The 111,467-nt window shown below is 36.8% G+C and overlaps 25 protein-coding genes, 1 long non-coding RNA gene and 1 other non-coding gene across 51 annotated transcripts; 12 read left to right on the top strand and 15 right to left on the bottom strand.

Annotated features, from left to right (window-relative positions):
- Nucleotides 1–308: 308 nt before the first annotated feature.
- On the bottom strand, nt 309–12,558 carry SPoCk (Secretory Pathway Calcium atpase). Of its 2 annotated transcripts, XM_064359927.1 has the most exons (13): nt 12,429–12,558; nt 12,233–12,374; nt 7,256–7,409; nt 6,958–7,203; nt 6,645–6,906; nt 6,360–6,597; nt 3,821–4,113; nt 3,245–3,767; nt 2,476–2,791; nt 2,087–2,228; nt 1,834–2,025; nt 1,545–1,782; nt 309–1,489 (listed from the first exon to the last, which is right to left on the bottom strand). In XM_064359927.1, exons 1-13 carry the CDS (start codon nt 12,468–12,470, stop codon nt 1,368–1,370), a joined length of 2,910 nt encoding a protein of 969 aa, XP_064215997.1. In that variant the 5' UTR covers nt 12,471–12,558; the 3' UTR covers nt 309–1,367. The 2 variants fall into 2 exon arrangements, with proteins under 2 accessions (XP_064215997.1, XP_015833129.1); XM_015977643.2 differs by lacking the exons at nt 12,233–12,374; nt 12,429–12,558 and adding an exon at nt 9,504–9,635 and having other exon boundaries at nt 7,256–7,398.
- On the top strand, nt 12,242–14,114 carry Asciz (ASCIZ zinc finger protein). Of its 3 annotated transcripts, none has more exons than XM_015977645.2 (2): nt 12,242–12,381; nt 12,742–14,114. In XM_015977645.2, the coding sequence occupies exon 2, from the start codon at nt 12,753–12,755 to the stop codon at nt 13,968–13,970; it is 1,218 nt and encodes a 405-aa protein (XP_015833131.1). In that variant the 5' UTR covers nt 12,242–12,381; nt 12,742–12,752; the 3' UTR covers nt 13,971–14,114. The 3 variants fall into 3 exon arrangements, with proteins under 3 accessions (XP_015833131.1, XP_015833130.1, XP_970090.1); XM_015977644.2 differs by having other exon boundaries at nt 12,279–12,420; XM_964997.5 differs by lacking the exon at nt 12,242–12,381 and adding an exon at nt 12,551–12,692.
- A 240-nt stretch (nt 14,115–14,354) lies between these two features.
- Nucleotides 14,355–17,639, bottom strand: Ago-2a (Argonaute-2a). Of its 2 annotated transcripts, XM_008202051.3 has the most exons (3): nt 17,306–17,639; nt 15,732–17,185; nt 14,355–15,677 (listed from the first exon to the last, which is right to left on the bottom strand). In XM_008202051.3, the coding sequence occupies exons 2-3, from the start codon at nt 17,172–17,174 to the stop codon at nt 14,550–14,552; spliced, it is 2,571 nt and encodes an 856-aa protein (XP_008200273.1). In that variant the 5' UTR covers nt 17,175–17,185; nt 17,306–17,639; the 3' UTR covers nt 14,355–14,549. The 2 variants fall into 2 exon arrangements, with proteins under 2 accessions (XP_008200273.1, NP_001107842.1); NM_001114370.1 differs by lacking the exon at nt 17,306–17,639 and having other exon boundaries at nt 14,550–15,677; nt 15,732–17,174.
- Nucleotides 17,640–17,785: 146 nt separating this feature from the next.
- On the bottom strand, nt 17,786–20,073 carry l(3)04053 (lethal (3) 04053). Its single transcript, XM_008202061.3, has 6 exons — nt 19,844–20,073; nt 19,291–19,787; nt 18,969–19,238; nt 18,434–18,496; nt 18,230–18,384; nt 17,786–18,182 (listed from the first exon to the last, which is right to left on the bottom strand). Exons 1-6 carry the CDS (start codon nt 20,022–20,024, stop codon nt 18,059–18,061), a joined length of 1,290 nt encoding a protein of 429 aa, XP_008200283.1. The 5' UTR covers nt 20,025–20,073; the 3' UTR covers nt 17,786–18,058.
- Nucleotides 20,074–20,343: 270 nt separating this feature from the next.
- LOC658834 (uncharacterized protein) lies at nt 20,344–22,700 on the bottom strand. Its single transcript, XM_008202064.3, has 5 exons — nt 22,560–22,700; nt 22,374–22,503; nt 22,101–22,324; nt 21,628–22,049; nt 20,344–21,239 (listed from the first exon to the last, which is right to left on the bottom strand). The coding sequence occupies exons 1-5, from the start codon at nt 22,574–22,576 to the stop codon at nt 20,395–20,397; spliced, it is 1,638 nt and encodes a 545-aa protein (XP_008200286.1). The 5' UTR covers nt 22,577–22,700; the 3' UTR covers nt 20,344–20,394.
- LOC658905 (2-oxoglutarate and iron-dependent oxygenase domain-containing protein 3) lies at nt 22,692–24,101 on the top strand. The gene is made up of 4 exons (XM_965256.4): nt 22,692–22,829; nt 22,879–22,961; nt 23,014–23,605; nt 23,653–24,101. The coding sequence occupies exons 1-4, from the start codon at nt 22,821–22,823 to the stop codon at nt 23,923–23,925; spliced, it is 957 nt and encodes a 318-aa protein (XP_970349.3). The 5' UTR covers nt 22,692–22,820; the 3' UTR covers nt 23,926–24,101.
- Nucleotides 24,091–33,630, bottom strand: FASN1 (Fatty acid synthase 1). The gene is made up of 6 exons (XM_008202063.3): nt 33,472–33,630; nt 29,555–32,027; nt 29,247–29,505; nt 24,904–28,986; nt 24,614–24,853; nt 24,091–24,562 (listed from the first exon to the last, which is right to left on the bottom strand). Exons 2-6 carry the CDS (start codon nt 32,005–32,007, stop codon nt 24,446–24,448), a joined length of 7,152 nt encoding a protein of 2,383 aa, XP_008200285.1. The 5' UTR covers nt 32,008–32,027; nt 33,472–33,630; the 3' UTR covers nt 24,091–24,445.
- Nucleotides 33,631–37,540: 3,910 nt separating this feature from the next.
- Nucleotides 37,541–40,527, bottom strand: LOC658978 (uncharacterized protein). The gene is made up of 6 exons (XM_008202065.3): nt 39,553–40,527; nt 39,174–39,502; nt 38,960–39,123; nt 38,167–38,636; nt 37,898–38,122; nt 37,541–37,852 (listed from the first exon to the last, which is right to left on the bottom strand). Exons 1-6 carry the CDS (start codon nt 40,367–40,369, stop codon nt 37,602–37,604), a joined length of 2,256 nt encoding a protein of 751 aa, XP_008200287.2. The 5' UTR covers nt 40,370–40,527; the 3' UTR covers nt 37,541–37,601.
- Nucleotides 40,528–41,015: 488 nt separating this feature from the next.
- Ent3 (Equilibrative nucleoside transporter 3) lies at nt 41,016–43,223 on the bottom strand. Its single transcript, XM_008202066.3, has 8 exons — nt 42,890–43,223; nt 42,682–42,836; nt 42,506–42,634; nt 42,385–42,459; nt 42,110–42,336; nt 41,870–42,062; nt 41,392–41,820; nt 41,016–41,344 (listed from the first exon to the last, which is right to left on the bottom strand). Exons 1-8 carry the CDS (start codon nt 43,060–43,062, stop codon nt 41,094–41,096), a joined length of 1,632 nt encoding a protein of 543 aa, XP_008200288.1. The 5' UTR covers nt 43,063–43,223; the 3' UTR covers nt 41,016–41,093.
- A 317-nt stretch (nt 43,224–43,540) lies between these two features.
- LOC659211 (uncharacterized protein) lies at nt 43,541–55,034 on the top strand. Of its 2 annotated transcripts, XM_015977626.2 has the most exons (5): nt 43,541–44,221; nt 46,894–46,965; nt 53,539–53,634; nt 53,686–53,791; nt 53,838–55,034. In XM_015977626.2, exons 1-5 carry the CDS (start codon nt 43,852–43,854, stop codon nt 53,893–53,895), a joined length of 702 nt encoding a protein of 233 aa, XP_015833112.1. In that variant the 5' UTR covers nt 43,541–43,851; the 3' UTR covers nt 53,896–55,034. The 2 variants fall into 2 exon arrangements, with proteins under 2 accessions (XP_015833112.1, XP_970631.1); XM_965538.5 differs by lacking the exon at nt 46,894–46,965 and having other exon boundaries at nt 43,546–44,221.
- A 496-nt stretch (nt 55,035–55,530) lies between these two features.
- Nucleotides 55,531–56,663, top strand: LOC659283 (uncharacterized protein). The gene is made up of 2 exons (XM_965608.4): nt 55,531–55,788; nt 55,841–56,663. Exon 2 carries the CDS (start codon nt 55,886–55,888, stop codon nt 56,537–56,539), a length of 654 nt encoding a protein of 217 aa, XP_970701.1. The 5' UTR covers nt 55,531–55,788; nt 55,841–55,885; the 3' UTR covers nt 56,540–56,663.
- CSN3 (COP9 signalosome subunit 3) lies at nt 56,565–59,146 on the bottom strand. 2 transcript variants are annotated; one of them, XM_965668.5, is made up of 7 exons: nt 58,807–59,141; nt 58,501–58,746; nt 58,234–58,451; nt 57,976–58,188; nt 57,783–57,923; nt 57,561–57,731; nt 56,565–57,069 (listed from the first exon to the last, which is right to left on the bottom strand). In XM_965668.5, the coding sequence occupies exons 1-7, from the start codon at nt 58,859–58,861 to the stop codon at nt 56,821–56,823; spliced, it is 1,293 nt and encodes a 430-aa protein (XP_970761.1). In that variant the 5' UTR covers nt 58,862–59,141; the 3' UTR covers nt 56,565–56,820. The 2 variants fall into 2 exon arrangements, with proteins under 2 accessions (XP_970761.1, XP_064212365.1); XM_064356295.1 differs by having other exon boundaries at nt 58,501–59,146.
- Nucleotides 59,147–59,222: 76 nt separating this feature from the next.
- On the top strand, nt 59,223–60,943 carry LOC135265914 (uncharacterized). 2 transcript variants are annotated; one of them, XM_064356306.1, is made up of 5 exons: nt 59,223–59,492; nt 59,545–59,561; nt 59,614–59,738; nt 59,789–60,498; nt 60,563–60,943. In XM_064356306.1, exons 3-5 carry the CDS (start codon nt 59,682–59,684, stop codon nt 60,924–60,926), a joined length of 1,131 nt encoding a protein of 376 aa, XP_064212376.1. In that variant the 5' UTR covers nt 59,223–59,492; nt 59,545–59,561; nt 59,614–59,681; the 3' UTR covers nt 60,927–60,943. The 2 variants fall into 2 exon arrangements, with proteins under 2 accessions (XP_064212376.1, XP_064212371.1); XM_064356301.1 differs by having other exon boundaries at nt 59,545–59,738.
- Nucleotides 60,936–63,255, bottom strand: LOC135265904 (uncharacterized). Of its 3 annotated transcripts, XM_064356268.1 has the most exons (6): nt 63,035–63,255; nt 62,599–62,976; nt 62,414–62,546; nt 62,161–62,352; nt 61,464–62,107; nt 60,936–61,400 (listed from the first exon to the last, which is right to left on the bottom strand). In XM_064356268.1, exons 2-6 carry the CDS (start codon nt 62,936–62,938, stop codon nt 60,967–60,969), a joined length of 1,743 nt encoding a protein of 580 aa, XP_064212338.1. In that variant the 5' UTR covers nt 62,939–62,976; nt 63,035–63,255; the 3' UTR covers nt 60,936–60,966. The 3 variants fall into 3 exon arrangements, 1 of the variants encoding a protein (XP_064212338.1); XR_010333762.1 differs by having other exon boundaries at nt 60,936–62,107; nt 62,414–62,543; XR_010333763.1 differs by having other exon boundaries at nt 60,936–62,107; nt 62,414–62,543; nt 62,787–62,976.
- Nucleotides 63,256–63,283: 28 nt separating this feature from the next.
- On the top strand, nt 63,284–66,365 carry LOC659427 (uncharacterized protein). Its single transcript, XM_015977627.2, has 3 exons — nt 63,284–64,145; nt 64,190–65,008; nt 65,343–66,365. The coding sequence occupies exons 1-3, from the start codon at nt 63,599–63,601 to the stop codon at nt 66,329–66,331; spliced, it is 2,355 nt and encodes a 784-aa protein (XP_015833113.1). The 5' UTR covers nt 63,284–63,598; the 3' UTR covers nt 66,332–66,365.
- A 45-nt stretch (nt 66,366–66,410) lies between these two features.
- On the bottom strand, nt 66,411–68,503 carry LOC103314885 (uncharacterized). Of its 2 annotated transcripts, none has more exons than XR_511769.3 (8): nt 68,430–68,503; nt 68,020–68,124; nt 67,677–67,743; nt 67,457–67,506; nt 67,227–67,278; nt 67,000–67,049; nt 66,786–66,824; nt 66,411–66,481 (listed from the first exon to the last, which is right to left on the bottom strand). It is a non-coding gene; the product is annotated as an uncharacterized LOC103314885 (long non-coding RNA). The 2 variants fall into 2 exon arrangements; XR_001574552.2 differs by having other exon boundaries at nt 68,388–68,473.
- Nucleotides 66,451–75,221, top strand: LOC659491 (uncharacterized protein). Of its 5 annotated transcripts, XM_008202068.3 has the most exons (11): nt 66,451–66,690; nt 70,331–70,487; nt 70,539–70,706; nt 72,546–72,884; nt 72,934–73,125; nt 73,175–73,557; nt 73,607–73,747; nt 73,823–73,854; nt 73,902–74,803; nt 74,854–74,911; nt 74,963–75,221. In XM_008202068.3, exons 1-9 carry the CDS (start codon nt 66,686–66,688, stop codon nt 74,012–74,014), a joined length of 1,530 nt encoding a protein of 509 aa, XP_008200290.2. In that variant the 5' UTR covers nt 66,451–66,685; the 3' UTR covers nt 74,015–74,803; nt 74,854–74,911; nt 74,963–75,221. The 5 variants fall into 5 exon arrangements, with proteins under 5 accessions (XP_008200290.2, XP_064212355.1, XP_970887.3 ...); XM_064356285.1 differs by having other exon boundaries at nt 70,359–70,487; nt 73,607–73,854; XM_965794.4 differs by having other exon boundaries at nt 73,610–73,854.
- Nucleotides 75,177–76,166, bottom strand: mRpL4 (mitochondrial ribosomal protein L4). Its single transcript, XM_965848.4, has 2 exons — nt 75,480–76,166; nt 75,177–75,431 (listed from the first exon to the last, which is right to left on the bottom strand). Exons 1-2 carry the CDS (start codon nt 76,082–76,084, stop codon nt 75,212–75,214), a joined length of 825 nt encoding a protein of 274 aa, XP_970941.1. The 5' UTR covers nt 76,085–76,166; the 3' UTR covers nt 75,177–75,211.
- A 118-nt stretch (nt 76,167–76,284) lies between these two features.
- On the bottom strand, nt 76,285–76,793 carry RpS28b (Ribosomal protein S28b). Its single transcript, XM_965907.3, has 2 exons — nt 76,502–76,793; nt 76,285–76,375 (listed from the first exon to the last, which is right to left on the bottom strand). Exon 1 carries the CDS (start codon nt 76,707–76,709, stop codon nt 76,512–76,514), a length of 198 nt encoding a protein of 65 aa, XP_971000.1. The 5' UTR covers nt 76,710–76,793; the 3' UTR covers nt 76,285–76,375; nt 76,502–76,511.
- A 138-nt stretch (nt 76,794–76,931) lies between these two features.
- Nucleotides 76,932–77,784, top strand: bc10. Its single transcript, XM_015977648.2, has one exon. The coding sequence runs from the start codon at nt 77,178–77,180 to the stop codon at nt 77,409–77,411; it is 234 nt and encodes a 77-aa protein (XP_015833134.1). The 5' UTR covers nt 76,932–77,177; the 3' UTR covers nt 77,412–77,784.
- LOC659684 (uncharacterized protein) lies at nt 77,734–79,675 on the bottom strand. The gene is made up of 7 exons (XM_965969.4): nt 79,402–79,675; nt 79,227–79,355; nt 78,827–79,079; nt 78,652–78,779; nt 78,307–78,560; nt 77,959–78,261; nt 77,734–77,910 (listed from the first exon to the last, which is right to left on the bottom strand). Exons 1-7 carry the CDS (start codon nt 79,438–79,440, stop codon nt 77,787–77,789), a joined length of 1,230 nt encoding a protein of 409 aa, XP_971062.1. The 5' UTR covers nt 79,441–79,675; the 3' UTR covers nt 77,734–77,786.
- Nucleotides 79,676–79,841: 166 nt separating this feature from the next.
- On the top strand, nt 79,842–81,851 carry LOC659753 (uncharacterized protein). 4 transcript variants are annotated; one of them, XM_966030.4, is made up of 6 exons: nt 79,842–80,012; nt 80,060–80,265; nt 80,318–80,472; nt 80,521–80,811; nt 80,913–81,113; nt 81,163–81,851. In XM_966030.4, the coding sequence occupies exons 1-6, from the start codon at nt 79,975–79,977 to the stop codon at nt 81,751–81,753; spliced, it is 1,482 nt and encodes a 493-aa protein (XP_971123.1). In that variant the 5' UTR covers nt 79,842–79,974; the 3' UTR covers nt 81,754–81,851. The 4 variants fall into 4 exon arrangements, with proteins under 4 accessions (XP_971123.1, XP_064212361.1, XP_064212359.1 ...); XM_064356291.1 differs by having other exon boundaries at nt 80,318–80,811; nt 81,163–81,346; nt 81,557–81,851; XM_064356289.1 differs by having other exon boundaries at nt 80,318–80,811; nt 81,163–81,502; nt 81,557–81,851.
- Nucleotides 81,852–83,725: 1,874 nt separating this feature from the next.
- On the bottom strand, nt 83,726–86,366 carry PolH (DNA polymerase eta). Its single transcript, XM_966099.4, has 5 exons — nt 86,232–86,366; nt 86,055–86,189; nt 85,578–85,876; nt 85,270–85,528; nt 83,726–85,209 (listed from the first exon to the last, which is right to left on the bottom strand). Exons 1-5 carry the CDS (start codon nt 86,363–86,365, stop codon nt 83,997–83,999), a joined length of 2,040 nt encoding a protein of 679 aa, XP_971192.1. The 5' UTR covers nt 86,366; the 3' UTR covers nt 83,726–83,996.
- Nucleotides 86,367–86,543: 177 nt separating this feature from the next.
- On the top strand, nt 86,544–87,852 carry NC2alpha (Negative Cofactor 2alpha). The gene is made up of 3 exons (XM_966159.4): nt 86,544–86,674; nt 86,726–86,798; nt 87,049–87,852. Exons 1-3 carry the CDS (start codon nt 86,633–86,635, stop codon nt 87,657–87,659), a joined length of 726 nt encoding a protein of 241 aa, XP_971252.1. The 5' UTR covers nt 86,544–86,632; the 3' UTR covers nt 87,660–87,852.
- On the bottom strand, nt 87,761–94,342 carry lin (lines). Of its 2 annotated transcripts, XM_064356252.1 has the most exons (4): nt 94,186–94,342; nt 93,996–94,138; nt 92,640–93,923; nt 87,761–90,518 (listed from the first exon to the last, which is right to left on the bottom strand). In XM_064356252.1, exons 3-4 carry the CDS (start codon nt 93,867–93,869, stop codon nt 89,673–89,675), a joined length of 2,076 nt encoding a protein of 691 aa, XP_064212322.1. In that variant the 5' UTR covers nt 93,870–93,923; nt 93,996–94,138; nt 94,186–94,342; the 3' UTR covers nt 87,761–89,672. The 2 variants fall into 2 exon arrangements, with proteins under 2 accessions (XP_064212322.1, XP_971311.1); XM_966218.4 differs by having other exon boundaries at nt 93,996–94,342.
- Nucleotides 94,343–95,797: 1,455 nt separating this feature from the next.
- On the top strand, nt 95,798–106,553 carry gek (genghis khan). 6 transcript variants are annotated; one of them, XM_064356217.1, is made up of 27 exons: nt 95,798–95,929; nt 96,434–96,672; nt 96,722–96,978; nt 97,028–97,342; nt 97,392–97,446; nt 97,504–97,709; nt 99,199–99,407; nt 99,460–99,731; nt 99,781–100,271; nt 100,319–100,432; nt 100,503–100,652; nt 100,724–100,934; nt 100,987–101,161; nt 101,212–101,315; nt 102,094–102,138; nt 102,585–102,790; nt 102,846–103,047; nt 103,096–103,188; nt 103,237–103,430; nt 103,479–104,000; nt 104,052–104,235; nt 104,282–104,470; nt 104,524–104,709; nt 104,766–104,874; nt 104,948–105,113; nt 105,167–105,397; nt 105,442–106,553. In XM_064356217.1, the coding sequence occupies exons 2-27, from the start codon at nt 96,456–96,458 to the stop codon at nt 105,553–105,555; spliced, it is 5,217 nt and encodes a 1,738-aa protein (XP_064212287.1). In that variant the 5' UTR covers nt 95,798–95,929; nt 96,434–96,455; the 3' UTR covers nt 105,556–106,553. The 6 variants fall into 6 exon arrangements, with proteins under 6 accessions (XP_064212287.1, XP_015833076.1, XP_064212291.1 ...); XM_015977590.2 differs by having other exon boundaries at nt 102,843–103,047; XM_064356213.1 differs by lacking the exon at nt 95,798–95,929 and adding an exon at nt 95,992–96,129 and having other exon boundaries at nt 102,843–103,047.
- Nucleotides 106,554–108,141: 1,588 nt separating this feature from the next.
- Nucleotides 108,142–110,717, top strand: LOC657698 (uncharacterized). Of its 2 annotated transcripts, XR_010333812.1 has the most exons (3): nt 108,142–108,560; nt 108,610–110,087; nt 110,136–110,717. It is a non-coding gene; the product is annotated as an uncharacterized LOC657698 (transcript). The 2 variants fall into 2 exon arrangements; XR_010333809.1 differs by having other exon boundaries at nt 108,142–110,087.
- The last annotated feature ends 750 nt before the right edge of the window (nt 110,718–111,467 follow it).

Here is a 111,467-nt window from a genome sequence, read left to right as displayed (position 1 = left end):
CTTCTGGAGTCCCACTTTTTTCGCTTGGTTCCATAAGTCATTCTTTATGTTACAATATGTTGTTACACAGATGCCATTGTTCCCCAGCACGAATACTACGGGATTCTATACACTTATAAACCAGAGCTATGCAGGAAGATAGAGGAACTTTTATTTAAAAAAATGAATTTAATGTCAGAAAGTAGTATACAACGCAAATTTGCTTCCATATGAACAATAAATAGTGGAGACATCAAACATGAAATAATATCTGAATTGTGTATGATTTTGAAAAGTGGAACAGTTCTATAAAATTGTGAAATTCGCGATCATAATAAATATAAATTATATTTGAAATGTTACAAAAATGTACAACGTTCTAAATACTCATTACACATTTGAAACGTAACAGAACAAGCAAGAATACGTTGAAACGTTACTTAAATTTAATTATATTTAGTGTATCACAGAACTATTAAAAAGTACTTGCAGATGTTTTAACACTTAAGATGTGAAAGTACTTACACGTGCTATATTGAACATTACACACATTATCTACTTATACACCTAGCAGCACAACATAATTGGAAAGCTCAATAACAAATTTGATTCTCAAATATTGTGAAATGCCACAAATACAGGAATGGCTCAATTTGGGAGTACAAAAGTGTAGATATAAATACACACACATGTAAAGATGAATCGACGTCGATATATTTTTGATTGAAACAAAATTCTATAAATAGCACAACCTCCTGTCATGAACATGAATTGTAAAATTCACCCAACAAATGTAAAATGTTTTATAAATAAAATCAGAAAAGGGACTGGGTAAAATGCGCAGCCTCCTAATTAGTGTAACAACTTTCTCCTACACCAATAGGAAAGCTACGGTAAATTGTAACAATAAAGCTGAATTGTTCCCTTCACTATTTTGTGTAAATTTAGATATTAAGTATACACCCTCATAAATTCGCCTTAAAATAACACTTAAACCTCAGCCTGAGAAACAAAATTGGAATAACACCTATTAGCTGCAAAATCATAACTTGGTCCATTAAAATGTGCAAATCATTTAAATAAAATTGCAAACACACACATCTTGATTATGTTACGAAAGCTAACACATACACTTACTATTCTACGCGATTACGAGATTGCTTTTATCTCAATTTCTGAAACTCCTTAATAAATTTATTTTAGGTCTTGGTTTCTATAAATCAACACAGTTGAAAACCGTCTTTAGTCGTAAATTGTAAGATTTTTTCCTTAGGTAAATAAACGATGTGTATCAGATTTTTGCACATTCTAAGGGGGCCTATCTAAAGGGGGGAAAGTTGAAGAGGCAGCTAATAGCAGCGGGACTTCGCCCCAGGCCCCCCCTTATGTCATACATACTCCAAAGGCGATCGCTTGCCTTTCCCTCGCTGTTCGAGAAACCGCTCGATCAGCTTCTTTATCTCCGAAAAGACCCAAACCGAAGACGTTAGTGTTGTTAAAAATACCATGTCTGCAACCAAACCAACATCATTACGATGCCAAATGTTTAATAAAATGAAAACAACCCCATAATGTGAGAGCTTCGGTTTGGAAAATTCGCTGCAAAGGTGGAAAGTAAACAACGAGAAGTTGTCCAATCACGGAGAGGGTGACAGCCACCAGAAACATTTTATTGGAGAACAAACCAATCTGGAAAACGCTCTTGGTTTGCGACCGACAGGATAAAGCGTTCCACATGTCGAAAAATACGAAACAAGTGAACGTCATTGTTGTATCGCGTGCTGTAATACCTTCCGAACTCATCTAAAAAAAACAATTTGTACAAATTGCTGCAAACAGCGAACGTGAACACACCTCTTTTTTGAACACCCATAACGTTCCAGCTATTATAAATAAGGCGGAAAGTAGAACGTTTCCGATTAGTTTTTTAGTGATCATTGGTTCTTTAGTATTTCGAGGTTTTTGTTTTACCACGTCTTTTTCGACCGGTTCTACGCCCAAACTTTGGGCCGGAGGACCGTCCATTATAATGTTGATCCACAAAATCTTAAAGAGAGCGAAAAAATAAAATAAAAAGTGTTCAGTGTTTTTGACAACAGAGGCTTACTTGCATGGCGTTTAACGGATTCGGAATTCCCATCAAAGTCGCTAGTGCGATTAGAGACAAAGCCGCAATAGAGGTAGATAATTGGAATCTGACAAAGTTTCGGATGTTGTAAAATATGCTCTTCCCTTCTTCAATTGCTGCACTATAACATAATAGAAAAATAAATAAAAAAAATAAATCGTTTTTGTCCAAACAATTGTATAAACCGTTATTTTATGCTAGAATAAGGCGTTTTCAGTAGATTTTATAAAAGCAGTTGTTTAAAATAAATCATTAATTAAGTTGGCAACATTGAAGACAAGCGAATTAATCTTGTATTTCTGTATTAGTGACAGTTAATACCAACTTAATTTCGAAATCGTAAACCACTTTATCGGGGAAAAACTTACATAATTGTGTAAAAATCATCATCAACGAGTATCATATCTGCGGCTTCTTTACACACATCCGTCCCATTTTTGCCCATGGCAATCCCAATATCGGCTTTTTTAAGCGCCACACCATCATTCACTCCATCACCAGTCATCCCAACGATATGCCCAGTCCTTTGCAACGACTTAACAATCGCTAATTTATTTTTCGGTGAAACTCGATAAAAAACTGTAGCATGAGGTATTGCCGCATCCAAATCGGTTTCAGTAAACGTATCCAACTGTTCGCCCGACAACACCTGAGAGGGCAAAGTTTCCAAGCCAATAGTCTGAGCTGCAAAAAAAAAACATTACAGTATATTAAAAAAAGTTAGACCAGTCTTGAAGCACGAATTCAGTTCCAAAGCACGACTTTTTTAAAGAATGAGAGCTTCAAGGTCTTATGAAATGATTTTTTTGTACTTTGCCCCCTTTTTGCCGTTTTTAAACAAAAATTGACATTTTAACCGATCTAGGGATTTTGTGATTTTGGTAACTTCTCCATTTTGAAAGTAAGAAATTGATTTAAAAATTTTATTTTATCCACATTTTATCAAAAAACACGAGTATGGATGATAATGAAGGTAATTTCGCATAAACACCCTCTGAAATTTAAGAAAATGGCAAAAATACGGTCACGAATTTGCCTCCTGCCAACCTAAAAATTTTCGTAAAATGTTCCGTCAAATATGACGGAAAATCCAAATGGCGGCAAATTACAATTTTTTTTTTTAATTTTGCCACAAACCTATAGCCACAGCTGTATCTTCAGCATCTCCAGTTACCATTTTGACCTGCACCCCAGACTGTGATAACGTAGTTATGGCTTCCCTGACCAGAGGACGTGGTGGGTCACAAATACCCACAATGCCCATGTAGGTCAGGTCTTGTAAAGTCGGTCCACGGGCCATTGCAATCACTCTTAAGCCCTTCCGCCCGATTTCATGAGCCTCTGCGATAAAATCTTGCTCTTTTTTGCTTGTAAGACTTTGGGTTCCTCCGTTCCAACTGAACTTCGTACATTTTGGTAGTATTTTTTCGATGGCACCTTTGACGAAAAAAATCTCGACTTTGTCGTTATCATACTTAGATATGCATTTAACGGCCATCATTTTTTGCTCAGAAGTGAACGGATATTCTTGGACTCGGACGTAACGGTCCGCTACGTTATACATGCCGTGTTTCATCGCAGCGGCGATTAGAGCGCCCTCTGTTGGTTGTCCGAGTAAAGTTTCGTTATGGATCACTGCGTTATTGCAAACAGCCCCTACCTATTTATTACAATTGATTAATTCATTGTACTCATGTTTTTGAACAACAATACCTCTAATAATTTATATACACTATCTCTAGCCCTGTCTGATGAATCACATTTGTGTAATAGAACTTGGCCATGGTCGTTGTAACCGGCGCCTGTTAATTCGGCAATGTAACCATCGGCTGTTACCAAAACTGTGACGGTCATTTCGTTACGTGTTATAGTGCCTGTTTTGTCAGAACATATCACATTGACGCAACCCAGTGTTTCGACAGTTGGTAGTTTCTTTACGATGGCGTTTCTTTTTGCCATTCGCATTACGCCCAAGGCTAGTGTTACCGTCACGACAATTGGTAATCCTTAAATAATTAAAACTTAACAAAACTTAAAAAAAAAGACACAAAATCAGAGATTTTGCTGTTGTTGGTGCATAATTATTGCTTTTTTTTGTGTTATAATCCTCTCTTCAGTAGTAAAAGTGTGAGAAAGATTGGAATGCAACTTTTTGGCAAAGAAACAATCAGTTGAAAGATAGTTGAAGACACTTTTGGCATAAAAAAAGAAAGAAAAAAAATTTGACAAAAAAACTGTGGGATATAGACCATATAAACCGAAGATGTCCGAATTTTTTTAAAATTCAGAGCGTAATTAAAGTAAATAATTATGCACCAATCTAATATTCTTGCAAAAAAATCTTAAAGTAGTGATTTGACTATGTACTATAAAAGTCCCACTTAGTAAAAACTTTTATAAACACTGTTTTATAAAAAAATTTAATAGACCATAGTTTTTTCAGTTGTAAGTTATCACCAAGTTGACTGCCTGCGGAAAAATAAAAGCTGTACACCTTGTCCTTGTTTAAAAAATTAAAATTTCCTACGAATTTCCTTTTTGAAAGTTTAGAGAACATTTCTACAAATTTAAAAATGGCTTATCAGAAGCTTATCGGACGTTTTCAAAATAGTAAAATGACTTACACAAGATCACATTTTTTTTAATTCCTTTTAACCTTTGCAAAAAATGAGAGAAGAGTTAAACAACATTAGCAAAGGAATATAACAGCTCATTAAAATTTTGTTGTCTTACAACAGAACTAATGAAGAAAAAAGTTCCAAAAAACTCCAAAAAAAAATCAGTTGAAAAAACTACACGTTCTTCACCAAAAAAATATCTAAAGAAGAAAGCTGTTTAAAAATTTGTCATATTTCTTCTTTTCATTAAACAAATTATTAATTAAGTATGGTTTCTCCGGTTCTTTGCTATCCCTAATAAAATCTTATCTTGCTAATCGAGAGCAAAGGATTAAATATCGTAACTACATTTCGGATAGTTACGTTGCAACTTCGGGTGTGCCGCAAGGTTCCAATCTTGGACCCTTATTATTTTTGCTTTTCATTAATGATATATGTGGTTCTTTATCAACATGCGCTAAACTTCTCTTTGCCGATGATCTTAAAATTTACACAGAAATAAAATCTATAGAGGACTGCCTCACTTTACAGAACAATATTAACGCAGTAGTGAAATGGTGTAATGAAAATCGCCTTTATCTAAACCCATCCAAATGTAACGTTATGTCTTACACTAAAAAGCGCGAATTCCTTGAATTTGTATATGATATTTCGTCCGTAACACTGCATCGTACCTTTATTATTAAAGATTTGAGAGTTATTTTCGATACTGAACTCGCATTCAGTGAGCATATTAGGGATGTTACGGCTAGAGCGATTAAGTCATATGGATTCATCTATAGAAATTGTCGAGATTTTAAGAACTTATCAGTTATGAAGACCCTATTCTTCTCGTTAGTTAGAAGCAAACTGGAATACGGCGCACTTATTTGGCACCTGATTTATAAAATCCATATAGATCAACTCGAAAACATATAAAGGCTTATTATTATTATTATTATTATTATTAATTTATTACTTGAAAATTGTAACAACTGAACCACTAAAGTATAAGAATAAGCTAAAAACCGGATTAAGTTATACTGTAATCTTTCGTACGACTTCATAAATCAAGTGCCACGTCACTACAGAATAAACACATACAATAACTAGACCATTAATCAAATCTCTTAAAGAATTATGACAGCACTGTGTATCCGCACAGGCAAACTCAACCAAAAAATAAATAAATAAATAAATAAAATTAAAACTTAAAGTAAGAAAATGAGTTTGTAAACTGTTTTAATTGAAGTTCTAGGTATAGATGAAAATAGCAAAATTGTGCGTTGTTTAAAAAAATTGAGAACAATACGTTGTTAAAAGCGACCAAATAATTTCCATAACCCCCGTTTAATCAAACACCAATTATGCAAAACAGGGAAACGAATTTGTTAATCTCGAATTCATTTCACCAAAAGTATGCAAAACTTGATTATATTTCACGTGTCCCTCAATCCTTTGTAAACAAAGATAAGATGACTCAAACTTATTTTTATAGTCGTAAAATTTACAATCGATACATCACCTGTCCACAAGTGTTCAGGCATTTACGTCAATGGGCCTAATCGAATTACGCTATCTGCTAAATCACTACTGAAGATTTTATCACGCAAATAAATCAATATTAATAAAACCACCACTCAATGCTAACCCACCTTCTGGAATTGCAGCGACCGCTAAACTCACACCGATCGTAAACATCTCCATGATTGCCTTGCCTTGCAACCACCCGACCAACATAATTAAACCTATAATGCCGAAGGAGTAAATCGACAATTGAGCACCCAAACTGTCCATGGACTTCTGCAGAGGCGTTTTCGGCGCCTCTTCCTCCAACATCATCTTAAACACCGACCCGAACTCGCTGTTAGAGCCCGTACTAACAACAATCCCCTTAAAATAACTTTAAAGTAACAAAAACAACCTAAAACAGCAATTACTTTGCCGTTCCCGCAGCGGACAAGCGTCCCCATAAATGCAATGTTAGTGTTGGAAGAATGCGCCCCATTGGGGCGCAAAACCGCAGCGACATTTTTCCTTGCAGGTTCAGTCTCGCCAGTGAAACTACTCTCATCGATCATCAAATCAACTGACTCAAATAAACGCAAATCTGCGGGCACTCGATCGCCGACATTCAAATAAACGATATCACCTGGCACTAACTCGCGGGCTAGAAAAGTATCAGGCGAACCTTCCCTCAAACTGAAACAATTTCCTATAAGTTAGCTAAGTGATTTAATTTTTTTCTTTCACCAATGACAAGACGGTGGCACGAGCTTGGTGAGTTCTTGCAGCGATTTTTCCGATCGGTATTCTTGAACAAAAGCAACGGTTACGACGATGACTATGGCTACTGTAATACTGATCGCATCGTCGAATTGTTTCATGCACACTGAGACAAGTGCCGAGGCTAGAAGAAGTAAAATGAGAGGGTTTTTAAATTGTTCGAGGTATTTTTTCCAAGGCGGATCTTCGTCTTTGACTGAAAATTCATTGTAACTGAAACATTATTTACTCAGTTGGCGGTTTAATGAAATGAAGGTGTTAGTACCCAGCTATTTGTCGTCTACGTGTGGCTTCCTGCCAACTTAAGCCATGTCTCACGTCTACGTGCAGTCTATCGGCAACTTCTTCATAGCTTTGACTTGTCGCCTCGCCTGCTGAGAGCCACATCGCAGGATTACCAGCCTGTTCCTGGAAAAAATCTAATAAGTAATTAACACAGCAAATAATACAACTTGTAATAATTTAAATTGCAAAAAAAGAAATTAAAATTAATAGTTAAGTTAAAAACGCATTTTCACAAATAACCATGATAAGAATAATGACGCTTCAATGAAATGGTGATACAATTTTTTTTATTTACAAATACTAATTACAAAACAATACGAGTTTGTTGCAGATTTCCCCTCGTTAAAAATTATGTTTTTAAATGTTTTACTGACAAGATAAAAAATAACAGTAAATAATTCCGATTTCGAAATGGCTATTTGATCATCGAACAGTTGATCACACTTCTCTAGTAGCAGCAATTGATAAAACCGTTATTAACAATAGACCGTTAAACAAATGTTTCTAAAAAAAACACAAGCAAGTCCGACTGTTAATGTGACACGTTCAAATAATGTAAAATAAATAAATTACATAAATTACAACTCCAAAAATATAGTGCAAGTGCGAAAACAGTAACAAATAAGTGTGTCTTATAATCTCATAATTATAGATATTAATAAGTACCCAAAATTAAAGAAACAAACACGAAAATTCTCGTAATAACCAATAAACTAATGTTGATATTATTAAAATGTAAAAATATACATAATAAAGAAAAAAACAATTTCTAATTATTATGTAATTTATAAGAATCGTATTCAAGTTCAAAAATACTTATAAGCTGCATAGTTTTCTACCTTTACTTTAGATAAAAAAAAACATGAAAAAGAACACTAATTTACAGCAATAACATGTAAAATCCCCCTAAAATTTTAACATAACAGCAGTTTTTTAACGTTACAAGCAAATTAATTCGTTGTAGTTTTCATAAAGAAGTTGGTAATTCCAATATCTGACATACAAATTTTGAAAAAAAAGTTACTTTTGGATTTTCAGGGACAATCATCTAAATTTTTAAATAATTATAAAAGTTGACGAACAGCTTAAATTTCGTCGAGTCAAATAAGGTTTTCAAAATTTTAAACAAAAATTTGTTAATTTGAAGTTTGAATAACAATTCTGAAAACCGTGTTTAATACCTGTGTTTTTTTCTATTCCTTAGAATAGATGCAAGCAATAATATTATATATTACACTAACTATGCTTAATACCGTGTTTGATTTTTAAATAATTAATAAATGATTCAACCTGTTAAACCTAGTAAATGATTAACCAATAATTTTCACGTACAGAAGTTACATACTTTCAATTGTAACATATAAAAAAATCTCACATCTAGAAAAATTTGCAAATCATAATCACCTGATTAGCTGTTTAATTTTATCTTATTTACAGTTTAAATTGTCTTCACTTTGGAAACTATATTAATTCATTAAAATAAAAAAACGCAAACTTAATACATAATTATTTATTCGTTAATAGAAACTATTTAAGCCTTTGCTCTGTTTTCAAACTAATAAATGCCTAAATATGACACAATATTTAAGAGATCATTTACACATCAAGTTAAAAAGCTTTACAATTCACTATGTAAAAAAATATTTTGCTACTAAAATGTATGTAAAAACTGCAACTTATTTGTTAACGTTATGTAACTTGTTTATATTAAACCTAATTCTTTTTAGTTGTTCCTTCTCTTGGCTGTATTTTTTGTTATTCTGTACGTAAACTTATTAACTTATAACAGTTATAACATCATTTTCTTCTGTTTTATTATTGTTAATTTTTTTAATAGAATAATAGTTATATATTTAAATATTTTAAAATGTAGTTGTACTTAGAATAAGTAAAAAATAGCACGAGCAGAAATTATAAAATTAAGCATTCCACGTTTTTCAAATAATTGTATTAGAAAAGCTTATAATTAGTAATCCGATCCAGTAAACAAGTAACTCATCACAATGAAGCTCATGTTTGGCATCAGCGTTCCTATTATATTTCTCATTAGAACGATTATTTAGATTATTAACGCAAGGCATGATCTATTCGAAAAACCACCCAAGTGAAACGTACACGCAAATCGCAGCTAAATTAAAACTAATATACGATACGATACATAAAAACTGACCGGAATTTCCAACTAATTTCTTATAAATTAATAATTTGTCTACAATATACAAACTCACATCCTCCTTTGTGTCCTTGGCGCCAAAACGCAGATTCTTGAAACAAGTTAACATTTTGAACATACTATAGACAAATAAACAATTACGACACACGTCGTTCAAATAAAATAATGCTCTAGCATTATCAGAGGACAATTATTTATTCATTGCCGAGAAACTGGTGGGGTGAACACAAGAAAATTATTAATTTTTCTCTTATTGTTATTAATTTATTTAATTATTTCATAAAAACAATGTCAAGCAATTTTAATCGCATAATAAAACAAACGACAATATAATTGACACTAGGAAATCCAACGTTTTTTCTGCACCTTAATAAGGCACTACGAATTTATTTATGCTAACAACGTGATGATAATAACAGTGGTGATCATAGAGGAATGTCCGAATAAGCACAAAATCATAGAGTAAGGCAAATTACCGAAAGAAAAAGGTAAAGAACCTTAGCGTATTTGCAACTGTTTTAAATAAATATCGTAGGTACATATTCCAAATTAAAAAATATTTGAAACCTTCAAGAAAACTGATAGCAGTGATAATTGATAAGAGTTTGTTTACAAATTTTCTGCATGCTTAAAATGTGTCAACACTATACAAATATGCAAATATTTTTCTCGAAATTTAATTAGCAACATCTTAAATTTATTGAATGAATTAATAAATTTTATATTTACTATTTATAAAAGTCTCCTTGAACTATTTTCCAATAATTAAGTAACCACAATCATTAAGATACGAGTATTATACAATTGTAAAATTAAAATTTGACAAAAAATGCGCTAATAATTTTTTCACTAAACTAGATACTACACGGAGGCAAAATCCATTAAATAAATATCGTATTTTGTAATTAGCAAGATCTAATTTTTGATGTTTGTAAATTTGTAGTTAGTACAACATTTCACGTGTTAATTAGATGTTAATAAACGATAACTTATATAAGATTCGTTGCAAAATCCCTTGTCCGCCGTTACATTTTCAAGTATAACAACTAACTTGAAAAATTAATCAATAAATAATTAATTTCTCTTTTATGGAATATCGAATGTCAATTATTGGCATCTACACTTTCATTGTGTCGCAATAAATAACACAAGTTTACGATTATTGAAATGATTCATGTTTTTAAACTTCGTGGAAGTTATCACTTGTGATTGCATTTTTAATAAGTCTCACATGATAAAAAATTAATTCAATTATGTTTAATTAGACCGATTAACAAATCAGAAGACACAAAGGCTATCAAAAAATTATTCGAAAATGGAAACTATAATGTTAACTTTATTTTAGTTAATAATAATCATCCAATTATTATTATAATTATTTATTACCTTCTACATATTGTAAGCTCATTTTATCAAGTATAGTGTGCAATCTACTTTACTGAACACCTCAAAATGCATTTTCTGCTTCAAGGTCCATAATTTTATGCATTAACACAAACATTTCATTCTAAAAAACTTCGCCCTTTTTTCACTGTAATTAGAGTTATGTAAGTAGCTATTTTTCCAATTTAATACCAATATTGGCTATGACACACTACACCAAACATTTACGTTAACAAAATTGTTATCTTTAAGCAGTATTCAAAACAAGGAAGTAGCGCTTTCCCCATAATACCGCCAGTTTTATTATCACAAGTAGTGTATATCGATGGAAGTAATGAAGTAACCTACTTTTGATAAATTGATGACGATTGGATTTCCATAACTTTTGCCCCACATTTTGTTAATTTTAAGTCCCACCCTTCCATTATTTCACACAATAAACCATAAATAAAACCAGCAATCAAAAGATAAGATATGCCCAAAAACGTCCAACTGTAGCCAATATAATTAACACACTTTTAACAACAATTGCACGTAAATCTTCAACAGTGAAATAAAAAATAAGGAATTAACTGTGACAGAACAAAAAGATAACAAAATTCTGTAAAAACAACTAAATTGTTATGCAAGAAACGTAACCAGTTTTCACTGTTTTTGAATAATGTAGACAAAAATAAAATAATATTCAAACTGTGTTATTTATTAAAGTATTTGTAATAGTGGAAATGTTGAAAAGTGGCATTGTCACGAAATAAATGAATGGATAAATTTTCGGTAATAATACCATATGATCTGATTGGTGAATTACATAAATTAATATTAGTCCCCTATTAATGGTCTTGTTGGAGGTAAATAGCTACATAATGCGGTACTGTATCGATCGATAACATTCTCCCAAATTTTATTGCATATTTTTAAATAAGTAACCACGAAACACGTCATCCCAAAAAAACACCACCGACTGACTAAGCAAATTAATGCGATTTCTTACCGAATTAGATGTTGGGTGCACCAAATTTTCATCTAGATCTTTGCAAGAATTCTGCGACAGTTTTTCATATTTCGTGTTTGATAACGATTTTTTCATGCTTCGACAAGGAAAGTAACTTTGTAACAAGCGTTATGTTGCACTGTTTAAATAAATTTGTTCCATTTTAATTTATAAAGGGGATATTGACACGAATCGAAAGAGTTTGATCGCACACACACTACTCATATCGACAGGAGCTGTCAAAAACTGACAACTGTCAAAATTTTAGATTAAACGAAGTACGCGATCCGTCAAGGTGACATTTCACAATTAATTAAATTAATTCAATTAATTGTCTCAACAATTATTGGAGTAGTTTCTTATCAGTAATGTTATTTATTTAACCCAAAAATAAATAATTTGGGACTTACCGGTGTCACATTCGGTGTTGCATCTTGCAGACTTTTTGTGAGCAAGGGAAAGTACCCTTTTACAAAAAAGTCGCAAAAAGTTCGTATGACTTCTCCAATTTTCTGAAAACATGGACATTTTTGCACAGTGCGTGTTATCTCTCTACCAAGTGAGTGACATTGCTTACGTGTCCTAATTTACAAAAATGGTAATTACCTTGCATTTGAATATGGGTTGTAAAAACTGCCACAAATGCATATCACATCTCACACCAAAGATTTTGCACAATTAACTTTTAATTTTGACGAAACGAAGTTCGTAAAGTGGAAAATGACACGATAACGACTAATCACAAAAACTGCCATAAAAAATCGTGGGGTAGGCGGAGAATTCGATTAGCGTTTGTAAACAATTGACGCCGAAAAATTTTCGTTGTCTTTTACAAAAAATTACTAATTTCATTCACAAAAGGCGCAAAAAGTAAGATAAATTGGTTGTGGCAAAAGTGAGGTTATGTTAATTTTTCCAGATTCATCAATCATGGAAAAAGTGTACCCCAGCATTGACGACTTGAGCAACGTGAATAAGAAAAGTTGTCCCGAATGCTCCGCATTATTCAACTCCGACTCCAACCTCAACCTCCACTTGGCCAAGACCCACAAAAAGCCCAAGCTTTTGGAACCCACTAACCCCAACAAAATTTTCTACTGCCCTATTACCACGTGTTCTTACCACAACACGTCACATTTCAAGCAGTTTAAGCCCCTGAAACAACATTTCTTGAAAGTGCACTCTGACAAGAATTTTCTCTGCACCCTGTGCCAGAAAGGCTTTGCCACCGAATCGTCCCGCAACAAACATACGGAATATTGCGACGTTGCGTTCAAATGTTGCGACTGCGACGTGTCGTACTCGTGCTACGAGACGTTGAAAACACACAGTCGGCGTAAAAAACACAACATTCTTGAAAAAGTCGCCTACAAAACGTCACTGCCTCCAAGTGTGAAAAACCCAAAGAGTGACGACTCTTTGGCCACGAACAGACTGAGACTCATTCTTCCGAAGCCTTCCAACAGCACTGGAATGATTGACACGTCCGAGCAAAGCGTCCAGACAGATAAGTCCAACAACAGTCAAGAAACGCAGACGTTTCTGGCCGCCAGGTTGCCCCAGTTCACCGTTGAGACGCAAACCATCGGCGATTATTTCACCAAAAAACCGGTCAAGTCCACGGAATTGAAAAATATCAAGACTCAAACCATCGCCCCCGTGGCTAAAACCTCCTCGTGCAACACTTTGTTCAATTTGGACGATTTCGTGCTAAGTGTGATGGAAGATATGCAGAGAAGTTCGTCCAGTACCCAGACTAACATTTGCGAGGAGTCGGAGAATATTTATTCGGCCTCAACTAGCACGCATGACTCCATACATACGGACACTTCTGATTTGTTGAATGACACGTTTGACTCGAATTTCTTCAATATGGAGACGCAGACCGACTTTGACGACTTGTTCAAGTACTGTGATGACTACAGCAATATGTACACACAGACTTGCCACGAACTGTTGTTGGGTAAAATTGGACTAAACGACACTCAGACCCAAACTGTCTTTGACGATGTTCTCAAATCGGTGGAAAGTCAGACGGTGATGTCGCAATTTAAGGTCCTACCAGCGAGTTGTAAGGACAATGCCACCCATATGGAAACACAGACTGATACGCACTTCATGCAAATGCTGGAGGAGATAAATGCCTGACTATAATGGAAATTTCTTTGGTTTTGTTGAAGGAGCAAATTCTAATCTCGCTTTGGAAACTGTTCAATTTTACAAATTTTCCATTCTTACCTTGTAACCATTTTTAATGGGAAGTAACAATAAATTTTCTACTACGCAATGAAAGGGTTTTTGTTCATTTAAGGCCTTAATTTTGGACAACCAGTCGTGAATTTAATGGGTGCAAAGATTAATTAGAAATTTGTGTATGATACTGACAGGAGAGAACGAAGAATAAAAGAAGTAACTAATGACAGGGGAGGTGTCTAAAAAATTAAAAGTGTGAAAGCTAGGTGATTCAGAGATGATGGAACTGAGAAGAAGAGGGTTCACGGAATAAGAGAGGGTACGTAAAAATGGAAGCAGTTAAAAACTACAGAAAAGTAAACATTTTAAAAACGAAAACAAAATCACATGCTTATGTGAATATAAAATTTAAAATAAATTTTTAAGCAGTAAAAACCTAAACCTTATTTTGTAATCTTTTGTCAAAATTCTAGTAAAAAATTAAAATTAAAAAATCTCTAAAAATGTTAAATGAAAAATTTAGAAATTTGGTTTCTAAACAAAGAACATCGGTTTCTCCTTCACAATGCTCTCTTGAATCTGACACTTCTGCTGATGTGTCTTCAACTGAGTCAAGTCCAGCTTAACATTCTCGACATAAACCTTAGCCCTCGCTGCCGCCAAATGTGCATAATAAGTCGGTGCCGGATAACTAACCGATCTATTGCACCTCGTAAACATGTGACACAAATAATATGTCAACTCCTCAATATCATCATTACTCATATTATTATCATCCCAAAGCGTACAATACTTCGTAGGCTTTGCCACCCCTTGTATACTCGCATGGGACACCAAATAAAAGTCCTGCATCATCGGATTAGTAATATGCGTATCTACACAAGTCCCGGCTGGAACATTGTTATTCCTATCCTCCGAATCCCGGGGATTTGTCGGGAAAAGCCTCGTATGGTGTCTTTTCTGCACCACCAGGAACGTAATCCTGGGCTCATAGCCCTCCCTTTGTAGTTTTTTACACGCTTGGTGTATGGCGGAAATTTCCGCTCGCCTCACTTCCGCAAACTGTCCCTCAGACACCCCGTCCCGGAAAAACACGATCGTTTCCGGCTTGTGACGAGTTTTTCGGTAGAAAAACATCAACTGTTCGACTGTAATAGCGCACAGATCTTCGATAATTTCGACTTTAGGGGGCTGCAAGCGCCAGCAGATGTTGTACTGGAAGGCGTTGGGGTCGTGCGACGCCGTCACCGCCGCGACGCTGGGCACGTCCTTGGCGTCGGGGCCGGGATGGGTGACGTCGGCCCCCATGATGATGCACGGACGGGACATGATGGGCAAGCGGGAGGAAAGTATGTGGTTTGTGCCGTTCAGCTTGCTGTTGATTTTGAGGAGGATGTTGGCGATTATTTGCGGGTTGAGTTTGGCGATAGTGCGTTCTTTGATGCACTGGGTCAGGCAGCCGACGTTTAGTTCAGCCGCTTGTTTCACCAGTGAGTATTGGGGGCCGCTGTTGGGGACCACGACGATGATGAGGTCGTGGTCTTGCTTCCTCTTGAAGTAGTCGATGATATCGCGCAGGTTTTGGCGACCGCCGAGGTGCTGGAACGGACCAGTGGCCTTGGAGGTGATCTGCATGCCGTTCGAACTAGCCATTCTGAAGATCTAGGACAATTTTTAGAATTATACATTAACTGTAGTTATGGTAAAAACACTCACCATATCGGCCAACTGCTCCCCCCTCTCCGGATGCCTCGTACAGGACACAATCGTCCATTTGTGTACAATAGCCCCCACAAAAAACCGATTCATGTCGGCCCTCCACACACCCTTACTCGGCGTAACTTCCGCCTTCCGGGCATACAGCAGAGTCGGCGGCTGCAAAACGCGCCCATCCAACTTCTCGAAACTATTATTTACCGAAAATCCGAACTCCCTGACACAGGGATCACTATTGTAATTTGCCTTTCGCAGAACTTGCATGATCTTATCTTTGCGAACGTCCGTCGAAGTGGCCGCTTTTTTGATCATAACACTGGTTTGGTTCTCGTTCATTTTGCGATTGACGACTTGCCCGCTCACCACCGTGCAAAATTCCAACGGTATGAGGACCTCACGTTGTCTCGAACCCACCCAAAGGGTCGGCAAATGCGGATACTGGAGTCTGCAGCGTTTGACTTCTTGGTAATATTTCTCCACCGTGGTGACTTTGCCATCGCCAAGCGTAAACCGGGCCTGACTTGGGGGCGCACGGAGGCCATTGACGCGAAAAATGCGTCTTGAGCCACTTTGGCCCGGTATTTCATACGTGACTTTCAACTGTTTGAGGAATTTTTCCAAGGCTTTTTGCACGAAATCAGTGAGGGGTTGGTTGAGGTCTTGTCGTGTCATAGTGTTCCTGTAGTCGCTCCCTAGTTCGCACACGAGGTCTAGGACGTTCAAGGCTTCGGGAAACGCCTTATGGACAACATCAACGTTCAGGAGCGGCTGTTTCCAGCCTCTGATAGCCGATTGATAAAACCCGTAGTACATTTCCATGCCGTCCCCCAGACGCAAAATTTGGCCCTCCCTTGGAGGTGTAAAAAAACACCTCCCTGAGCTTATGCAGCTGTTAGAAGGAGCGTTTCTTAGGACAATATCCAGGCATTGTAAAGCGTCTTGTGGCGATTGTCTCGTTTGTAAAATATCACGAAGTGGCGACAAATCTACAGTTCTCGCCAGTTTAACCACAACTTTAAACCCCCGTTTCTTGTTTTCTCCTTCAAGTTCAATGGTATCACTCATGGTGTCGTTGGGCAAAGGCAATTTTTTAGGCGAGTAGAGATTTTTCCGGCCGTCGAAGGCCGGGTGGTTTTTCGGATAGTGTTTCCGAGCGAAAAGGTTCATGACATCGCGGAGGAAGCTTTTGGGAGTGTCAGGTGTGATGGAGACGTCGTAATGGTAAGCTTCTGTGAGTGTGCCCACGTTCAAGGATAAATGGTTGCTTTCGATTTTTATGGGTCTGCCTTTGACTCCTGGTTTGATAATGACAGTTTGTGAAAGGCAGTCGCTCAAAGAACTTTTAAGTTTTTGAGTGGAAAATGAAGATTCCTTTTGGGGGGCGAAAGTTGGGGGCTGTTTTTGTTTTGTGGATGGGTCGGGACCGTCTGGGAGAGGTGCCATTCTTGCTTTTGCTGAGTGAACAGAATGATAACTTTTTGACTTTTCTTTAGTTTTTTTTTTTTTTTCATGACGCAGCGGTTCAATATAAAACACTTATTTATTTAAGAAAAAATTACAGCAAGATTTCTTACCTTAGTCTTCCACTGGAGAATAAAGCTATTAGTTAAATAAATATCTAGCAAAATTTTGCTAACATAAGGGTCATTTTAACTTTTAACCATGAGGTTCAGACATCGAGATTGCATTGAAAAGAAACAGCAGATAACAGTTAAACTTCAAGCAATCTGATTGGCTTCTGGGTAAATGGTAGCAAAAAGTTTGAAAACTATAAAACGCCAATGTCGCATTTTACCCAATTATTTTTTTAAATAAGATTGTTAAAATTGTAAAATAATTATTGATTAGCATCTCTTAACACTGAAAGTATAAATAACATTAGCTATTATTTTTTTGAAGTGCATGAATAATTTATAACATTATAACAGTTAATTTTGGTTGAAAATACATATAATCCGCATAAACAAAACAAATAAAATTGCAAAAAACTCAACAGAACATTGGAAGTTTCATTTCAAATTCAATGTTGAGCCATCAGGTAATAAAATGTTGAGTTGGGAGATGATATACAGTATATTACAAACCATAACACAAGTGTATACAGCCGTAATATTAAATAATGTGATGTATAAGTAGCATCACACTTACAAAGATCTGTTGATAGATGGCTTATAGTCAGTTGGTGTTAATATCAAAATAGCTATCACTAAATAAAAAATCACATGAATGAAAAAACTAGCGTACATCCCTACTTGTAATAAATTAAGCTACATATATGTAGATCTATGTACAATATCAAAAATCAGTTGTCTTATATATTTTTACCATTACAATGCTGGACCTGTATCCTCATCTAAATCTAAGAAAGGCTCTCTTTTCTCTTCAATGCGATGCATGTTTTCTAAACTTGCCGCCATTATTCTTAAATTATCAACACCAGTTAACAATTGCCTAAAACCCCAAATAAAATCGGACTTTAACACGACTAGCCAAATTACCTTAATGAGTGTTCTGCAGTACTCGCTGCAGCTTTCAATTCTTGAGCTAATCTCTGCGAATGCATTTCATTCGGAGTATGATAATCGTGCCCCCCAGCTGCACCCTCTTCCCCACGAAGTAGCAAATTTTCCGACTTTAAACTGTTCAATTGACTCTAAAAATTAAATGCTTACGAAAAAATAAAAAAAATCACGTCCACCTACCACAAGCGATTTTATTTCTTGCCGCAATTTTACAATGGTATTTTCAGCACTTGCCGTTCTCATCTGTAAAGCAAACGACACGCAATTACAAAAAATAACACCAAAACTATGGGGCACTCAAAAGCTGCAAAGAATAATTACTAAATTAAATATTTAACACATTTAATGCCGACAAAGTATTCTCTACACTTCAACCATCGTTTCAACTTGATTTTTAACTCAGTCAATGGAAACTTTGCGCCTTTTTATTAATTAGATGATTTCTTGATCTAATTTGGTTATTTTTTAAAATAAGTAAATCCCTTGAATAAAAATTTAGCAAAAAATGCGAACTTATGCATTTTTAGCTACATGAGCTCCATAGATAAATCCACGAAAAAATTCGCTTTTTTTAATTGCGAAAAGTTCAGCTTCTCACTCATAATCGTAAGTTATAATATAACACGAGTTAAAATTAACGAAATTGGTCAAAATAACATCATTTTTGACTTCAATGTTTTAGGTTCAAAAAATGCGATTTCTCTCCAAAACTTACGTTGCTCTTTTCCAAATTTTTCTCGACTTGTTCAAGCGCTTTGGCGAGATTTTGTGTGTAATCATGTTCCTTGTTTCGTGCAATTTCTAGTTCCCTTGTGAGATTCTCAACTTGACGTGTCCTCTCGACCAACTGTCCTCTACAAACTTCCAGTTCCCGCCTCAACCTCTCACACTCCCTCTCTGGACTTTCAACTTGAGGTCCATCAGGGTTCTGAGGACACACCGCACCATCGGCTAAGAAATCTGGCAAACTTTTAGATACTCCAACCTGTAAAGCAAAACCTGGAGTATAAATAATTAAGCGAAAATTTACAACTGACTTCACTGTTAACACAATTCCGGTTACCATTTTGGGGCGAATTAGATATTGGGAGGTCTAGAGGGAAGCCAGCCTGCGGCCTCACAGGCAAATCCAACGGTATCGACAAATTGTTACTAATATCACATCCTCGATTAACGTTATGACTAGAATCGATATTTACTCTATTTATGTTAATGCTGTCCCTACTTGGGGTAAAATCCGGCAGGTTTATATCCAAATTAAAATTGCTATTCGTAGAATTGTTTAAATAACACTGTTCTATAACTAAGTGGTCTTGAACGAAATCAGGTAAGGCAGATGAGTACTCAGGAACGATCCTTGTCTGTTTTGTCTCCTGCGAGGGGGCGAATTCCAAGTCGGAGACGGACGACACCGGACGCCCCTCGCAGTAAACCTTAGGCCGTGCCCCCTTATTTTGATAGCTATTTACATCACTACGTAAAAAATGTTTGAACGAAAACGGGTTGTCTTCTCGCCTGGGGGGCTCGGTACTACCTGCAAATTACCCAAACATGGGTGATAAAAGTGTCTTCAGCGCGAATAAAGCCCACCTGAAGCTCCAGCACTTTGAAATCCTAACCTATTTGAGTCAGACACTCGGCTCAAATCGTCGCCCAAGTCCAGAAGGACAGGTTGAACGGACTCCTCGGAATCAGACTCCTCACTAAATGGGGCTGTGTGAGACTTTCCACGACTGTTTTCCGGCAATTCATTCGCATCAGCCATTATCATACACGCTCAAAATAAATAAACGTCAACTTTTGTGATGCTGTCAAGTGTCAGTTTTGTCAACTGCGAGCGCGCCTACTAATTCGAATTAGAAATTGATAAAATTTTCAAAAATACAAGTTTATTTCAACCTCTAGTCGTTAGTCAGGGTTCTGTTGTTGTGTCATACGCCCTAACAGATCATTACCATTTTCTGAAACCGATGATTTGTATATTGACAACTAAAGGTTGGTACTGCTTAGAGAATTCTTCCCGAAAAAAATACTGGACTATGAATTAGTACTGCCAACGTAACACTTGCGCAAAGGTGAATCCAAAAAAATTCTTTTGAAATCAAATAATTTATATTTGTTTAATAATAAAATTTAACAACTTAAAGTATCATCCACAAGAATCTGAAAATAATAGACACTCCTAACACAACTAGGGTGATTAGCACCCTCACATCGTCCGTTTTCTTCAACTTGACTCCCGAAACTTCGCCGTGTTGTAATGGCTTGGCAATTCCAGGCATGACCTGGCTTAGGGGTTCCCCCGTCATTGAGAATTTCGTCGCACTCACAATTTTCACAGTGACCAGCTTCCCCATGTACTTCTCATCTTTCGGCACCAAAACTTGCTCGTAAAATTTGTTATGCCCCACGTAATGTTTCTTATCGTGGGACACTTCCGTTACTAGCACCTCCTGTACTTCCCCTACTTTCTTATCATACGGCTGATACGAATAAAACAAATCGGTCAACCGCTTAGTTCTGCCTTTCACTTCTTGCGCTGGTATTCTCGGAAGCAGAGCCGCCGGTGTGCCAGGCCTTGGGAAGAACTGGTTGATAAATAAACTAGGGAACTTGTATTTTTCGCATAGGGATAAAGTGTCTTCAAAATCTTTTTCCGTTTCTGTGGGAAATCCACAGATTATGTCGGTGGCAATCGTCATGCCTGGGATTTGCGATTGGAGGAAATCAACAACGTGTTCAAAATCTTTTCGGAAGTATTCGCGTTTCATGTCGGAGAGGACTTGGTCGCTTCCGGATTGGACTGGAACGTGGAGAAAACTGTACACACGGGGGTGGTTCATTATTTTTGCAACTTCTGATAAGTGTTCGAGGATGTAAGGGGGGTTGGTCATCCCTAATCTCAAGCGACAGCCTTCAGGAATTACTTCGACAAGCTTCCAAAGCAGCTCCGGGAGCGAAGTCCCGATGTCCCTTCCATATGTGCCTAAAATAAGCCAGAATTAAATTTCAGGCCAAAGTGCGACGACAGTTTTTTTTGAAGGACTTGTCTTCACTCTGCTCGTCACATTGCAAACATTTACGATTCTTTAATAGATAAACTCAGTTGTTAGAACAACTCTAGCTAGAACCTAACAAGAACTGGGTAAAATATGTACTCTAATTTTTATTGTAACAATTATTTTAACGATATTTTGCAAAATATTTGCAATTCTATTTGAAAAACCTGCAAAAACGCAAAAACAAAAATATCATTTTTGTCCCAATGCAGTGATTATTAAGTTTGTTACTTCTGCAATGAAAAATATTTGGGGAAAAACATATATTCGGGTTTTAAACGTTGCCATAGCTCACTATGATGCAAAATTAAATACCTGTATCTTCCGACGTGAGCCATATCTCAACAACACCCTCTTCAAAAGCTTGTTTCGCCCTTTCCACGATCTCTTCAGGTGGATAACTTCCTAATTCCCCCCTGGCATGTTTAGTTTTACAGTAAGTACACTGATTTAAACACCCTGTATTGATAGCAATAATTTCAATCAAGGGATTTCGCCTAACTTTAGGCAACAGCAAAGAAGCACCCCCAATTTTTTTCCCTTGTTCTTTTTTTGTACCCAACAATTTGACCGTATTTCCCTTCAAAGTCTCCTCAACAACTTCCACAACTCTGTCAATTTGCTGCACCCCTATAATGCTAAGACCTTGAATGAAGGAGGCTTTAGGGGCGCCCTGCGGGACACAACCGGCCACAACAATGTACTTTCCTAGTTCTTTGGCCTCTTGAATTTGATTTCTGTAAAAATTATTGAAAGATTTTATCAATAATGTGGTAAAAAAAAATTACCTAAAGTGATCCTCAGCTGGGTTTTTGACTGTACAACTATTGAGTAACCAAAGGTCGGCCTCTTTTTTGTTTTCGGTCAATTTGTAACCGTAAGCAGTCAACTGACCAGCCATGTACTCAGTGTCTGAGCTGTTGTGGGCACAGCCCCACGTTTTAATGTAAATTTTTTGAGTCCCTGGAATATTTTCACCGCTGACTGGCTCCACATTTTCAATCTTTTTGTCCTACAAACAAATGCATAATTTTTGCCGAACTTTAAGACACAAATTTTACCCTCTTTTTAGCTTTGACTTTAACGTTTTTACGCGAACTGTATCGTTCTTTCGGTGTTATGTCTTGAGCGGATACAAGGTCCTCAATGTCGTCGATTATTTCGGCACATGGGGCCGAAGGATTTAAATCGCTGTTTATCAAATAAAAATACAATTTAGTTGAAACATAATAGGCCTAAAAAAATACCTGTTTTCTGCTATCATTGTGTAATTACGTGGCACTTGAAAGTAATTTTATGCTTTTTGCATTCAAACCCTTTGTTCTTTTCGATTTGTTGTAAAAAAACTGTTGCAAACTGACACGAGTTCTCGAATATTAGGTTATATTTGCCCGAGTTTTAGGTTATGAAATGTGTCAAAAAAATGGAGATGTCAAAATAAGGGATGTTTTTTTAATTACTCGTTAATTTTACAATTTGATGTAATTTCCACCAGGAATTGGATGTAAATGACAAACGTGTGATCTACCAATACACTTTTGGACACAAATTATTAGAATTTTTTAGGTTATGACCGGAATAACAAAGGCACAAAAACGCAAGAACGGTGAAAAGAAAAATAACGATGTGAAAGAAACACCAACACCTTAGTACGATTTTTATTATTCCACGTTAAGCGTTCTGATCTTTTGTACATTTTAGCCGTTATGGCCCCATGCCAAAGTTCCCAAATCAGCGCATTTGGAGCCGAGGTATTGTCATATTAGGAGTTCTCTTATACGTTTGGTACACGTCAAAGGATGGCAAAGAAGTGTCGTTGGCGAAGCAAAAGGATATTTTACCCATGAGGGGGCAAACGGTGGACTGTGACACCAAATATTTGGATGAAATTAAACAATTCCCCACTTGTGTTCCAATTAAATGCGGGAGGTTTGTCTCCGATAAACTTGTCACAATTAACGAAGCAGAAACTCTGCTAAATGTGGCCAAGAAAGGAATCAGTCTAGGGGGCTCCTCTGGAGGCGCTTCAATCTTGGACATCCACTCAGGTGCCCTTTCGTTTGGGGAGAAATTTGTAAATATTTACACCCTGAAAGGGTCAGAAAAGTTCATCACAGCGTCGGATTTAGCAATTTATAAAATTGTCAAAAATAAGATCAAACATGCAATTGCTGAAAATTTCGGTATAGACAGTGAAAGTCTGTACTTGACGCATCCAACTTTTTTTTCGAAATTGTCCAACTTGGAGTCAAAGACGCCCCACGATGAGTATTGGCACATTCATGTGGACAAGGTGCCTATTTTAATTTATCAAAGTTAGTTTTCAAATATTTTTTTCAGGAAACTTATGAGTCATTTCATTACACATCGTTGTTGTATCTCACGGATTTTTCTAACGATTTTAAAGGAGGACGTTTCGTGTTTGTAGACGATGCCGAGAAACCGATGAAAAATGTTACAGTAGAGCCCAGGAAAGGAAGAGTCTTGATGTTCACCTCAGGTGCTGAGAATCCCCATTTTGTCGAACGAGTGACTTCTGGTGTTAGGTACGCAATTACCGTTTCGTTCACTTGTGACAAAACAAAGTCAATCAGTGATCCAGCAGCACATTAGCTAGTCAGTAAGTAATTAGAGTACTTAAACATTCCTCAGTATAAGTAATGGTTCGAATAATCGAGGCCGCACTGTAGTTACTGTAGATAACTGTTATTTGCCCTGTATTTATTCTAAAATACAGTATTGTTTAAAGTATTGTGAAAGTGGGTATTAAAACGTAGCTTTCGATTGAACTTGTTTATTATTCATATATTTACACCAGAATGATTGTGACCGCCAAAGTTGTGACAATGCTACAAAAGTCAAGCAACAAACCTTGTATCATTACCAGAACCGTTAAAATTGAACTAAACATCAACAACATCTAGTCTTTGGTACTCCCAAAAATACAAAAATAAATGCGTCTACAAAATAAATTACAAAACTGCGCTGTCTAATCAAAAATAAATTAGTTTTTTATATTATATAGCTCGTATATAGTATAAAAATACTTAAAGCTACAACTATTTACAAAATTAAATTACAAAAATATCTACATACTGTGCCCAAAACTCATGGATGCGATGCAAGTCAAAAATTACGCTTTGATAAAATCGTTGTGTATGATATTGGCAATCTTTTGCACAGTCGAGCCGCCTAGAATTGACCGGTGGTTGCCTTCAAGGGCTTGCACTTTGAGTTTGCCTTTGCACACCTGTAACCACAATTAGAACCGTTCGTTCATTCACACAAGTGGCAAACTTACCTCAGAAAGCCCATAATCGTCACCCATTTGCACGTAATTATCTATGGCCCTGATGAGCGTGACTGGACCTTTGAATTGCATGTTGGGCTTGTACTTGTCGGCTGCTACCAACTTGTAGTAGAAACTGGCCGCAGCAGCTGCCAATTGTTCCTTGGGGTAAGGGGCGGCACCTGACACCAGCTGAGTGGCTCTAGCCACGCGTTCTTCCCAAGTTTTGAGTGACATCAACTCGGTCACAGCCTAGTAAAGTCGTATTAATTCGTGCGGAAACATTCGAATTAGTGACTCACCTTTTGTTGGTCGATGTCTTTGAACTGCAGGGCGAAGTAAACCAAAGCTTCGCTTTGCTCAGCCGCCGTGTTTCCTTGCAAACTCTTGGTGTTCCTGGCTTTGCCGGTGTGGGTCGCTACGTAAGTGGGCGACCCATCGATGAACAAGAGTTTGACTTGTTCGCCACTATTTTCGAGCTGGACGCCCATTTCGAAAGCAACGCAGGCACCAAACGAATAGCCGACCAGCGTGTAAGGGCCTTTCGGTTGAACGGTTTTGATCTGCTTGTTGTAATATTGGGCCAAGTCACCAATACTCGTCAAGGGTGTGTCTTTGGTACACTGTAGACCATACACCGGGGCTTCAATATTACTAGCCAGCACTTGCAAAGCATCCACCACTCCCTCAATGGGGTGTAGAACAAACACTGGATTTTTCTTCGAGTCGCCACCTTTGCTCTTCATCTGAACCAAACATTTGCTGGGCATAATTTCCGCGTTTTTGTCGAACTGCACTTGGTTATCGCCAGCTGGGGCCGATGTCTCCACCGGAGCGGCTCCACCACTTCCCAACTCGGTTAATTTCCCGAAAGTCAACGCTCGGATTTCCTGGGCATTGAGCACTAGGTCGTAGTTGCGTTCAAGCGTTTGCTTGATTTCGGCGCCCATTAACGAGTCCATGCCCAAATCGGCCAAAGAAGCCGAAGCCGTGACCGTGGACGCGTCTTTGATACCCAGAATATTGGCAACGGCGTCGATGAGACTCACTTGGTTGGCGTCCGCACCGGCTTTGTGCTTCTCAGCCAGGACCATGCTCGAAACCACTGCATTGGGTTGTTGGAGGAACGTGTCCATGGTAGTGAGACACGAGGCCATCCTCTGGGGCAAAGTCCCGCCGACTTCGGTATCGTTCCCGCCCATGGTCTCCAGGATAAGACCAACATCGCCGATGGCCCCCCATTGAATGGCCACACCTGGGAGTCCCGCCGCTTGCCGCGCCTCGCAGATGCGCTCCATGGCGGAGTTGGCCATGCCGTAGTTTGATTGTCCGGCATTGCCCCGTCCGCAGGAAACGGACGAGAAGTTGACGAAATAGTCGAGATGTGGCGCTAGTGAACGGGAGGCGGCGTCCAGTTGTTTGCTGCCGTCGACTTTGGGCTTGCAGGCCGTTTTGTAGTCGGCTTCGGTCTGGTTTTCCATCATGGCGTCCCGGAGGACCACGGCAAGGTTGAAAATACCGCCAACTGGGCCCAAACCATTGGCTTCTTCCAGCAAACGGCGGGCCCCTTTTTCGGTGGTGGCATCAGCGGTGGAAATCAATACTTTTACGCCTGAATCGCGCCACCTCCTCACACACAGTGACTGGTACCCGGTCTTGATCCCACTGCGGGACGTTAGCACGATTTTGGAGGCACCACGTGTGATGAGCCAGTTGGCTAGTTCGAGCCCGAAACCACCCAAGCCGCCCACGAGGACGTAACTCTTGTCCGGGTCCATGTAGGTTCGAGGGATGGCAGTCACGGTCTTGGGTTTAGGGCGCTGCGCCTTGCGACTTTCCTCGTCCCGGATCTTGAGGACGACTTTACCGATGTGTTTGCCAGAGGCCATGAAACGGAACGCTTGTTCCGTCTGATTTTCGTTGAAAACGGTGCTTGGAAGCGGCTTCACAGCCCCGTTGGCAATGCCCTCGTTAATCAAACGGACGACTTCGCGCTTATCGGGACCGTCACTGTCCAGCAACGCGTCAAGGAGAATCCCATGGAACGTGGTATTTTTCAAAAAGATGCTCATACCCAGCGGCGAATTGTTCGAAAGATCGACTTTACCAATCTCCAAAAAGCGGCCCCCGATTGCCAGACACCGCACGGACGCTTGCAGCTGGTGATTCGCCAACGAATTGAGGACCAAATCAACGCCACGGCCATTGGTTTGAGTCAAAACCATTTGTTCAAAGCTTGTATCACGCGAATTTCCAATACAGTCGTCGTTAAGTTGCGGGAACGTCTTCTTGAGGAAATCCCTCTTGGCTTGACTGCTCACTGTCGTGAAAACCTTGCAGCCCATGTGGAGGGCTATGGCAATGGATGCTTGCCCCACACCACCGGTACCAGCATGGATGAGAATCGACTCGCCTGGTTTCATGCCACCGCGCACAATAAGGGCGTAGTAACTTGTACCGTAAACCACTGGAATTGTTGCGGCTTCCTCCAAACTCCATTTCTCCGGGACTTCCCATAAAAATCCAGTGTCGGCAATCACAGTAGTTGCGAGACTCCGTGCCTCAACCATCCCCATCACTCTTCGTCCTTTACTGTCCCGTCCCGAGAATTCCAAACCGAGGATGCAGTCCTGTCCGGCCAAATCGCCAGGTAACGCGTCCGGTGGGAGTTTCCCAGTCGCTAGCATAATGTCACGGAAGTTAAGAGGGGCGTAATAGACGTGGCAAAGCTCGGATTTGGCGTCACCGCCTTTGTAGTAAGTCAAGGGGCCTTCGATCCATCTCAAACTGGACAAATCACCCCGAGTCAGAGTGTTAATGTAGGCGTGTTCCACTTGTAATTTGCCACCGTCGTGGTCATGGTCGAGCAAAATGTGTCTGAAGGAGCCCCAGACGTTCTTTTTCAAAACATTATGGACCAGATCTTTTTTCAATTGTTGTTCGTAAGCTGACAGGGAAAATTTCGGTGCGTTTGTGTCCTGGATGAAGACGGCTCGGATCCCAACACCGCCTGGCTCCTGTTTCAAACAATTGACCATTCCGACTAACCCAGTGAGTTCTTCCCCTTGGACGTACAAGTAGATTTTGCTACCGTCACCTTCACTCTTCTTCATCGCGTCTTTGACAGGTTCCACCCACGCGAAATTATTTTCAGTGATTTGGATTGCAGTTGAGTCAGAACGAACATCGACCGGTTTTCTCAATAAGACATAGCTTTTCGTTGGCGTGACTTGAGTACTCACTACGATGAGCTCCGTTGTTGACAATTTGCCACTGTTAATGGCCCCTTTGGGTTCTTCCAGAAGCACGAACCCGCCGTCTTTGATACAGTTGGCGGCATTTTCAATCAAATTAATTTTGCCGTGTGTTAACGCATCGGTTAGCACGACAAGGTGCAAGTTTTGATCGATTGGATTGGAACTAACGTCTTTGTGGACCACTTTAACTCCACTGCTTTCCAAAGCTGCGCTATCAATTGAATCAGAGGTTACTACAGAGGCGTCAACTGCAAGCATAGGTTCCCGTTCGAGGATATCTTTAACACTTGGTGCTAGAATCGCTTCGACCGGTCGTCCACTCACAACTTCGGCCACTTTGAGTTTCAGGGCCCCTGAGCTGTTTTCGAGCACCGTTTGCAAAAGAACAGTAAGGGCATGCGTTTTAGCCTTGTCTTGATTCTCGCTGAGTGCTGTGTTATTTTCAAAAGGCACGAATTGGTATTTTTCCAATTTGGGTGGTGATTGTGCTTGTTGGCGTCTGGGGGCCAAACTGGCCTTCATTCCGCGGAGCTCAATACCCCCTGATTTGATAACCCCAATATTGCGGTACATGTATACACTGGGATCTTCCTCTTTGAGGCCATTGAGGTACTGGAGGTGTTCCTTGGGGTTGATCACACATCGTTGCAGTCTAGTCGGGAGGTAAAGCTCGCGGGTGTTTTGCCCCAAGATGGAGAATTGGAGCATTGTATCGATGTAACTGATCCAGTTGTTGCTCCATTTGAGTTTTCCGGCGATTCCTTTGTTGTCGGATTCGGCAATTCCGCGGAAAACTCCGTCGTAGTCGTAACCGCGTAGTCGCAGTTCTTTGTAAATGTCGGCGGTGTTCAAGGGGAGTAAGTCTTTGGTTACTTCAGGGGTGGGTTTGGGCAAGTGCAGGAGTTCCTTGGAGACGTCTTCAGGGACGGAAATGCGGCCGGAGACGGCAACGGAACCACTTTCACACAGTTCGAATTCGCCAGTTCCTTCGAAAATGTTGATGAGGAATCGGACAGTGCCCTCTTTTGGCATGATTGTCGCGCGGTGGAATTGCACATCTTCGATGATGACGGGCAACTGCTCGTAGTCCTCGTTTCGCAGCTTGGCGAAGGTTTTCCATACGAGGGTCTAAGGGACAAAATAAAGTCAGTGTTAAAAGAATTATTTTTTACATAAAGTTGGTGTTTTAGATAGTTATAACAATAAAATTGCCACTGCTGACTGATATCTTGTCAAGAACAAAGTGTCTATTGAAAGATAAATTATTTCTAATGGACTATAGGTGTTAGTTGCGTATCTTTACATTTACTTTCAGCAAACTCCAAAACTTACTTTACGGCTGGTTAATTTTGTTTTACTGATTCTTATGCAAAATTTATAGAACGTACCAAGTAACCCGTGGCCGGGAAAAGCACCCTTCCCTCTATCGCATGACCGGCCAGGTACTGGTCATCTTCTTTGCTCAAATCAACTTCGATGACCAATTCCCCAGACCTTGAGCCCTTATCGCAGAAATTGGCCACGGCCCATTCGGTGGAGTGGTCCCACTGGATCATGGATGCGATCATGGGCGTTCCCTTACCGACCGGGAAGCTTACAGGGTGGTACAAATTGCCAACTTTAGGCTGGGCCCCAGCATTGTAAATCCTAAGAAATCGTTCAAAAATCTAAATTTTTACCAAAATTTTCAACTCACCGTCCAATTGCCGAAGTCAAAAACTCCACATTGTTTTCGTGCATCCGTTTCACCAGACTGATATTGGTGGACTTGGGCCCAATGGCACGCTTGAGGATACCTTGCAAAAGCCCAGCTGGTGCGATTTCAATAGCAATGGCGTTCTCAGGGACGTGTTTAAGCGCCTCGTGGAACAAAACGGGTGATAGGAGATTATTAACGTGATAGGCCGCTGAGCTTTGCTGTGCGAGAGGTGTGCCCCAGGCCGATTCAGGGATCGAGGACGAGATCCAGCGTGAGGTTCGTGGTTTCGGGTTAGGGATGATCGCCTCCAAGGCTTTGCGTAGCTTGGGGCCACCCTCGGCTATGTATTTGCTGTGGAATGCGATATTCGAGCTGTTGACTTTCTTGGCGAAGATATTTTCGGATGTTAATTGATCTACGAATTTATTGACGGCGTCCAGAGGTCCGGAAATTGTAACGTTGTCTTCGCTGTTGTGACACGCGGGGAACACATCAGGCGGGCAACGCCTCTTGGCCTCCTCCCATGTCAGGCCGACCGCAGCCATCTGTCCCGGGATTAGTTTACTCTCGATGATGGCTCTGCCTCTGGCGTAGGCCGCCAGGACGGCCTGTTCGGCCGTGAAAGTCCCATCGGCGTAAGCACAACCGACTTCGCCCACCGAATGCCCAACGATACCATCGGGCTCGATTTCCAAAGCTTTGAGGACGTCGGTTAGAGCGACCTGCATGGTGGCGATTGACACGAAGGAGTTGAGGACATTTTCGAAAGTCGCCTCGGTTCCATTGACTATAATATCCTCCAGGTTGATGCCGTGGGGTTTGAGGATTTCAGCGCTTCGTTTGATCGAGTTTCGGAACACTTCCACTTCCATCAGTTGCTTGGCCATGCCGGGCCACTGCGACCCCATCCCGCTGAACACGAACCAAACTGGTCGCTTCTCATTCGAGACTTCTGTAACTTCGCGAAGCGCCGGGTTACTGAGTACCGTAAACCCGCGATATGCGTGTCCAGTAATGTTACTTTTATGGATTTGGTCGATTAGAGCCAGGAACTCTTCGTCGTTTTTGTTCTTCTCGACATGGTCCAGGAACGTGTTTACCGCCTCAGGGGTGCGTCCGGAGACGCCCACCACTCGAGGAAGTGGGTCCGTGGGCCAGGACGCCTTCGGCTTTGGGTTCGATTTCAGGATAATGTGAGCGTTGGCTCCGCCAAACCCGAACGAGTTAACACCAATCAGCCCGCCTTTCCAGGGCTCGTTTTTCGCCACGACTTTAAGTCGACCGTCTAAGAGGGCGGGAATGTCGGTATTTGGCGATTTGAAGTGTAAATTTCCGGGGATCATTCCGGACTCCATGGCTATCACGATTTTGGCTAGGGAGCAGAGCCCGGACGCCGGTTCCGAATGCCCCATGTTGCTTTTAACCGAACCGATCATGAGCGGTTCTTTGCGGTTCTTGGTGCAGAAAAAGTCAGCGATTGAGTTGACTTCCTGGGGGTCGCCCACTTTGGTGCCGGTGCCGTGGGCCTCCACGTACGAAACCTCATTGGGGTCGACCCCAAACTCGGCATAAGTCTCTCGGATGAGCTGGTTTTGCATGGGACCGGCCGGGAATGTAATCCCCTGTTCCTTGTAACCGTCTGTGTTTATTTTGGCCCCAAGGACAGTAGCATAGACCCGGTGCGCAACACTGGCTTTTTGCAGAAAGACAACAACTGCGGCTTCCGACCTCACGTAACCATTCCCAGAGGCATCAAATGCCTTGCACATGCCTTGCGGACTCAGCATGCCCAGTCGGTGGAATTGCAACGAAGACGTGGGTTTTAAGAGGAGATTAACACCTCCAACTATGGCGGCATCACATTGCCCGGTTTTAATCGCAGTTATGGCTTGCTGTAAGGCAACTAAACTACTGGAACAGGCCGTATCTAGAGCATAACTCGGGCCGCTGAAGTCAAAAGTGTAGGAAATTCGGTTCGAAAACATGGCCCGGCAGCAGCCGGTCAGGCCGTAGCCGTTGATTTTGTCGGGGTCTTGGGTCCAGTATTCGGACGACTCGCTGTCGGAAACCCCGATAAAGACCCCGGTTTTGGAGCCCTTGATGTCGTTGGGGTTGACTCCGGCGTCCACGATCGCTTCGTAGGTCAGTTCGAGGAGAAGTCTGAGCTGGGGGTCCATCACGGTGGCCTGTTTGTGGTGGACGCCGAAGAAGGTGGCGTCGAATCGCGACAAGTCTTTGAGTTTGCCGGTGCGGGCCGGGAGGGTGTAGAGACCTGAAGGCCATCGTCGTGCATCGTCGGTTACTAGATCGACACCATCGAATAATTGTTGCTTGAATTCTTCGATGTTGCTGCTTTCCGGCAAACGGCCGGAAATTCCGGTGATGACGATGTCGTCGCTGATTGCGTTTACGTGGTGGCCGTTTTGTGCATCGGGGACTCGGGCAGGCATCGTGATTAATAAATTAAGTTCTGAAATTTTTCAACAATAACTTCACAATTTTGCAACAATGGACGAGGATGTGACGCGCAATTGGCTCATAAAGAAGTCGTAGAAACTCCGAGCGGTTATTTTTATTTGAGGCGAGCTTCAAAACTGATACGCTATCAAATCAAATGATCATAATTTAGTGTGTTCTTCTTAAAGTTCAATTAAATATCAAAATAAATGTAAATATTTTTTGACTTTGACATTGACAGGGCATGATAACAAATTCTCTTATTCTAGTTTAACTTTCGGTTCTGTCGTTCCTTAAACTGTAAATTTTTTGGCGTATATAATTACGAGCGTAACAGAAATCGCGTAACGGTTCCCACAATTATATTTTTAAGTCGATGTTTTGTGAGTACACTTTGCAGTTTTACAAGACTTGACACTATTTCCAGTCGTAAAATTTTATGGAACTTGATTAAAGTTCAATTGGGAAAATAACGCCAAATTTTGGTACTTCGGCTTCACTTAAAGAACCTAGTTATATGGGCCGTAACCATAAATTTTTGTATAATTATTACGACTGTTTTACGTTTTTTAACAAAACCAAATATTTTGCTCAAGTGGGTGCTTAAAACCGAGGTTGAAACGCATATTTAATTTACACACAAAATTATTATTTTCATTATTTTTTTATTACTGCATCAAACAAACAGGTAAGATATAAGTTTAGACTTCCATATGGTAAAAATTTTTTTTTAAAGAGTATTAAGTTCCAATTACATAATTTGTTTCCAGCAGGTAAACTTGTTAGGTATTTGACAATAATGAAACAATATTTACTGGTTAAACTCATCTATTCCCGGTATTATTTGTTTTGTATATTTACTTAGACGCGGAATATAGTTAAATCAATAATATTTTATCAATTTTAATTCCCTAAGGGCTGGAAGTTGCTGTTCCTTGTAATAGAGAGTTTAAAAGTAAAGCGATCATTATTGGGTTTCCCAATCAATAGATATAATTAGGAAAAATTTAAATAAATTTGGAAAAACTGTACTTTTTCTGGTAACAAAAATAAGAAGGCCTGTTACAACTGCAACTGGCCATAAAAATTATTTACGTTAATAAATGTGGGTAGTAAATTTTAAACAGCTCCACATAAAAAATGCTCTTACGGTGACTGATTTTGGGTGAGAAAAATTGTAGATATTTGAATTTAATTTTTGATGAAGGCAGTGGCGTACCATGCATAAATTAATGGCCACAGCTAGGTACAAGTAAACAAACATGACGTAATACATATTGGGTGATTCAAATAATGTGGTATCAATTTAAATGTTTCATGGGAAAAACACGAAATTGCAACAGATTACAATTGTCAATTGTTTGTAGTTAAAGTGTAATTTACTATGGAAAATGAGCCGGTGTTTCGTTTCACAGAAATTAAATAAAATCGATCAGTCAAGTTGAATTAATTCTTACCTAAATAAATCTAAATAATCCACAAATATCACAATAAGCACAACACTACCTATTATAAATAATATTCTAATAAATTCGCGTTCAACGCGTTGTACTCGCGAAATGAATATCCAAACAGTGCGCTTGCCATTTATCTGCCGCGGGATGTGGTCCTATGTCAGACCATGCGCCACAGCCAATGGTGTGTTTGCGTGGTTTGCTCGTGCCCCGTGAATGCCGTTGAAAAAGTCTGGTCGATACATGGGAATCATTCAAATAACCCATCAACGAAATTACTGGCTTTGATTGCTGTTTCAAGACGCTTTATTTGTCTTTGAGCGTTGTCTACAAGAGGCCGATTTTGGAGATATTTTTTAGTAATCAGCGCCGGTTATTGATTCATCAACCCCTTAGAAAAAATAATGCTATGTAAAAATATGCACAATTGTGTTTTTTTACGTGTTTTATACGTAATAAGTTTCTGTTCTTTGAACAAATTTTAAAAAAAATGTGGTTGAAGCACTAACTCCGGGATCTGCATTCAGTCCTAGATCTTTAAAGAAGTACTTTTTTCTGGTTTAATTGAATGTCTTAACAGAATTTTAGTATAATATACTTTATTATTTTATTTTAATTAAATTAATCATTTCTTGGACCAGTTCATATGTTTCTTCCACCTTCCATTAAGTTGGTGCGTGGTTCTTTAATAGGTAATAAATGTTATGAAAAATAATTAAGTTTTATAGTTTTTTTTTAATTGAATAATTAGTTTTCAGACTCTTCTTTATTTATTCTTCTTATCATACATTGAACGGACTGAAGATGGCAGGTTAATGCCGAAACGTCCCCCAAATATATGATGATCAGTAAAGAAGGATCTGAAAGCTAATTATTCAATTATGAAGAACAGGTCGTCAATTTTTGAATAAAAAAAACAAATTTCAATGTTGTAACTCTGACATCAAGAATGCCTTGGAAAAGGCATTTAGATTTCTCATAAAAAAGTGCCTTAAGAATGTCTTACTTAAAAATGTGTAGTTCTTTTGGTTTCGTTTAAAAAATAAAATCGAAAATTACAAAATTTTACGTTTTTTTCAATAATTCAGAAACTAAAAATGGGATATCTATTTTTTTTTTCAGATAATTGTTCAGCATAAAAATGTGCACTTTGCCCTGATATCCTCATGGTGGAGCTCGAAAAACGGACATTCTGTATACACCATATTCCGAGATGAACTCGGTTACAAATTTTGAAAAATGGCATAGTCTCAAATTTAATTAACAATTTTTTATTTCTTAAGTATACAAAATTGGGTGCTTCCGTGCACATGTACATAATTCTTTCAAGGTTTGGGAACGTGTTTTTGGTTAGATATGTATTGCATGTCAAAGAAAATTTGTGAATGTAACAAAGTTTTACTTCAGTTTAGAGATTTTAACTGAAAAAAATACGCATTTTTTTAAATACAGCAACTGTGGTCGTAAATTTCCAATGCCAGTTGAGTTTTTTGAAATGTAAGTTAATCGCTAATTTTTAATCTAAAGTGACAGTTAACACCGTTTGCTTTTATCAATTACGTTTGCTTACAAAACGACGCAGTGATAACGACGTAATAAACGCCTGGAAGAAATAGGTAATGGTCGGAATAAGTGTATCGCGAAAATAATGCATCACCAAAAACGTGATTTCGATTATTCACAAAATCGCTTTAATCTGTTGTATGGCAGATCACAACAAATTACAAACGATAATGGAAATGGCGTGATCATCACACGATGACAGTCGGTTCATTGCACCTGCGAAAACTAGAACAGAAAGTTAAGTTCTTATTGAAATCGGTACTGTGTCAGTTCTTCCGATATTTCGGCAATTACAGGGCCGTAGCCGTAACAAATTTTAAGGACCGGATTCTTGCTGAAATGTTCACGTTTCAGGTTTTGTTTATTCGCAAAATCGAGTTATTAATTTTGTCAGGGTCGGAGAAACCTTTGAAAATCATGAGATAATTACATAGCTTCCGATGAAGCTATTTGAAATAACCAAGTCAAGTGTACAACACCTACTCAAGTTCAAGGATATAGGTAAATAAGATATGCTGAGATGAATAAATTTAAAATACATCTTTTATTGACAAATCTGAAATTTTATAAAAATATCAAATTCTAGTCATAAAATAAAATTTTCAGGGGCATGTACTCGTGGAATGATTGTATTTTTTAATCAAAACATGACAATCCATTACTGTGAACATTCATTATAATTGTGGTGGTTGTTTTTTTTACATGAAATTGCCGTTTTAGCAATCAGGCGAACATTTGTTTGGTAATTGCGTGTTTTGTTAAAAGATTTTAAAGTTTTTTAACCTTGTTTATTCGATTTTTTTTAATCGTTATTTTTGGCACACTAGATCCGAACAACAAATAGATATCGGTTATTAAAGTTATTATGAAAAATCTATTTTTATATGATTCATAGATAATTTGGTTGTTTTTGTTTGTTTTTAAGTAAATTAATTTGTGAATAGATAAAAAACTAAATCCATGCAGAAATATGATGAAACGATTGTTGTAGTAACACAATTTATTTGTCATTTATTAATCTGTAAGACCTATCACGCAAAAATAATTCTTTATTACAACAGTGCAAATATTCGTTCGTCCGGTCAAATTATCACCCAGGTCAGCGAGGCAATGTCAGTGTCTAAAAGCAAAATTGAACTTGAATCTGGATTTCCATAACAGATATTAAAAAAATATCGTATGAGTGACCTGCACAATCTAATAAAAATAAAACATCGATAGTTTGCAGCTAAAGTTGAGTAATTTGTTTTTACTCTCAATTTTAGATTATTCTGCAATTGGTAAAATTGTAACAGGTGTAGCCAGTTTTTCTGGCATCAAGTCTTTTTTTCAAGAAATAATTGCAATACGAATTTCTTGTTTTATCAATTTACTGAGTAATTTTTCAAAGTGAGTGAACTGCAACAGTAGAACGATTTATTTGTTTTTGAAAAAAAACTACGTTTAACTTTTTGAAAGTGGAAATTTTTGAGATTTAATTAGGGTGAGGCGATTGCTGACCAGCACTGTCAAGACAGGTACCGCTGGAAAAATTCCTTCTGGGAAATACCCGAGAACTAATAAAAGACCCTCCATTATCTGGTTCAAAAAACTACGAACAGTGCTTCTGAATACCTACTCTTAAAATTTATTGTTGCGTATAAAACTTTGAGTATTTGAAATTTTGAGTGGAATTTTATTAAAATCGTTTTATAAAAAAAATTCAGACAAAAACTGGAAGGCGCATTAGCGACCAATTTAATTTATTTACATTAATTTTATCTTATATGTGATCGAGTGTTTAAAAAAGTAACTGTTTCATTATAATACTCATGCATAACCGAATATTTATTCAACAGAAATTTTCCTGAAGTTTATTTTGTTTTTAAAGGGGACAACTAACTTTAGTGACGTAGAGATGACCTTCGCTGCGAGAAAAGGTTGTATTGAAGTCATTGATTTTTACTAAAACGGGACACATTTATCTAGAATAAAGTACAATTTTCATTTTTTTTTTAACTTTTGTTTGTTCGCAATTTTATTAAAAAAAAAAACACGAATCAGAATGTAATAATTAGACTAAAGGCAAATCAGCTCTAAAAACCTTTTTTTGTGTTATGTAATGTCGATATCTTTTTGTTTACCAAATTTTATTTAAATATATGCTTATCTGTTAGTGCACAATAAGTGAACAAGTGAGTTCAGATAAATTTCGTCATTCTTGCGACAGCTGATCTTGTATTCTTTTAAAATTGTCAAAAAAATATAATTAGATTAAAATTAGAAGAAAAATCTAATTATAAAGTTGAAAATATTTCATAAATCTTACAAAAACATTCGTAAACTTTACATGTTGTTTTTTAAAGCAAGCTACACTGGTTTACCATTTAGGTGTACAAACAATTAAAAAATAACAAAAATTCCTCTGTATTTTTAAACAAGTTCTAATTAATATTTCATTAGTGTGATGTAAATGCTTTTTCAGAAAAACAGGACACCAGCTGAAATTTTTTAAATAAAAATACAATAATTTGTTGTAATTATTCTATTTTTTTAAGTTAAAACTTATGACAAATTAATTGAATGAACGACTAGTTTTTAGTGCTCGCTTGTTTAGCTTGAAGCTCGGCTTCTTCCTCCAGCAAAATCTCAACAGCTCGTGCTCTTCTTCGGCAGAGTGGTGTTTTCGCCCACCAAGTCTCAATTGCTTCTTCTTCTTCCTTATAAATCGGTATTTTTTTACACAACACATTGACCAGTTCCAAAGGACTCAGCGGATGTACTCTCAGTTGCAGCATTCTTTTTATTGTCATGACCTCCTCAAAAGTACTCACAATTGAGCCTGCAAGTAGATTAGTAACTCCAATTTTGAATAATAATTAATTACCGATCGTAAATCCATCGGAGATTTTACTGACAACACTGGTGTCAAACTGCCAGCTTATGGCGCTATATTTGCTCAAAAGATAACTCCAAACGCAATACCGTGAGCTATAATCGGGCTTCGGAACAAGAATAAATTTCTGGTACACTTGTTGGAGCAATTTCTGGTCGCTCTCCCACGGACAGTTTGAAACTCCTATCAACATTACGCGATCTTCGGGACTGAAATCTACTCAGAGTTAATAGTTTTCCCAAAATTCGGCATAAACGAACTTTTTACGATTTTTGGTAAATCTTTTTTGAGTCGTTTGGGGTCGGTTTTGTCCGTTTTTGGGATTTTTTTCACGAAAGGTCGTTCGGCACAGTCCATGTAAATCACCGATGGTTGCAACAGTCTTGACACTTTGACCACCAAGTGAATTAACATCGTCAATCCTGACTTTCCGGGATATTTCCCCACAATGTTGGACGGAGTTAAGTCAAAAAGAACCGCTCCTGCTTCGTTACAAATCGCATGGACTAGCATATCTTTGCCGCTTCCTTTGGGGCCACCTATCATTAACGACTTTATGTGGGGAGTAGTTTGGTGTAATTGGGGCGAAAGCAGTGGTATCACGCAATATTCAGCCACAATTTGTCTCATGTCTCCCAGAGCAATCGGGCGTTCACTCCCTTTGTTGTACACCACTGGATAGCTGTAAGAACGCTCTCCTTTGAAGTCGTCTAAATACACCTCTGGACACCTTTTGTAAAATCGGAAATTAATTGAAACAGACAATACATTCAAAGAAATAAAATAATAAATAAACCTTTGTTTTTGTTTTTCACAAAACACCTACACACCTATATTAACACAATAAAACATAATAACCAGTAACTCCCATTAAGTGAAATAGACCTTTTATCATCAGTTAATGTGTTTGCGAGCAGATATTGCAAGGTAAAATTCTGAGAACTGTATTTGAAAACGTGTAAGAGAGTGATTAATTTTTTTCGATTAATGGAAGTGTTGATAGTTTCTTGGACCACTCTTTATTGATTATAAATACTGTTATTATTAGCTTACTTCTTGATTATCCCGTTTGCTACCAATTCCTCAAAAAGTGACTCAGTAGTTCGGTCAGGAGTCAAGTCCTTCTCCTTTTTCTTCTTTCCTTTCTTACCGCCTTTTCTAGTTTTTTTACTACTTTTCTTTTTCCCCTTATGCCCTCTATCTTTATCCATTGCTTCCTACCAACATGATAAAACAATTATTTGTGTTTCAATAAAATAGACATTACCTGCAACAATAATAACTCCCCTTTCATCATTTCATCCACCACTTTCCTTAGCTCATTTTCCATACTGGTCATTTGTTCGTGTTCTATTATATCCATGTAGTGGAACTGTTTGGGATTTCCCGACTCGTCTTTATTCTTCCAAATCTCATCGTATTCCTCTTTGCGAGCATTCAGTTCGGGCACAAACACCGAAACCATTGCTTTAGTACTGACTTCCTCTCCTTCTTCGCCTTCTTGCTTGGCTTCTTTCTGTTTTGGCGCCTTGTCTTTTTTAGTTTTCGAGTCTTTGGACGAGATTTGGGTGGATTTGCTCATTTCACTATCCGTACCTACAATCATTGTAATAATAATCAAACAGTGAACATAATCAAAGTAAAACCTTGTCTGCTAAACAATAATCTCGAAGCAGCTCTCTCAGATCCCGTGTACTCTGGTATTTTCCCAGTTTGTGCCTTATATTCGTGCAACCAACCCCTCACTTGGTCACTCAACTGCTCCAAAACCACCCCTCTTTGGTACTTCTCCATGTGTTCCCTACATTTCTTCACGTCATTTTCATATTCCAACTGCCTTTTTTCCTGTAAAGATCGTCGGTACGCTTTAATTTCTAAGTCCTTGAGTACTTCAGCACTCTGAGTTTTTGGTGGTGGTATCATCCCAATCAGCAACATTTCTTGGAGTTTTCTTCGTCGAGTGGCCCTGCGGGCCACATACCCTCTCCATATTTTCTGAATGCGCAAAGCTGCCGGTAAGCTAATCCCTCCCCTTTGTTCGTCTTCGTCACCCCCTTCACCCACCACTGGCTTAGTCTTCTCTTTCATGTTCCTGATTTCTCGCATGAACTGTGCCCTGAGCCGGCCCTGTCTCGCCCTCTCGTGCACTTGTATTATTAAAATGGCTTGTTGTTCACTCATCGGGGGTTTGATTTCTAACTTATCAAGGAAACCCAACTTGCCCAAAACGCTCTCTATTAAGTTTTTTTGATACTCTAGTTCTTTTCGGCGCTCGTTTCGGAAACAAGAAGGGACTTTCAATTCACTTTGTTCAGGTGTTAGTTTTAGTTGTTCGAGAACGTCGCCACAGTGCGTCCACTCGCTTAGATCGGCTTCCACGAGGTCGTATTTCAGCTCGAGGATTCTTCCAAGTGTTGCTTCCAGGAGTTTTCGGATCAGTCTGCGTTTTTGGGGCTGTACCATTTGATCAACGCATTCCGAAAGGACGTTTGATACTAAAATGTATCTCACGTAGAGAGTGGCCAGTAATTGGCGCTGTTCTCGTCTGTCCACTTGCACAGCTTCGCTCTGAAGCGTTTCTGCGAGTAATTGTTGGACTTTTTTCCATTCGGAATCGTAGGTTTTGTGAGACATTTTTCGAAACAACTATAATACTTATCACGAAATTGTTTGATCAATAATTTGGAGTATTCATGCAAAGGGAAGTATCGGTAATTGTTGGTGCCCTAAGAAGTGGGGTCGGTTCACTATTTTTAGGCTCGAAGGCCTTTTCGTTTTCAGCAAAAATTTGGAAAAAATTATTGTCTAAAAACAAATTGATGCCATTTTTTTGGAAATTAAGGAATTCATTAAAGTATAAAGAAGTGATTGTCGGTCCATTATTGTTTTGCAGTGGAAATCTTTTTTGATAGGCTTTGTTTTCTGCAATAATTTGGAAAATTACACCATGCTTTGCCTAAAAGCCAGTCATGCGAAAGTATGATTTGCTCAAAAATTAGCTAATGCCAATGTATTTCAGAAAAAAAAACTATTACGAAGGATTCATCTAAAAACCAGCCAATGCTAAAATACTTTATTTAAGGTGGAAAAGTGAAATAAAATGAAACCATCGATATGATTTTTTATTAATGTTTTTAATAATGGTAATGTCTAACAAAGCCAGAATAGATACATTCGTTCCTATAATTTATCGACTAAAATCTGTGGAGTTGTCAGCACCAGTTGATAAAGTAGATGCCAGAGTAATGATTGTAACCGAAGTACTGCGGATGGTACCAGTCGTAAAGCTAATATTGACGGGAGACTCCGTCATCTTCATGTGGAGATGATTGAGGCTGCACGGATGGTTGTCCATAGGGTTCAACATCGATTCCAAAAAATACGCCATTAAAGATCCTGTAGTTAGTCCAAAATTATACAACAAAGTCATCATATTGCCTGAAAATTAATTTTCAAGAGGTGATAATCAGACCAGGAGATAATACCAGTGAGTTCCCTATAGCGATCGTCCACTTTACTCGGCGCCTGAATCATGGGAACGCTCCCCAAGATCCCATTACTGAAACCCAAAATCAACGCAAAGGTGAAGGCAGTCACCTCAGCCGAAAAAATCGGATTTGCCCTCGGAGCCACACACATGATCATTAAAGGAATCATTATGAGTCGAGCGACCGAACAGCGAACCAATCTACCACCAGTCCAGTATCTGGACGAAGACGCCAACATTTTCCCGAACAAATCGGCCCCATTGAACAACGCCATCATCAGAATGGGCATCCACGAACCCAACCGACAACTGATAATTTCCGAAGCTATCCCAGGGTACAGACACAGAGTGGCGAAATAAACCAAGCAAATCGATATCATGTACGGATGGATCGCTTTCGTGATTTCCCACCGCGCCAGTAAACCCCCTAAAAAATAAATCTGAGTCCACTTTGAAGCCTTTCGTGCGATTTTTACTTTTCATGCCGCTGAGTCCTCCAGCTGTACTCACACTTTGCCTACCTCTAATCACCACATCTTCCACTTTGTACGTGGGCACAGGGACGGGAGCCGACGGCTCGTAAGCCGGGTTGGCAAAACTGAGGGTGTTCCCCGGCGGGGGGCTGTTCTGGATCTTCAAAACCCCATACTGGGCGTCATTGGTCTCGATCTGGAAGCGCCAATTTCACAAAAATAACACAACAACTGATAAATTACCAGTCCTGCGTCTTCGCTCGGCTCAAGCGTGATCCTAGTCTTAGCCCTCTCGCATAAAGCTATGTAGAATTGTATAAAATCAGTTCTTCTGATAAGGTGGTACATGGCGAAGCATGTAGCTACAGCTGAAACTGACACGGTGAAAAAGTATATTGTACTTCCCCGGATTTCTGGTATCAAAAATCTGGTAAGGACCCGCACTGATGACGTAAAGACCCCAGAAGCGCCTGAAATTTGACTTTGGCGGAGGAGCTTCCAATTTTTGACCGACTTACTTTCACCTACCATCACAGCTTGGGTGTATCTCGCTGGCAGCATACTTGTATATCCGTAAAAACTTGACTGTTGTACTGGAAATTGCAAGTTGGTAACTGGGCTTAAAACTGGGTAAAATACCTGTGCAGCCGACTGCCACAACCGCCACAGCTGCCAAGTTAACACCGTAAGAAGTGGCAGTGCCGAAAGCTTCCCACCACACTTCGCAAACAACAACAAATATCAAAGTGATAAAAGACATGATATATCCTGAAACAATCCTTTGGGGAAAATCGTTAAACTTGGCAAAACTCTACCGAAATTGATTCTGGAATTGAGGGTGAAAGTCTCGACCAGCAAATTATTGCCCAGAACGGTCAAAAAAGCAACAGCGATGTACACCAAAGACATGTCGAAAACAACAGGAGTGTCGGGATACCTGACTTTGAAATAATCCATTGCCATTATGAAACTGCAAAGGCAAATATTATCCGTGTGGGTAAAGGTCAGGGTTCACTGATCTACCTATTGTAAGGGAGCAGAAAACCAGCACCACCGAGGACAAACGACAAATAGACCGCATTGTACGAATCTATGGGGGGTGATATATTTGAAAACGTGTTACTATTGTGGAAATCATTCCGCCGACGAGATTTTCCCAATTTGGAATAACCGTGCGCATCGCTGGACTCCTCCATTTCGAACGAAACGCCCGATTAATTGCTTTTATGCATATTTAGACGCCGATTTCACTCACACGTGTTATTATTATAATTTTAGATAAAATAAATATTGGAAAATTATTACACTTACATTTTTACAACAGAAATATCTTGCGCATGTTTCTAGGTCTATTGATTACAAAATTGCGCTTGCGGATCGAGACAAACTTGGCCAATTTCGGGTGCCCCTCTATATTCTACACCAAATTTTGGCAAAAATACCGCTTTTTTGAAAATTGCAATAAATTATTGTAATTTGAATGTAACGTAGGCAACCGGGGTTGTAGAGGTGTTCGGTGGGTTGCACCACTTTTATTTTTTTTTTAAGTTTTTTGTACTGATTTGGGTTGATTACTGACTAATTGTGGGATAATTATTGATCGGTTTTGTAAAATTTTTGTAAATCTAAAGGGCCAAATTGATGGTCGTGTTTTTCCGTGCGGTTTCGTGCCCAGTCGGCCGTCATTTATCATCTGACATCTGTTGATAATTGTGTGTATTTCGTTCTTGTCAAACTGTAAGTGCAAAATACCATGAAATTGAGACTAAAAAATTCGTATTGGCCATTGCCAATGCGTGTGGTGTTTATCCTGCTGTCGGTTTAAATCCTGGAGAGTGAGTGTCAGCCCCCGCGTCCCTCTTCGCATAAACAAAGGCGATGTCATTCGTCAAATCAGGTGATTTTTTTGCGAGAAATTTATGACGAGTACGGAGTGTTTCGTCCCGTAAACATGTAAATAGTGTGGTGACTGGAACAATACCACAATGGGTGCTAAACCGAGTACAGCGAACGGGGCGCAGAGCCCCCGCACGCGGGCCTTCTCCACGAGCAGCAGTTCGGAGGTGGTGACGGCCCCGGGGTTCCGCTTCATGAGGTCGTTGGGGATGGACATGTCCAGCGACCGGCAGCGGGCCCGCTCCCTGTCCAGCGTCCCCGACTTGCACACTAGTCACGAGACCATTGCCATTCCGGCGACGGGGGCCAGCTTCGACGTCTCCACGGGGGCCAGCCCCGAGACCGACAGCAGCTCGGCCGAGGACACGGCGGGGGCCCTGGCTTCCGCCGCCTCCAGCATCGCCCTGGGGCGCGTCTACGCTGCACATTCGCTACCCTCGCATATTTGGTCGCTGAATGGTAAGTGGGGCCCGGGGCCGATTACCATCAGAGATCCTATCATAGCTCGTTCGAGAACACTGAGTAGGAGCATAAATTATTTCACAACTTTTCGGATGTTTTGCAAGGAAAAGAAAGTAAACAGGCCTATGCCCGGTGGAAAATTTTATTAATACCGAATGAGATTGCGAAGTGTGTTTAATAAAATTCTTTGAATTTCATTTGAATGGCATAGAAGTTTGTATCACAAGATGGAAAAGTGGGGTAAACATTTGGGGGTTTTGAAAGGTGTTTTGAAAAATTGCATTGTCATTTTTGTTATGCGAAATTGTTTATAAACAGCAAACTATTTTATAAATTTTCATTGCTCAAGGTTGGCGATAATGATATCTTGTCTCAAATTTTGCACATGTGGTTTCCTCATTAGTTATTAGTTTTATAAAAAAATAATATTTACTGTTTATGTAATTTTTTTTTCAACAGTAGACAGTAATCCAACAAATGTGTTGTGAGGCCTCAGTCACTATCTCAGTGTAGTAAATACAGGGTGTTTTACATAATTTTACGAGGCCTGTGCATGTAAAATGCCACCAAGAATACACATTCCCATACGAACTTGATTAAAAATTTTCAAAAATTAGATATTTTTCTCTTTAAAAAATAGGAATACTTTACAATAATTTTGTATCTGTGTTAAAGTTGAATTAAAAAAATATATAGATGAGTTCATCAGTTCTGCTTTATTTTTGAATGAGCTGGTTTCAAGATTAATTTTTAGATTTTTCCAGTCATTTCCTTCATTCCCATTAAGGTAGAATCAATGACTTTAAGCATTAGATGTAAACTGTAACTAACGTTATTAAAGGAAATTTTATGGTCTATAAAAAGGATTGTTCAAGGGAAAATTGCTTTCATGATGGAAAAGCGGAAGTACAAATTCCCGATCCTACATTTTCTGTACAGTTACAAAAACAAAATGTTTTTTTCGATGGTCCTAACTTAACACATTATTTTCTTTGGTGATGTTGCCTTTTTCAGATGTTTCTGTGACTTTAGAGCCAAAAGACTTATTCACACCAGAAAAAAAAACATGAAAAGTGATAGTGTTTTAATAGAAATGCCACCAGATTTAGTGCTTGTGACAAATCCTTAAAAATTTCTATGAAATTCGCCCTTAATTTATCAGAAATTCTAATTGTAGTCCAGATTCTCTTTTAAACAGTTACTTTTTTGTGATAAATTTGACTTGAGATGATTTTCAAGTTTATAAAAACTTACACCAAGGATTACAAATTCATATAAATTCATTGTTGTGGAATCCGGAGTTAAAAGTATTTTTCAAACAACAGTTAATTTATTTGTTTTTTTAATTACTATTTACTTCATAAATGCAAATGAGAAACTGGTGAACTTTCGTGTTTATTATTTGTTGTATCTAGTTTTATTTAAATTTGTATTATTCGGTGAGTAATTGCAAGTCGACTTGCTTTCCATAAAATAAAAATGGTAATTGTGTTTGATAACGAACACAGTCATAATAAGTTGTTGATTTCACATTTCCAATTTTCTGTAGATTTTCATATTTTTACGTAATTATTATTAAATTGTTTTTATCAAATTAATAATCGCTTGGTGGAAGCCTTGGAATCTCATCTCTAGTAATTCAGATACCCTTGTTTGTACAATAACTGATTACTTATCTAACTAAATATAGACAGCGGGGTTAAATTGAAATTTGAATTCAATATTGTAATAATATTAATTGAAATTATCGGTTTGCGATGGTAATGACTAGACGTCGGCCAACAACATAAGTATTTTTATGTGAAAAAGGTTGCTGTTACCACCTGTGATAAGAGCAGACGGAAAGTTGCAACAACCTTGAAATTTTAATAGAAGTGCCCTTCGTAATAACGAAACAATTGAATACATTTAAAAATACAATGACATTTCTGGGAAGTGAAAATTTCTACTCATTTCACTGGAGGAGAACCACTTTATTAATAAGACGTTCATTTTTTGTTTTTCTTATACAAATGTGGGCTGCAGAAATAAATTAAATCGTGTTACATTTCAATTAATTCGGTTTTGGACACCTTCATATTAGTGAGAAGAATAAACAACTGTTGGCAACTGGTTCAAAGATTTTTCACAATCATATTTATAATCTTATAAATTTAAAGATTATATTATGGTAAATTTCCCATGTAACTGAGAAAAGTAACTAAATCAGATCAAATAATATTTAAAAAGTAAATTCCAAGGTTCAAGTCGATAATTTAAAAAAAGTGTCATCTGTTCATATTAAGAACACGTTAACAAGTATTTGCGAAGTATCTAGTGTTAGAGGTCGCTGTATCATATCTCGGAGCGATTTCATTAATTTTTATGGATGTATTTACAACAATCTCCAGACTCATCACTTTTTATCAAACGTAGTAACGTTTTGTTAAACAATATGATTTACATTTTTGCCCTCTCTCTTTCACAGTTCGGACCTACTCCAAGCTGCTATCTTTAGAACTAGCGATATTGTTTTGTTTTTTGTGTGCACAGTGTAGTACTTTAGTTGTTGTGATAAGCAGTAACGAGTAGGTTGTTTAAGTTGTTGTTGTTAAAAAATAATAAGCGCCGGTAAAGCCATGCGTGTTTAAATTTTAGAATCAGTCGAGTGTTAACATTTATTGTTCAAGAGTGCATCACAATGGGCCAAAATATTTCTTCGCCACAGCCGAATATATCCTCGGTGACATACAAGGACAAAGGTATATTTTTAGAAAATTTAATACAATGAATTCAATTTGAGGCATGTTTTTCATAAATACTAATTATGTTAATTAGCACCTACCACCGTAATTTTTCCATTGCTTATGAGAAACGTCTGCGTCAGGTCGTAAGGATTTGTTGTACGTTTAATCTACGAAATGTGATGAATAATGTGCAGCGAAAGATAACAAACTAAATTCGTAATCTTCAAAAATGTGTGTGCGCATAAATGTAGATAAAAAATTGTATGTATAATTCGGATGACGATGGAAAAATATCGAACAATTTTGATTATTTTTGGAATATTTTATATTAAATTTTTTCTAGATGAATCCATGAATTTATTTGAATGGAATTTTCTGAACAATTTCCTGATAAATGTGGATTTTAAACGGTCGGTTAAGTACAAATTGTTGACTGCTTTTACTTTTATTTGTTAATAATAAAACAACAATAAATTTGGCAAGGTTATCTTGCTTAAACTCCCAAGTATTGCTTTATTGAATCTCTTGTTTAGCATATTTCAAACGATTTGACAGGATTTATACAATTTTGAAATAGTTGAGATTGCCTGTTAAATTGCGTTTTTATTACTTAATGATTTAGCAATATCGCACTGTATTTTTAAAACTGTTCTACCACTTTTTTAGTGTTTGGCACCCAATCAAAATTAAAGCAACTTTACATTTATTCGTGTTGTGTTACTTCCTGGTTGAATTTTTATTAAAAAGTTATTAATTTGTGCCCCTTATTTACCTTGAGATTGCTTTTAAGGTGCCGTGAAAGAGCTTTCAATTACAATGAACAAGACTGATATTTTAAACAAATATTCGAATTGTAAATATGGAAAAACACCATCATTCGATAAAATTCGAAAAGCTTTTCTACTTGAATTGAAGTGCTTCAAATAACAGCGTTTCTGACCAATTAGTAACCGCAAGGAGGAATTTAGGATATGATGAGAAGCCTTAGAAATGTTTTTCGTCACGTCTAGGATTGTTTTTCCATCTGTGTTATCCTTGAATCTATACCTCATCAATATCATAGAATAATACGGTACGTTGAGGAGGCAAATTATAAATATTGTAACTAAAACCGTGGGTAGGACATGAAGAACGCCGCAATTTATTTTCAAATGTCACCTTGCCCTTGCACAAAGAATAGATTCTAATGCTCGCAGGAGAATTATCACATGATGGCAGGTTTATTTTTAATTAATTTACTCCGCAGGTAACAACAGATTAGATTACATCGTATTTCCCGTATTAGCGATGTATCTAAACTTAAGGATCTTGTCAATGAAAAGTAAGAAAAATGCGGAACGTGAAGCATTTATTATTGTTTTGAACAAAAGGATTAAATACGTAATTTTTCCTATTTGGTGTAATATTTCGAAACAAATATTGATAAAGATAATTCAGTAATATTTATTTTCAGCGTTTATTAACTAACACGTGGTTAATAAAAAAATAACATTAACAAAATCGCACTTACATTTTTTTTTGGTCCAATGTAAGTACTTTTCTACAAAAAAAATATTAAAAGGTAAAACTAAACATAGTACGGCTAAAAAAACGACAACTTATAAAATAAAAAAATATTAGACCAGGAGCTAGTGATTTTTTTTTACTAATTTTTCCACACTGCTAACATCGATAGTTGATTCTAATTAAAAAATCGTATGTTATTCGTAGGGGTTTTCCGGTAGATTGAGTCAGAAAATGCTTTGGAAAATACAAATGCGTTCAACTTTTTTTACACTAATCAAAACAGTTTTACTCGTATCTCTAGTTCTATTCGCAAGCAATGTACTAAAGTAAAAATTAAAAAAAAGGGATTAATTAATTGCCCTTATTATGTTGGTCTGGATGATTTGAAAATTACTTATTCTGTGATTTATTATAATTTTTTTAGTTTCAGTCTGAATTTGCTTTTCTTGATTTTAATTTTCTTATAAAGTATTAAAAAAATGTCTGATTGCTGTAACAACTATACTTATTTTCAAATCATAAAAAACAAATAAACATCATTGAAAACTTTCCATTTGGACGGACAATTGTGCAACTTTTCTTATTTCTCGTATCGAAATAATTGCAGGATTTTAGATCTGAGGTTAAATGCTGTATCGTAATCCACATTTTATTGTATCATGTACAAGTTGCACCTTTTCTACATGCATTCATAGGCGTCGGAATCTTGGGGGCATCGGAGCTTGCACTCCTATTGATAACCTACATATAGATTTTTTTTTAAGTTAGGATAAAGACCAGACGAATAAAATAATAACGCAATAATAAAGAATAAATGCAAAAAATCGTAAAATGAAAGGTTTATTTACGCACTTTTATCCGTTTTTGTTCATTTTGCTATTAAACATAGCAGAATTTTTTTGCATTTTTTTACAAATAAATAATCAGAATGTTACGATTAATTTATTTATAATGTATTATTATAATATTTGAGTACCTATGTGTGTTTATAAATTGCTTTATTTGGAAATACTGATTGATTTGATTATTCCTTGTTTTTTTAAAATTCTGTTGTATTGACTTATTGACTGCTGTTGTTTCGGTTCTTTTTATTTAAATGAAAAATTTTCATAATAATAAATAAATGCTGAAATGCAAGAAATAGCTTTGCCTTATAGACTTTATATTAATTTGAAATATCCCTATAAATTAGTGTCAAAAAACATAAATAAAATAACTTGTTAACTCACAGATACAGGGTGTCCCAGCGATGGAAAAAGTCAATCATTGACCTTTAAATGTTTAAAGTATTTAAAGATTTAAATAGTTTAAAGTAGTGGAAGTCTTATTTTTAAACGATTCTATTCGTTCTTGTGTAATAAATTTTTAAATAAAACGTGTTTTCGCCAAAAAATTAAATTATTTCAAAGCAGAATCAACCAATACAACTTCTGTGGCTTGCGTAAACGGTTTAAAAAATGGACAAAAGTCTATTCAGTAATACTAAAGTAATAAACATAACTTGATTTTGAACTTTCTTGTTGCTTCCTTAGCGAATTTCAAAATCTGGATTTTTTTGGATATTTTTTGCAGAAATTGTGATGCATAAGTGATAGATTTGCAGTCGTCAAGTCGATGGAATCGTAGCGATCCATAAAACCCAATAATGCTGTAATGAAATAGTGTCGCTATGACGATCTTTGATATACCCAACGAAAGAACAGTCGATCCATTTGCGCATGTTATCCTGACAAAATGTAGCTAATGATAATCGGAAAATAATCATTTGTATATTGTAAATGTGAGCGAATTCGTCTCTGCTCCTGCCGTGCAATTAGAAAATATTCGGACGATAGTCGGGCGTCGTGTATGCGCCTGACACCATCGCCAAAGGCAGCCACAAAACTCAATTACCACACCGTGACTATTACCGAGCTGAGATATCTAAAATATTCCTCGGGCAATCAACGTGTTCACAATTAAGAAAAATCAACGAAATTATTTCAATTCCGGGCCGCGATGCCGGAACTCGTATCCATTTCGTCCTGATGCTGGGTTCCGGGAACGACCTTTGACATTTCGTCTCCGGCTTGCTATGGGTATTGTGATCGGATCGTGCGTCCCTGACGAAGAACCTGACACCAACAATCGATTCCATCGAGTTGTTTACGGTAATTATTGATATTTTCAACCCCATCCATTAGTTTTGCAATTTTTCCGGCCGGGTAGTATTGGGCAGTATTGGCCCAACTCCGGTGTCGGTATATTTTTTTTTCATATTTTGTTATATCGCGGTTTACTATCGACCCACACATACTGGATAAATGTTATGAAATTGTTGTAAAGTTGTGGTGAAACTTTGCAATGTATTTCTACCCCCGTGACAGCGTGCCCCTAACGCATGATGTTACCTCAAAGTTTCGCTTATTTTATGGTCACATTTGACACTTTATTCTCTGAGAATATTTCTACAACACGTAAATGTTAAATGTGGAAAGCCGGTTGTGCTAAGGCACAAATTGTGGCTGTAATTTTTTATCTTTTCTATTATTTTTAGCTTTTATGTTCCGGTTATAATAACATCGCAGTGCAGATTCTAATCACATTGATTTATCTTTAACGTTGCGGATGTCATTCTCTTTTGTCACATTTAGAATGATTCTTGTAGATCATTCGTATTTTTACCCTTTCTTCTATTTCTGCTGTTTAATTTGAAATATACTTGGCGTTTTATCTTACAAAAGTGAAATAAAGCTGACAGATGTAAAGAAGCAAAGAACTATTCAAATAAAATTGTATCATTGTAATATGAAAAACATTTTATTAAAGAAAAAATGATAATTAAATTCCGAATTTCCGGCGTGTCCACAAGACGGTCAGGTCAGAACAAGTATTTAAATGCAACAATTTTTTATTTCAATATCCATAGTTTAATAGAAAAGGTCTAGTAAGACATTGTATTTTGTTTGTCGTACGTAAAAACAATTAAGTTTAACAAAAATGGGTTTCTCGTGTTAAAAGCATTATATTTTAGTCTGCTCATGAAAAGAATCACACAGAATGTAATTCAAAAATAAATGAAAATTACAATATCCTTTGATATCTCGAAAATAATTGTAACTTTTAACTAACAAATATTTTTGTTTTTACGACATCTTGAAAAATAAAGATTACACACCACAGGATTGCACTGATTAAGTCCATGTTTATTTGCATAAACTTTTAACAGTTTATTAACTTTTTAAGCGCCATCTAGTTTAGAAAACTCTACTGACCAATTTATTTTTTGCTTTTTAGTTTGCTATCAATAAACTAGGAACTTCATTTTTAATTACTAGTCTATTATTAATTATATAAAATTCCAAATTTCACCCAGAAAATGGGATTAATTCAATATTTTTGAAGAATTCGGTTGTAAAAGACATTAATTACTACACAAGGTGATTTATGTAAAACTACGATCCTGACAATGAACGAATACCACCAGTAATACACTAGTCACTTGATTTTAGCAATTTTTATGTCCTTAAAAAAGAAGTCATACATAATTTTCTGTAAGCTCAACTGTATTATACTTCAAAACTACTGCATGTGTCTTTACTAAAGCAAAGTGTTTTTACTTTCTTGTCAAAGTTTGTTTATTTGCTTAAAAAAAATTATATAAAATATAGTGTTTTACAAATATAAAAATCTAAGGAATACTCATGGTATTCAAAAGAATAATATGCCGTTACATTTGACATATTTCTAATATTTTCTCGTACGTCATTACTTATAAGATAAGTGATATTTCTATCAATTCGTTAAGCTATATGTACATTTATTTTGTTTTAATTTATTTCAAATAAAACTGTTCTTGTCTTCTATAACATAGCTATCATGAGACATGACATAATAATATACAAAGTGATGGCATATTACATTTCACCTCTGTAGTTAATTTGATAAAATATCTATAAACATTATGTATAGTGTTTATAAATATACAAGTTTACTATTACATTGAAAAGCGATATGCCGACCGGTCTAAATATGAGCGAATTGACATCAGGAGCATTACATATCAAGACAAATATTTTCGTTAAAAATTACCGAATTAATTTACTTTATTTTTATTTTATTTTATTTATTTTTGGTATTTTTTTCTATTTTTTTTTGCGAAAGGTGCAGGTGTACGAAAAAAGTGTTGTGGTTTTTTCATTTGAGTTGCCAATATCTTACATCTTATTACAATAAATGATTGTAGAAATTCCTGGGAAGCAGGAATGTGAAATTAAACTGTTTAAACATGTGAAAAATAGTCAAATAATGACTGACTTTAAGTATTATACGTGAAGAAATAAATGTTATTACTTTAATTAATATTATTGGTCTTGTAGTGATGCAGTCTAGGAACTTATTGTCAACAAACTAAGAAAATATGTACACACTTTGTGACGTACGTTGAGGTAAACTGATACTTCAGGTAATGTCGAATGCCGATGTCAAGGTTTGTAAAAAATGCTAATCAATTATGCATTCAGTCCCATAATGATACTAATGGTATTAATATCGACTTTTTCTCTCCAATTGAGTATCGCTGTTATTGTAACTGTTTGTTATCTTTGTAATTAAAACTACGTTTGAAACTGTTTTGTGAAAAACCGAAGCGATATTAAAGCCATCCTAACCGAAAACCCTTTTACCGTGTGATGCAGTCATTAAGTAATAAAAAACAAAAACCAAAAACTCTTTTATCGGATTTTAATTTGAAGTGTTGAACAACACAAGCTATCGATTTTGGCCAACACTCACAGTTTAGGGTTTCTTAACTTTGAAACTTTTTCATATCCAACACTCATTTATATCAATCTTTTAGCAAGAAATCGAGTATAAAATTGCAGTTTTCACATTGATCAAATGAAAAGGCTAATTGAAATAAACGGTATGTTGGCATTGATTTTTGATTCAAAGTACATAACACGCCATTCCCACGCTGATTAAAAATTGACTAGGAATTTCTTTGCCACTGATCGGGAGGAAACGGCTTTAAAGTTGAAAGTTGGCTTCTTAAAATAGAAGATGAATATTGTGACGTGTGCTAATTTGTTTTCTTTGTTCCAGGGATCAAATGCCCAGTTTGCAGCAAGTTTGTTATTCCTGATGACATTGAATGTCACCTAGTCATGTGCCTCACTAAACCACGGCTTTCCTACAACGGTAAAAACGCCCAGTGTTTGAGATAATCGTGTAAATAATTTTGCCTTGCAGAAGACATTTTGACTGACGATAAAGGAGAGTGTGTGATATGCCTAGAAGAATTAAGCCAAGGAGATGTAATAGCTCGTCTTCCTTGCCTCTGTATATACCATAAGATGTCAGTTTCGCGCCCAAATCGCCGAAAACTAAACGTTTTTTTGCAGGTGCATAGATCAGTGGTTTGAAGTAAACCGGTCGTGTCCCGAACACCCAGGCGACTAGCAAAATACCGAAGTCAGCCGGGGTTGTAAATATGTAAATAAATTGCTGAAGTGAATTGTGAGGAACAATCTTAATTAATGCAGTAGCTACTACACTATAGCGGTCTTCAGACGAAGATGCAACAATAGTTACCTATTCTAATTAGTTAAGTACCACACTTTTATTACGTTCGGGTCATTTTTTACGACTTTCTACATTAGATCTTGTACCATGATCATGCCAAGGCATTGGACAATTAATATAGTGTCACATATCAGTTCGTTTTTAATACAAAAGTGTTTTCCGATTGACGAGACGACTGGCAGCTCGAGAAGCTTTATTTTCTGGAAAACATATTTTTGATACCTTCATATGACGGCTACAATTTATCGAATTTGTTTAGTTGTGTTTGTTCTAATGCGTTCCGAGTAATAAAATATTCATAAGCCGATAAATACGTCTTGTAGACTTGATTAAGTCGTTGAGATTATGATAAGTACGTAAGGAAAGCGGCTCTTTATGTTTTTAACTGCTGATACACCCATTTTAATTAATCTTCCACAATGTTGCGTTTAGAAGAAATAATGAGATTGTTACGTTTTGTTTGTTTTATTGAAAAGTCTGCAAAGACGCTTTGTATATAATGAAAAGTTAAAAATGTTAAATGTGCAAATTTAATGCGTTCTTTTAATAAAAATAAACAAGAGCCTTGGTCATGTTAGTTCAGTACCAAAACAGACCGGTAGTGATATAAACAACCTATTTTTTATTCTAGCTAACGTGAATGTGAAATCAACCAAAGACTTTTTGTTAAAGTGATTTAATATAAGGTGCTATAAGTAAGCAAAATACTAAATTATGTTACCTATATGAGTAAATATGTGGAATTTAATGGTCTGGGATTAATTTGAAATTTTATTTTAATTGCTCGCTCGATTAAAAAGTGCCATAATTTAAAAACAAATTTGTGTTTTTTTTATTTAATTCCATTGTGTCCAGACCGATGAGGAGCATCTGACGAGTGTGACTGAATTTGAATAACGTGGTGATTTTGTAATTATTTTAGTTATATTAATCTTTCATTTAGGTTATTGTAAAAATAATAATAAGATGTAGCCTTGTAGTGATAAATAATAAATGCCATTTTCACAATAAATCAACATTCTGTGCATTCAATTTCCCCTATTATTTTTTTACTAAAGATTTAAAAATTTTAGTTATACACCGTTGTTTTCCCAGTTTTAGGCTTTCTTGAATTTAAATGTGCAGTTATGGAGGCTAAAGGTGAGTGCGTGTTTTAGAACCTACATAATAGGTTTACATATTTTGTATATTTACATGCAAAATGTAAATTAAGGAACAAAATTCGTTGATCACCGCAATTTTTAAACCCTATAGCAACAAGCAAGTGGTAGTATACATTTAATTATCATTTCTGATGCAAAACACCAATCAGATGGCGGCTTAAAAAATTAACGCAAAATGAACCAATCGCATTGCATCTTTTTGCACTTATCCAACCGGTAAATTACCGAATCCGCTGTTTTCTACGAATTTTTATTTTTCTCAAAAAATGAAATAAATATTACGCTACAGTGACTACGTGGGGGGGGGGGAATTTTATAATAAAACAAGAAATCTTTTTTATTTTTTCTTCTCATTAAAAAAAAACTTACACCATTCATCAGCCTAATTACAGGAGACGTGACTTTACAATAGTTATTTTTAAATGCTGATGTAAGACCGGTTCCTTTTAAATTACACTCATATTTTGTAAATAATTGCGAAATGACGAGATGGTAATTACGCTAAAGATTATGAAATAATCGATATAACCTCACTCTCGCTGCGCAAATGATCCTTTTGATGCAGTTCTTTTGAGAAATTGCAAATTTCCCGCATTTCCAAACGTTGGTAAGTACGAATAATTGCATAATTTAAATCTGTTTGTATTTTTTACCGCCAGCTGTGCTTCCCCTAACACGTGATTTTTTAATTCAAAATCACCATAATGTCGGACAAAATCCTTATAATAGGGATTAGCGGTGTAACTTGCGGGGGCAAAACCACACTAGCCAACGAACTAAACCAATTACTGCCCAACAGCAAATTAGTTTCACAGGACGATTATTTTCTCGGTGTTGATGATCCGCGACACGTGTGGATCCCAGAATTAAACCACATCAACTTCGATATTTTATCAAGCCTTGATATGGAAAAAATGAATCGTGATATACACGAAATGATAAAAAGTAAAGAACCGCTAGGTGGTGACACCACAACTCGTAACGGGTTTAAAAAAATCAGGAGCTTAGAAGAGTTGAAGAGCGCGGTTATTGAAAAGATAAAAGGCTTAAATTTGGAAGTTTTACTCCTGGAAGGGTTTTCGATATTTAATTACAAGCCGTTGCGCGGTTTGTTCCACTTGAAATATTTTTTTACTCTTCCTAAAGACGAATGTTTCGCACGACGTGAACAAAGGGTTTACGAGCCTCCAGACTGTCCTGGTTATTTCGAACAGTGCGCTTGGCCTGAACACTTAAAACAGAAAGAAGAAGTGGAGAACGAAGTCGAAGGAGTGCGGTTTTTCGACGGACGTTCACACAAAGCCTTAGAAGAAGTACTCGGTGATATTGATAGTATTTTGGAGTTTGTAAAGTTGTGATGCCACGTTCCGAAATATACTGATGTAGCAAGTATATCAGTATTTTATTGTAAATAACCTCAGTACAATGTAAATCTCGAATTGTTATTACTTAAAGAAACACAAAATAAATAATGTACACGTCTCTGAGAAATGGTATTAAACTACAAAAACACACAGTGTTTATAATGTTATAATTTCGATTACAAGTTAATGAGCTGACGTTTCCCTTTCTTCATGAAAAAGCTTAAATATTTCAAGTGTACAAAATGAAAACTGATAACACTGAGCAACTGAAATTTTTACATCGCGTATGTACTTTTGCTGGGCTGCTCCTCGTCTTGTACACCGCTCGACTTCTTCACGTAGACGGGATTCACTTGGATGTCTTCGTCCATTGCAAGGATTTGTTTGTCAAGTTCCATACAAATTGCTAGTTGAGCTTCTAGGCTTTTCAGCACGTCTGGGCCCCCGTATTTCTCAGGCTCGTCTCTAAACACAACCATTCCGTCTTTTTGGTTTATCGTGGCGTAGATTTGCTGATCTTCGATCTGAAAATATTTCAGAGCATTTTTTCACAATGTTACCTTTAAAAAAAATGCACTATTGTGTTTTACTTTATGTTGGCTTACCTCTATCAAAAAATTGAGAAAAATTCATTTTAACCCAAAAAATAACGTAACTTGCTAAAGAAAAGCTGTTACAACAGTGACCTACAGTTTTACAAGACAGTTAAAATTTAATCGGACAACTAATTTTAAAAAGAAGTTAACGTGTTTACAAGATTCATAACAATCTTAACAAATTTTAATAAATTACCAGAGTATAATTAGCTAAAAACTATTACTTTCCTTTCAAATATTGAGACTTGAAGAAGGGCACAAATTTAGCTAAAAACGGTCCTGTCAAGCTCACCTTTATCACGCATATTTCTTAACATTATTTGTGTGTTCTTTTGATACAAAAATGTGATTCAGGAAATAAAAGAGGTAGTTATCAAAAAACCACCGTAAAAAAATTTGCGCAATTTAGAATTTTTTACCATGTGTAAAATGTAGCGCTCGGCATCCGAAGGGCCAGGCAATCCGACTCGGCTCGCCACATCTGACAAACTTAACGTTAAGAAGGTTTTCGTCAGCCTTTGAATGTTTTTCTTGTAAAGCACTGAGGATACCTGTTTTACAAGACCTAAATTGTGATCCCTGGTGAATGCCTTAAAACCAGAAATACAACTAAAATATTATCACAAAAAAAAATTGATTACCTCTCTATGTTTGTTAAGTACAGCATTCAAATCCGCTGTGTTGTTTGAAGTGAAAGAATTTGCTAAATCATTATAAGGCTGAGATAATGGTTTGATAAACCGAGTAACCACTTGTGAAGCATATTTAGGCACTGGTTGTATCTAAAACTCGATTAAAATAGAAACATTTTCTTCACAAAATACAAAAACTCACTTTTCCATGTAATAAAAGTGAAACTATAATGTACTTCTTGTATGCCTCGAGCATAATATGAGAAACAGCATGTGCTGGGGTTGTTATAGCTACCTCAAAGAAATACAAAGCACGATCCAAATTTCTCACAGCTAAATAAATCATTCCGCCATAATAGTAATACAATAAAAAATATTTTGCTTCAAATTGGGCCCCATTAGGATTATGAACAATCTAAAAAATAAGCCAAAAATTGTAGTTCCGCATTGTTTAGGTTACCTCTTGGCAAATTCCAGTAATATCAGTATCTAAAATTTCTAGAGCAGGCTTAAAGCACTTTGCCAATAAGCACAACTGGCACAGATCAGCATGGATCGAAGTTAACTGCGAATCGAAGAACCGCAACTTCGAAATGGCCTTTCGTAAGAGGAGAATCCCTTTCATGGGTTGCTTCTGCTCAACTAGATAATTTGTTAGAGAGTGGCATAATTCAGCAACTGAAACCAGACTATTAAAAAACTGGCCACACTCCCGCCCAGTCAGTACAAGTGTCGGGGGCCAGTCTGATCTGCTCTCCGTTACAGCCATGGATAAACTCTTGCACTTGTGCAAACCGATTGTCTGGCGTATTAGCTGGGACTGTTGAATTAAATTTAGCGCATAACACCACCAAATAGCCGAGCGAGTGCTGCTGCAGATCGAGCGTCTCGAGCACGTTGTCCAAGTGCTGCGTGTTTTTCAGGAGGATATCCGACGATTTACTTAAATATTCACAAAGAACTTTATAGTTTCCTGCAAACATAACCTCATTCACACATTTCGTACGGGAATTTGCCCGATTCGGGTACAAACCATGGGATGAGAGGGTCCTAACAGTCGTCACAAACTGTTCTAAAACGGATGCCATTTCATTCGGATGTGGGAAAATTACGTTTTGCTGAATAAATTATTACTATTTTTATACTAGGATCTGAATTGACAACCGGTGTGATGACAGATTTCGAAAGGGGAGCCAACCGAAACTGGGGGAACGGGTTGGTGCAACTACTAGCGGCTAGCCCCTGCCGGTCTACAAATGTTCGCTCAGTCGAAATGTTGCGAGCGAGGTCGGAACAGTACGAACGGAGACCATAACGGACTTCTCATTTCAGCTGGGCATATTGGAATAGTGGTTTTTATGGAAATATGTTGCGCGTGGCTGGGGCTTCGCCCCAGTTAACTAAAAGGAAACAAACCCCACGACCAATTAAACTCGAAAACGTGGAACTCGAAACGTGGAATACGCGCTATCAGTCGTGACGTCACCTCCCCACTCTTATTACGGTAGGTCAGTTGCTCAAAGCTAAACAACCAGTCTTTTACATGTGGTGTAATACGTTTTTCGGTTTTTTGGTTGTGTTTGTGCGTTAATAACGTGTCAAATAGCTGCAGCGGGTGTAATTTGTGCCACTAGAGACTTTAATTTAATTTAGAAGTGACTTTTTGTGAAAATACGAACTTTATAAAAGAATACAGGGAACCACGTTGTCGGTGAGAAAGTGAGTAAGCTTTAATTATACTTTGAGAAACTATTATATTTATGCATTTTAGTGGCAGAAAAGCACATTGTTAAGTTTCACTTTATTGCGAAATTTTTTGGGGACGGTAATCGCTTTTTAGTTCGGGGAGAAAATGCTTTTACCAGCGGTCACGTCACCAAATTTAGGTTTGATGGCACAGTACAACCGATGAGAATTTCTGCAGAAGTTCTACCGAGCATGAAAAAGCTAAATTATACTGTGGAGGTTTGTATTTATTTAACTGTTAGACATTTCTTCTACAAAGTGTGTTTTAGATTTCATATGACCTAGAAGAAGGGGTTAAGACGGCACATTGTACCTGCCCAAGGGGCAACGTGGCTTGCCATCATATGGCTGCAGCATTATATTATGCTCATTATAATGTAAGTGCTACTGACATTGAGTGTCAGTGGAGTGCCCCATCAAAAACAACACCACAAACAGAAGTCATTAAGTTAGCTGATGTTTACAAGCCGAAATTATCAAACTATACGGCACTGTCTAGGTCCTCTACTGAGGACGAAATTATTCAGTTCCGTGCCGAAATAGGCGTCACGAATGTGGTGGGCTTCACTTGGCTCCTAAGACCAGAAGCAAGTGAAGAAGCCAGAAAAATTATTGCAGATATCGAAGAAATTCTACAAAGCTTAGAATACGTGCAGGCCATAGACAAACAAAAGTTTCTTTTGGAGAAGTGCAGAATAGATGAGGCACGCATTAAACTGGTTGAGGCGTGCACTCGGGGCCAACATGTTAACGAAAATTGGCATGTAGCAAGGAAACATCGTTTAACGGCCAGCAGGTTTGGCATGGTACTATCTGCTTGCAGTAGACGAAGATTCCCACCCTCTTTATTTAAAAATTTGGCGGAAGGCTATTCGCTTGACAGGGTTGCTGCTGTGCAGTGGGGTAAGACCCACGAGAAGACAGCGCTCAGAGAATTTGAAGAAGCGACGAATCTTAAAGTCCAAGAGACGGGATTTTGGTAGGTCGAAAATAATTAACACGTATAACTTAGATGAATAATGTAATATTACTTTTTTTTGTAGGTTGGAAGAATCAGGCTTTTTGGGAGCAAGTCCTGATGGATTAGTGGAAGAAGATGGGATTCTCGAAATTAAATGCCCATATAAATATAGGGACACTGACAGTTTGTCTGAAGCCCTGAAGGATAAAAAATATTTTTATTGGAGGGATGAAAATGAGGACATTAATCTTAACAGCAATCACAATTATTACCACCAAGTACAGGGGCAAATGCACATCACTGGTCGAAGTATCTGCTACTTTGTCGTGTGGACACCAAAGTGCACAGAGATATTTCAAATTGAAAAAGATCCGGGGTGGTCAGAAAATATCAATATTTTAAAAGAATTTTATCTTGACCAATATATTTCCTTTATTTCACAATAATAAACTGTATATAAATAGATGGTTTTTATTTTACATTATTTTAATCATCACAATCCTGAAACAATTCTGCTACCTCTTTAATTAATGGAAATTGGAGGTTTGTTAAAGCGGCAGTCGCTTTAAAAACAATATCTCCATAGTGGCACAAAGACTCTGGCAAAAAATTTAAAATATGATAACATTTTAATCGGCGTATTGCCCTTTCGACGTGTATTCTTGCACGTGCAATATTTTCGGTACACTTAACTTGCTCTGGTGTAAATTGGACATTTGATAAAAAAGGTGGAATATTCAAAGTGACCCCTGGTGGCAGAATATTTTGGATCAAAAATCCCTTATCGGCTAAAATCATATCTCCAGTTTTTAACATGTCGATTATTCCACAATTTAAAACAACTTTTTGATCAGAAGTTGATCCCACGTATAAATCACTTACAAATGTGATGACACCATTGGGTGCAACTCCAATTAGCCCTTTGAAAGTATTATGATGTTTGTAAGTACTATATGTTAATTTCTGTGTTGACATAGACTTACGTGATACCACAGTGAAAATTTCGGTACAATCTAGAACTGCTCTACAATTAGTAAAATTGCTAAAACATGTTGGCAAGCAAGATTTATTTTTTTCGCGCGAAGGCATTGTCGTCATAAACTGTTTATATAAAATTTCATATATTACATGGACAAATGTTAAAATAATATTAGAAACTGTGCTTTGGGCAACCCCAAAGCGTTGCGCCAAATCAAGTTGAGGGAAATTGAGTCGTAATTTTACTAGGGTTAAAAAGAGTTGGTCAATTCTAGTTAACTTTTGGACTGTCCATTTGTGGTAATATTTTATGTCCAACTTTTCGATTAAGTGAAACAATGCTTCGAAAATCTGGCTATTGGGAAGACCGGTATATAAAACAATGAGTTTGTCATTTCCTTGAACATTTTCATAGCAAAATCGTACTGTCAGATATTGTATTTTTGCTTTAAGTTCAGCATTTTCCTTTTTGAGAAAATACATTTCTGCTTCAAGAGCCGCATGTGACACCAAGGGTGCTTGCACACCCATAGATTCTAACGGAGCATCTTGAATTATATCTGCTGGTGCTGCAACTACGGCTGTAGACGTCGATGGCACTTCCTCTAAATTCATTGTCGATGGTACTGTTTCTTCCGGTATATCAACACTATTCAAATGATCAAATTGTAAATCAATTTAAAACTAGGATTCACTTTTTACCTTAATGATTCAGCGGAACTAGAACAAGAAGGGAGTCCTTGTTTTTTCATCTTTTTTTTTTCTGGAGATTCCACTTGAAAATAGGCTCTTTTTGCGATATTGTGCAAAAATAATTCAGGACCATTTTCCTTTCTTCCATCCCGAAAATGGCAGCTGCAAACGTAGGCTCCTGGTCCGGGTTCTACATCTCTTCTACATTTAACAATGAAACAAGCAATTAAAAATTAATATCAAAACATCTATTAAAAATTACCTCAACAATTTTTTCCATAGTGCTCGTTCTTTTCCCGACTTAGGAAAACTAAAAAAATGGCATTTATCGCGAGTACTATAGTGTTTGCAATCTGGAGCCCAACACATTCCCATAGTTGTGATGTAAAAACCTACTACACATGAACTATCAAAGTATCGCAACAAAATATTATTCACAAATCATACCTAATGATGTACCACAAAAATGAGATAATGTCTTGGAAAAACAGAATTTTAAAAATTCAAGAACACGAAGATATGGAGAACGATCGGAAAAAACACGATAACAAAAGACACTCACGAAAGAAGCACAGAACTCACAACCCGTACTACTTTCAACCATGTATGTGCCTGAACCCTCTACCCTCGTATACCTGCTATTCATCCCTCGTGATGGGGGAGGGGGACAGAAAACAACCCGTTTATTGGGGTTGCGCCGGTTGCACCCCATGAATTCGTCATTCAGAAGAAATCCAATGTCATTAGTGTGGCAAACCATTTTTCCCTCAGTTTTAAAAGGCCACATAATAATTTACATCAATATGATGTCCAAATTAAGAAAAACTGAATTTTGAAGTTTGAAAAAAGTTAGGTTAGAAAAGGATTTATGTGTTCAACTTACAGAAATATTAGCTCAGTTGCTAAAATCTTTAAGAAACGACATTGCATTTTTCATAGCTATCATTTCTCTGTAAAAGTAATGTTCCTACACTTCTAGCATTAAAGAAATACGAAAAACTTTTAAATGCCCATAAGAAAAGCATTGAAAATGGCGATTGTTTAGCTTTAAGGTGCTGACCTACCTCAAATGTCTACGTCACACTGATAGCGCGTATAGTGTTTTTTTATGGAGCTAGGGTGGCGTACAGTTCATAAACATAAACACTATTCCACGTTTCGAGTTCCACGTTTTCGAGTTTAATTGGTCGTGGGGTTTGTTTCCTTTTAGTTAACTGGGGCGAAGCCCCAGCCACGCGCAACATATTTCCATAAAAACCACTATTCCAATATGCCCAGCTGAAATGAGAAGTCCGTTATGGTCTCCGTTCGTACTGTTCCGACCTCGCTCGCAACATTTCGACTGAGCGAACATTTGTAGACCGGCAGGGGCTAGCCGCTAGTGGTGCAACTGCCCACTTTTCGAGGTTAATTTAACCTGTGAACATGTGAACAAGAATTGTTAACAATGGGGGAGGTTTACGATTTGATTAAGAAGTTTCATCTTCATTCGAAGACCCACAAAGTCCAGGACGGTGGCACAGAAGAGTGGGTTAGTTTGGTTTTGCGCGAAAAATACTGGGATGACATTCTCGTGTTGTATGCGAACAATGCGCTGATTAAGGACTTTTTCAACTCGAAAAGTGACCAAGAGCGGGAGGAGTACCTCATTTTTGGGATTGCGTGCTTCACTTACTTCGTCCAATGCAACTTTACCGGGCCCCCCATCCCCAAAGTGATTGACGAATTCCTGGCCAAAGACAAGTTCAAGTCGTTTGATTTCGCCAGTCGGTTGGCCATGAACGGCGAAGACATCAACGTTAATACGAAAAATCCGGCCCTTTTGGCCGTTTCTGAGTTCATATTTGATTGTTGTGTCGTCAACACTTTGGTCAACTTGTGGTGGTGTTGCCGGGCTTTGATGATACACCAGGACGTTCTAGACGACTTGAGCCCCTCTTTGTTATCAAACGCCGACCGTCTCCACAAACTGCTCCAAGAACAACCGCTAAAAGGTGCGTTTTCTTGCACCAGTTCTTTGTAATTGACTGAATTTTAGGTGTTTTGAAAGCTGAGCTTAATACAGAACTGGCCCAAATGTACCTCAAATTCCGCCACATCACCAAAGCTCAAGACCACATCACGTCGGCGTGTGATGTGTTAGGACTGGCGTACGATTTTGTCGGTAAATTAGGCAAAAGAACGAAATTTCAAACCGATGAATTGGCACAACTTACTGTAAAAGTCACACTAGCCGATCAAGACGAAATAAAACGGCCTGAAATTGACGATATTGTTGTGCCGCAAAATTTCAGTCTCAATGACGACGTTAGATTGGACCAAGTCACATTTTCGGAAGAGTCCGATTCGGCAAAATTGCCCAATGCTGAGCAAAAACTGATTCTAACAATCATACGCAAGAAAATGATTTCTAGTCCCTCTGATGAGCTGCAAAGTGAGGAGATTCTACCCTTCATTGAGATGATTCTGAGCCAGAAGAACACGTACACAGTGCGTGTGATGGCATTGTTGTTGCGCTGTCAGTTAGAGTCCAATAATAAGAGGACTATTGAAAGGTGTTTGAAGCAGTGTGAGGACATTATCAGTAATTTCACAAAGGAGGAGCCGCCGGCAAGTAATAGAGTGGGTGATGTTTTCGGGACGGCAATGCTGCCCATTTGGAAAGTCCAAGCAGAGTATGCCGATATTTTGCTTAATTTTGGTTTGGTGAAAAACAGTTTGGATGTTTATTTGAGAATTCAGTTGTGGGAGGAAGTTATTATTTGTTACAATATTTTGAAAATGAGGGAAAAGGCGGCTGAAGTTATTAGGCAGCAGCTTGAGGTGAAGCCGACGGTGAAGTTAATGTGCCTTCTAGGTTTGTTTTTAATTTTTTTGTTAATATATTGCTCTATTTAAATGATTACGTCGTGATTTTTGTTTTTAATGTTCAATTTCATTATTTTTACCTTTTTCGAATGTATTTTTCTTGAGATTTTGTTTAATCGGACCTAAAAATGACATTGTTTTTGTCTTTCTCGAGCCATTTAGCACGTATTTAAACAAAAAAAAAACACATTTCGTAAAACTAACGCCAAATGTCATCAGTTCAAAAGTTCCTGATGCTTCTTGCGATTTTAAATTAGATTCCAAAAATGAATTAAAATCTGATTTACTCAATTGCTTTCATTTAATTTTTGTATTTCTTTAAGGTGACGCGACTGACGATGTAACATGTTACGAAACAGCCTGGGAGATGTCCAAGAAGCGCAGCCACCGGGCGCAAAGACACTGGGGGCGCTTTTTATTCGCACGCAGAAAATACGAAGAATGCATTCCACATTTTGAGAAATCTCTCAGCATAAACCCTCTCCAAGCCAACATTTGGCTAGGTTTAGGTTTCGCAGCCTTGCAAATAGAAAACTGGCAAACGGCAGCAACAGCCTACCGCCGCTACACCACCCTAGAACCTGACGGTTTTGAGGCTTGGAACAACCTAGCCCAAGCCTACATCAAACTGGGAAACAACCGCAGCGCACACCAAGCCATCCTGGAAGCCTTGAAGTGCAACTTCGACAATTGGAAAGTCTGGGAAAATTTGCTTCTAATCAGCTGTGATATCTCGAATTATTCGGATGTAATCCGCGCCTACCATCGCATAATCGATTTGAAAGAAAAGTATTTAAATGTGGAAGCTTTGAATATTCTTGTGTATAGTGTTTGTAACGACGCCACTGATTCTGAAGGGAATTCCGCGAGGAAGTTTTTGCAAAAAATCCGGGAGTTGTTGGGGAGAGTTGCAGGGTTGTATCCCAGCAATGGGCCAGTCTGGGAGTTGTATGCCAGTTTAGCGCCGGTTTTGTTACTTAGGGCCCAGCGACTGCAAAGGGCCTACAGGGGATACACCCAAGGGTCGTGGGACAAAGACCCGAAAACTTGTTTGTATGTTTTAAATGTGTGCAGAAAATTGGGCGATGTCGTGCTTGAAGAGGAAATAGATCCGGCTAATACTATCATAAGTTCGGTCAAACTCAATTTAAACGCTGCGACAGCAGCGGTTAAGAAACACAACTGGGAAGAAACGAAAGAATTGTTAGAGGAAGTGTCAAACCAGTTGGAACAAATTGTAGAAAAAATGAAGAAAGCGAAGGTTGCGGTTAAAATTGACGAAGTCCATGATGACTCTGATAACAGCACTTAACTTTTTCACGTACTGAATAAAAGAATTCTATAAGGCTTGTTTTTTATTGGGATTGTGTTGGGTAAACTAAACAAAGTCAAACTATGATACGATTTATTAAACCATTCAATTTTACAGTCACGAGCACTCTCAAGTCATGTCGCGTTGAATCTAAAATAAGAAAATAGTTCAGAAGATTGTGGGAAACAAAGCACTAATACTAGTATTTTTTTCTCCTTCAGACAATGACTAATTAATCAACACACATTCATAGCGTATATTATAAGCATCATGGAAATTGTTGCGAAATGAACTGGTATTTTTAGTGAACAACAAAAACTAATTAGTGAAAAGTGCAACTTAGTCACTAAACAAATGAAGTAAGTAACAAAATGACTGTTTCCACACCCTATAAAGCGTGAACTTTGTGACAAGGGATTTCTGGTATTGAAAAGCACACATCTGTAATATTTACCCTAAACCGGTGTTGGTTTCGTTGCAAAAAAACATGAATCTGTAAAAAAAGACAACGAATTAACAAAATCTCAAACACTGGATATTTAAATGAATTGATCGAAATATCAGTGAGGGCAAGTACGAATCAATGTGCATTCATAATAGCGTATATATTGGATCATCACAACAAAGGTGAAAATGCATTTCATACAAACATAATGAACTTGACTTACTTCTGAATCAGGTCCCTCTCCTTCGCACCTCATTTCTTAATGGAGGCCAACTGTAACATAGTAAAAAAACTGTGTTAATATTATGAAATTCTCTTAAAATTCCATTTGTATAATTTGAATAATTCAGTTAATACTTGTTTCACCACGTTTTTGTAAGACAGGGATAACTAATGATCATCATGTACAAATATTAATGCAATATTTTGTTAATGTTCTAAAATACCTACCTAAAAATATGTTGTCTAAAGATAACAAAATTTCCAGATACGATCAGTCCATCTGAAAAAAGTATAAACCTTTCATAAGAAACAATAAACCATTAATGTGTTAAGCATGGAGTAATTATTGAATCAGTGCAAAAAAATGCAGCCAGTGTTTATAATCACAATGATCAGACGGTAATTATTATCATCAGTTTTAATTTTAAGTTTTGTATAAAAATATTAAAATAATTTACCGTAAAAATATGGCTCCTGAAGCACTGTTGATAGCTTCTTAAGGCATCAGCTGAAACACAAACAATTTTTGTAAAATCTAATAAAACGATGTGTTCGAAAAATCAAAAAGAAAAATATTTCAGAACGTAATTAATCACAGTTATTCAGATTGACTAGGGCGTACGAATTGATTCATCACGTTGAAGAAAGTAAAAATAATTAATAATAAAAAATACTCACCATGTAAACACTTTCGTTCTGAAATAAACCACGGTCCTACACAGCTTCACCTTTTGGGCAGCTTGAGCTACAAATTAAAAATACATTTGTACCACAAAATAAAAACTGGACTTAAAAATAATTTCATATTAAATGCTTCAGATACAATTTATCAACAAGATAATTCTGTCATATGCTTGTCTACTGTAAAAATCATCATAGTTGCTTAATAAAAACCACGTGCTACTTATATTAAAAGTTCAGACTTTTTAGAAGTAAATCTCTCCCGTTAAGGCACTGAATTTGTAACGGATTTTGCATTTTTTTTTCAATTCAATTTAACAGGTCAGAATTTTTAACTTACCAGCATTACATTTTCCGAACTTCCTAAAACAAATGCTCCACAAAATATGTCCTCCAATTGCTTGATATACCGAAGTGTGCCCCCCATAACCACTGTAATACGTCCCTGGCGGGCAAAAAACAGAAATTATTGCAAATAGGGAATCATTTCAATAATGTAATTTGTTTTTTAAATATCAGAGAATAATGTTTTATTGGAATCACAATAATCTCATACGAACGAGACAACAATCATCATATTTCAGACCACGTGTTTAGCTATTACTCAAATTCATTAAAAATACTCAATATATAAAAAAATACAACTTGTATCGTTTGAAATCTCACATTATATTTATGTTTACAACACTTTATCAAAGAAAAATTTACCTTTTGAACAAAAAGAGGTAGAAATGAGCAAAAACAACCTACCCCTCAGAAAGCTTCAGCAAGAAAGAAAGATGCAAATGGCGACTTCCGACTTTAAATCCTACAACCAATCAAAATTAAGATTGGTGCGCAAGCGCATTTTATTTAAAATGATAACACCTACAGTAGAACCTTACTTTGGTGGAACATTTGTTCAATTTGATTAATTAAATTAATTTAGTTAGAGAAAAAATTGGTATGCAGGTGTGTAGATCTTTATGCTCCGGTACTGCACAAGAGCAGATTTTATCTCACGGCAGTCGGAGAACAGAATACAAAAAAAAATCTGTGGTGTATAAGAAGTTGCCTATTATTACTATATTTTTTAAACTACAGAATAAAGGTTTTTTCATACTTATTTTTTATTTGTGTGCTAACAGTATCTTGAACGCTTTCTAAATTTACAACTCAAATTGAAGGTTTTAGTGTGGTCTGGTCATAATTTTAATTGTTTTTGTTTTTTTTGCAACTGTTGCAAATTAAACAAAATGTTGAGAAAAGTGAGTTTGTTCACATTTTTATTTTATACAGAGTGGCGAGGTTTGTCGGATAACTGTGGCTAAATTTAGAACAACTTTTTAGCAAAGCGCCACCTTAAATTTTATGGCTTAAAAACATTTCTTTTTTGAGATAACACTATAAGTTGTAGAATTTTTTCTTTTCTTGTTTCAGGTATTTATAAATTCGGATTTTTAACATGTAAATTTGCCTCATTTATTATTCAGATTGAAATGCATAAAATCCATAACGTTTGCGTGACTACGTCTTCTATAAAGACCCTAGATAAATTTAAGAAAACCTAACTCCAATCTAGGTCGAAGCAGTTACATTTCTACTGCAAAAGTATTTCGTTGACATATTGATCAGATTAGATAAAATCGCAGAAAAATGTAGGACTCTTTATTTATATTTGCATCTACTCTCTTAGATCTGTGCCACATCTTTATTTGATTTTTGTACTTTTTTATTTTATAAAAAAATCAACATCACAGACATTAAATATCTGATTATTATTTATTACAATAATTCCAAATTAAGATGTAATATTTTTATAACCGATAAACACTTTAAAAATGCTTTTTGAACTCTTCGTCTAACTGTTCTTGTAATTTATTGTAATTTTTTGTAAATCCACCCTGTTCATAAACTTTGACATAAAATAACTGTCATCAGTGATTAATCCACAAAGCTCTTTTATTAGTTCCCTAATTTTGCAGTAGTGAAGTAGATTTTAGTTAAAAGTTTTTATACATTTTAAGTAATTTTGCCAATTTCAACATAAAAGTAAGAAGTGACAACAAAATTTTACAAAGAAAAAGTGAGTATGTTTTTCCGCAAATACACTTTTGGTGGGAAATTACGTAAGAAATTTTACTTTTTAATAAAATTGGGGAATTGTACAAATTAGTCAAATTATATAAAATCTATTATTAGGTCTCAGAAAAAAAGTTGCTAACTTAAGTCGCTAAAAAAAACTTATAATCCGAGTTAAACATTAAAAAAATATACTGACTCATCCAATATCGGCAACAGACAACTCTGATCGAAGCAGTGCGATGAATAATATAAAATGTTCAATAATTAGGTACTTCCCCTTCTAATTATAATAACCCATAGAGTGGGTATTCCTCGGAACAGTTAACGTACTGAGGAAACTCATGAATAAATAAACGATAGACACTTGGCTATGTTATGGAGGTCTGTGATAGGGGCTGGTAAAACTATAAAGTTGCAAAATAATCAATATTTAGAAGGACAAAACCGTACGGTTGCTAGTCGAATCAAACCGACCTGAGTTAAAGGTGGTGTGCTGTGTAGGGTACAACAGCCGCGAATTAAACATGGCTAAAATGTTATTTTTGTAATTATGGACTGCGTCGAAATTTTTCTTTTATTTTTCATAGCATGAATCGCTATATTACTCTTCATCAGTTAGGAGATGGCACGTATGGGTCGGTGGTTTTGGGACAAAGAAAGGATACGGGAGAGAAGGTGGCGATCAAAAGGATGAAAAGGAAATACTACTCCTGGGATGAGGCCATGAATTTAAGAGAGGTCAAGGTAGAATAATTTTGATTACTTAAAAGTTTTTTTTAGTAAATAATATTACAGTCTCTAAAAAAACTACACCATTCCAATGTTGTCAAACTCAAAGAAGTGATAAGAGAAAATGACGTCTTGTACTTTGTTTTTGAGTACATGCAAGAAAATTTGTACCAGTTGATCAAAGATCGCCGAGTGCCTTTACCAGAAGCAACAGTGAGGAACATGCTTTATCAAGTGAGTCTTTAAACTCAATTTTAAAATATTAGAAATACTACAGTTTTTTTAAAATTCCGCTCCGATCAATGATCATTAGACTTAGCTATTAATTGCTGTCGTTTCTCAACAAAGCATTTTCTTATCAATTTGATCGTTTTGTTAATGTCCATTGGTTTGAAGCCACATCAATTTTATTCATTGTGATATATCACTATCAGGTGTTATATTTAGAAAATCGACAAGGTCAGAACGAAAAAATGAAACCAAATGGATATATCATTCATCATCGTTATTATTTATCACTTTTATGTGATTCCAAACAAAGACCGTAAAATAAAAATTGCATGACGCGTGATTTTTTACAATTCAAATTGTTTTGATAAGACCGAAAAATTTAAATAGGATGCAAATTTTTGAAGGTCGCATATTTAATAAATAATTTACACAATTTAGATGTTTGAGAAATAAAAAATAGCGGATCAATAAAAATACCAACGGCAAACATGAAACTTGGGAACTTACCGATTGCATGGTTGTAATAAGAAAGTAAATATGCATTAGCAAGAAAATTTTGACGGAACAAACAAATTAATAAAAAGTGTGGTTGTACTTATCGCAGATTGTATTAAAACGAGTTAAAAGGAAAAAAAGGAAAATACTAAATTTTCGTAGAAAAAAAAATATTAATGTGCTTTATGCAATAATCTGTTGTAGAATGCATAAATTGTATAAGTTAATATCTTTGTTTATTTATTTCTTTATTTAATTCTAACCTATTTCGTAAAACTGGGTTAGTTTATAATTTATTACCTATTTTCCGTTATGTTTCGAGGAGTTGTCTCGACAAGTTATTGACATATCAACGTTAAATTTTTATAAATATTTTTTCTTGCCCGGCGCATCCGCCATATGTCACGGGGCGAAGCTTGAGAACAAGATGGTAAAAAAATTTGTCTTTACAATTAAGATATTGACTACTTACACACATTTAATAAAAAAGGTTATTTTTTCGGCAGTATATTTTGCTGCCACAAAATTTATATTACACAGAAATGAACTAGTGAAATTTTCTTAAAAAATGTAAACCATCGATGGTTTGACTCAACTGTTACATGATTTTAACCAGAAATAGAGATTTAACTAGTAAAAAAGACTGTTCGTTTTAGATCAATTTATCAATTTCTATTTTTGTTTGTTTTATTTATTTTTGGTAGATTGGAAAAATTAAAATCAACTATATTTTGTCTAATATCTTTAAAACTAAACATTGTGGAACATAAATGAAAACAGATTTGGAATACTGACACAATTCTACGTCCAAAGGGCATACTTTTGAGATAAATTTTTGTTTATACTATTATTTCCTTCATGAATTTTTTCGTAAGTATTTAAAAATAAAAACATTGGTTAAGTTGTTTTACTGGGTTTATTTGCACAGATTTGACTCGATTGTTGCAAGTGTATGACAATTTTTTTGACTGGATTTTAAAAAAATAAAATCGTAATTCTTTGTGGGTTTGTCAGTGTTTATTTTTCAGTTTGATAATTTTTGAAAAATAACTAATATTTTCTGTCTAATTTTTTGTATCAGAAATTAAATGTGTTTTTAATACTAAACGGATAACCATCAAAGCACATATTTTTCCGATAATTTAATTTCAGAAGTCTACATTTTCAATACCTATCAAATTGTTCAGTGTGTGGGTGTATGAATGATGGGTAAAATGCGATAACATCACGAAAATAAATTAGAAGCCCACATCTGACCTTAAACAATGACACTACAAGGAATTATCACTGTCGCATAAAAATCTGTTTATTGATTAGAACAAGAAACAATTTGTCTTCCTTTTGCAGATTCTACAAGGCCTAGCCTTCATTCACAGGCATGGCTTCTTTCACCGCGACTTAAAACCCGAAAACATCCTTTGCTCAGGCCCCGACTTGATCAAAATCGCCGATTTTGGTTTAGTCCGGGAAATCCGCTCCCGTCCTCCTTACACTGACTACGTTTCAACCCGATGGTACCGCGCCCCTGAAGTGCTCCTCCATTCCACGACCTACAGCAGCCCCATTGACCTCTGGGCCGTCGGATGCATAGCAGCCGAAATATACACCTTCCGACCGTTATTTCCCGGGACCACAGAAACAGACCAATTGTACAAAATATGTGCCATTCTTGGAACTCCTGACAGGGTACAAAACCACCCAAATTAAGCAAACTTTAAACTGTAACTCTCTGTAGAAACAATGGCCGGAGTGTTACCAACTAGCCGGCGCTGTGGGGTTCAAGTTCCCGTATTTCACCAAAACACCACTTGGGGATGTGGTGCCCCAAGCAAATGCGGCAGCGATTGATCTAATGGACAGCTTCTTGAGCTGGAATCCTGCCCACAGACCGACTGCTCAATCCGCGCTCAAACACCAGTACTTTCAGGTGCGTTTCTAACATTTAATTGTGCAAGTAATGCAAGTGAGAATTCTAGGTGGGCCAACAGTACAACGTCATACACTCTGGAGTTCGTCAAAACCAAGCCAATCAAATGCAAACGCAACCCGTTGTGATAAAAAATGAACAAATGTTTCCGTCCAAGCCAAGTGCACGGACTACTCGAAACCAGTACAATCAGCAAATGATGGCGCCTCCGCTTCAGCCGTCTGTGCAAATCAACATTCAATCGTTGATCAAACCAATGCAGGAGAAGCCGCAAAATCCGCCCATTGTTTACAGTTTCGGGCAGTCTGACTTTGCGAATAAGTTTTTTCCTGGGAATAATAAAGCAAATACGAATAACAATAATAAGAAAATATCGTGGGGGTTGGATGATACAATAGATTACAAAGAGGACGATTTTGCGGATATTTTAGGGTGAGTTGGTTACTTGTCATTGTAAGATTGTTAATTCAATTGCCCCAAGAAGTAAAATTAAAACTCACGCTACGGATAAATCAAAGGAAAACAAAATTAACTTGAGCCAATACAATCTCCAAGATATCCTGGAACCCCTAGCTAAGGCAAGCGCAGGGACTGCAAGGAGTCAATATTTGAGTGTTTCGAGGTATGTAGCTGGACAACCCTCTGGTGTTCGGAGAGACTCAAATATCAGTCTTATGTCTTCATTTTCCACATCTAGGAAGGATAGTGGATTGTATAGCAACAAACCTAGTAAGTTGTCTGGTCTTTAGTACCGCATTTACAATTTTTTTTCGTAGGTAAAGTAGAGCTACCATCAATTTGGAATGATCCTTTAACCAGTCTAACTTCTTCAAAACAGAGACCTATTGAAAATGTTAATAATATAGCGGCCGATTGGCTCAATAAATAGCTCAAACGTGTGACTTGGCTAGATCTAGACGGTTCGAGACAAAATCTTAGAATTAAAATGTTATAAGTGATTGGAAAAAATCAAAAGTACGCAAAATTGCATGTAGCATTGCTGAACAAACTTATTAATATTCTTCAAATTGTATTTCATATTTTTTGGAATGTTTCATTTAAAATGTTAAAATAAAATACTTATTTAATATTTCTTGTTAATTGTTAATTTTATTAATAATATTAGGCTACATAAAAATAGCTAATAAAAATACAGACAATACTTTACAAGTCAAAAAAGAGGAAAGGATTTTAAGCTTATCATAATAGTTATGTAGCAATCTGAGGTAAACTTCGAGGGTATATGGGACGCTAATGTGACCAAGGTGATCAAGACTTCTCTTTTAAGTGCTTTAAAGAATCTTACAATTCAAATTCTGACTTTGGCGCCTTTGGTAGTAAATGAAATGGCTACACAGTAGGAAATTTGAAAATAGCAATAAATCTATTCTACAGAGTGCGTTTTATCGCCTCTTTTTTTGTTTATAAAAGAGTTACAGCAGAATTCGAGAAACAGGCCGTGTTATTGGCTTTCTAAATTAAAAAAATTTTTTAAGTTTTATGCGCCATCTGTCGGCAGGAAGGTCTTATGTACCGACAGTAACAGTAACCTTCAACGACATTTGAAATAACCATTTTGAAACTGTCAAAACAGTTTTAAAAGTGTTTGTATTATTTGGAATGGAAGGGCGAAGAAAAAGAAGCTCTTTGTTTGGAAACAAACATAAAGAACAGCAAGGTAGTTTCATTTAGTTCCTTAAGGAAAAAACTAATTTTAGTATGTTCCAGCTGGCTGTATATTAAATGTGATTGAGGATCTTATGGAACAACAGAAGCGATTGGAAGAGTGAGTTATTTCATGTTATTTTCTAGAATAAACTGCAATTCATAATTGTAGAGTAATTTCCAATAAGCGGCTGCCACCTACAGAACATAAGTGTGACCTAGCGAGTGTATTAAAGAAAAAAGGAGTGACTTTCGCAGATGTTGACAATTACGCAAGTATAGCAATGAGTTTTCGAAACAAGCACGCAATTTTTATGGAAAATGACAAATTCATGTTGGACGAAATTAAACAATTAAATGCCGAGTTCATTAAACGATTACAAAAATGTATTTGACTAAACAATTTATTTCTTATTAAAAATTACACTTGATTTAACTTGTATTTCTGTGTATTAGGCACAGAGTTGTTCTTGTGCAGATGCGTTAAGAGTTTTGATTCGATCAGATCAAGTGCAGCCCTCGTTAACACCAACGTATCATGCTTAAGCATTGAATAAACATTAAGCCCATAAGCTGGCATCAAATTAAAATGTTTAACGGAATCAGTTGCTGCAGTGATATTTCTCGGCATAATATCGGACCTAAAACACAAATTTACCCCTCAAATACCCAAAACAACCCAAACGTACTCGTCCACAAACAAGACCGAAGGCCCCCACTTCCTGCTCTTGACCAATTCCTCCACAAAGTTTGGATCATCAGTCGGTATCTCCAAATCAGTGATCACGTGTAAATCATCCTGAGCCAACTTTATCGACAACGTTGCGGTCAACCCATGAATCCTGGTATAAAACGGCAACATGTAAAAGTGTGGGTTGGGCGATTTAGGGCCGTGGATCACCCCGCCGCCCCTAAACAGGGGGCTGCGTATCGACCCATGCCGCGCCCTCCCGAGACCCTTCTGGGGCCAAGGCTTACGCCCTCCTCCTCGCACTTCAAACCGCGATTTTGTGTGCGCGTAACTCACGTAGCGATACAGAGATTGCCACCGCACGTTATCGTGGATTATGTCGACTCGGGGGTTGGCTGCGAAAACCTCTGGATGTAGTTCTAGTATTGCGAGTTTCTTTTCTTCGATTGTGTCAAAGTTTTCTAACCAAACTTGACGGGGTTGTTGGTATTTGGGGGGGAAAGCCAGTTGGCGAGGCTCGATCTGGGAAGGGCTAGCAAGCGAGGAGAGCGAACGCGCGGTTGGAAAGATTATTCGTAATTTGGGAATTGTGCAAGAAAACATTTTAGCTGTTTCAAGTCCACTAACTTAACCTAAATTAGACGGACACAACCTCAAAAACGCCCGGTATGGTATGCAACACACAATACAGTTGTCGTTTTCTAACTTATTTAATCGAAAAAAAACGGTATTTTACGAATTTTCGAAACTCAAATGTCGCCGTAATTGAAAAAGGACAGTATTAAGGGAATAAAAAACCGATAATTCGTCGGAAATTGTTTATTATAAAAGAAAACAGAATTGAAGTATTATAAACTATTTTTATTCATTTCCCACGAATAAACCATGGATATCCTGCAACAAAAGCAGTAACTATTAACTTGTTCTATTGGATACAAACGTGTGGAAGTTAACAATTTAACAGTGTTTACAATATCAAACAAAATTGATTCACAGATGAATACATAGTGAAAAGGTCACCTTAAGCAAATTATCTTAATCTCCTAGCTTCACGTTCGGATTCCAGGAGGGTAAGAATGTCCCCTTCTCTCACTGGGCCCTTAACATTGCGGATAATTTGTCGGTTTTGTTCCCCGATGAACTCAACCTTAACTTGTGTACACTGTCCCTGGGACCCAGTACGGCCTAGGACCTTAATAACACGTGCCAAAACGACTGGTTTATCCATATTTTAGGTATTTTTTGGGCTGCAAACACGTGCACCTGAAACTAGTTGACAGCTTCGTCAAAAAAGACCGAGTCGTAGTGGGCATGCGTCGTTATATTTCGTGTCGATAAAACGGAACTCTGTTTGCGGCGCTAATTTCAAAATTATTGCCTTTTTTATTTTTAATTTCACAATTCCTGACTTGTTTAATTGATCCGGGTGGGTATATCGTATGGGGGCCCTAATGGCGCAGCAGTGGGTGCAAAGCGTGGTCTAGATCGGTTACGTAAAGGGGAACGTGGTTGACACATTTCCATTACCAAAATTACCGATTGAGGCCAACTTCTGCAATCGTGGTTAGCGATAAGAATAAATGGCGTTTTTAATTGCTAACCTGTTAACAATGCCAAAAACTTTGCTCGAAATGTGTTTGTAAAGTGTTCCGGTCAGTTTGAAAAATGTGAATTAGTTGTGACTGAATTACAAATTATGTACTGCCTCCAGTGGCTTATTCCTGTGTTGTTGATGCCCAAACCTTCAAACCCAGCCCTGGTACAGACCCATGTTATGTTCATGGTCTTGTATTTAATTGGATTCTTCCTGGAGAGAAAACCCTGCACAATATGCAGTTTAGTGTTTCTAGCTACAGTATTTCTGATCTGCTACAGCGGCATGGGCAACTGCCTCTTCTGGGCCTCCTTTTGTGAGAACGAAAATGGTTAGTTCAGCCGCCAAGTGTTACCCTTTTGACCCAAATTGAGGTAAAGACAGCCCTTTTAACTATATCAGGACCCCGTGATTATTTATTATTTTTTATGCAATTTTTCTGTACATAAATATTATGTTTACATTGTTATTTATTAAGAATGGCATCTGCTACCAAAGAAGCCTTTTTGATATGTACATAACTCGTAACGATCCTATAATTTTGTGATTTTTCAACAACGTTGAATTAGAAACACCAATGATGAGCATAATGTGCCACTTGTACAGTATCTTTTCAAATAAATCTTCCATCTGTTACTTTAGAATTATTGTAAAAATGTTATGTTATAGATTCTTTATTTGCTTTAAATAAATGATGCTAAACAACTAACATTATTTTTGGTCAAAATACTCCTTGACAAGTTTCACGGCTGATTTGTGATTAGATAAGTTTGTGACCTTGGCTTGAAACTTGTTTCCTTGAGCGGCGCCTTTACCCCCCAACAGCTCACAAATTCTTAAAAAAAAACAATTACCACTACAAAAATGAAAAATTTAAACATACTTTGGCGACAAATCACTAATTGCCTTTTCGTCACCGTACAAGACAATATTGCCAGCCCCCTTCTCATCGCCAACTGACAAAAACTGGAAAATATCACTTCTCCCAGCCTCCTTCAACAAAATACTCATAAAAGTGGGGTCAGCTTCTTTACGATGCAAAAAGAAATATTTCTCTTTGCTCTCCTTCAACTTCGCAGCTTCATACACTGCCAAATCCTTCAACACCGTTTGTAGATTTTTATTAAGGCTTTTGTTGCCCTGAACCAACTTTTCCACAAATTCTGGATGTTGGACTGGGTTTGTTCTAGAAATGAACACTGACCCGGGTTTACTTCAGTTAAAAACTCACTTCAATAACGCTGTTAATTTTTGTTCCCGCTTTAGGCAGTTATCTAAACGATTTATGACTCTGTTTCCACTTAAAAAATAAAGTAAGACTTTATCCTTTCTCTTGCTTTTTTCCGAGTGCAATAATTTAATTGCTTGCAATTGACTCAGATTTGTAACATGGGTGCCACAGCACATGTTACTGTCAATACCTTCAATGGTAACAACGCGGATGTCGCCCACGTGGTCTGCTGGTAGGTCGCGAGCGCTGCGGTACTAAAATAATTCATTTACACGACTAGGCATAAAAGTTGATTTTTTATGATTAATGTCTGACGATTTTACAAAAAATAAAAGAACATCGTACATTTTCTAGTTTCTCAGGGGGCGTATTTTCGTCGAAAATATTAACAACGACCGGCCGTTGATCCCTTATCAGTTCGTTACAAATGTTTTCAACGTGATCGATCTGTTCTTGGGTAATTTTCGGTATATCTTTAAACATAAATTATTCAGAGCGTTCAAACCAAAAAAAAAAATACCTAGTTCAATGTACGACACTTCTTCTCCCAAGTACCAGGAGATTGTATCAAAGTTAAATTCTCTGATTAAAACAGCAGAGATTAAATGTTGGCCTGAATGTTGCTGCATGTGATCCAGTCTGCGATTCCAGTCAATGATGCCTTTAACGTCATCACCGACATTGAGCGGTTTTTCGATGAAATGGACAGCTTTGTCGCCCCTTCGTATGACTTGGTACACGGGTTGGTCGTTCAAAAAACCGTGGTCACAGGGCTGCAATTTTTAGTCAAATGGGTTATTAAAATGTACCGTTTGTTCAATTAAATTTCTGATCAAAGTGACCTGGCACAATGTTGCTAACTTAATTTCAGTCACTAGGACCAGAAAATTAATTGAATATGTGCACGAAAAATTAAAAACCTGGCCGCCCCCTTCAGGAAATAGAACAGTGTTCTCCAGAATGACTTCATATCCATTGATTTTAACGTTTTTGCCGTCAACGGTTGCGTCAAACTCGCTTTTTTCGCATGAGACTACTTTTGAAGTAAACTACAAGTATTTTTAATGTAACAAGTTAAAATTTGTTGTTTGGTACCTCTTTCAAAAAGCTGTCTTCCTGGCACTTAAACACCATGTTAGAATTACCGATCACTTTACAAATTAGTAAATTTTTGAGCAACTCTTCCGTGCTCTGGTTTGACAGTATGGAATTAAATTTTTTGGGTGTTTTAAGTGGTGTTTCTTAAAAACATATAAATGTGCGACTTTAATATATAATATTAAATCTAATAATCTATAATCTTATCGTGTTGTTCAAATAAAATAAAACAAGTCATCGGGGCCCCCACAAAACACGTTGCGACTTACGTTACGTTTTGACATTTCGTATTACGTTACGTTAATACCTCACTGTAATTCTCAATTTTGTGAATTTCCTAGCATATTTAATTTTTAACAACTACTTCGCTACAACGCAAATTGAGTTTTTTAAACGTTTTCCCCATAATAAAAATTTTCAAAAAAAAAAAAGTAAAAAATGTTGCGTTATTTTACGTTGCGATATTTGACAGCTTGACCACTTGACATTTTCGCAAATTGGTTAGAAATTCAATAACCGGCTTCAATCTCTATATTAGTGCAAAAGTAAGACATAGTATTAATTAATACAATGGAACAGAAACTCTTAGACGGACTGAAGGACCTGGGGTAATTATTTCCCAACCAAAAATTTCCAGGTCTAACTTGCATTGCAGTTATTGTGGCCCCCTTCTCGAGAAGGCTAGTTTTGATTCTGCCCTGCAGGAGGGAGCAAAAAACGTGGAATTCACCAAGCTAGTCAGTTTTTTAACAAACGAGCTACGCGCATTGCTTAATATCGATGAGGAAGTCAATCCAATATCAGGCCCTGAAGATTCAGTATCGTTTGTTATGGAAGTTAGTTCTTTTCTGAAAGAATTGAGTGCGGTGGTTTTGTTGTATTTTGCCAATTTTTTCACATTTAATGGTTACAGACTGCCCCTACGTTGCCTTAACACAGGGCCATATTTCAGACCGTCTGGAAAGTCACCAAGACAAATTATTACTTTTAGACTATTTGGCTACTGAACTGATGGCCGCAAGAGTACTACAAGAGAAAAAGCCCGATAAAAAATTTGAGCTAAAACTGGTAAGTAAAACGAAACGCAATTTTCAAATTGTTGATAAAGTTTTGCAGCAAGAGACTGAAGAAGCTGCCAATATGAGGAAGATATTAATGACTCTGAGGTTTCATAAACCGCCCCCAAACATTACTATTCCACAGTTATTCCAAAAAGTTTGCCCAACTGTGCAAAGTATTGTTCAAAAAGTTGGAAGTGAATTAGTTGGAAAGCCTGCGTTTCAAGGAACACTTTCTGATAAGCAGTGGGAAACACTAAATGGGGTTCAGAAGGATTTGAACAATGAATATAAAATTAGAAGAGAGATGTTGCTAACAAGGCTGGATGTTACGATTCAGTCTTTTCAGGTGGGCACTAATTTTAACATTTGTTCCATTCTTATTTATTACTTCAAAACAAATTTCATTTGCAATCTATACATAAGTTTCATATTCAATTGTTGTTGCAGTGGTCTGATAAAACGAAAGGCAAAGATGAGTTATTTGAAAAAGTTTACACCGAAAAGCGGAAACGCCTGAAAACGGAACCGGAAGTTGAACTTGCTGATTTATTAGCCGCACGAGACGACATTGCAATTATCGAAAAGACAAGTAACTCGTCTGTGCGCAAAAACACAAAATCGTCACTAAATAAAGTCATTATTGGACAGGTAAAACCATGATTTTGTTTAAGAAAAAAACACCAAAGAAAACTTTTAGGTTCCTGATCGTGGAGGCCGAACCTCTGAGCAAGCGCCGCCCCCTCCGGAGATGCCCTCTTGGCAGCAGCGCACGCCGGGGCCCTCGGGGGGCGGTCGAGGAAGAGGCGGCGGTAACTTTTCCCGTAACGACAACAGACAGAACTATTCAAGAGATTCGGGGAGTTACGGTGGAAGTTACTCTGGTAATCAAGGTGGTTATGATAATTATAAAAGCGGCGGTCGCGGTTACGACAATTATAACCAGGGGCGCAGTTATGACAGTGCTGGAAGTTACGGTGGTGGTTATAACAACCCTGGTTATAATAACGAGAGACAGGGGAGTTACGGCGGCGGCCAAGGCAGTTATAACGATAATAAAAGTAGTTACGATAATAGGAATTTTGATAGTGCAGGTAGTTACTCCACGAGCTATGAACAAAATTCGAAAAGGCCGAAAACTTACGATTCCTTTCAACAAAATAGAACGACTTATGCTGATCAGTATGTGCAAGAGGAACAGCATAATCAGCAGTATCACGGGAGGGGGAATTACAGAGGGAGAGGCAGAGGACACTCGAATTACAACAGGGGAGGCAGGAATCACTATTAAAAATTGTGCTGTATCATTATTTGCAGTTATTTGAAACTAGCACTAACACTTGAAAGATTGCTAATGTATTTAAATATTTAATAAAAGTACTGAATCGATATTGAAGTTTGATTTTATAGTATTTCCATTTTCATCCAAAACAGTTTCTAGAACTGAAGAACTCACTTCCTAAAGCTAGTAAATTCAAAAAAAGGTAAAAATTAAATGCGCCATCTATGCAATAAAGCCAAAAGTAAATTAAAATTGTTAGTGTTGCCATCTATATGTTGGATGTAAAAGTACAATGCTACAGTAATCTGTAATGTTTTAATTGCCATCTATACGCTTTAAATTAAAGCTAAAATATAAAGTAACCTGTAAATTTAGCGCCATCTATTTATTTTTAATCTAAGCTTTAGTTAATAATAACCTGTAAAAATTAAAGAAAAGTGTCTTCTCTTGCCTTTCGGATTTATTAATATTTTGAACTTAAATATGGGACACTTTCTGTTGTCGTAGCGACTTGAAATTTTGCATGCTTACATAACTTTTGAAGCACTATTACGTCATGTACTTCGATTCCCGATTTAAAAATGTGCAGTGCTATCTCGGTTCCTGAGGGAGATACGGGAACGGGACCTAGCCTATTCGATAGCCCGGGAAAAATACTACGGGGCGGTAGGGGTTTTAAAAGGGCAGAACCACCCCTCTATTTCCAACAGGAACGGAGATATTTCGCATTTTGTGAATCGCAGATTTTGTTCAATTTTTATAAAAATTTTGATAAGTGAAAGAAATTTTGGGTGAAAATCTGCAAAATTTTAAAAATGGATTTCGTATCAGGATCACAGGAATGCAAAAGGGTAATGAAAAAAAATATATAACTCAAAATACACGTATGTGTATAACTGGTTGCATGCAAACGCCGCTAAAAATTTCTTGACCTCTTTGCGTTCCTATGATCCTGATACGAAATCCATTTCTAAATTTTGCGAAATTGTTTCACTCCAACAAAAATTTTCTCGCACTCTTAAAAATTTTTGTAAAAATTGAAGAAAATCTGCAATTCACAAAATGAGAAATATCTCCGTTCCTGTAGGAGATAGAGGGGTAGTTCTGCCCTTTTGAAAACCCCAGCGCCCCGTAGTATTTTTCCTGGGCTATCGAATAGGCTAGGTCCCGTTCCCGTTTCTCCCTCAGGAACCGAGATAACACTGTACATTTTTAAATCGAGAATCGCAGTACATGACGTAATAGTGCTCCAAAAGTTACGTGTGCATGCAAAATTTGAAGTTGCTACGACAACAGGAAGTGCCCCAAAATTAACTCGCAAAATATGTTTCCAAATAAATCGCATTAATAAAGACTTTTAACAAAAAAACTGAAGTTTTTTATTAAAGTTTTTATTCAACTTGCTTTGTTTGTTGTCTTTCGAAATTATAAAATTTTGAACTGAAATTTGAGGCACTTCCTCTTGTCGTAACAACTTGAAATTTTGCATGCATACATAACGTTTGAAGCACTATTACGTCATGTACTTCGATTCCCGATTTAAAAATGTGCAATGCTATCTCGGTTCCTGAGGGAGATACGGGAACGGGACCTTGCCTATTCGATAGCCCAGAAAAAGGACTACGGGGCGGTAGGGTTTTCAAAAGGGCAGAACCACCCCTCTATCTCCTACAGGAACGGAGATATTTCGCATTTTGTAAATCGCACTTGATAAAATTTTTATTCGTTTTTTGAAATTGATAACTGAATTTTTATCATTTTTTTTAATGTTGGTAAAAATTGCAGTAAGCCTAATCGACTCTTTAGGAGTACCATGCATAGATGGCACTGCAAGTTTCGTAGATTCCTGTAAGGTTTTACTTAAGCACTTGGTACCGAGATGACGCCACAAACAAAAATGCAAGTTAATACAGAAAACTACTCACCAGTATTCAATAAGTTAAAATTTAAAGATTGAGGGAAGTTTAAAGAAAACAAAGAATTCAACATTAGATTTTTTTATTAAAATTTGAAATTAACACGTCACATAGAAGGTATACAATTAATAAAAATAAATACTACGTTTTACAATAATTTTATACAAAGCTTATTCATTGTTAAAATTCAATAATTCATAACTAAACACAATGATAAAATTGTTGCACACTTCTATGACTTCAAAATGATGTTGGTGATGCTGACTTTCAAATCAACTGAAATAATCTCGCATCTCGCCAAAAATTTCGTCTTTCCACTTGAAATCAAGTAAAAAATTACCCTAACGGCTTAAAAAACGAAACAACACTTTTATTAGCACTTTGATTTTTGGTTTTCCCTGATTTTGCCTTTGACTGTTTGGTCACAGGTTTAACCGTTTTAATGGCATTTAATTCTAAATGGATTTTTTTAGCCGTGTGGTAATCCATGTGACTGGTCATTTCCTCAACTTTGATTTTTCTATTGCACTCTGTGCACGTCTCCGTAGGACCTGTTGGTTCTTCCTGCTTTGCAAAAAATGTCCTTATGCTATTATTACCACAATCAATTTCTTTCCGTTTTCGAGTTTTTTTCATAGAATCGAGAGATTTTTTAACGACTGGAGGAGTCTTAACGTTTGAATTGGGAGGAACGTTTTCACTTCGTGAGAGGTTTAATGCAAAGTGATAATCTTGATGAGACATTAATTCAGAGATTGGTATTCTCTTTTTGCATTCGCTACACAGTTCAGTTTCTTCTTCAACGCTCATTTCAGAGTCATTATTTTCTTCAATGTTGTCTTGTTCTTCCTGCTCGTTTTCATTGCTATCATTATCGAAAAACTTGACAAAAAACGAAGACGTGGGTCTGTCCAGCTCTTCAACATTTTCGATATTTGAACACTCTGTACTTTCCAGTTCATTTTCATTATTATCTCTAACTCGGTATGAATCGTCGTAAAAGATCAGGTTACTGCTGTCCTCCTCTAACTCTTGCGTTGGTTGGTCGTAAACGCTCTGCTCTCCAACTTCCGGTTTTTTCTCCAGCGATTTTTTTGGTTGGTTTGGTCCAACTTGGAAAAAGGAAGTGATTTGCCGAACGTTCTTAATATCGTCAAAACTGGAAGCATTCAGCCCCAAAAACTTCAAATGGTAAGTGCCGTCAGACTTGCGACAAAACCTCTTAACCACTTCAAAAGCCGCCTGAGCTATTTTCTGTTCGTTGTACGACACCAAGGGATGTGTCCTCGTGCTGTGAACGTCCTTCTTGTTCACTTCCTGTGCAAAGCTCACAATAATTTGCTTGGCTCTTCGGTTATTTTCCTTCAAGTCTTTATCCAGCCGTTCCGACATTTCCGCCGCTAGTTTCCCCAGCCAGTGTTGCACGTTTTCCTCCGTTACAAGCGCAGTTTTTCCCGGGAAATTTTTGCAACAAGCGATGGATTTTGCGATTAATTTTGTAGTGACAGGTTCCATATCAATACCTCGGGCAATATTATGTAACCAGTTGCTAAAATATTGTTTAGTTTAAGTTTTAAGTTTAAATTAGACATTTTTGCGTCATAGATACCCAGTTTTTTCGTCATATTTTTGCACCAAAAGCTTCTCTGGAATTTTGGCTAATTGGCCCATTGTTGTAACGTGAAAATCCTCCGAGAGAGTCTGCCCGAATTTCCCCCCCAAATTCTTCACTTTATTAATTGGGGTGGTTTCAAAAAATTTCTCAACCTCTTCCTGGGGCAGAATGGTTTGTTTGTTGGGCTTGTGCAAGCTGCAGACTAGTTTTGCCAAGATTTTATTGTGAGCAATGCCTGCAGAACACTTGTATCCTAAATCATCAATAAATAAAATCAAAAATTTGGTACAGTAACTTAATACCAGTAACTTTGAAAACTTCGCGTCGAATTTCTTCAGTCACAAGACCTCCAACTGCCAGTTTTAAATTGGGAATGGAATATTCCTTGTTAGTAATAGCATTATGAAGAAAATCTTCCAGTTCGCAACCCACAACAAAAGTGTTACTTAGATTAATTAAAGTTAAATCATCCAGGCCTTTTTCAATCCGTTTTTCTACAATTTCCGTGATATCAAGGTAGGCCTCGTCAACTGAAGCACGTTGAAGCAGAGGTGTAAAAGTCAGCAAAACATCCGCAACCCTTTTTCCCGCATCTCGATATCTACAATTTTTTTTAATATAAACCACTTATAATTAATAATGTAATTTTCATAATACTAAAAAGTATTAATAAAAATAAGCATTTAGTAGCATAAGGTTTTATTTTTTGTGGTTGTGTGTCACTTAAAAATAACAATTTTTTCACAAACCTGGTTACAAAAGCATGTGACACCACTTACTTGGTTAAGTCAGCTTTTCCTCTTAGTTCTGGAACCTGCACCAAATTAATACTCGGGCACTTCTTCTTAGCCTCAAAGCCCCTCATGTGTCTCGTAACCCCCTCGTCACGAGCCGGATAATTAACAGCTATAATGCTGAGAGAAACAAGTTGAGACCAAAGTTTAATGCCCACTTACCCGCCCCCTTGCCATGCATTATATTGGACCACGGCGATCGGTTTGCCCTCCAAGGCCGGGTTCAACTTCTCCTCAACCTGGCAATAGAAACAATCCATGTCCACCAGAACCACAACACGGTCCGTGGGCCCCATTCCACACAACAAATTAAAAACTGTCCCAATCTTGATCTTAACAATTGAATAAGTAATTGCAAGTGGAATGAACGGTTGAATTACTTATTTATTCAAGAAATTGTGAAATTATTTTCATTTTTTGTTTCCCACCATTTCAGGAAAAAATGACAAGTGACAATTATTTTGACAAGTGTGCAAAAAATCCCTAACAACATATAACCTCAAACTGTCATTTTTCAGAAAGTGATTGTTGACAAATTGAAACGAAATCAAAGATTTTTAGATATGCCTTCAAAAAAGAAAAAATACAATGCCAGATTTCCAGCAGTAAGTCGTTCCAAATTTTGGAAATTCCTTATTTAATTGGGGGATTTTCAGGGCCGTATTAAAAAAATAATGCAGACTGATGAAGAGGTTGGAAAAGTGGCACAAGCTGTACCAGTTATAATCTATATCCTTTTAATTATTTGACTGTTTATTATTTAATTTAAGCGAGTGTTTCACGTTTGTGCAAAGCAGTTAATTGCGTTTGTCTCGCACGCACTGTTAGGGCTTCACAAAAGTATTTTTTTTTTGACTCTCTTATCGTAGCCACTATTGCAATAAAAAATACAGATATAATTTTATCAGCTCAGTGGTGATCGTAAAATGAAAACAAGTCTGAGGTTTCACTTTAGTAATATTTCCTTAACGCTGCTTACCCCGAACGCTGGAGTTGTTTGTGGAGTCGCTGCTGACGAAGTCAATGCAAATAACGCAGTCCCGCAACGCCAAGACTTTAACTCCGTCCCACATGAAGCAATGTATATTATCCGAGAGTCGTTTCGACTTTTTAAAAGACTTAGTGAAAAATATCCCTGATGCAAGTGCACAAGAAGATAACAAAAACAACCTGATGTTCGAAGCGCAACAGCTGCAGGAGGCCGAGTCAAAACAGGAGCCTGCGGCAGCAGTGGAGGCTTCGAAGCCGGAAGTAACGGCGAATTTTTACACAGAGCAGAGTACGTCCACGGCTAGAACACCAGTTATCCAGTATGGACCTAAAGTAGCGCAAGTAGAGACGAAAAAGTTCAATTTCTCAGTTAATAATTTGATCGAGCCGGCGAAGGAAGGACCCAAAGTGCGCATTTCGGTGGCGGAACCCGTACCTGTGCCCCCTTTAGTACCAACAAGGGGGCCCGCTAATAGTGTCCAAGAAAATACGCCGCCAGTCAACTGCGACAATATCCCGCCTCTTATACCTATTTCACACCATTATTACAATCAGAACACTGAAGACACTCTGTGTATTGATGAAGATTATGATAATTAGATTGTTCTATATTTATCACCGATTTATCAGTTCATTTGTATCAAGTAAACGTAACTACCTACCTGACGACTTTTCCGATGACCTAACAGTGAAATATACAGTTGTTATTAAAACGTTTTGTATTGGGTAAAAAAATACATTAGTACATTATGTACAATTTTAAAAATATTAAAGTATTATAATCAATACCTTATATACATACAACTACTTTTTTAACTCCTCTGAAGGACCTCATGAGCCTGCCAATCGTTACTTTTATTTATATAAGTTAGAAATTAAATAATAAAGTCATTAAATTATTACATCTTGTTTTTTACATTATTATGGGCACAAGTTCTCATCACGGCGCATATAATTTGAACTATGGAAAATAATACAAGGCGACTTACTCTTAATATTGCAAATTGTAAGTGGGCGATTAGTTACACTGTTAAAACTTAAATAAGGTAACTACAATTTACATTTGTTACATAAACCTATTCGAAAGAATAAATAAAGGAAATAAGTTAATTACAGACTTTTCAATTCTATTTTAACAAGTGTTAGATAATACAAACGCACTCTTAGACTATGAACGACTTATCAGTCTGGGAAAACCGAACCGAAGTTGAATTTTTTAATTTGTGTTTTTTTTTACTTCCATCGTTCGACATGTCCAGTGTAGACGTATTTTGTCCGATATATTGACACTCGGGGGAAGAAAATTAAATTCCACAACTTGTCCAAAGGGTCATTGAATTTTTAATGCTGATAAACATTGATTTATTAACATATGCCCTAACAAAAATAAGGTTTTATCATCCAAAACAAATAATTCATGGGTGCAAAATAAGAAATGCAAATATGTAACGTTGAGTGTTTGTTCAAGATAACGTTTCAGGAATTTCCTAGTGATTCATACTTTTTTCCTAAATATGTACATAAAAACAAACGAGTTTTTTGCTCAATAAATGCAAATGGAAAATTTGGAAATACAATATGTCGCTGGTAAAACTACGGATATATCTCGGGACTTTTTCAATTGACACTCTGGCAACATGGCAATTTCGTACACAAATACCTAATTTTGGTCTAAAAGATGAATTTGCGTTATTTTGTAAATCGTCTTTCCAAGAAAACAAACAAAACTAGATTTTTTTTTAAATTAATTTTATTGTATTAGCAGCTGTAAACTGAATAAAAGTGAAGCAATAAATTGGAATTATTTAATACTCTCTTGTCTATTCGACTAAAATTTTTGGCCGAATTTCCTTATTATGGGACTATTGGTAACTTTGAACTCAAACTAGCTGTTTCAAAATTATGGAAATGTCAACGTCGCTTTTTCTCTCAAAATTAGTTGTTATAAATTATTTAATCACTTGAAAAAAATCAATAGCTAATTTTATTTACAATTTCAATGAGAGATCTAATCTTTAACTGTGTCATTAATAACTATTTTTATCAACCTTAAACTTGCTGTATTTTCGTGTGATTCTCTGTTAGATTGGACCCTAGTGACAAATTGAATCTCAAGAAAACCCAGAAATTAAAAGAGAAAACCAATTATAAAGTGACTGTTTTGCAACTAGCATTAAATTGTTTTACGCTAGTTAATTAGAAAAAATATGGTAGTTATTAAAAAAACAGTGGCTTTTGTGATTTTTTGTCATCTGTAAGATTAGGGACACATGTTTTTTGGGTAACACTAACAATTTCATAATTATAATTGGCCCAGTTGCGAAATTTCCCCAATTAAAACATTTCATTAGTTTAATTATTTTGAAACTATTTGCTTTCGTTATCTGTGCGATCGTTTCATTTTAATTAATAATATTTATCATGCGTTGAATGAAATTTTTCATCAAAAACACAATCGCCAATTATGCAAAATACGTGGTAACTGGACATGTTGTCTGTCCTGTTTGAAAAATGTATAAAAAAATAAATTAGAAGAAATGGGAGGGTTTTGTACTATATCACGGAAACTTTCAACTATATACACATAAAAAAACCGAATAAAAATTAAAGCTATCAGCTGTACTCGTTGCCTTCGTAAAGATTCTCGCAAATCTCAAGCAGTCTTAAAATGGGGTTAATATTATAAGGAAAAAGATCCTTCGACACGAGTCGATCAATCTGCATTTTAAGTCTTATCAAAACCGTCATTGTATTATCAAGCTCATTGGTCCTCGACGCTCCGCCCTCGTAACAACTATTTACAAAAACATCCCAATTCCTCCTCGTATACTTCAAGAACCGCAACAGATACAACAAGAAACACGTCTCATTACTGACTAAATAATCTAATAGTACGTCCGAATCATGACTAACAATTTTCAAAAACTCGATAAACGAGTGGACCGGATTCAGCATCGCGATAAAATCGGGCGCCAACGCGTTCTGGTACGAGATCCCCGTCTTAATATCCAGCGTACAAACCATGGCCTCGATCATGTAATCGTCTTGATCGCTAAACAAATGGATGAGTATTTTCGAGAAGGGCGTTTCGGGGTGAAACTCCAAGCTGAGCTTGATGAAGACGTCCACCTTCTTGAGCACGTCGCGGATCGAGCGCGCGATCAGCTGCATGTCGTGCGAGAAGTCGTAGTCCTCCGACCCCACGCTGGAGTCCGAGCTGTCCGAGCGCGTCTCCTTGATGGTGATGGCCACGCTCTTCAGCACCAGGAGCGTCATCTTCTGCAAGAGAGTCTTGTCGATGTTGGACTGCGTCGGCTGCGTGCTGGGGATCGTCCCCACGAAGCTGTTCACAGTGTAGCCCTCTGAGCGCCTGTACGGCAGGCTGTCGAGCAGGCGGAAGTCTTTGACGTAGCGCACGATCAAGTGGGCCAGCTGGCACGTGTCCTCCGGGAGCATGTCCTGCAATTGGGGAACAAAATTAACCAGACGCCCTTTGGTGACGAAATTTTCTTAATTCCTCGTTTCATGAATTATTTTGCAATTAATTTCTTACATTACAGAGAGTCACTTTAAAAGTATGTGGTGGTAAATACTAGCGTTGCCTTTGGTTATGCGATTTTTCGTGGTTATAAAATGTTTTTGTTGGAATTTGAAAGTGGATAAAAAGTGAAAAGATTTAATTTTTCATTACAAAATGCTATTAAACCACTGCGTGTTCAAGTAATGAATCGTAGCGAACATATGTTGGGCACAAAACCAATAAATTAAAAAAGAGTGTAAATTTTTCTACTGAAAAAATCATGTAGTACTTTGGTAAATCTACAAAACTGTAATTAAGATTAACTGCTGATAAATTTAAGCATAAATTATTCCTAAAGGTAGGCTTTTCAATGTCGTTACAATAAATTAATGTTAATTAAACAATATTGAGCCATTTTCGACTTTTATTGATTAAATTTGTCAGTAAAATAGTTGACAAAACAAGTTTTTGGCAAATAACTCCGAATGTGTGACGATTTCCGTTAGGGTTGTGATAAGAAAAAATGATCCTGTTTTAATTCTGCATCGAATGATATAAAAATGAACAAGGGTTGTCATTTAATTTTTTTTATTTTTATTAATTTTTAATACAAAAAGTGTAAAACCGATTTTTTTGGTTTTTATTTCTTGAATCGATAAAAAAAACCTTTAGGGACATGTAAGAAGCTTGAAAGGCATTCTGATGAGCACAAAAAATAGCATGTCATTAAAAAAATATTATGTTGACGTCATACTTTTTTGGGACACTCTGTATTATCAAAAATAATTTCCGGGAATGTATCTCAGAGTATAAATAATCTCTACAATATCAATACTACAACTTAAATTATAACTATAACTGAACTACAGAAGACGGGAGCTGTGCTGGACCAGCTGTTTAAAAAAAAAAATTAACCCTAATTTTTTTAGTGGGATTTGTAGCAAAAATTTTGAAAAAAATCGCACATGTAGAGAAAAAATTAAGTATTTAACAGCAACAGCTAATTCTTTTGCGTCCATTAATTAGTTTTTGAGATACTATAATAAAATACACTGCGAGTTTTTACTGTGAGAATATTTTTCGGAGAAATTCGTCGAATTTTGTATTCACAAAAATTTGCTAGTAATTTTATTGAAAATTAGTGAATAGTTAGTTGGTCGCATATAAAAAAAAAACACTCCATGATGTTAACATTATTAACATTTCTATAAATGTTAATAATGTTACGAAATTATTGAAAAAAACTTTGAATATCTTAAGTCCACAATTTTATTATTTGTTGGGTAATTAATCGCATAGGAATCAACGTTTGTCATTAAATAGTTTATTTTTTCTCTATGCATGTATTTTTTCAAAATTTTGTAGTCCTTTATAACAAAATATTAATTAATAAAAAAATTATATGATCAAAAATTTAAAATAATTGTTAATCGAAAATTTTTGATCTCTATTATGTTTTTTCAAACCAACGGTGCTCAAAGGATGTTCTAAGCAAAAATTCTTAATAAAATAATTGTTGCTACATACAGGCTGTCCCGCGAGGTATTGCACATTTTTTAACCATAGATTAACCATTAAAAATAAAACAGATCATATTTTTTATTTTCAAAACTGCTTATCCAATTTTCATAAAATTTGGTATACAGTCGTTGTTATAGATAATCCTTTGATAGTGCAAATTATAAGGTTGTGGAATATTGTTAGAGGGAGCTGCGAGGGCCCCCCTGGCATAAATTGTCTCATAACTTTGTAGCACAACTTAGTTTGGCTTTGGTATTACTAGCATTTGAAAGCCCACTCACTTTATAAAGTTTTTTGCCTCTTGTAAATATTTTGTAAAATGTTTCGTTTTCGAGTAAAATAATAAAATATAAAACTAAACCGCTTGAATTCTAAATCTGTCAAATACGCAAATGTTATTGCATTCTGTATTGTATTCTAAAATGTATTCTTCGGTCAATAAAACCAATCCTTTTAAATTAATTTAATAGTAGTATTTTTTTGGTTACAATTTGGCGCAGTTTTGTATTTGTTTCGTCTCCTAACTTAGTTTTTCGTACCTGCAATGCCAGAGTGCTCCCATAGCACAAAACCTCGTTAAAGAGGGACAGTAACTGCTTCCAAATGATTGGTGGTAGGTTACTGTTGAGCAACCCAACAAAATTCTCCAAATGGGCGTAGAACGGTTTCGTGTCAATCACACTTAAGTTGGCTTTGACCGAAATGGTGCTTTCCCAAAGAGACAGAAACGTCAAAACGCAAGTTTGTGCTTCGATTGAATTGTTCTGAGTGATCAAGTATTGAATTTTACTGATCAATTCTGGCCATTTCGCTTCCAGACTTTTAATAATCAAGCCCTTGATCCCCGAAGTGTCGTAGCTTTCGGCATCGCTGTACGGAACCGACACGCAATTTACGTTGATTTCCACGTTTTGGGAGCTACTCCCGGCCACGTCCTGACTTTGGGGCTCCTCCAGGACGTGGATATCGACGTTCTTCCACTCCACGACTCGCTTAATAATTTCAAGCGCGAAGTTCATTTTGACATAGTCGGTGTTTTCAATTGTTAAAAAACCGACAATTGTTTCGAGCCACTCATTGTTGATGTTAGTTTTGGCAATAATAAGAAAACTACTGAACACTTTGGCGGCCAGATAATTGATATACTTGTCCCGTGTCTCACAAAGCGATAAAATCTGCTCGATTAAGTTGTGTTCGTTGCGTACGAAGGTGTCACAAATCGTCACGATTTTGGAGCAGATGTGTCCGTTGTTGTTCTGTTTCAAGTAAACTTCGAACAACAAATGCACGTTTGAGAGGAACTGGAGCACTTGGGGGGTGCCCCACTCGCTTAGCATCGCCAGCCGGGTCCCGGCCTCCCCCACGACCTGGTGCCCCTCGAAGGGCTTGCGCAGGACGCCCTCGGGGATGTCGCAGAGGCACTGCTTCACCAAATAGCTGTAAAAAGTCTCACTTTCCTCCTCGTCCACCAGCATCTGCTGCTTGATGTCGGGGGCCGGCTGTATGGTGATGTTTTCCACAGTCGGGGGGTCCTTGTCACTGTCACTCACGTCACTAGTCCGGAACACTTTGCCCCCATGGAACTGCGCGTTGACGGTGTTGAGATCCTCCTCGTTCACAGTAGGGGGGTAGGTCAGGTGCAGGGCGGAGACCCCGTTGTGGATGAAATCGGGCTCATCGGGGGCGTCGGGGCTGTCACCGCGTCGCAGCTTCTTCTTCACCGGCTGTTCAGAGGCCATTTTACTCTCCTGCTGGTGTCTTAGAACCATTAGAGCGGGGACGAAGGGCCGGGTGTTGAGTTACAACGGCTGGGCGCCGGGGACCTGGAAGGCACGTAACGGCCGTGATTTGGTGGTTTGGGGCCGTGTTTTACGGTTTTTGGGGCGAATTCTTACTTTGTGTAACAATTTTATCCAGTAGTTAATTCGAGAGTGGCGTTCGTGCACTCCGGAGGACCCTTCTGGAGGCTTCATTAGTTGCGTGCGGTGGTACTAATGCCAGAAAACTTGGTTTGTGGAAATTTTCTTTGAAAACTAGGCTAAAATAAATAAATGTTTTTAAAAAACACCAAATTTATACACACACACAACTCCATTGCGTACAATATGCTGCGCTAGTCGCGCAAAGACTGCTTTCATGAGGCGGAACAATTCGGGTTTTTAATACCAAAACGAGAAGCAAATTCGAAATTGTTGCACCGGCGAGTTTGGAATTTGTTGCTTTGTCAGATGGCGTGTTTTTGTGATTTTATTTCCCACTTTTTTAGAAAGTTTCAGATTTGGTTTTGATTTGCTTGGGTAAAGAATGTGCGACGTTGCCAAGCTGGCGACTACCATTCATAATAAATTGGTTTAATTGCATTTTTTTAAATTTTGGGGGCCTTTAAATTGTTGATTGTTTGTTGGCGTAAAAAGGGGGATATTTTTTGGTACTTTGTGGCTGTGAAAGGGGTATTGTAATTCGATTTTGGTAATTAATGGGTGAGAAAGATGCGGCGAATTTACGGGAGTCCATTCATTCAGTGCGTAACACGGGAGAATACTGGTTATATTAATTTTATTCATTCTGTTCTAGATCGTATCTCATTAATCTGTTTTCGGATATCTCACTTTTAGTTTTGTAATTTAGGAAAAAAAGTTAATTAATGATTTGTTTTTCTCTGTTAATAATTTCGACGAGTTCAACGACGCCAAATCTTCTAATAATTCTTCTGTACAGAAACAAATTACCTAACGACATGACCATTAAGTTGAAAAAAAAAAATAAATAAAAAAACTGTGCTTCTATTATTACTTGTAGATAGATACAAGTACATAATAAAAATTATGCTATTTATTAATAAATTAAATCAATTAAATCATCAGGCACTTATGTACAATCACATTTTTTTAATTGTTACTTGGAATTTCAGAAAAATAGATATAGATATAGAAGTTGATCAACACACTGATATATTTTTACCATGTTTAAAAATCGGGTATTAATAATTTAGAATAAAAATGAAAAAAAAAAAAAAGATTCAAAACCAAATTTTATTGTGCTTGTTATTTTCTACATTACAATGAAAACTATTACCTCTTAGCCTCTCCCCGTTTAAAATTATTTTTGTGACTACATATATTTACAAAACATCTTAATTTAATACTGAATAATATATGGGGCACATATCACTATAATACGCTATAATGTGCTCTTTACGTTTACAAAAAAATCAACATTACAATCTATACAGGATGGTCCACGAATAAGAATGAGCCTGAAAAATTTTTTGAAGCACAAAGTGTGCAGAAGTGTAATGCTGATTGTAAGCTATTTAATTTTTTTAAATTTTAAAAATAGATTACGCTTTCAAAAAAAACTACGTTAAACTATAATAGAGAGACCGATTTTTATATTTACATGCTAATTTAACAGCTTTTTTGAATTGTACAACAAAAAAGTAGAAACAAATTTATGCCCGGAAGTTTACAAAACGCAAAAAAATACTTCCTGTTTACTAGCACTACAGGAAAGCTTAAATTAGAGTTCCCAATATAGGAACTCTAGCTCAAATTTGTGGCTTATATTTGTGATATTTTATTATTATTTATTATTTGAAATAAAGTGCAAAAAGCATCCGAAAGTGGCGTTATCTCTCGCTTGCAGTGCAAACAAAGGCGGCCCACGTGACCGCTCTCACCAGCTGCGACAGGAATCTACTTTGTGACTCATTGTACCCAAATTACACTCAGTAGGGGAGTTGTAAAAATGGCTGCCAAAAGTCATCAATGAAGTGTATTTTAAATGGCCAAATAATGTTGATTATTTACTATTGATCTGCTTGACAAAGGTGATTTACGTTCGATTTGTTTTTAACCCGTTTATTTTTGGTCTATCCGTCACGATAGTCGGCAAGTTGCCCCAGTCTGAGACGATGTTTATATATAGGTTAAACTTCGTCACTTTAGTTTTAACATTAGAGGACAAAATCCTGCCTTAGCAATGGGATTTTCACACGCATTCCTCCCTAACGTAACAATTAAACCAGCCGTAAGTGCAGATTCGTGACACGAAGGGCAAAAATAAAGAAAAAAAATCACCGAAGTCGGGAGTGATCCCTCACCGAGAGGTTGTTATTTATGTTTTGTGCGGTCTTATCAGTGTTTACCGTCGTGAGGTTCGAGCACGGATGAGAATGCGTTATCGGTTGCGTATTTGGGTGCTTTCCCACACAAGGAAGTGCCTAATCAATTCAAGTTTTTGCAATTTTTAATCTATTTACATTCGGGAAATTTTCCCAATTTTGCCACTTGACAGGTGCCAATTGCTTCCATTCAATGGTGGCATGTTTCAGATGGTGCTAACGCAACAGTCAAATGAGTGAAAACAGCGTGGGGGCCATGCCGGGCGTGGCAGGGGCTGGGGAGCGGCGCCTCCGCCAGCTGGAGGCCCTGTTCCTTGGGGGGCCCGTGTTGGCAAAGGGGCAGAGCTTCAGCATTGAAACCCTCATCGACATCCTCATCGTTCTGTACGATGAGTGCTGTAATTCTAGTTTACGTAAAGAGAAAACGGTGTCGGATTTTATAGAATATGGTGAGTTTTTTTTTTCGGGGCGTTTTGGTCGTTACGTCTCGTTTTTTAGTGAAACCTGTAGCTTCTTCAGTAAAGTCTCTTAGGCTAACTAGGGAAGATTTCGAGATAATTAAAGTCATTGGTAGGGGGGCTTTCGGTGAAGTTTGCGTAGTTAAATTTAGAGGTTCAGAGAAAGTGTTCGCAATGAAAATTCTTAACAAGTGGGAGATGCTTAAAAGGGCGGAAACTGCGTGTTTTAAGGAGGAGAGAGATGTTTTAGTGTATGGAGATAGGAGGTGGATTACGCACTTACATTATGCATTTCAAGTAAAATCTCGTCGGGTTTTTACGCTTCAAACTCAATGATTTTTTCTAGGATGAGTCTAATTTGTATTTAGTGATGGATTATTATTGTGGGGGCGATTTATTGACGCTGTTGAGTAAATTTGAGGACCGTCTTCCGGAAGATATGGCGCGATTTTACATTGCTGAAATGGTTTTAGCCATAGATTCGATACATAAGCTTGGATATGTACACAGAGACATTAAACCCGACAACGTGTTATTGGACGCAAATGGCCATATTAGACTAGCAGATTTTGGTAGTTGTTTGAAATTAAATGACGATGGAACAGTGCAGTCCAATGTTGCTGTTGGAACCCCTGATTATATCTCCCCAGAGATACTCAGAGTGAGTTTTTTTGCGTGTTTTGTTCCACTTTATCGAAGTTTTTTTAAAGGCAATGGAGGACGGTCAAGGCAAATACGGTCCAGAGTGTGACTGGTGGTCTCTAGGTAATTGTTTTAATAACAAATTTCATGGTAGTATTGTTTAATTATTTGTGTTTTAAGGTGTTTGCATGTATGAAATGTTGTTTGGTGAAACACCGTTTTACGCCGAAAGCTTGGTCGAAACTTACGGGAAGATAATGAACCATAAAAACTGTTTTGATTTTGCGACTGATGTTGATGTGTCTGATGCGGCGAAAGATTTAATCAAGCAGTTAATTTGTAGTCAAGAATTTCGTTTAGGACAGAATGGAATACAGGATTTTAAGGTCAGTGCAATTATTTGAAAAAAAGGAGATGCGTTAACGCTTCAAATTTTAATTGCAAATGGCATTGAAAACTATTTGCAGCATTGTATTGGTTGTACACCACAATGGACGTAATATCCGGTTGTGTGCAACTGCCACCATTTTTAGTGAGCGCTAATTTAATCATTGGTATTTTAATCAAATCAAATAAAACGTTCGATGTCTAATTAAACAGTTGCTAATAATACCAAAAAAAAAAAAATACTCAATGGTACAATCATTAATGTTCGTAAGCTTTATGTATGTTGAGAACTTCGTTCACAAATTTATGAAGGTTTACTATTTACTAAATAGATTCTGGTGCTGTATTGATTTTATCTTTAGAACAGCCTTTTTTTCTCATAAATTTCGTAATTTAATTCTAATCAATTTTTAGGTCTTATTTAAATGTTTAGTGTTTTTTTTAACGTGTTGTTTGCGTATTAACAACTGTGTATTTTATTAAATTACACAATAATTATTTTTTAATTGTCTGATTTATTTAGATTGTTTAGAATATATTTTTTTAATGAGGATAATAAATTCAGTATTCAGACCTCTTAAGGTCTTTTTTGCAAATAAAAATTTATTTCACGATTTATTAGAATAGAATAGAATAGAACTTTATTCATATAAAACCAAATGGCGTTGGACATGTTGGGAAAAAAATAGAACATAAAAACGTAAATTATATTTAAAAAAAGACAGTTGAAGTTACAAATATAAAAACTAACTAAAATAAATTTAAACAATATATCACCAAACATTGTTTAATTAATTCTTACTAACCTTTATGTTTATAGAAAATGCATGAAAATATTAAAAACCGAAATTCTTCGTTTATATACACATATTTTTTTCAAACAATAAAGAGTCTCTTTAATATATCTCAAAAACTAATAGCTACACAGAAATTAGAATTTGTTTTTTATTTTAAACACTATACATTTATTTTTATATTTATTCATCTTTTGTGGCTTCTTTTGCTGCCTAAATAAATTTATTGATTTTTACCAGAAGCTTGCTAGTATTCTTAATAGACGTAAAAACATTTTTTTTGCAAAAACACAATTATTGCTTTTGCCAGTGATGATGCAGTTTTTATGAAATCATGGACACACCAGACCTCCTTTGTAATCTTGGTTTCAAATGTCTCAAACTTTGAAACTGTAAAGCCAAAGGTACATTAACCTGACCATGTATGGTATGAGTCCCAAATGGTCGATTCTGCCGATGGTGAAGTACCACCGCGACGGGTTTAAGTGGCGAAGAACATACATTTTAAATCATCTTTTCGGTGGCACAGTCGTTGCACTTACACATATTAAAATATGGGTGCAACATTTTTGTGGCCTTGGTGTGTCTTAACGTGATTTTTCTTTAGTAATCTGAGGCAAAAAACGCAATTAAATGAAATTAACGTTTTGACAAGAACTTTGAGTTTGTTGTCTTGATGGGTGGTTTATTGTAGAACCATCCATGGTTTGAGGGTGTCGACTGGGATGGTATTAGAGATAGTAACGCGCCTTATATTCCCGAAGTTTCGAGTCCAACAGATACATCAAATTTTGACGTAGACGATGCTGATATCCGACTGTCGGATGCCATGCCGCCAACTGCCAATAATGCCTTTACCGGACTTCATTTGCCTTTTGTAGGCTTTACTTTCACTCAAGGAAGGTAATATTGTGTGAGTGTTTGGTTTTTCGTTGCTTCCAAACGTTATTTTTAGTTGTATATGCGACTTGAGTAACCTTTATACGAATATAACGAACAATCTAGCGGACAAGCAAAGTAAACGAAATAATGGCGAAATTGTGAGTTTGAATTTGAACGAAGAAAAGGAAATGGATAAGAGAATGTCGCCTGACGGCACTAGGAAATTGCAAGATGAAATTAACACTTTAACTAAACGTAACTGCGAGCTGGAGTCGCAATTGCGAAGCTTCGAAAGCGGTCATTCGAAGGATTTGTTCATTGATACTTTAGATGGTGCTGAAAATGGTAATACCATTATTTTGGGTTTGCGATTTCTTACATTTAAAATTTGTAGCAAAAGTGAAAGAATTGGAAAAACTGAACCGTATTTTAAAACAAGAGAAGGAAGAAGCAATGAAGGAGAAGTTAGACCTTCATGAAAAACTCAAATTTCAAGACAAGGAATTGAAAGATGCGTTGGCACAAAAGAAACTGGCCATGGCCGAGTATACGGAGGTTTCCGATAAGTTGTCCGAACTGCGACAACAGAAGCAGAAATTTAGCAGACAGGTTAGGGACAAGGAGGAGGAATTGGAAGCCGTTATGCAGAAAGTTGATTCGCTCAGAAACGACATAAGACGGGCGGAGAAATTGAGAAGGGAGTTGGAATCTCGCGTTGATGAAGCTCTAGCTGAAGCAACGAAGGAAAGGAAGTTGAGGGAACGCTCGGAGGAGTACTGTCGGCAAATGCAGGCAGAGTCGGATCGGTTGAGAGTGAGGAGTGAGCTAGGGCCCAGAGACCAACAAGATAATTTAAGGCTAAAAGCAGAACTGGAAAAATTGGAGGTGAGAAATTATTTATTTTATTCAGTTTTTACGATTAAAGTGTGCAGGTTCAGTACAACGAAAGTTTGGCGCAACAACAGGCCAGGTTCAATCTGGAATTATCCTCACTTAGGGAACAACTCCACGAAGCCGAGTCCCATCGCGAACTCCTCGAACGCGAAGTATGTTTTTGCCCCCTTTTATTTTTTTTTTCGTTTTTTATTTTCTATTATTTCGTTTGGACACGTCTAGGTGACTGAACTTAAAGAAAAACAAGAGAAACACCGTGTAGAGGCGCTTTCCGATTCTGAACAAATGATTGCCGAATTGAATCGTCGAAGCGAACGCGACAAACAACTTTTGTTGGACGATAATCATAAACTTACCGCAAATGTTGAGTTTGTGAGTTTTGTTTTCGTTTTTTTCTTGTTTTTTTTTTGTGATAAGTAATTAATTGTGTGGTGGTTTTGTAGCTGACTGAATCTGTGGAGCGCTTGCAATCGGAACGCGCGACTTTAGAAGCGGAATACGAACAGTTGAGGAACAAACAAGAAGCGTTGGGACAATGGGAGTCGCAACTTGCCGAGATTATACAGTGGGTTAGTGATGAAAAGGATGCTAGGGCTTATTTGCAAGCGCTGGCTACGAAAATGACTGAAGAATTGGATTATTTGAAACATGCTGGTATTTTACCGCTGGTTTAAATGACGTTCAAGTTTGATTGTGTCGTTTTGAGGTGTTTCAAATGCGATGGGTGGCACTGATAAGAATTGGAGGAACCGAAGGTCGCAAAAACTGGACAAGATGGAGCTCCTCAACCTTCAGAGCTCACTACAGTCGGAAATTCAAGCCAAGCAAGCTATAAGCGAGGAGTTGAGCAAAACAAGAGAGGCCTTATTAGAAGCGCAAAAGTACGACTGTTTAGTCGTGTGATTTTAATTTAATTTTAATTTTTTCACAGAGATCTGAGAGATTCGAGGCAGCGAAACGAGGCCTTTGCCTTGGATCTCAAAAGGAAGGAGAAACAAATCAAGGAGTTGCAAAGTCGTCTTGATTCGGAAGGATGTAAGTTTGTAAATTTATTCTTACTAGTTTATAGTTTTCGGTTCATTTTTGGCACAAGCGTTCTGTTTCTTTTCTTCATTTATTCACGTGATGCTTGCTTAATTGATTGTTTGATTTATTTGAAACGGTGAATCAAACGATTGTGATAAGCACTGTAGCCACTACTGTATTGCTTAAAATTTCAAGTTATGTTGGCTGCAGTGTATATTAGCACTCCCAGGCGGGTGGTAATTTTTTATATGTGTATGTACAGTCGGTGCGTGGTTGAAACATCTACCTCTGGTCATTGGGATTACGTCGTGCTTCTGGGGAATATTGTTACTCTTCATGCGTCTCTACAATTGATTAGTATGATACGATTCGAAAAACATTTTTACATATCTATTTTAGAGTTTTAATACATCCAGAAAGTGTCATGGAATGAGGTGATAAATAATGTATATAACGTGTGAAATAAAATCAAATACATTTTTTTAACAAAATAAAATTATTCACATTGGCAAGAAAACCGGAAGAAAGCTATCTTCGCTTAAAGCTACTAACACTAAAAATTACGTTATTAACTCAAACAAATAATTATCACCTTTCAAATATTTTCGAAATACTTTTAGCTCTTTATAGTTATTTTACTGAGTTTTTTCTGATATTGTTGCTTTTTGGACTGAATTTTGGTATAGTTTTTAGTTCAAAGATAGTTTTCTTCTTTCCTCAAGTTTTGTTCTATTAAATACTGTGTGCAAGTATCATTTAAAGAATGATGTTTGATTATTACATGCAGCAAGTGTTGTTGGAATTTCGTCTTTCATCAAGCGTCACGTCAAGGGTTAGTTTGTTGAAACGTTTTTTAGCTAAAAGCCTGTTTTATAACTACAAGTAGAGCGGATACGTGCTGTGTACTTTTTCCGAAGATTTCAAGAGCTTTCGTTTATCCGCTCTGCTGTATTGCGTTGCTTTATTATTTATCCTTGTTGATTACTGCTTGGAGTGCTAATATCGTGTTACCAATAATGTATTTTGTTTTGCAGCTAATTCAGTGCGCTGTTTTTCTATTACCCCGTTAACTGTTAACGTAGAAACTCCTCCATAAAAATGCAAATAATAAATGTTAATAATTTTGTTGTTTGTGGTGGCGTTTTTGTTATTAAAATTCGATTTATGAAATTGTGGAATGTCTCACAACAAAAGTATTGTGAACTCGTACTTTGTGGGTTCACCATACCTCTGTACAAGCATCAATTCTGTAATTGTTTTAATATGTTTTTTGTCCAGTTTTGGAACGCCCTTCGTCCCAGATGTCTTACTTGGAACAATTCCTCAAGGAAAACAATCAGTTGCAAGTCCAAAGTCAAACTTACGACAACGTGCCCCCACTTTTGTACCAAGGAGGCTCGATAGAGTCTGAGGAAGGCGATATCGAAGACAACCGAGCTTTAAGTTTGACGAGTTCTAAGAGTAACTTGTCTGAACTCAGCATGGTATGGTTGATTTAGTTGTTAGTTCTCCCAATTTTGATTGGTTTTTCGACAGCAGCACGATTCCCAGTCTCCAATGAAACACAAAAACCATCAATTTTTGGTGCGAACTTTTTCTAGTCCTACAAAATGCAATCACTGCACGTCATTGATGGTCGGTTTGATGCGACAAGGAATGGTGTGCGAGATTTGCGGGTTTACCTGTCACACGTCGTGTTGTCCACATGTGCCGGCAATTTGTCCGTTACCGTCAGATCAGAGTGAGTTAAAGCGGTAAAGAAGGCAACTGTTTTATTCGATTGTTTCAGCCAAGAGACCGCTGGGGATTGACCCCACTAGAGGCATAGGAACTGCTTACGAGGGCTACGTCAAAGTGCCCAAGCAAGGAGGTGTCAAAAAGGGTAATATCTCAGGGAGTGTAATGTTTTTTATTTATCTTATGGTTGTAGGTTGGATCAGACAATTTGTTGTTGTTTGTGACTTCAAACTGTTTTTATACGACATATCAGCAGATCGAAATGCCTTACCAAGTGTTCACGTAGCTCAAGTTTTAGATATGAGGGATCCACTGTTTAGTGTTTCTAGCGTTAAGGATTCTGACGTCATCCACGCCAACAAAAAGGACATTCCTTGCATCTTCAAGGTACGTCATTTTTATGTTTTCAATATTGTGAGATAAAATGGATATCAGATCACCACCTCCTTGATGGAGCCCCCGGGCCCGCGCAACTCCACCCTGATGTTGGCCGACTCCGAAGCCGAAAAGAACAAATGGGTGGTCGCCCTCTCCGAACTCCATCGAATAATGAAGCGAAACAATTTACCCAACACTACGGTGTTACTAGCGCGCGAATTGATCGATAACTCCCTAACTTTGCTAAGAAACACACTAAGTGCTGCGATTATCGACCCAGATCGCATAGTCCTAGGCGCCGAAGAAGGACTTCACTGTGTCGATCTAGACCGCAGCGAGATTGCGAAAATCGGCGAAGGCAAAAAGATCTTCCAACTGGAGTATATCAGTGAGGAGCACCTGTTGGTCGTGGTCAGTGGTAAACAGAGATACGTACGGTTGGTCCCCATCAGAGCACTGGACGGCGATGAGACTGAATGGATCAAAGTGGCGGAGAGTAAAGGGTGTTCGGTGCTGACGGTGGGGCCTGTTGTGAGGGCGCCCTTAACGTTCTGTCTATGTGTGGCGATTAAAAAACAGGTATTTTATCCCTAGTTTCGTGGAAATTTGGTGTTGAAGCAATTATTGTAGCAAAATTCCTCGACTGTTATCATATACGAGATAACGAGGACACGGACGCGACACCATCGAATTCGGGACATAAATCTGGGGGCGCCAGTTCAGTCCTTGCAGTTGTTGTCAGATGGCCGACTTTGTATCGGTTCTCCGTCGAATTTTACGATTTGTAATCTACAAACTGAACAACCACTTTTTTGTAAGTTTGTGTTGATTATTTACATTTGTGTCATTGTTTGATTTAGCTTTGGTGAGTTCGGAGAATCCACTACATGCCACGCTGGCTTGTAATGCAGTTGAGGCACTAAGAGTGATAGAGTTGCCTCGGCATGAATACCTTCTAGTTTTTGGTACTTTGGCGGCTTATGTTGATAGACACGGCCGCAAATCTCGTGATAGGGAAATAATGTATCCAGCAGTGCCGACAGCCATATGTACGTATAAAATTGTGTGATTTATTTTGTTTGATTAGTTTTTTTTGATGTAGGCTATAGAGATGGTCATCTCATCGTTTATAGTGAGACCCATATCGATATTTTTAACTGTGCAACGGGAGAATGGGTTCAAACTCTTAATATCAAGAAAGCAAAGCCTCTTAATGATAGTGGGGCACTTTCGTTGTGCATTCTAAATGATTTAACTCATCTGCTGTATCTGTCTAATATACATCAGCGTAGGTTTTTTTTTTCTATGTTTGAGATTGTTTTACTACGTGTGGTGTTTTTGCAGGTGAATTAATTAATTTAGATAATGTGGTTACGTTAGATAGAGACGGACGGACTTTGCAGAGACCGCGGAGGCGGTTTTCGCTGAGAGAGGGGAACAGGTCACAACGAATGTAAGTTAGCCACAAAAAATTATTAGTTTAGGCACTGGGGGCATTTTTCCTGAGTGGTTGAATAAAATTTCAGAAACACGGACCGCCGGTCAAAACTGATTTCGGCGCCGACAAACTTCAACCACATAAGTCACATGGGCCCCGGCGAGGGCATACAGAGACAAAGACTGATTGATCTTTCGACGAACTTAGTTGATACTCCTGATCAGTCCTCCTACGGTCCTCAGGTGCAACCAAGAGTAAGTTTCCAAATAATTCCAAATAAAATTTATCGAGAAAACTTACCATGCAGCAGCCAACCAAGATGGCGCCCCTGCCCCCGAAACACGGCGAACGCAAGCGTCTAGAAATATCAAACCCCATTCGGGGGCCCCCTTTCCCGCCCGCGTACAACGGGGCCAAGCGGGCTGCGCCCCCGCGCCCGCGAGATCTTCCACCGGCCTTGCCGCGCCCTTCCGACACGTCACCTTCCCCAGATCCTGCGAGCATTGGAAGCATGTCGTCGCTGCACGATATGATCAAGGTGAGTTGTTTTGCAGTAGAAACCGCGTTATTGGTTTTGTCTAGGGCACGGAGAAAGGCAGTCCTCGCCACTCGATCGCGAGCAATAACAGTTCAAACCTTTCGACTCCGCCGTCGCCCCAAGCAGATCATCATAATAGTTCGAGTTACGATAGCTAAACGTCGCATTCAAGACTTATAATAGTTGAATATGATTAGACCTAACATGTATGTGCGAAAATGTCTGACCTTATGCGAAGTGTTCACGCACTTTGTATATTTGAACTTTTAGTTACCTCAACAAAAACGAATAAAATTTTAAACCGGTATGACTTCAGTTGATTGTATTTAGTTTAACTAGTTAAGGTGGCACTGTACTTATCTCTTCTTTTGTAAATTTTGTGTATTTTGTGTTGTTTATAAAATGCTACACTTGTAAAATAATTCGAGTCAATTAATTAACTGTTGTAAGATTTATTTTATGTACTGCAAATTGGATGTTATTATTTATATCAGGCGCTATTACTGCAGCAGAGTGTAATACTGCCAAAATTTTAATTGAGAATATTTATATTTATTTATTGCTTTTTGTTTTTTAATTTTTTATTGAAATTATTTTGTACTAGTGATATTTATTAGTAAGGTATTTCGATATTCATATAGATAAATATTTATTACTGTATATGCAAGGTTTAGTACAATTTTATATTAGTTTTCAACACACGGCAAGACAATATGGGTGTTTTATCAGGTGGTAAAGCCAATTTTAATATTTACATTATTAGATTTTCTACTGTGACTTCAGGTTTAAGTATTTATCGGCATATTAGCGTTCATTAGTTCATATTCACGTTAGGAAAGACATTGTATTGGTGCACTAAATCTGCCTTTTCGTTTCGCGGTAGAAAGAACTTGTTTCCATAATAATATAGCAAAGGCATTATGTAACATACTAGATAACATATTTATTTTATTAATAGAGTTATTTATATTAACAATGCGGAGGATATAGTATTATAACACTAAAACCAGCCTTTTATTACGTTTATTAACCAAACTTGTGTTGAGAACTTACAGTATGTATTTTATTACACCATTTTAACGACCACTTCCTTTCTAACTCGACTTACCTTTTTTAATTGTATTTATTTCTTGCTGTAATAAAGGTTTTAATATTTTTTGACGTAATTCTCAAGCCACTACTGTACTCCCCTTAAAAACATAACAAAATCTTACTCAATGGGACTTGGAGATTAATTAATATAAAAAAATTATTTCAAGTCGATCTCTTCTGCCATTTTCCGCTTCCGCGACTTGATGGCCGTTAGCGGAGTTTTGATCAAATTTTCGATCAAAAAACTGAAGTTGCCTTTCCCGTCGCTGTCGCCGCTTTTGTCGGGCTCTTTGAGCGGAAGGGGCTGCTCTATGCTCTTGTCCTCGTCACCTTGGGTCCTCGAAAAAGGAATATGTTCTAGCAGTTTTGACGGAAAAGGTAATGTCTTAGCACATGGCTTCTTTCCAAATAATGATGAATGTCTAGGAATTCATTTTGATAAATCAGAAAATTGGTATTTTGGTGAATCAAGTAATACACCTGATGATCAAACTAATTTTTATACAGTATGTGGGCAATTCAATATTTATATGGAAGACCTGAACGATTAAAATATGAATTAATACCAACAACAACAACAGTTAAACCTACTGTAAGCAAAGTCGGAGTAAAAGATACTGTTGGTAATTCGTCTTCGACTCACGAGCCTATGGTGAATTTATGTGATTGTAATAAAGAAATTGACACATTTTTAATTGCAAATCATCATATGTATATTTTTTATAAGAAGTATGTTTGGTTAGTCAATTTAAAAGATATGACTTATGATAAAGAACCGAAATTAAATAAAGATTATTTATATTTTTTGCCAGATGATTTTAAAGAAGTTTCGCATATATATCAAAGACCTTCAGGTGATGTTTTAATAGTTGTTAAAAATTTATATTATTTAATTGATTTTCCAAGTTTTAATGTTAAAAGTAGATACAATGGTCAATCTATTGAAAATTTAGGTATACCAAAAGGAAAAAGAATTGATGCGATATTTAGAACTTATTCTGGAAAAACATATATATATATTTTATGATAAAGTTTTATATATTGAGTTTGATGAGTGTTTGTTTAGATAAAAAAAAAACGGTCTTATTTCAGAATTATTTGCTGGACTACCTCCAAATATAAACAGAGCATTCAGATATAGAAATTCATATTTCTTTAAAGATAAAATGTTTTACGAATTTGATGATATTTCGAACACATTAGTTAAATCTGATAAATTTGACCTGACAGTTTTTGGATTTAAATGTGGTCTTATCGATCAAATAATAAAACTAATTAATCGTTTGTGATCATTTTCATATAATTGTTTTCTAATAAATCACGAAAATAATTAACTGTAATTATGATAACTCTTATTTTTAACTGTTGAAGAAAAATTTTATTTATACTTATATGTAGGTACCTGCTTTGGAACAACCGAAAATTTTATTAAATGAATTGGTTTAACATCGTTTCTTAATTAATTCATTTCCCACAAAAATTTGACCAAAATATTATTTGAATAATAAAATAACCCGCTGAACAAAATAACCAGTGTGCCCCTCTTTCTATCCGTTCTATTGCGTGCGCGTCTATGCTTCTGCGCGTAGCTGCCGCGCCGTGAAAAACGATCGATGAAATGAACTCGTCCAGTCGTCCACAGGCCCCTGAAAGTGTATACAAATTATGTGTTCACTGGGAGGGGTGGGGCAAAGGGGGGAAACGGCTAAAATAGTTCGTGTGCTCCAGCTTAGAGGTCGCGTCAGTTGCAAAGAAATCTGTAAATTTAAAGGAATCTGTCACACATTTTGCTAAAAGTAAAGAAGGTTCACTTAAAAATAATCGACGTGCGCACACTTCTCTTTTTAATTCTTTGATTTATCAACAGCCGATTATTTTGCTGTCGTTGCGGTTTTTGGCGACATTTTGTTTTAATGTGTTTTAAAGACTTCAGAAAACGATTTAACGTGATTTTTTGGATGTTTTTGTGATCAAACATCTCTACTTTTATATGGATCTTTTATTTGAATCTAGTGTATAGTGTGAATGACAGTGTTTTAATGAAGCATGAATCAACTTAAGGCAAATTAAGGTAAACGTTATTGAAAGGTGTCTATACAACAATTAATTGCGATTTCTAGATATTAATATAATCATATTACACCAAGAAGGATCACACAAACTTCTCTAATAAAGGAATTTCTTGATGTTTAGGAGGTGAAGACTGTCCTTGGAGATGATAACGGTTCTTGGGATGTAATTGAAAATCCCATGAAGACGAGTTAAATATAATGTGCAGTAATTAATAGGTATTTCATAATAATAAATAAATTTATTGTAGTTGCGAAGCTAGTATTTTGTGAAAGCAGGGGGTTTAGGACTTGCTATGGTTCAAGGTTTTCAAATTCGCCATGTCCCTCTATGTCTTAATCTTTTATGTTGTTTTACACAATGTTATAACGCCTATGCCTGTTAAAAAAACAAGGTTTGTCCTTTTTGTGATTGCCTAATTTAGAAACTAAGCGAAAAAACGTATTCTACAAGTATCATACAAGTTAATCAATATTAAAGCCTACTATTATTATAAATTTAAATGATTACATGGTAGTTTTAATCAGTTAACTTCCAGTTATAGTTATGTATATCAGATATGTGGCTTTTTATTTAAAATAATTTTAGCACACTTGTAATTCTCTTGTGTTTGAGTAATTTACTAATAACTATGATGCAATCGAGATTACTTTTAAAAAATTTCAAAACTTATCAAGAACTTTGACATCAAACTGTTAAAGTACGTGTTAGGGCCGCTTTTACAAACGTCCGTAAACCACGAATAAATTTCGAAAAATAGTTGTTTAAATTTAGCCTTAAGGGACTTAAAAATTGGACTATTGTCAAAGGTTACAAGCAAAATTTTGATATTTTTTTGCTTTTCTGAACAGTCTGTAGACAAGTAATCAAACCAACAAAACTGATGTATTTATACAGACTGATCCCGAAATACTGTGTCTGTTAGCAATCTGAATTTAAATTTTAAAGGATACCAATAGTGTACACTTTCAGGTAGCAATTCAATAATTTAATCTGATGCCAACATACTCAGTTTCTCTGGATCATTGTGTATATTTAGACAATGTATTTACACATATTATTACATCTGAGTATGTTTATGAAGAACAATTCGAGTTAAATTAATTTTGCCTATACATTCCAGCACGTTATTATTTTTTCAATAAATTTTTATTGGAAAGACTTTGTTTCATTTTATTAAGGGATGTTAAATGTTTTTGTGCTATTGCAACTGTTACAGATGCTTTTTTATTAAAATGTTTCGTAACAGTGCATGAGTACAGAAACATTTAACATTTATAATTCTTTAAATTTGGAAAATAAATAAAATGTCCTGTTTGAATTTCCCGCTATTATCGAATTAGTTCGTTCTCCCCGGGTTAGGTGGCGCTTTCGCGAAAAAACGAGGGGTAGACAGAGAGATTCGCTTCTTCCTCTCTCTTATTCTATGGTCGTCCAGTAGTGGTGTACTTGTATGGTTTGTCATGCCTCACATCCGCCATTATGTCTTTAGATGGTATAGTAGTAAGATATCCGAATTATACGAACAGTAAGTTTTAATACATATGTGTTGTTTTTTAATGTATAAATAAATTAGATGAATTGCCCATGGTCATTGGGTGTCCTTTTGAAACGACCATCGACGATGCCAAGAACTTCTTTTTACGTTGTTGCTACAAGGATGTGGTTATTAGTGACATCGTGCCATGGAAACGGAATTGTCAACCGTCGTGTGCATGGAGGGTCATATACAAATTAAAAGATCGAACTCCCGATTATGTCGAACCAGGTAAAACTGTGGAGGATTTCTGCATTCCTTTACCAGAGGGCGATGGAGAATTAAACAAATTATTTGCTAATATAACCGCAATGAGTGTTGGAATGATAGTAGCCACCAAAGGATATACTTATGATAAAACCTATGCTTTAGTGGATTATGTGCCAGTTCGTTGCCCTTGTCCTACACAGGATTTTAGTGAGACTGCAAAGCTGATGATACCTCGTATGCAGTCAGTTACAGAGGTATCCCTTACTTTCGGCAATATGACATTGTAATTTAATTATTTTTTGTTATTAGAAAGTGAAATTAAGTTTTTATATTATGTAATATGAATTAATTGAAGAGTTGTGAAATTAGCTAATTTATTTTGAATAAAGTATTATATGTTTGGCAAAATAATTGATTTTCAATTTTAGTAGTCTAATATGTCTAACTTTTTAACTCTTATTATGCCTAGTTTTCTTGGTCATTTTTTTTCTTTCAACAAAAACCATAGATCCAGTTGTTACGTCTGGCTCACATTTTAAAGAAATCATAAAAAAAGGGTTTTCACGATTTTTACGCTTTTCTGTTTACCCTTGAAAATCGTGGTGTTTACACGATCTTTTGCGCTTTTCTGTTTACCCTTGAAAATCGGGGTGTTTTCCTTAAAAAAATGAAGTGTGCCTGATTTTCGCAATATTTTCTGCTTTTCTATTTACCCTTGAAAATCCAGTCATTTTCGCAATATTTTCTACTTTTCTATTTGTCCTTGAAAATTGGGTCATTTTGCTTGAAATATTTACTTTTTTTTTAGATTACCTTGAAAATCAGGTTATTTTGTTTGATATTTTTTATTTTTTTTTTAACTACCTGGAAAACGTTTTTTTTTTGCTTTTTTGTTTACCCTTGAAAATCAGGGTGTTTTTACATTTTTTTTTGGTGTCTTGAACAGACTCTTATAACTACTTTTTATTGAAATTATTTTGTACAAGTGATATTTATTAGTAAGGTATTTCGATATTCATATAGATAAATATTTATTACTGTATATGCAAGGTTTAGTACAATTTTATATTAGTTTTCAACACACGGCAAGACAATATGGGTGTTTTATCAGGTGGTAAAGCCAATTTTAATATTTACATTATTAGATTTTCTACTGTGACT

This window comes from Tribolium castaneum, chromosome 1 (genome assembly GCF_031307605.1).
Source record: "Tribolium castaneum strain GA2 chromosome 1, icTriCast1.1, whole genome shotgun sequence".
NCBI classification, from domain to species: Eukaryota; Metazoa; Arthropoda; class Insecta; order Coleoptera; family Tenebrionidae; genus Tribolium; species Tribolium castaneum.
This window is presented reverse-complemented; position numbering and strand designations above follow the sequence as displayed.

Excerpts from the sequence above, each read along its gene's own strand:
- SPoCk (XM_064359927.1), bottom strand. The coding sequence starts at position 12,470 with ATGCATTTGTGGCAGTTTTTACAACCCATATTCAAATGCAAG. Across the intron at positions 7,410-12,232 it reads CAACACCGAATGTGACACCG|ATTTTTTCCAGGAACAGGCT; the intron begins GTAAGTCCCAAA and ends ATTACTTATTAG. Across the intron at positions 2,792-3,244 it reads AGATACAGCTGTGGCTATAG|CTCAGACTATTGGCTTGGAA; the intron begins GTTTGTGGCAAA and ends TTTTTTTTGCAG.
- RpS28b (XM_965907.3), bottom strand. The coding sequence starts at position 76,709 with ATGGATAAACCAGTCGTTTTGGCACGTGTTATTAAGGTCCTAGGCCGT.
- Ent3 (XM_008202066.3), bottom strand. The coding sequence starts at position 43,062 with ATGGAGGAGTCCAGCGATGCGCACGGTTATTCCAAATTGGGAAAATCT. Across the intron at positions 42,635-42,681 it reads CAATTCCAGAATCAATTTCG|GATATATCATGTCTTTTATC; the intron begins GTAGAGTTTTGC and ends GGATTGTTTCAG. Across the intron at positions 42,460-42,505 it reads TGTGGCAGTCGGCTGCACAG|TACAACAGTCAAGTTTTTAC; the intron begins GTATTTTACCCA and ends TGCAATTTCCAG.
- LOC659283 (XM_965608.4), top strand. The coding sequence starts at position 55,886 with ATGTCGGACAAAATCCTTATAATAGGGATTAGCGGTGTAACTTGCGGG.
- LOC658905 (XM_965256.4), top strand. Across the intron at positions 22,962-23,013 it reads AAAGAAACACCAACACCTTA|CCGTTATGGCCCCATGCCAA; the intron begins GTACGATTTTTA and ends TGTACATTTTAG. Across the intron at positions 23,606-23,652 it reads GGCACATTCATGTGGACAAG|GAAACTTATGAGTCATTTCA; the intron begins GTGCCTATTTTA and ends TATTTTTTTCAG.
- bc10 (XM_015977648.2), top strand. The coding sequence starts at position 77,178 with ATGTACTGCCTCCAGTGGCTTATTCCTGTGTTGTTGATGCCCAAACCT.
- Asciz (XM_015977645.2), top strand. The coding sequence starts at position 12,753 with ATGGAAAAAGTGTACCCCAGCATTGACGACTTGAGCAACGTGAATAAG.
- LOC659684 (XM_965969.4), bottom strand. The coding sequence starts at position 79,440 with ATGGTGTTTAAGTGCCAGGAAGACAGCTTTTTGAAAGAG. Across the intron at positions 79,080-79,226 it reads TTCCTGAAGGGGGCGGCCAG|CCCTGTGACCACGGTTTTTT; the intron begins GTTTTTAATTTT and ends TAAAAATTGCAG. Across the intron at positions 78,262-78,306 it reads AAATTAACAGCGTTATTGAA|AACAAACCCAGTCCAACATC; the intron begins GTGAGTTTTTAA and ends GTTCATTTCTAG.
- mRpL4 (XM_965848.4), bottom strand. The coding sequence starts at position 76,084 with ATGTTTTCTTGCACAATTCCCAAATTACGAATAATCTTTCCAACCGCG. Across the intron at positions 75,432-75,479 it reads TCGGTCTTGTTTGTGGACGA|GTCCGATATTATGCCGAGAA; the intron begins GTACGTTTGGGT and ends TTTGTGTTTTAG.
- LOC659491 (XM_064356280.1), top strand. Across the intron at positions 70,707-72,545 it reads TGAGGAACATGCTTTATCAA|ATTCTACAAGGCCTAGCCTT; the intron begins GTGAGTCTTTAA and ends TTCCTTTTGCAG. Across the intron at positions 72,885-72,933 it reads TTCTTGGAACTCCTGACAGG|AAACAATGGCCGGAGTGTTA; the intron begins GTACAAAACCAC and ends AACTCTCTGTAG.
- Ago-2a (XM_008202051.3), bottom strand. The coding sequence starts at position 17,174 with ATGGCACCTCTCCCAGACGGTCCCGACCCATCCACAAAACAAAAACAG. Across the intron at positions 15,678-15,731 it reads GGGAGCAGTTGGCCGATATG|ATCTTCAGAATGGCTAGTTC; the intron begins GTGAGTGTTTTT and ends AAATTGTCCTAG.
- PolH (XM_966099.4), bottom strand. The coding sequence starts at position 86,365 with ATGGGGCCCACGGACCGTGTTGTGGTTCTGGTGGACATGGATTGTTTC. Across the intron at positions 85,877-86,054 it reads GGAAAAGCTGACTTAACCAA|ATATCGAGATGCGGGAAAAA; the intron begins GTAAGTGGTGTC and ends AAAAAATTGTAG. Across the intron at positions 85,529-85,577 it reads CGAAGTTTTCAAAGTTACTG|GATACAAGTGTTCTGCAGGC; the intron begins GTATTAAGTTAC and ends TTGATGATTTAG.
- CSN3 (XM_064356295.1), bottom strand. The coding sequence starts at position 58,861 with ATGGCATCCGTTTTAGAACAGTTTGTGACGACTGTTAGGACCCTCTCA. Across the intron at positions 58,189-58,233 it reads TTACTGGAATTTGCCAAGAG|ATTGTTCATAATCCTAATGG; the intron begins GTAACCTAAACA and ends CTTATTTTTTAG. Across the intron at positions 57,924-57,975 it reads CACTTTTATTACATGGAAAA|ATACAACCAGTGCCTAAATA; the intron begins GTGAGTTTTTGT and ends ATCGAGTTTTAG.
- LOC659211 (XM_015977626.2), top strand. The coding sequence starts at position 43,852 with ATGGGTGCTAAACCGAGTACAGCGAACGGGGCGCAGAGCCCCCGCACG. Across the intron at positions 44,222-46,893 it reads GCATATTTGGTCGCTGAATG|AGTGCATCACAATGGGCCAA; the intron begins GTAAGTGGGGCC and ends TTATTGTTCAAG. Across the intron at positions 46,966-53,538 it reads GGTGACATACAAGGACAAAG|GGATCAAATGCCCAGTTTGC; the intron begins GTATATTTTTAG and ends TCTTTGTTCCAG.
- LOC135265904 (XM_064356268.1), bottom strand. The coding sequence starts at position 62,938 with ATGTGGCCTTTTAAAACTGAGGGAAAAATGGTTTGCCACACTAATGAC. Across the intron at positions 62,547-62,598 it reads TTTTTGTGGTACATCATTAG|TAGGTTTTTACATCACAACT; the intron begins GTATGATTTGTG and ends GTTCATGTGTAG. Across the intron at positions 62,353-62,413 it reads CTATGGAAAAAATTGTTGAG|AAGAGATGTAGAACCCGGAC; the intron begins GTAATTTTTAAT and ends TGTTAAATGTAG.
- lin (XM_966218.4), bottom strand. The coding sequence starts at position 93,869 with ATGGTTCTAAGACACCAGCAGGAGAGTAAAATGGCCTCTGAACAGCCG. Across the intron at positions 90,519-92,639 it reads GGAGCACTCTGGCATTGCAG|GACATGCTCCCGGAGGACAC; the intron begins GTACGAAAAACT and ends CCCCAATTGCAG.
- FASN1 (XM_008202063.3), bottom strand. The coding sequence starts at position 32,007 with ATGCCTGCCCGAGTCCCCGATGCACAAAACGGCCACCACGTAAACGCA. Across the intron at positions 29,506-29,554 it reads TTGACTTCGGCAATTGGACG|GATTTACAATGCTGGGGCCC; the intron begins GTGAGTTGAAAA and ends ACGATTTCTTAG. Across the intron at positions 28,987-29,246 it reads TCCCGGCCACGGGTTACTTG|ACCCTCGTATGGAAAACCTT; the intron begins GTACGTTCTATA and ends TTTGTCCCTTAG.
- NC2alpha (XM_966159.4), top strand. The coding sequence starts at position 86,633 with ATGCCTTCAAAAAAGAAAAAATACAATGCCAGATTTCCAGCA. Across the intron at positions 86,675-86,725 it reads ACAATGCCAGATTTCCAGCA|GGCCGTATTAAAAAAATAAT; the intron begins GTAAGTCGTTCC and ends GGGGATTTTCAG. Across the intron at positions 86,799-87,048 it reads AGCTGTACCAGTTATAATCT|CCCGAACGCTGGAGTTGTTT; the intron begins ATATCCTTTTAA and ends AACGCTGCTTAC.
- gek (XM_015977590.2), top strand. The coding sequence starts at position 96,456 with ATGAGTGAAAACAGCGTGGGGGCCATGCCGGGCGTGGCAGGGGCTGGG. Across the intron at positions 96,673-96,721 it reads GTCGGATTTTATAGAATATG|TGAAACCTGTAGCTTCTTCA; the intron begins GTGAGTTTTTTT and ends CTCGTTTTTTAG. Across the intron at positions 100,433-100,502 it reads GCGAACTCCTCGAACGCGAA|GTGACTGAACTTAAAGAAAA; the intron begins GTATGTTTTTGC and ends GGACACGTCTAG.
- LOC658834 (XM_008202064.3), bottom strand. Across the intron at positions 22,325-22,373 it reads AAGTCAAAGCTAAAAAGAGG|GACAAAAAGATTGAAAATGT; the intron begins GTAAAATTTGTG and ends ATTTGTTTGTAG. Across the intron at positions 21,240-21,627 it reads GCTCACGTCGGAAGATACAG|GCACATATGGAAGGGACATC; the intron begins GTATTTAATTTT and ends GGCTTATTTTAG.
- LOC135265914 (XM_064356301.1), top strand. Across the intron at positions 59,739-59,788 it reads AGCTAAATTATACTGTGGAG|ATTTCATATGACCTAGAAGA; the intron begins GTTTGTATTTAT and ends AGTGTGTTTTAG. Across the intron at positions 60,499-60,562 it reads GTCCAAGAGACGGGATTTTG|GTTGGAAGAATCAGGCTTTT; the intron begins GTAGGTCGAAAA and ends TTTTTTTTGTAG.
- LOC659753 (XM_064356286.1), top strand. The coding sequence starts at position 79,975 with ATGGAACAGAAACTCTTAGACGGACTGAAGGACCTGGG. Across the intron at positions 80,812-80,912 it reads TTACGATTCAGTCTTTTCAG|TGGTCTGATAAAACGAAAGG; the intron begins GTGGGCACTAAT and ends TTGTTGTTGCAG. Across the intron at positions 81,114-81,162 it reads ATAAAGTCATTATTGGACAG|GTTCCTGATCGTGGAGGCCG; the intron begins GTAAAACCATGA and ends GAAAACTTTTAG.
- LOC659427 (XM_015977627.2), top strand. The coding sequence starts at position 63,599 with ATGGGGGAGGTTTACGATTTGATTAAGAAGTTTCATCTTCATTCGAAG. Across the intron at positions 64,146-64,189 it reads CCAAGAACAACCGCTAAAAG|GTGTTTTGAAAGCTGAGCTT; the intron begins GTGCGTTTTCTT and ends ACTGAATTTTAG. Across the intron at positions 65,009-65,342 it reads GAAGTTAATGTGCCTTCTAG|GTGACGCGACTGACGATGTA; the intron begins GTTTGTTTTTAA and ends TATTTCTTTAAG.
- LOC658978 (XM_008202065.3), bottom strand. The coding sequence starts at position 40,369 with ATGGTACAGCCCCAAAAACGCAGACTGATCCGAAAACTCCTGGAAGCA. Across the intron at positions 39,503-39,552 it reads ATTATTGTTTAGCAGACAAG|GTACGGATAGTGAAATGAGC; the intron begins GTTTTACTTTGA and ends CAATGATTGTAG. Across the intron at positions 37,853-37,897 it reads CTCCGATGGATTTACGATCG|GCTCAATTGTGAGTACTTTT; the intron begins GTAATTAATTAT and ends ATCTACTTGCAG.